A 121,896-nucleotide genomic window follows, 5' to 3' on the forward strand; every position below is an offset into this window, starting at 1 on the left:
TTGTGAAGCCAAATTTTTGTTGAGTCAAAGTCAAAGTCATTTTTGTAAGAGACCCTTCTTAGGCTCCTTAAGGTCAAGAAAGGAAAAATATTTTTGTGTCTAAATATCTCCTCCACCAAATCAATTCCTTCTCCCAAAAGGATTACGATTCATCCTTCAAAGTTGGCCTCCAAACAGAAGATAGTCTATTCATCCTTCATTACAAGCCTACAAGTTGGGTTCAAGTCAAATTGTTCATGTCGACTCCAATGCACAGTGACCAATAAGTATAAATAGCCTACTATTTCATTATTTTAAGGAGAGAAGGGAAGAATTCATTAAATAAGTAAGAGAAACTATTACAAGACTGAGAAATGCAGAGACACTCCTTATTTAATTATTGAAGAAAAAGAAACCTTCTAGTGCAACAAATCTACGATGAGGGAAGAAGAATAAAAATGGAGGTAAAAGTACAAGAGTTTGTGGCTCTAATTAAGGGATATAGACACTATTTTTTTTCAAAAACGAGCTAAAATACAACACCAGTGTAACAATGTCAAGGAAATCACCAACAATGAAGGAGAGACACTAAGTCCAAATGAAAAAAATTAAAGAAGTATCATATAACCCCTATGTCACCATATATACTAAGACTAGGAGCCAAGATAGATTGAGTAAAAATATTGTGCAAGAAAATAATCTATGTATTATAAGAAACAAAGACAATTCTTGTCGAATGTAGGTTATATCAAAAGAGGAAATGTTGTACATAATCAATCATTTTGGACTTGATAAGGTATCAAGTCTAGATGAATTCAACATTCATTTTTGCAACTATTTTTAGAATATTATTAAATTTGAGTTGGTGTGGATGCTGTGAATTCTTCAATATGTTCATCATTTCTTGCACCTAAGAGGGGGGACAAATTAGTCTTTCTTAAGTATAGTCACAAAAGAGGTAATTCCATCATCCTTTGTACATTCAAGATGATATCATAGTGCAATGTGTCTTACAAGATTATGTCTAAAATCATTGCTAATATATCAAAAAGTATACTCCCAAAGATTATCTTAGAAAACTGAGGTGGTTTTGTGAGGAAGAGACAATTTGTAGAAAATATCATCCTTATACATGAAGTTATCCCCTTTAGTAGGAATAATGAGGAAAAGTGGATGATCCTTAAGTTGGATATGGAAAATGTCTTTAATTGTGTCAAGCATAGCTTCATATTTGGATTATTTTAGAAATTTGGGTTTAATCCAAGTTTCATTGCTTGGATCTCCACATGTATCAACAAGTTGTTGGTTTCTCCTTTATGTAATGGGTTATATATGCATTTTTTTGTGTTAGGAATTTGTTAGGGTTGGCCCTTATCAACTTTCATGTATATCATCATGGTAGAATCCCTTAGCTATAAATTGAATATAAATTGTTTTGGTAGCTTATTTCAAGTAGGTGTGATTGGTGGAATCATGTCATTCATAGGAATAATCTAGGACTGTGACGTCATTGCCTTGATCAGGTCATAGAAGTTAGAAAAGGTTCACAAGTCCAAAGGCTTACCAATGTTGATTTCCGATTTGTGGAACAACATGGGTCGTCATATATTTTGTTTCTATTTACAGCTTTGAAGAGGAAACACTGTGATTTAGAATTTTTTCATTTGATCTATTTGTTGCAAGTGGATCTAAGTCATATTTTAAAAAAATCAAATTCTTTTTTACCCACTTCCTCCTTCACACAAACAGCTAGGGTTTTAAGTATCAACCTCTGTTCTAGAATTGGATTCTTTTGAGACCCATCTAATATTTTGTTTGGATTTTGGGCTTGAGCTTAAATTGAATTTTTTTTTGAGGAAGAGAGGGTTTTAAAGTTTATTTCTAGCTTCAAAATTGATTTTTTTATTTATTTATGGAGGAGATAACTCAATTTACATATATGCCTAAGGATTTTTATAAACCGAATCGATTTGAAAATTTTGGAAAATTTTATTCAAGGCTTTCATGGGGTTTTTCATGAGGGAGCCAGCAGCAGGTTTGGCATCTACTACGGCCACTTCAAACGCGTAAAACCGCCTGCTCTGCTAGACAGCGTGTGGAATGGCTGAGAGCGGACCTTTTGGATATATAATCCGAGAGAGTAGAGTTACGGAGCCGTATGATGAGCCTAAACCGTGAAAACGGGGTTGTGGGAGAGCACAATATAAGCTCTGTGCTGCTAGGCTGATATCATCCCAGAAACTGGTAGATCCTGTGCCTACCTCAATAGGTGCATCATCATCTCAACCATCAGGAATGCCCACCGCTCCAGTTTCATCCATCCCATCATGGGGAGGTGTTCCAGTTCTAGGGTCTCCCTCTTCTCAAATCCCGTTCTATTTGATTTAGAAGTGAGTGGGTGGGCCGTTCCGAACTACCGGTGCTCTACGGCATAAAAACCCCTCCTCTTACTATTCCCAAGAGGGTTTCAAACAATAATTTTGGAATACATTCATTTTGTAAATTTCTCTTGGATTATGCAAGGGTTTCTAGAGCTCAATTTGTGATTAATATAACTCATTTTGCAGTAATACAGCAAGCTTGTTTTTGGAGGTCGCAAGCCCTTTGGGGTTCTGATTTTGTTTGTTTATTTTTCAAAGGATAAGTCATAATTTTTAAAGTGACCACCTTATGATTCAAGGAGGATTTTAACATTATTTTTTCATTAAAAAAATTTAGGTTGTTATGGTTTTCAACTCATATATTTCGTGCCATTTTATTTGCATCTAACAGTGGAGAAATTTAGAAAAAAATGAGGAAATTTAAACTTAAGGAAGACATTGTTGTTGTTTCTCCTTAGATGCGGTGGTGGTGTTGAATCTATATTCTCTACAACTAGTTGTTCACTTGATCAGCTCTATCCTTTTGCTCTACTTTTCCTCAAGTGATCTGCTTTCTCTATACCAGAGAGATCCTCGTACTATCAATCCACCAATGGACCAGAGAGATTATACCTTAACTATGAGCTTGAGCTAAATTAGTTGTTGAATAATAAGGTTGTGGAAATTTACTTACATTAGAAAAAATGCACCAAACATCAATCAGAGCCATGTCTGGAAAAGGAAGGAACACGTGGAACGGGCCAAACGAGGCACCAGACAGTCAGTGGGGAAGCCACAAATTAAATAGCGTATCAGAAGGAAAATGGGAAAATCTACATGCCCCACCTAGAAATGTAGAGCTATCAATATAGATAGCTTGGGTTAAAGGAATAAGGGCAATGACAGAGGCAGGGATCAATGGAGGAGGCACGCAGAATAATATCGATGGTTGAGGCATGGATTGATCGTGGAGGCCGAGGGCACGGGCTAGGCAGGGATCAATGGCAGAGGCACTTGATGATTGATGCAGGGATCAATGGTGGAGGCACGCAGCTTAGGAGGAAAAGAACAGGTCGCGTGCATTCAAATTTGGTTTTTTTTTTTTTTTTTTTTTTTTTTTGTTGTTGGTATTTTTCCCTATTTTGTATTTTTTTTGTTTATACAAATATTAAATGTAATATAATATAGAATGTAATATAATCTTAATATAATACTAAGTATTAATATTAATCTAATTTAGTCTTAATATAATCTTAATCTTAAATTTAATATAATCTAAAATTCCCTTTTATAGGTATTTTGGAGCGAGTGGCATGATTTTTGAGGCAATAAATGCCTTGAAACTTGTTGTTTTCAAAATTCCTTTAGGTAGTGATACCTGGCAAAGAAAATCATTAGTGGTGTGACACTACACAGGGTTGCCTATGCATGAGGGACATATCACATGAGTTTGATATCTTGGGGACATGTCATTAGAAGTTATAGATCTCAAAAATATGTCATAGGATGTCTACTTTCATAGTGATATATATCATTGACATAATCAACTTCAACACAATACATGCAAAGACAAATTTAGGGTTTGGTGCATCACTAGGTCAATGGACTCATCATTGTTGTATCCCACTAAATGGGAACTTCCTAGTTCTACATCACACAGGAAAGGAACTCCAAATTGTTGCATCACAAAAGAATATAACTTCTTAATGTTGGATTGCACTATAAGGGAAATTATAAAAGAGAAAATTAAACTTTGTCTAAGTTTTTTCAAGAGGAAAAAAATGGTATATGAAATTCATAAATCAAGAGGAGGTGTTGAGGGAATAAGAAGAATCCTTCACCTTGATGGGGACCCTTCTTTACTCCTAGGTGTTGGAAATACTTAAGATAAAAAAGGGTGGTTGTTGGAGCATCTACGAAAAGGAGACACCTTGCTAAAGTATATGAGTGATTACCTAACTCTAGAATTGGTTTTCTTCACTACTAATAGCAATAATAAGATAAATATGATAACGTAGGTTGGTGTTGTAGTACTCAACAACCCCCCATTTAATTTTTATTTTAGCCATATAATAAAATTATGGGGACCCTTTTGTTTTTCAGTTTTTATTACCTAAGCAGATTTTACCTAACCCTAGCTTCTTATATCTTTTGTTCCACTTCTTGTGGTTATCTGATTTGTAAATAATGTTTGGACTTAGGCTGTGTTAGCGCTTGGAATTCACCTAGGCTGAGATAGACAAACTCTCAAGGCTACATCAAACCATTTCACCTCGTAGCTAGCCCTACGAGGTATGAGAAGGCTCTCTCGGGTCAGATTCGATAGATCTTTCAATATGATTAGGCTGACCAATTAATAATAAAGATTTTAGGCTAGTAAATTGATAAGGGGGGTTGATTTAATGATTTTTGGGGTTTTTGGTGGCAATTGGTGGAAGTGCAATTCAGGGTGCGGGGAATGAGCACAGTTTTTGCAGGGTGATCTTAGGGGCAAGGTAGGAGTGAGTGCTGATGCTTTAATCTGAGGTGGATGATCAGGAATGATAGAGGGGGAGCTAAAGAGGGCAAACAACCAATTTGAATCCTCTCTAGACAGTAAAAAACATAAATATTGAACAAACTAAAAAGCTGAGCATGTCAAAGCATGAATTCAAACTTTACCACTTCATCTGTCCAATTAGAAGCAAAAGAGAGATGTGGAATACATAAACAAAACTTACAAGAACATGTAGAGAACACACCATCAACACAACAATCCACAAGAATCCACAATGATGTCTGCAAAACCCTGGCCTTCCTTTTCCTTAAATTGCAAAGATAGATGTACAATATACAATGAAAGCTTTCTTCCACAAGAGTCCAACCATGAAAATGAGAAGGAGAGAGCATAATATAGACCATCTAGACCATCTAACTCCTTTCCCCACCTCTAGGGGTCGAGCTCAGCTTCCTAGGAGCAGTTTGAACTAATTCTAAACTAAGAACTAGAAAATAGGCACCCAAACAACCTGCCTCTATTACTTAGCTAACTCATCCATGCATTAATTTTTCACTTTTTACATCATGGAAGCTTCTAGAAGGGTAAAGAGAGATAAAATCTATCAAAATGCCATGAAAATATCACATTTATCCATCATCTACAAGTAAAAATGGTCAACCATAGTCAAAACAGTGTTTTTTGACAAAAAAGGTCAATTATGGCAAAGCTGGCTCGAATGGTCGCACCCCCTGTTCAAATGGTCGCGCCCCTTTGCAGCTACTTTTGAGTGGGTTCCACTGATCCAAATCAGGTGCAAGATGGCTCATTGGAAAGCTTGGTCTGTCTACTTTCCATCCCAAGTGGAATTTCTGAATTTGGAGTTGTTTTGCCCCCTCAAAAACCATTTCTCCCAAGGTCACTTTCTGCAACTCAAAAAGTGGGCAGAAAGTCATTTTTTTGATGTATTTTGAGCTTTTGGAGGCTCAAATCTCAAAATCAGGCTTCTCCCAAGTATTGGTAATTTTTCTCTTTGCATGCCCTTTCCAAAAATGCCAAGTTTTCAAAATTCCGAGCAATCCTCCAAAATGGTCTCACCCGGGGTGAGACCATTCCACGGGCAAAAACCTGTAATTTTACCAAAATTTGCAAAATGCTCCAAAATTCTCAAAATTTTCAGATTTTGATGCTAGATCAAGGCTGATCAGTACCATGATGAGTGAGGGATGCCTCAGCCAAGATGCGGAGTGGATTTGTCCTTTTCTTCTTCTTCCGGGCCTCTGACAGCTTTCGTTGGAGAATTTTCATTCTTGCTTTGCAAACATGTAATCTGGCCCAGTAATGTGTCCTCATGTTTCGGAGCAGCTCTTTGTCATGGTTTTCCTTCTCCAACAATCTCTCCAAGCGAAAATTTGCTTGGATGAGCAATGACTCCCTGTTAGCAGGCAATGGGTCCCCAGGCCTCCTGCGGTTCAAGCCTCTGTTACCGCGGATTCTCCATAGTTCATCCAGCTCTTTCTCCGTCTCTAGCTGTTGGTTGCGCTGCTCTAAATAAGTGATGGTCCACTGAGCCATCTCAAGCTTCCGCTGCAACACAAGGTTCTCCTCATCTCTCCGCCGGATGATCTTATCAAAATCTGAAGAGGGAGAGCGGGCATCGCGACCAGTGAAATCATCATGTGCCTCTCCAACTGCCTCATCCTCAACCATGGGCTGCTTGCCCTCTCATACTCCCTGTGCCGATGAAGAAAGCGAGGCCCCTTCCACCTGGTGTGGAGATAACACTCGTTGCTCTGAAGATGATGACGAGACCCCTTCCACCGGCTGTGGAGAAAGTACTCGTCGAGCTGCTGCAAATAAGGTCCTATGACCTCTCTGATATGTGATCCTAGGAGAAGAAGCCATGTGTCTCGGAATGCTGGTCTCGGGCTGATGTGATGGCCCTCCCTCCTCGTGAACTGCCTCTGGAGAAAACACAAAATTCACCCCTGCAAGGGTGACCTGCCTGTCATGGAGATGTAGGACAAACAACCGGGCCAACTCTCTGTGATGTTGAATGTGTGACAGCCTCTCGCAAAACTGATAACAAGCCATATGCTGAAAACAAGCCACTGCCAATGGGCAAGCCTGCAACTCTGTCAATGATGTGGGCTCTTCTCTCCTGTGGTGACCACCTTTGCCTCCCCTACGAGGCCTCCGCTGTGTCTCAATCTCAGAAGATGATGATTGGTCATCACCTTGCTCATTAGTCTCAGTAGTTGACATGGTGTTATTGAGCAAGGTGGAATAAACAAGTCAAAATGACCGCTGCCCTGCCTGCAAAATGCTGTGAAGTATGCTGTTTTCAAGGGGAAACATCATGAGGGACGTGTTAGGGGAGGGAATTTACATATAGGAAAGGGAAAAATATATATAAGCAGGGAATTTTGAAGGAAAACATCACATAATGCTAAACATGTCATTCCATCTCTCACCATTTGCAAATCAATACTTTATTTAGGGAAACTGTGTTTTTTAAGCACCAAGGGAAAGGACAATGAAAATCTTCATCATGGAAGGAATGATGTCATGGGTATAGGGGAATAGGGTAGCATCAACTATGTACAAGTAACAGGCCGCTCATTTCATTTTGCTTTGAATGTCATTTAAGAGAATACTCTGTTTTTTCATGACTTTAGAATGGCCATTTGATGCTTTGGGAAACAGGGATTTAGGGTATTTGATTGCAAGAGGAAGGGAAGGTTTGTTGTGATAGACTTGCAATGGAAATGGGGTATGATGTCTTGTGAGTTAGGGAGATGAGGGGATATAGGGAATTGGGGTTAGGGAAACAATGAAACCTTTTTAATAATCACTGCCAATCAATTTTCATAACAGCAGTTCATTTAAACAGGGGTAGTTTCATTTTTTCATTTGTCATTGGGAATTAGGGTTTCACTGTATGCTTTGACATTGGGGATGGAAATTCAATTGCATAAGGAGCTTTGTATGAAGGGAAATGCAATTTGAATTAGGTTTTCATATGGGGAATATATAGGGAAAAACAGAGTCTTAAGGATGGGGAAGAATACCATGTTAATGCAAAACCCTAATCACAGCAAAACTGATCTTTTTTGATAGCTATGCAGCTGTACATTTAATGGATTTTTGTCATGACTTTAACATAGCTTGCAACCTTTGACATATACATAGCAAGATGACATTTTTCTTTATTTTTTATAAGGCTATACAAATGGCATTTTCACTGTTTTTACAATTCTTGTGTGCATGCCTTGTCATCACTTTCTTTTTGTTTTTTACAATGTTTTTTACTTTGCTGTGTATTAACATATGCACATTTGCTGTGTAGAGAGTGTAGGGTTTTAATCATGTAGCATGGGGAAAAGGTAGGATTTGTATGGTTAGAAAGAACTAGGGTTTGATAGGATTTAGGGGTAGGGTTTGTATGGTTAATTTGCAAATGAGATCAATAAATATGACATATTAACATATGTGATTAACATGGGAAAATGAAAGGAGGGACATAAGGAAAGAAAATTGCCTTGAAAAACAAACAAACTGTCATAACATATGCTTGCAAAACAACCATCATTCAACCTATCTTCTATTGATTTCTTGCATGAAATTATGACCATAATCCTCCTTTGCAATCATAACACCATCACAAACCACGTGGAGGAGACATACCTTGACAAATTTGAGCGGATTTGGAGAAATTTAACTGTTTGGGTGAGTTTTTGTGCAGGCAGCCAGAATGGTCGCGCATCACCCTGGAATGGTCGCGCACCACTGTAATGGTCGCGCCCGTGTATTTTTATACAGCGAAAAACTCACCGAAAGGTCGCACACCACCCAGGTGGTCGCACACACCTGTGGAATGGTCGCGCACCTTCCCAAGCACTGGATTTGCAGAAAATTGCCACGAAATCGCCTTCTTTGCCTCTAGCACGAAATTTTCACTTTCAATTGCACAATAAGAGTGACTAAAGAGGGAAATTAGCTTTTATAGGGTCATTTTAAAAAAATTTAACTTTAGAACCCACTTTCTAATGTTTTCAACTTGCTTTTCTTTTTAACACTGTTTAGAGTCTTTTTGTCCTGAAATGAGCTCTTTTGATGCGTTTGACTCCGTTCTTTTTGCAGGTTGACTGCCTGATGGACTGTAGTGAAGGAACCAGGGTTGTTGCCGGCACTTTTACAAATTTTTGAAAATTTCTTTATTTTTACAAATTCCTCATGACCTTGGATTTAAAAACAGGGTTTTTTAAATCCAAGGCATAAAGTGAGTTGTAGCTGAAGAAAATGATAATGAAACATATGTACAAAATTCCTTCCGGCTTGCTGGGCACTTACTGACCATGACTCATTACCTTGAAATGATTTTGACTCAAAACCCTAGACCTAAGACCATGGGATCTCAAGACAAAAAATAAGAACAAGCATGACTCAATTACATTGTTGTATGACCTGATCCAGCAAAGCCAAGAAGGGAACAAAGACCAGCTCCTCCATTCAGTGTTATGGCATGCCTAGTGGGATGCAAAACTGACACTGATGAGACACCTATAACTGCATATGCAAAGAGTTATTGATCACTGATGGAGGGCTCAAGACCGACACTAACATTGGCTCCAATGGGGATGGCAGCTCCTTGGAGGTGCCAAGAACCTCAGACCTCTTGGGAGAGCAGACCAGTGCTTTATTCATTGGGCAATGGAGTCAACTAATAGAAAAAATAACCAACTCAAAAAGACTTTATTTGACTTGACTATAAACTGAAAACTTTGAAAGGACTTTGACTCAAACAACTCGACGGAAAACTGAAATAACTTGAAAAAACTGACTCAACAGACCAAACACAAATGACTCATGACTGACTTAACTAAAACAAGAACTTACAAAGCTTATTGAAGGGCAGCAGTCCATCAAGATCTGGAATCATGATGACAACCACCTGCATACTAATGAAATATGTACAATCATGTATAATGAGCTTTCCAATGTAACCAATCCAGCAGATGGCTACATACCACTTTTCTGCTCCCGCTTATCTCGAGCAGGCGGAACGGTGAACCTGTAGGCAACTCAAAATAACCACTGAAACCAAAACTTATGATAAAGAACCAGGCAACATTTATCTTCTCTAGTGCTTGCAGAAGAATGCCAAGGGGATCTTGATAATCCTGAAGCACTATCTTGTTTGGAGATCCAGCTGCAAAAATATAAGTACTTGCTTCATTCTGATCTGAAAAAACAGTGGGTTGCTGATTGATAGGAAGGCACAAAGAGGTATAAGCTTCTGCCATATGAGTGTTGGCTGTACATTCCTTGACCGTGAGAATTTCGGGCATATATTCCTCTACTTCATGATCTAGGTCATTCTTAAATAACAAACAATCTTCAAGGTCCTCAAACATGACAGCCTTATCATCTTTGTGAAGGAAAACATTATTTGTTTGCTGATCTATAAAACTAATTACAAGACTGTCATCATTTTCAAAAGAGGAAGAAGTTTCACCAACACTTTCATGACCATGTGTGCACTGCAAATCTGCTTTAGCTTGGGTTGTAGCATGACCTTTCAAGAGTTGATCTATCTCCTCTTCAGACAAAGGAGATAAGACTTTTTGTTTCCTTTTGCTCAAACAAGTCTTGTCTTCATATGACATGGCAATCAAATTATCCAAATTATGATTGAAAGAGGGTTTTTCACTTACTTGAACGAAGATCTCATCTTGCTGTTCATGAGCTAGCTGAATTACCTCCTCACGAAGGCTCTGGTCAATAACTTTGTCTTCTTCATACCAGATGATCTCAACAGCAGAGCTCTCCTTTATGGGATTTAGAACAAGGTTGTCTTCCTCATCGCGATCTGAATCTAGATTTGAAATCGCTGACTTGAATTTGTCACTTTCTGAACTTGAAACTTGACTTTCATGCATGCTGTCCTCTTCCGTGGGCAGATCTGAAACAAGCTCTTCTCTTTCATCCTCTTCCACCATATGACCATCTTTAGCCTGCTGATCTTGATTCTGCTGCAAAATGTCCTGATCATCCTGACAAGTATCCTCTAAGATCTCTATGTGCTGCTGAAACGGATTTTCATACAATGCTTCCATGATCTCTTCATCCATGAAATTATCATCTTCATAAAACTTCTCAAGGCTTTCGATAAAACTATATGCATGCTTGCAACAATCATGAACCAATTTTAATGATGGATACGATGCTTGATATCTTTCAATGAACAAGGCATGAAAATCCTTTAAACAATAAATACAAGCAGGCGGCAAACTTTCATACCATGATTGGGCTTCACCTTCCAGAGTGGCCAAAAATATCTTCATCAAGCAATCTTCAGGAAAATTGATCTTGAATTTGCGAATATGCATATGAAATCTAACTAGATGTAAAGCAGCATCCTTCTTACCATCATCATTAAATGTAGGCAAATTCCTTGACCAATCTACCTTCGGAATTTTATTCGGAAAACCTGGAATGTGATCTCGGCTCAAGGGAGCATATCTTCTTGCAATCTGATCCATCTCGAGAAATCTCAAAGCTACTGATCTCTCTGCAGTGAAGTCACCATGAAGCACTGATTGCTGGATTCTTCAGTGAAAGGAGTCGCCAGGTGAATGATTTCAGCCTTTCAAGTGTCTGATCGTTGTTCACCATCAACAATCAGATCTGAACTTGATACATGTACTGGGGTAAATTGCAGATGAAGTGTTTAATCCACAAGCTCACGGAGGTCGACCGAAGGAGCGTTTATCTACTAACGCTGATGTAAAACAAGAGCGTTTTCGAAGGCTACCTGGCGTACCTTCAGACTCCGTCTAAGCTTATGAATTAAACACACCAATAAGCAAACAATCAATTTGTTCTCCCCAGTATGGTCGCCAATATGTTAGCGCTTGGAATTCACCTAGGCTGAGATAGACAAACTCTCAAGGCTACATCAAACCATTTCACCTCGTAGCTAGCCCTACGAGGTATGAGAAGGCTCTCTCGGGTCAGATTCGATAGATCTTTCAATATGATTAGGCTGACCAATTAATAATAAAGATTTTAGGCTAGTAAATTGATAAGGGGGGTTGATTTAATGATTTTTGGGGTTTTTGGTGGCAATTGGTGGAAGTGCAATTCAGGGTGCGGGGAATGAGCACAGTTTTTGCAGGGTGATCTTAGGGGCAAGGTAGGAGTGAGTGCTGATGCCTTAATCTGAGGTGGATGATCAGGAATGATAGAGGGGGAGCTAAAGAGGGCAAACAACCAATTTGAATCCTCTCTAGACAGTAGAAAACATAAATATTGAACAAACTAAAAAGCTGAGCATGTCAAAGCATGAATTCAAACTTTACCACTTCATCTGTCCAATTAGAAGCAAAAGAGAGATGTGGAATACATAAACAAAACTTACAAGAACATGTAGAGAACACACCATCAACACAACAATCCACAAGAATCCACAATGATGTCTGCAAAACCCTGGCCTTCCTTTTCCTTAAATTGCAGAGATAGATGTACAATATACAATGAAAGCTTTCTTCCACAAGAGTCCAACCATGAAAATGAGAAGGAGAGAGCATAATATAGACCATCTAGACCATCTAACTCCTTTCCCCACCTCTAGGGGTCGAGCTCAGCTTCCTAGGAGCAGTTTGAACTAATTCTAAACTAAGAACTAGAAAATAGGCAGCCAAACAACCTGCCTCTATTACTTAGCTAACTCATCCATGCATTAATTTTTCACTTTTTACATCATGGAAGCTTCTAGAAGGGTAAAGAGAGATAAAATCTATCAAAATTCCATGAAAATATCACATTTATCCATCATCTACAAGTAAAAATGGTCAACCATAGTCAAAACAATGTTTTTTGACAAAAAAGGTCAATTCTGGCAAAGCTGGCTCGAATGGTCGCGCCCCTTTGCAGCTACTTTTGAGTGGGTTCCACTGATCCAAATCAGGTGCAAGATGGCTCATTGGAAAGCTTGGTCTGTCTACTTTCCATACCAAGTGGAATTTCTGAATTTGGAGTTGTTTTGCCCCCTCAAAAACCATTTCTCCCAAGGTCACTTTCTGCAACTCAAAAAGTGGGCAGAAAGTCATTTTTTGATGTATTTTGAGCTTTTGGAGGCTCAAATCTCAAAATCAGGCTTCTCCCAAGTATTGGTAATTTTTCTCTTTGCATGCCCTTTCCAAAAATGCCAAGTTTTCAAAATTCCGAGCAATCCTCCAGAATGGTCTCACCCGGGGTGAGACCATTCCACGGGCAAAAACCTGTAATTTTACCAAAAATTTGCAAAATGCTCCAAAATTCTCAAAATTTTCAGATTTTGATGCTAGATCAAGGCTGATCAGTACCATGATGAGTGAGGGATGCCTCAGCCAAGATGCGGAGTGGATTTGTCCTTTTCTTCTTCTTCCGGGCCTCTGACAGCTTTCGTTGGAGAATTTTCATTCTTGCTTTGCAAACATGTAATCTGGCCCAGTAATGTGTCCTCATGTTTCGGAGCAGCTCTTTGTCATGGTTTTCCTTCTCCAACAATCTCTCCAAGCGAAAATTTGCTTGGATGAGCAATGACTCCCTGTCAGCAGGCAATGGGTCCCCAGGCCTCCTGCGGTTCAAGCCTCTGTTACCGCGGATTCTCCATAGTTCATCCAGCTCTTTCTCCGTCTCTAGCTGTTGGTTGCGCTGCTCTAAATAAGTGATGGTCCACTGAGCCATCTCAAGCTTCCGCTGCAACACAAGGTTCTCCTCATCTCTCCGCCGGATGATCTTATCAAAATCTGAAGAGGGAGAGCGGGCATCGCGACCAGTGAAATCATCATGTGCCTCTCCAACTGCCTCATCCTCAACCATGGGCTGCTTTCCCTCTCGTACTCCCTGTGCCGATGAAGAAAGCGAGGCCCCTTCCACCTGGTGTGGAGATAACACTCGCTGCTCTGAAGATGATGACGAGACCCCTTCCACCGGCTGTGGAGAAAGTACTCGTCGAGCTGCTGCAAATAAGGTCCTATGACCTCTCTGATATGTGACCCTAGGAGAAGAAGCCATGTGTCTCGGAATGCTGGTCTCGGGCTGATGTGATGGCCCTCCCTCCTCGTGAACTGCCTCTGGAGAAAACACAAAATTCACCCCTGCAAGGGTGACCTGCCTATCATGGAGATGTAGGACAAACAACCGGGCCAACTCTTTGTGATGTTGAATGTGTGACAGCCTCTCGCAAAACTGATAACAAGCCATATGCTGAAAACAAGCCACTGCCAATGGGCAAGCCTGCAACTCTGTCAATGATGTGGGCTCTTCTCTCCTGTGGTGACCACCTTTGCCTCCCCTACGAGGCCTCCGCTGTGTCTCAATCTCAGAAGATGATGATTGGTCATCACCTTGCTCATTAGTCTCAGTAGTTGACATGGTGTTATTGAGCAAGGTGGAATAAACAAGTCAAAATGACCGCTGCCCTGCCTGCAAAATGCTGTGAAGTATGTTGTTTTCAAGGGGAAACATCATGAGGGACGTGTTAGGGGAGGGAATTTACATATAGGAAAGGGAAAAATATATATAAGCAGGGAATTTTGAAGGAAAACATCACATAATGCTAAACATGTCATTCCATCTCTCACCATTTGCAAATCAATACTTTATTTAGGGAAACTGTGTTTTTTAAGCACCAAGGGAAAGGACAATGAAAATCTTCATCATGGAAGGAATGATGTCATGGGTATAGGGGAATAGGGTAGCATCAACTATGTACAAGTAACAGGCTGCTCATTTCATTTTGCTTTGAATGTCATTTAAGAGAATACTCTGTTTTTTCATGACTTTAGAATGGCCATTTGATGCTTTGGGAAACAGGGATTTAGGGTATTTGATTGCAAGAGGAAGGGAAGGTTTGCTGTGATAGACTTGCAATGGAAATGGGGTATGATGTCTTGTGAGTTAGGGAGATGAGGGGATATAGGGAATTGGGGTTAGGGAAACAATGAAACCTTTTTAATAATCACTGCCAATCAATTTTCATAACAGCAGTTCATTTAAACAGGGGTAGTTTCATTTTTGCATTTGTCATTGGGAATTAGGGTTTCACTGTATGCTTTGACATTGGGGATGGAAATTCAATTGCATAAGGAGCTTTGTATGAAGGGAAATGCAATTTGAATTAGGTTTTCATATGGGGAATATATAGGGAAAAACAGAGTCTTAAGGATGGGGAAGAATACCATGTTAATGCAAAACCCTAATCACAGCAAAACTGATCTTTTTTGATAGCTATGCAGCTGTACATTTAATGGATTTTTGTCATGACTTTAACATAGCTTGCAACCTTTGACATATACATAGCAAGATGACATTTTTCTTTATTTTTTATAAGGCTATGCAAATGGCATTTTCACTGTTTTTACAATTCTTGTGTGCATGCCTTGTCATCACTTTCTTTTTGTTTTTTACAATGTTTTTTACTTTGCTGTGTATTAACATATGCACATTTGCTGTGTAGAGAGTGTAGGGTTTTAATCATGTAGCATGGGGAAAAGGTAGGATTTGTATGGTTAGAAAGAACTAGGGTTTGATAGGATTTAGGGGTAGGGTTTGTATGGTTAATTTGCAAATGAGATCAATAAATATGACATATTAACATATGTGATTAACATGGGAAAATGAAAGGAGGACATAAGGAAAGAAAATTGCCTTGAAAAACAAACAAACTGTCATAACATATGCTTGCAAAACAACCATCATTCAACCTATCTTCTATTGATTTCTTGCATGAAATTATGACCATAATCCTCCTTTGCAATCATAACACCATCACAAACCACGTGGAGGAGACATACCTTGACAAATTTGAGCGGATTTGGAGAAATTTAACTGTTTGGGTGAGTTTTTGTGCAGGCAGCCAGAATGGTCGCGCATCACCCTGGAATGGTCGCGCACCACTGTAATGGTCGCGCCCGTGTATTTTTATACAGCGAAAAACTCACCGAAAGGTCGCGCACCACCCAGGTGGTCGCACACACCTGTGGAATGGTCGCGCACCTTCCCAAGCACTGGATTTGCAGAAAATTGCCACGAAATCGCCTTCTTTGCCTCTAGCACGAAATTTTCACTTTCAATTGCACAATAAGAGTGACTAAAGAGGGAAATTAGCTTTTATAGGGTCATTTTAAAAAAATTTAACTTTAGAACCCACTTTCTAATGTTTTCAACTTGCTTTTCTTTTTAACACTGTTTAGAGTCTTTTTGTCCTGAAATGAGCTCTTTTGATGCGTTTGACTCCGTTCTTTTTGCAGGTTGACCGCCTGATGGACTGTAGTGAAGGAACCAGGGTTGTTGCCGGCACTTTTACAAATTTTTGAAAATTTCTTTATTTTTACAAATTCCTCATGACCTTGGATTTAAAAACAGGGTTTTTTAAATCCAAGGCATAAAGTGAGCTGTAGCTGAAGAAAATGATAATGAAACATATGTACAAAATTCCTTCCGGCTTGCTGGGCACTTACTGACCATGACTCATTACCTTGAAATGATTTTGACTCAAAACCCTAGACCTAAGACCATGGGATCTCAAGACAAAAAATAAGAACAAGCATGACTCAATTACATTGTTGTATGACCTGATCCAGCAAAGCCAAGAAGGGAACAAAGACCAGCTCCTCCATTCAGTGTTATGGCATGCCTAGTGGGATGCAAAACTGACACTGATGAGACACCTATAACTGCATATGCAAAGAGTTATTGATCACTGATGGAGGGCTCAAGACCGACACTAACAGGCTGGATATTTTAACTACCTTAGCATACTAAATATACATAAATTGCATAATCACTTCTTATTTTGTGTATATTTACTTTTTGTATAAATAATAAATTTATTTTAATTTGTAAATAATAAACATAGCCCCCCAAGACCAAGCTTCAATGTTAAAGTGGCCTTATTATTTTGAAGTAAAATTACGGCTAAACCCTTTATATTACAAGTGGTTGTAGTTTATGCATATCACAAAGATCACATATTGGGGTTACAACATTTAAATGTTACGATATATCAAAGCCCCGATATATCCCCACCTCTTTCCCGCATACCAAAGAACCTCGGCAATAATACATATTGGGTCTTTAAACATGTATTTGATAAGAAACTTTGATAACCCAATATTATAATATCTCCGTAATACCTCTGTTCCACTAGCCACATTATATCGGAAGTTCCAACCTCGAAAATTTTCCAATATACCATAGTCTAACTTTCAGATCCAATATCGTTATAAAAGTTAGTTTATTATTATATCTCATCCACCCCTTACATCAAAACATTCTTTATGGTAACAATCATAAAACTATGAACTTCGATTGTGATATTCCAATCCGCCGATATTGTAATAAAACATATCCTCCAATCGTCGATCTCCGATATTGCCAATCCTCTGATCTCCGATAAACCTCCTGTTATTCATATCGAAACTTTGTTATCCTTTCACAACTTCGATATCTAGACCTGATACACTATTTAAAAGAAGTTCAATATGAAATCCACTACAAATCAAAGCCTCCCAATATCAGCGTTTTTGTTTGCGCACATTATAAAAACTTTTGATGGACTTACCTCTGATTCCACTCAAATGCTACCATGTGTCACTATTTGGTACGACTATAACGTTTAAATAAATAAATAAAATGCATTTAATTTTCTTTAATTCGGTCTCACGACTCATATTTTTTATTTTATAGATTTCTTATACTTTGGCTTGTTTTTCTCCCCGATTTCGACTAATTTTTTGCTTGTATTGATAGAGAAGCTTCCATGATGAAATATACTAATAAATCCAACAATTTATCCCTAAAAGAACTCCTCCAGGTGGTAAAGCGGGTCTAAAATAGGCAATAAATTGCTATCGTTGTCGAAGCAATTGAATGTGGCTTATCTGAGAATGAGCTAAATTGGGCATCTCCTCAAGCCGTAGACATTCATATTCCACCAAAATTTAATCTAAAGGAATAATTCAGCTCTATTTTACCTTTATTTTTTCCATCTATTCAGAAAATCAAGGGAGACTATTAGTATTCCCAGCATGTATAAATACCATCTCTTGGCTTTGTAATGGGCATTCGAATCATGGAGAAAGGCCTTCTCTACTCTGTAATTCAAGATTCTAAAAGCACTATTGTAATAAGGATTAGGGTTGTAAAGGAGAGGAGATTTTAATCTCATATCTGAGGAATAGAGATATTTATCTTTTACATATATGAATTGTGTATGCTGAGAAGATCTTTCACTATTGTAGTTCTTGTTTCATCAACAAAGTTTATGAGTTGTAGAGGACCGTTGGAGATCAAAGAAAGGGAATTTGACTTAATAAATTGGTATTCAAGATACTGTTGTTTTAATACTAGTTTCATTTTATAATAGCAGAGACTTGTGATTTTCAGTCATGTTTGTGCACTATTGTCTATGTGAGCGATTTATTGCAATTATCTATTGTTTATCTCTGCTCTCATGTGTTGAACTCTGATTTCTGAGAAACTACTTAGAGATCAACCTTTTAATTCTCTCTTAACAAACAATAATATTATGTGAACTATTTCCTTGTATTATTGTTTAATCATTCAAGTTGTTAGATTACTAATCATCATAATTTTTGTGAACTACTTCCTAGATGTTGTTGATTAATAATTATGGTTAAAGGATCTCTGAACATGATATTTTTGGTAATCATAATATCAACTAATTCAACTACTTTGTTAACTTGATATTCACTATAAGCTAAACATATTTAAATCTCAACTCAATTAATTATCTTGCTCTTAGTTGGGTCATATCTACATCTTCCTAATTATGATAGCTTTAGGTTTTCTATCCTTTTGCTTGTATTCTAGTGTTATTTTATATTTAGATCAATAAAACATTACTAGAAGTCCTCTTATCAAAGAGGAAAACTTTAGTTGTGGCTTGGCTAAGCCCCAAATCAGCTTAAGAATCACTTTCTTGCTTGATTGGCAAGAGGGCTGATCTGATGTCTATTCTCTATTGGTAGGTGAAAGTTATATTTTAAGCCAGTCGAGATAGAAAGAAGGTAACTGGGCCTAGTTTAACCAGTCAGAACCACAATTTCAAAAAAAAAGGAGTTTCTCTAAGTTACAGACTAGGTGGTCTCCCTTGTAATGTTGTAGGCAGAGATTTTTGAGCCTTCAACATTTTTGGCACTAGAAGGAGGGCCTCAAGGCTTGTTGTCTTGTGGATTTTTGTATTTTAAATTTTTATTTTAATCATAATGGCTCCTCTTAAACTTCACATCTGGAGTTGTATCTTTGGACATGCATCTGCCAATACTCTGCCAGAAATAGTAAGACACTTGTCTAAGTTAAAGTTTACTGGTAAGAGGAATAATTCTGCATTTGATCATGCCTTACAATTTATTAAAAAAAAAATCAAATTCTACTTTTCATGATATTGACAAAGGTATTCTATGGAAGATTTTTACTCTTACATTCTCAAGAAAACTAGAAACTGGTTTCAATCTCTTCCAGTTGCCTTTATTCACAATTGGGATCAATTTATCACAATATTCCTTTATAAATTTGATTGTTACAAATATGAATATGTGATGAATTCCAATATTTACGAAGATTTGAAAATGAATCTCTCTTAGATTTTACTGTTATATTTCAATTAACTTGATTGAGATTCAAAGCTGAAGATAAACCTTCATAAATTGAACTTGTCAATTGGTTTGAGTATATTTTTTCTCTTCCTCCCATTTCAAATCAATATGTAACAATTTCAAGCTTTCATTATTTTCCTTCAACTTCTAGTAATATTATCAAACACTCTGACATAGAGGTGCATATCAATTATGATGAAGTGGCATCTACCATGTATGATAAATTCCTAAATTTTATACACACCTCTTATAGTGTTAATGATAATCATGATGATGAACTATTATCACAAAGCTTGCAAGAATTTGATAAACAACTACAAGAAGAAATCACAAATAAACTTGAAGGACCATCTACCATGAAATATGAAAATCATTATGAATTAAATACAAAAAATCAGATTATAAATCAGCAAGTACATGCAGAAACTGAAATTTCCAATAACATGCAATATGTTGTACAAATTTCTAAAATTGATCATGTTGATCAAATACAAAATCAAGGGTAGTCAGAAAACATTCTTCAAGAAAGCACAATTATCCAAGTAAATGATCTGGAATCTGAAATTTACAATGAAGAAAATGCATAAGAATTCACAAATAGAGATATTTTTAAATTCATTGATTTTGATTCTCATGTTCACCTCTATCCTGGTATTTTTTTCGATAGCAATCTATCCCCTCTTTGCTTTAATGTTGTTTCAGAAAACAGAGAGGTTGATATAAACATTAGGGAGTTTTAAGGTCTAAAATGGATCTCTTAAGGAAATTATAAATAGTAGTGGAAATAATAAAATAAGATTAAATTACATCATCAAATTTTACAAGGAAAAAAAAACTATTTTTTCAACTCATATTTTCAACCTATCTCCCTATGGGTTTACTCAAATTTCAAACGGAAACACTCGTTGGATGCATCATTTGATTCCCCATCCAAGGATTACCATGTTTCATACTTTTTATGGACTCTGCTACACTAAAAATGAGAAATACATGAAAAAACGTGATTGCAATCAAGTTTTTTATGTATTTCTCATTTTTTGTGTAGTAGGATCCATCGAAAGTATGCAACATGGGTATTCCTTGGATGAGAAATTAATTTTAGCATCCAACGCGTACTCTCACTCATAATTTGAGTAAAACCTTAGGGAGATAAGTTGAAAATACGAGTTGAAAAAATAGTTTTATTATTTTGTTATTTTTTAATCTTTTTACTTTTTTACTCCAAAAATGGTGAATTATCCTGTATGGTGGACATCATCATCTTGAATCTTATTGGTTCTTATAAAGTTTATTTTAGTTGTACATTTTTCTTAGGAGGTCCATTTTAGACCACAAGATTCCTCTAATGTGAGTTTCCTATTAGTTTTTATCAAGATAAAGGATCATTCATTGATCATTCTTCTAGCATTAATGAACATGTGCTCCATATTTCTTCTTATTGTGATACATCAGACGAGATTGAAAAGACTTTTAATGAATGTCCTGAATTCATTTACGATAATTACTATGATATTGAGGATGTTGATTTATCTTCTTATAAAGTAAATCCTCATGATCAAAGTCAAATCATACTTGAAAATGAAGAGAAACTCAACTCCAAAATTGTTTCAACTAGTTCTCATTTTCAATCAATTAATCATACTCATGATTTCAACATTCAAGAACCCATTCCAATCTATGATTTTTATGATGATCAAATTCTCACTTCTATTCATAATTTGGCTCTCTCTCTAATTCACAAATTGGTATTGGCGATCATTCAAATCCCATTATTCTGGCCAATCCTGTGAAGAGAAAATCACTTCAAATCATTCCCCATTGTGTTGTAACATTAGTTGTAACAATAGGGTAAATTATGATTTGATTTCATTATTGTTCCTAAACTTATTTTGTTCGATTTCATATCTATTTTATGTTTTCAGTTTTTGGTTTCTTTATATCTTATGCTAACATATTGAGCAGTTCAATATTGAATACTCAATTGATGTATTACCTGAATGGGAAAATGAAGTTTCAAATCACAATCATGAATATCAAGAGCTATTATTCTTCCAATTTCAATTGATGTTCATTTCTTATCACTTGTTACTTTCCTCTCAAAATAAATGCCAACAAGAGAGTGTATTCTTGCAATATGACCAACAATCTAATTCAATTAATGGTCTTTTGTTGAAACTATCAAACTTTCATCCATACTCCAGTGACCCATTTAAAAAACATTTGGAAATTTTCCCTTCACAGAAGATTATTAATAATTTAACATATGTATATAAGATTGGCAATTTTATGCAGACCATTGCATTTAAAAATGCATATCCACAATATGGCATGGTATCCCCTCTTTTGAACCTCGCCCAATCATTAATGAAAATCCATTTAGATTTCTATGATCCAATTGAAATTCAACTGGCAAGGACATTTCAAGAGAAGGGGATTGTAAATAAGTTGCTTATTGTAAATATATTAGCAATTATTGTACATGTTATATTCAATTTTATTTTTGTTCATCTAACTATATTCTTGTTACTAATGTTTGACCTATACAAACATGTAGGACTTAGAATGAGAGAATGGTTACGTTGGAAGTATGACTATACCTAGTCATGTTTCCTTTCATTCAGTTAGAATTAGGGATAGATTAATTTAGATTTAGATTATTTTTATGATTGTGTTTATTTCATTATTTCATATTTTTAATAAGAAAGTATTGAATCCGAGTTTTTCTTGGCATCTCCTTTCATTTTCTGGCAAAATTTCTTGGAACATGTCGGAGTTATTATATAGTCATGTCATATACACTTGTGATGCGCTTAATTTCATTGCTTTTGCAAAACTTCATTGCATTGTTTTTGTAATGAAAACATGTATAAAGAAGTTTCAAGGAATTACTATGACTTGGAAATTTTGGATTCATAAGTATCTCTAAAGGCTAATTTTATCAATTTGTTCCTCCGATGGAAATTTTAAGTGGATATGTTTAATAGTTCATTACTTGGCATTTTAAATTGAATAAATAAATGAAGCTCTAACATGAATCATTATTTTAGTGCTTGCTTTAAATTGAATAAGTTATGATTTTGGGCCAATGAAAATTACATTCAAATCCACTTCTTCATGATTTTACTTCCAATTAAAAGAAGAGGTTAATTTGGCTGGAAAAAACATTTTTCTCAGGTAAGATCAAACCAAATTATCCAGTGGTAAGTTTCATATGCTCATTTTCATCCTTTTATTTCCTGCATTTTTTCCTTTTACTTGAATTCGTTGCTTTTGTTTTATCTTCCAATTATATTCCCTTATCCTTGTCTCCTATGTTTTGCAGGTTTTCATTGGTTTGAGGATTTATTTTGTTTTTTTAGTAAAATAAGCTAGGAAGAACAATCAAGGAGTTTCAGGAAGTTTCCTCTTCCCTTTCTTGTTTCTGATTTTCATTCTGATTATTGGTTTTTTTCTTAAAACAAAACAATATTTAAAGACTTGCAATTTAAATTTCTAGAACAAGATTTGTAAAAGGAGAAAGTCCCCATAAATTCACATCAATGAGTTATCATTTAATAAGCCTCAATTAACAAATTTATTTACAAGATAAAAGCTATAATATTGACATACTTTTTATATCTTGTAAAAAATTTACGTAGAGCTCATTCTCCTTATTGGCTTCCCTGCTGAATTGCTAAAATTTGGTGCTTGTCTTTTTATTTCATTTTCACATAATCATATGTATATACCAAAGTTTTGTTCTATTTGTTGAAGTACCATTTATTTTGCTTTTATACTTGGGCTATACTTCCATCTGTTTGATCCAATAGAGTTCATTCCAAAAGGAAGATTATTAAAAGAAACATCATTATGTTATCTTTCAGATTTTCACTTCACTATAATCTCTTACTACTTAATCATCTATCTTCTAAATGATCTTTGAACTTAACACTTTAAGAGTTAATTATATCATACGATAAGCTACAACATATTTAGCTATTAAAGAAACAAAGTTCATCAATAAAATTTTAGCATCTTATGACTCTTATTGTCATCCTGATCTCTTAAGCAATGGATTTGTCTGCCCGTCCATCAATAAAATATTTTTAGAGTGTAATTCAAAGCATAATTAAAGACTTGAAAGATAGGGGGTCTCACCAAGAGCCAGCATACCATGATCATAGGCACTGATAGTGGTGACATTATCACAGTTGGTTACCAAGCTAGGATAATGGCTTGTATCCAAATGGTTATAAGACAGGAGGTCTCATCAAGAGCTGGCATTTTCGCTATTATTAGTATTGGTGTATGGCATTGTCAATATCTGGTCACCAAGCCAAGACAGTGGCTTTCAAAGTAACTAAAAGAAAATAAAATAATTATTACTTATTCCTCTAAAGTATAAACTAATGAATGGGATATTGATACTTCCAAGGGTTAAAAGGTGACCCTGTCGAGGCTATGGATGCATGTTGGTAGCAGTGGCACCACCTGTGACATTCGAGTATATCTTTAAGTTGAACTCATAAATAAACTTTGTTTTCTTTAGTTCAAGCTAACATCTATACATAGTTGTCTAAAATATGATTATACTCTTATATCTAATACAAGAGATTTTATGTAGATGTTGAATTCTAAATGGTTTTTATAAAGATTTTTTTAAAGGAAAAGTTGATTCCTAGCATATTATCTTTATTCCTTTTTCTTTGAGTTTCCTTTGTATTTTCCCGGAGATAATTTTTTCGCCGAGTGTGTCTCCAATTGTTGTAGTACTCAACAACCCCCCATTTGATTTTTATTTTATCCATATAATAAAATTATAGGGACCCTTTTTTTTTCAATTTTGATTACCTTATCATATTTTACCTAACCTAGCTTCCTCTATATTTTGTTTCGCATCTTGTGGTTATCTGATTTGTAAATAATGTTTGGACTTAGGCTGGATATTTTATCTACAATGGAATACTAAGTATACATAAATTGCATAATCACTTTTTATTTTGTAAATATTTACTTTTTGTATAAATAATAAATTTATTTTGATTTATTTTAATTTGTAAATAATAAACATAGCCCCGAAGACCAAGCTTCAATGTTAAAGTGGTTGTATTATTTCAAAGTAATTTTAGGGCTAAACCCTTTATATTACAATTTTTTGTAGTTTATGCATATCGCAAAGATCACATATCAGAGTTACAATGTTTAAATGCTACGATATATCATAACCCCAATATATCCCCACCTCTTTTATGCATACCATAGAATCTCAGTAATAATACATATTGGGTCTTTAAACATGTCTTCGATAAGTGTTAGGGTCCCACCCTAACCCCCTTATTTATGTCATGGGATCACGTCATAGTCAAGAGTCAATAAAGCCCATATTAATATTTCTAAGTGGTTAACCCGCAATTAATGACGGGACCATAGTTAGTTGCAAATGGGCGGTAGTATTAGATAGATGGTATTAATAAAACCCACGGTATTGGCCCGTGGTATTGCATGTATGAGTCATATATAAAGGATAGAGACTCCCTGCGAGGAGTATCGTGTCTTGTTTCTGTAATTGAGCTCTGCTCTATTGGAGGTTGCCCCCTCGAAGAGGCCTGTGAACATTTCTCTCTGAATAATAAAATCATTGTTATTCTGTGTTCTGGGTATCTTTTCTTCGCATATTCTGTGTTCTGGGTATCTTTTCTTCGCATATTCTGTGTTTGGGTATTACTTTGCAGGTTAAGAGCATAACAAGTGGTATCAGAGCACTTTCCAGGGCTCGGTGGGATCTCCAATTTTTAGCAAAAAAATTTTTGGCTAGAGACGTGTTCCGGCGTCTTTAAACCACGGGATCTGTCGTTAAGCGCATAAACCTGCGGATTTGGGGAGGCATGCACGCAGGAAATACAAGAGGTGGTCACGTCTGTTGGACTCCCTTGTAACCCCTGTGGGTACCCCTTCGAGTAGTAGCGCATTAGACAGAACCGCGCACGGACTGTCTTCCACGTACCCTCTGGGTATATAGGAAGCCCCCTAGCTCCCTTGAAACCTCGCCATAGATAAACCTTCGGCCGTCTTGTGGCTACAGTACACCGAGAATAGCACTCGGAGAGATTACTCGCCCGTACGATAGGGTAGTCGGGTTGTACGGCTAAGGGTACGGTCGATCCTCCTTAGTTAGAGCCCTAAAACATTGGGCCGAGTACTACTGTCAGACCCTTATGTATATTGCGATCTGTAGCACCTGACACTCCTCAAGACCATAGTTCCCTTTCTATCGGGGGATCACACATCATCTATTCCAGATCAGCAAGTGCAGCAGCAGCAGACATCAGTCCCGCAGCTCCATCAGATCGGCAGCAGCAGTTGTTCCACCATTCAGATCTCTCAGATCCACCAGATCGAAGTAGTTGTGAAGGGTTCCTGTACCTGGATATAATTTTCGCAGGACTTTTGGCGGCATTGACATTTTGAGGATTTGGCGACTGCAGTATTGATCAAGAAGGAGTAAAACTCCGTTAGGAGTTTTCCAACAAAAAAAAAAAAAAAAGTCTGAGATCTTCTGAAGCGCTTATTTGTGATCTAGCCCATCAGCATCAGGACAACGAGCTGAGCACGGTGGTACCATTCAATTTATTAGAAAAAAAAAATTTGGCGGTCCCAATTTTTCATCAAGTTGGTGTATGGTAGAAACTAGAGCTCAAGCAATGGCCAATGAAAGGCTAGACAAACTTGAAACAGATATGAACAAGCTCAAAACTCTGATTAACGGACTAACTAGCCAGGTACGGAAAGCACTCGATAAGGGCAAGGAGCCAGCTCTCGAGGAACCGTATAATGACCATGAACACCATGAGGGTGAGTCTAGCCACTCTCCTCACCTATGGCACACCCATTCACCACCCAGTCAGCGACCTCCCAAGTTGGATATGTGGAAATTTGACGGTTCTCACCCGTCCGCATGGCTAGCACAAATGGACCAGTATTTCAAATTGAATCGTCTCCAAGATGATTGGACTAAGCTTGGAGTGGGGACCATGTACTTGGACAATGAACGATGGCAATGGGTGGAATGGCATCAACGTCGCAATGGACCTTTTCCGAGTTGGGCCCAATTTGCCAAAGCTCTTCGAGATCGCTTTGAACAGGGAGACTCCTTTTTGGGCTGTCTCACTAAGCTCCGACAGACGGGTACAGTGGATGAATATATCACCGCTTTTGAAGCCTTAGCCTTCCGCACTCAGCATCTCTCAGATGAGTTCTACACGGAATGTTTTATCAGTGGTCTTAAAGAAGCCATCAAAGCTCAAGTTCTACTCCACCACCCTCCCACATGGACGGAGGCTTGCCAGGTAGCCCGTAAGGTGGAACGGGCCATAACAGTCCAATACAGCCGCCCCAATTTCCCCACTAAAGGTCGTCCCCCACAAGCTCACAACATGACTCAGACACTTAAGGTCCAAAAGGTGTCACCTCAGGAAATGGCCGAAAAAAGGAAGCAAGGACTATGTTACTACTGTGATGAAAAATATTCCCCTGGTCATAAATGCAAGGAGCCCCAGTTTTTTCAAATAGATGCCACTGACTACAGCTCCACCGAGGAAGATCCACCTCTTGAGGAACCGGAGGCGATCGAAGAAGACAACCAAAAGGAGATTGTATCTGACGAACCAGTTATTTCGCTCAATTCGTTGGCAGGAATCTCTTCCCCTCAAACTCTCAAAATCAGGGATTTTCTTAAACATCGCCCAGTAATAGTCTTGATTGATAGTGGAAGTACCCATAATTTCATCCATCAAAAAATCGCCGAAGCAGCGCATTGTTTTGTACGGGCAGTTTCTAACTTCCAAGTCCAAATTGCAGATGGGGGCACAATGAAATGTGAAGGCCGCTGTGAAAATGTCAAACTTCAAATGGGGGATTATCAGTTGAAAACCCACATGTTTGCCATACACATGGGGGGATGCGACATTGTCCTAGGCGTTGAATGGCTCTGCACCCTTGGGCCAATCACAATGGATTTCCAGGAGTTATATATGAGTTTTAAGCAGAACAACTCCACACATACCCTCCGTGGCCTCCAGGCGGGAGCCCCCTCTGTCATCAACTCGCATCGGATGGAAAAATTGTTAAAAAGGGCCATCATGGAGTGGTAGCTCAATTTAATGCCATCCAGGTAGTCGAAACCAGGTCTCTGCCAATTCATCCTGAGATGCAGCAGATTTTAAATAACCATCGGACGGTCTTTGACAAGCCTCATGAGCTTCCACCCTCGCGAGGGGAACATGATCATAGCATCACCTTGGTTCCAGGGGCCCAACCCCCAAGTGTGCGGCCATACAGATATCTGTTCACTCAAAAGAATGAAATAGAAAAAATCATCAAGGAATTGTTGGAAGCAGGTGTCATTCGTCCCAGCATTAGTCCTTATTCATCCCCAGTGGTCATGGTCCTCAAGAAAGATGGGGAGTGGTGGATGTGTCCCGACTTCAGGGCCCTCAACAAGTTGACCATCAAAGATAAGTTTCCCATTCCGGTGGTTGACGATTTGTTGGACGAACTCAATGGGGCTCAATTCTTCACTAACTTGGATCTTCGCTTCGGCTACCACCAAATTCGCATGAAGGAAGTCGACATTCCCAAGACGGCTTTCAGAACTCATGAAGGCCATTATGAGTTCCTGGTCATGCCATTTGGTCTCTGTAATGCCCCTTCTACTTTTCAGAGTCTTATGAATCACATCCTCAAACCATATCTCAGAAAATTTGTCCTTGTCTTCTTCGATGACATTCTCATCTATAGTGGCACTTGGGCGGCACATCTTCAGCATGTAGATCTACTCTTGCAACTGCTCCGCAAGCACAAATTATTTGTCAAGATGTCTAAGTGTTCGTTTGGCATGGAAGAAGTTGAGTATTTGGGCCACATTGTGGGGTGTGAAGGTGTCAAGGTGGACCCCAAAAAGATCCAGGCAATGCAAGAATGGCCTCAACCTAAGACTTTGAAGAGCTTGAGAGGATTTTTGGGTCTCACAGGCTATTATCGTAAATTTGTCCGCAACTATGGCCGCATAGCGAAGCCCCTCACTCAACTCCTAAAGAAAAATTCCTTCTTCTGGACCGAGGAAGCACAACAGGCATTTACCGCTCTCAAAAACGCCATGTGTACCACTCCAGTCTTAGCACTACCTGACTTCACCAAATCCTTTGTCATTGAATGTGATGCTTCGGGTACAGGTATTGGGGCGGTCTTAATGCAGGAAGGGCGACCATTGGCCTTCACAAGCCAACAACTCAGTGGGAGGAATCTGGGCCAATCTACCTACGAGAAGGAGATGATGGCCATCTTACATGCAGTCGAGACCTGGCGACCTTACTTATTGGGGCGACGTTTCCAAATCTGCACAGATCATCACAGTCTTAAATATTTTTTGGAGCAATGCCTATCCTCCACACAACAAAATAAATGGTTAGCCAAAATGCTGGGATACGATTATGAGATCGCTTACAAGAAAGGGAAAGACAACAGTGTAGCAGATGCATTATCGCGCCAATTTGAGGAGGAAAGTACTCTGCTCGCAATTTCCCTTCCCATTCCAGACTGGATTGAAGAGGCTCGCAGGGAATGGTTTTCACACCCAGGGCTCTCCCAACTCATTTCTCAATTGCAGGTAGATCCTAATTCCAGCAAGGGCTACTCGTGGCAGAATGATATTCTTCACTACAAGGACAGAGTCATAATATCACCAACATCTACCCTCAAAAGTCGCCTTTTGGCAGAATTGCACTCATATCCCATTGCAGGACATTCGGGCTTTCAGAAGACGTATGCTCGCACCAGAAGATCATTCTTTTGGACAGGCATGAAAAAGGATGTCCTTACTTTCGTAGCCGAATGTGATGTCTGTCAACGCCAGAAAGGGGAAACCGTCAACACACCAGGCACCTTACAACCATTGCCCATTCCAGCCTCAATTTGGACGGAGGTTTCTATGGATTTCATTACAGGTCTTCCAAAGTCAGGGAACAAGTTAGTCATCATGGTGGTTGTGGACCGACTGTCGAAGTATGCTCATTTTTGTGCCCTACCCCACCCGTTTACACCAACCTTGGTTGCTCAAACTTTCATGGATCAGATCTTCAAATTACATGGCATGCCCACTTCTATAGTGTCCGACCGCGACCTGATCTTCACCAGCAATTTTTGGCAGGAACTCTTCAGAATACAAGGCACTCAACTCAAACTCAGTACTTTATATCATCTGCAAATAGATGGTCAAACCGAAGCCGTCAACAAATGTCTAGAAACCTACCTTAGGTGTTTCACTTCAGAAAAGCAACACCTTTGGGCACAGTGGTTACCTCTTGCTGAATGGTGGTATAACACCAACTATCATGCCACCACCAAAATGACTCCCTATGAAGCAGTCTATGGTCAACTTCCGCCTTCCCCTATTTCTTATCTCAAGGGATGCTCCAAAGTACAAGCAGTGGATCAACTCCTACAACACCGTGCAACCATGCTCGCCCATCTTCGCGAGAATCTTCATCAAGCTCAGAACCGCATGAAGCAACAGGCCGACCAACATCGCTCAGAGCGCCAATTTCAAGAAGGGGATCAGGTCTTTTTGAGGCTGCAACCATATAAGCAAACATCACTCAAAGATAAGGGTTGTCAAAAGCTCTCTCCAAAATTCTATGGACCATACCAAGTACTTCAGCGCATTGGAGAAGTGGCTTACAAGTTGGCTTTGCCACCTACGGCAAAAATCCATCCAGTTTTCTATGTATCGTGCCTCAAGAAAGTGATTGGGAACAATTGCCAAGTTCAAACCAGTCTACCTGAATTAGACGAAGAAGGGTCAATCTAGCTTCAACCCGAACAGGTTCTAGACACACGAGACAAGCACCTGCGCGGCCGCATGATTAAGGAGGTCCTCGTCAAATGGAAAGACACCTCTCCGGAAGATGCAACTTGGGAACCAGCCACTATTCTTCAGCAGTTTCCGCAGCTTCAGCCTTGAGGACAAGGCTAGTCTTAAGGGGGAGGGCATGTTAGGGTCCCACCCTAACCCCCTTATTTATGTCATGGGATCACGTCATAGTCAAGAGTCAATAAAGCCAATATTAATATTTGTAAGTGGTTAACCCGCAATTAATGACGAGACCACAGTTAGTTGCAAATGGGTGGTAGTATTAGATAGATGGTATTAATAAAACCCACGGTATTGGCCCGTGGTATTGCATGTATGAGTCATATATAAAGGATAGAGACTCCCTGCGAGGAGTATCGTGTCTTGTTTCTGTAATAGAGCTCTGCTCTATTGGAGGTTGCCCCCTCAAAGAGGCCTGTGAACATTTCTCTCTGAATAATAAAATCATTGCTATTCTGTGTTCTGGGTATCTTTTCTTCGCATATTCTGTGTTCTGGGTATCTTTTCTTCGCATATTCTGTGTTTGGGTATTACTTTGCAGGTTAAGAGCATAACAATAAGAAACTATGATAACCAAATATTTTGATATCTTTGTAATACCTCACCATTCCACTAGCCACATTATATCAAAAGTTCCAACCTCGGAACTTTTCCAATATACCACAACCCGAATTCTGGGTTCGATATCATTATAAAAGTTAGTTTATTATTATATCATGCCCACACCTTACATCAAAGCTTTATATATAGTAACAATCATAAAAATTTGATCTTTGATTGTGATATTCCAATCCATCGATATTGCGATACAACATATCATCTGATCATCGATCTCTGATATTGCCAATCCTCTGATCTCTGATAAACCTCCTGCTATGCATATTGGAACTTTCCAATCAGTTTTTATCCTTTCACACCTTCGATATCCGGACCCAATACACTATTTAAAAGAAGTTCAATATGAAATCACGTCTGCTCCATATTAGATCCTCCAAATATCAACGTTTTTGTTTGCGCACATTATAAAAACTTCCGATGGACTTACCTCTGATTCCACTCAAATTCTACCACATGCCACTATTTGTACAACTCTAATGTTTAAATAAATAAATAAAAATTCCATTTAATTTGCTTTAATTCAATCTCACGGCTCATATTTTTTATTTTATAGTTTGCTTATACTTTGGCTTGTTTTTCTCCCCCATTTCGACTAATTTTGGTCCTGTATTGACAGAGAATCTTCCAGGATGAAATATACTAACATATCCAACAATTGATCCCAAAAATAACTCCTCGGGTGGAAAAATGGATCTAAAATAGGCAGGAAATCATTATCATTGTTGAAGCAATTGAATGTGGTCTCATCTGAGCATGAGCTAAATTGGGTGTCTCCTCAAGCTGTAGCCATTCATATTCTACTAGAATTTGATCTAAAGGAATAATTCAGCTCTATTTTACCTTTATTTTCTCCATCTGTTGAGAAAATCAAGGGAGTTTGTTAATATTCCCAGCATCTATAAATACCATCTCTGGGCTCTATAATGTGTATTCAAATCATGGAAAAAGACCTTCTCTACTCTGCAATTCAAGATTCTAAAAGCACTACTGTAATAGGGATTTAGGGTTGTAGAGGAGAGGAGAGTTTAATCTCATATCTGAGGAATAGAGAGATTTATCTTTTACATATCTGAACTATGTATGCTGAGAAGAGATTTCACTATTGCAACTCATGTTTCACCAACAGAGTTTATGAGTTGTAGAGGATTGTTGGAGATCATAGCAAGGGAATTGGACTTAATAAATTGGTATTCAAGATACTATTGTTTTAATACTAGTTTCATTTTATAATAGCAGAGACTTGTGATTTTCAGTCATATTTGTGCACTATTGTCTATGTGAGTGATTTATTGCAATTATCTATTGTTTATCTCTGCTCTTATGTGTTGAACTCTAATTTCTAAGTAACTACTTACTCAGATATCAGCCTTTTAATTTTGTCTTAAAAAACAGTAATATTATGTGAACTATTTCCTTATATTATTGTTTAGTCATTCGATTTGTTGGATTACTAATCATCATCATTTTTGTGAACTACTTCCTAAATGTTGTTGATTAATAATTATGGTTAAAGGATCTTTGAACAGGATATGTTTGGTAATCATAATATCAACTAATTGAACTACTTCGTTAACTTGATATTCACTATAAGCCATACACATTTAAATCTCAATTCAATTAGTTATATTTCTCTTCGTTGGGTTAGATATACATCTTCCTAATCGATATATCTTTAGGTTTTCTATCAATTTGCTTGTATTCTAGTGTTAGTTTATTGTTAGATCAATTAATACATTCCTAGAAGTCCTCTTATCAAAGAGGCAAACTTTAGTTGTCACTTGGATTTGCCCCAGATCAGCTTAAGGATCACTTTCTTACATGATCAACAAGAGGGTTGATCTGATGTCTCTTCTCTATTGGTAAGTGAAAGTCATATTTTAAGCCAGTGGAAATAGGGAGAAGGTAATTGGGCCTATTTCAACCAGTCGGAACCACCATTTCAACAGAAAAGGGGATGCTCTAAGTTCCCGACTAGGTGGTCTCCCTTATAATTTTGTAGGTAGATATTTTCAAGCCTTCAATAGTTGGATAGGAATAATAATAAATAAATTCCTTAGATCCCCTTACCTTTACCCCTTTTTGGTATCATAGCCCCCATAGACACTCGTGTTTCTAGGTCTTGGTCATCATCATTTTATTAATTGCAAACGTAAAACTATTTTCAATGTTCATAACACCATAGTGTGTCCATCTCATGGTGGTCAATGTAACAAAAAAATCAAAATACCCATGCCCAATCTAATAAAAATTTAATTACAAATTTTTCAAGGTGAAAAATTTGGGATATTGTATTTTTCTTCTAAAAAATATACACGTATAAAAAAACATTTTGAAGTAAAAAGACTAGAACCCTTGGAACAAATCTTTGTTGAGGCTAATGTGTTTATTATCTAGTATCATTGTCAATATTTTTCATAAGAAACCCCAAAAATATTAGGCATGCATGTGGCACACAAATGGAGACTTTAATATGCAAGTAGCCCAATCTAGATGAGGTATTATGTAATGTAGCACCATTAAACTTTTTTTACGTATTTCAGGTCAAGCATTCCTATGGTAGTGGCATGGAATCTATATAGTGAAACCATAATATTTTTTTCTCATCGTTAAGAGTCAACACTACATAATTCTATAAGTTCCTTAAAATATTTCCATTTCCATTTCTACAGAATGATGCAAAATTGTCAACCATACAAAAAAAATAATGGACCTGATTATAGTTTAAGTTCAACCATGACCATATAATCCTCTATTTCTTAAGTAGGCCACTACATCACATGAACCATTGATCAACGTTACCCCAAAATTCAATACATGAGCATCATAAGGCTAAAAACTCTCCAAGAGTATTAGGGCATATTACTTCTTTACATTAAGTGAGGTTTTGATACTCATGTCTACACAACAAAAAATTTATTTTGCAAAAGATTTATTTTATGTTATAATAACTTTAACTTCTACACTGCAAAGTGGATCACTTGTAACATTTGTCATGAGTAATTGGTGAACCGTTCTTTGAATCCTGTAGCTTTGGTTTCCATCTTCCTACATGACTTGGATCATGGCAGAGGCTGGAGGGGGCTCTGAGGCCCCCTCCTTTCAGGATATTTTCACAGGAAAGAATAAGGAGCTTGGAATCTCATTCTTCACTAGGATTAATACCTACAACGCCTTTCACTCTTCCAGAACTGCTAAGCATGCAAGAGAGGAAAATAAAAAAATAAAAAAAATGGAAAAAATGTAGAAGACAATTATGCAAATGGAAGCATCCCAAAAGAAACTTCGACTTTGCAAGAAAGGGAGGAATCAAAACCCGACAACTCCGAGTCAGAAAAGCCCCAAAGAACAAAGTCAAAAACCAGTAACAATTGTAACCCCAAGGCAAAAAATATCTCGGTGCTGGAAATCCAGGACACAAACATGGCAACCTATAGAGGCTACATGCAGTCATCTATAAATTCATGGGAACCTGGCCCACTAAAAAAACTTTGAACTGGTGGATTCAGACAAAATAGAGACCTAAAGGAGAGACCAGGTTGCAACTGGGATCGAAGGCCTTCTTCATGGTTATTTTTTACCTCCTGGAAGACATAGCCTGTATTTTTGAAGGAGGCCCATACTCTTCAACTCGGTCGAACTCTACATGAGATACTAGAAGGAAAAATTCACCCTCGAAAAGGAAGACTTCACTAGAGTCTTGGTCTGGGTCAGGCTCTACTCGTTGCCAACAAATTATTGGTCACCATCAGTGTGAAAGGGAACCGGGGATGAGCTAGGAGAATACATAAAAATGTCAGAGGGAACCAAAAATGGTTACTATGTCTCCTACGCAAGAATATGTGTTTACATGGATGTCTCATATGCCCTACCGGAGGCAATCAAGTTAGTCTTCAGAGATGAGGCCTGGCTTAAAAACATTGACTATGACCATATACCATTTAGATGCAGAAAGTGCCATGAACATGGGCACCTATTTAGAGAATTCCTCCAGAACAAGGCTTAAGAAATCAATACTCAGGGTCAAAAGAAATCAAATGAACAAGGTTTCACTAAAGTGGGACATAAGAACAAGAACAACAGGAAGACACAAGGGAAACAAGGTCAATATCAAGTAGCCAGAAAAAATAAATATGAAGCCATATAGGATGACCAAGAAGTACCAACCTCGGATGGTAAGAATGAGGAAGAAAACAAAGGGAGAATCCAAAACTCAACAAATCAGACGCCACTAGAGGATCACTTCGAGCATTTTCAAATAGAGGAAAACCACATACCAGAAGACGCCAACATGGAACCAGCAATGAAAGAAATTTCCCCTGAAGACGATGCAATATAGGAATCCCTTGAAGGACTTGACCTCATCTCCGTAGTAAAAGAATGGAAAATAAATGGCTTGGAAGTTATACCAGTAGATCACATACAAAGAATAGAAAGAGCATACATTTTACAAGAAGAACTAAAACAAGACACATTCCATAAATTCCTAGATGACCTAGCACACAAAGGAATAATGGAAAACATGATACTAGGGCAACACAACCCCAAAGGACCCAATAGAAAAAGAGGAAGGAAAACCACAGGTCAACTCCTCCAAGAACTTGGAGCAAGTCTTCTTAATCAAGGTGAGGTAAAAACTCTCACTTTAAACCCGCATCTTTATCAATGAATTGTATCTCATGGAATATAAGAGGCCTAAATGGTCTAGGGAAAAAAATTTTCTTAAAACACAGTCTCATTACAGACAAACCTGACATTGTTCTCATTCAAGAGACCAAGATTTCCATGAAGAACCTCAACATTCTTCAGAATAATTGCTTCAAAAACTATAGCTACATTGCCAATTACGCAATTGGAACTGTTGGTGGGCATTTGATACTATGGCAAAGTTCACTTTATGAGATACCCTCATCCTTTGTGACGAGAAACTCCATCACTATAGTTTTAAATATCATTGGTACCAATGACAGCATATGTGTTACAAACATATACGCTCAACACAAGGCCATCGAGAGAATCCATATGCTACAAACGGTCAGAAAAATCCTTGACACTATACCTCTATCATTCAAAATCATTGTATGGGATTTTAACATGGTCCTAAATCTTGATGGAAAAAAAGGTGGGATGTGCAAGTTAAACAAAGAATCAGAAGTCTTCCAAGAAACCAGTGACAAGTTAAGTCTGATTAATATCCCAATGAAAAATGGGTGGAGTGAGACAGATTGCCTCTAGACTTGATCATTTTCTACTCTCATAAGAAATCTACATGACCTCCTGGGAAATGGAAGCCCGCATCCTCCCCCAAATGGGTTCAGACCACTGGCCTATATCTCTAAAGGTGCACATTTCCTCTGGCCCCAAAAATTGTCCCTTCCATTTTGAATCATTCTAGCTTGAGAACCTCGACTTCATTGAAAATATGAAGGAATCATGGAAATCCCTAACACCCCAATCAGGTACCAGAATGTATCAATTCCAACAAAAATTAAATTTCATCAAAAACAAAATCAAATTCTGGAACAAAGAGGTCTTTGGTAACATCTTTAAAGAAAAAAGATTTGGAACAAAGTATGGAAACTCTAACAAAGAATCATCAGCAATGGAATCACTGACTAAATTAAATGGGAAGAAATAAGCCTCCATAAGAAATGGGAAGAAAGAGTTTTTCAAGAGGAGAAACTTTGGCAACAAAAGTCTCGAATTAGATGGCTTAAGTGTGACAAATGCAATTCTTCCTTCTTCCTCACTCCATGATTCAGCATTGGAGACACAATATAATCCTTGGCCTTAAATCTAAAGAAGGAAGCACAGTTCATACCCTTGAGGATATATCGATTGAACTAAATGAGTATTTCATCAATTTCTTAGAGGAGCCAAGGGTAGACAGATCTAGAGCCATCAGGGAAATCACTCACAACATCCCTGCAATCCTCAACTAGGACCATAACAAAATGTTAAGGGAAGTAACAATGTACGAAGTAGAGGAGGCAGTAATGTCCACGCCCAATGGAAAATCCCCTAGACTTGATGGCTTCATAATCAACTTCTATAAAGCATGTTGTCCTTTCTTAAAAGAGAAAGTTCATGCTTTGGTGGAAGACTCTAGAATCAAAAAAACTATTCTAGAAGCCCTCAATGCCACCTTTCTTACTCTCATTCCTAAAGAAGAAAGTTTTGATTCTCTGCATAGGTTTTTTCCTATAGCCCTATGCAATGTAATCTATAAAATCATCTCAAAGTTCCTTGCCAACAAGATCAAATATGTCCTTCCCCTCCTTATATCCTCAAACCAATCGGGCTATGTGGAGGGAAGCAAATAATGGATAGCATTATTCTATCTCATGAACTGATCCACTCACTTAAATTTCAAAAGAAACCTGGCATGATGATGCAGCTCAACATGTTGAGGGCCTTTGATAAAATAAGTTGGGATTACATGAAGGAAGTCCTAAAGGCTTTTGGATTCAATCAAGATTGTATTAATTGGAATATGGCCATGGTTTCTGGAGCCTTCTTCTCCTTTATTCGCAATGGGTCCCCCTCCAAGCCTTTATTCCCCTCCAGAGGCATAAGACAAGGAGACCCCCTGTCTCCCTTCTTCTTTGTTATCATCGTCGAAGGCCTAAGCAAATCCCTAAAGACTACCAATCTTAAAAACTCCTGAATTTTCCTCAAGATTCATGAGAATGCCCCCTCTACCTATCAGCAATTTTTAGATGATACCTTGTGTTTGGTCAATTTAGTGTCCTAAATTTCTCTACATAAATTATCAATCCGAGTATCGTAAACTAATGAAATGTAGTGCACTATATGTGCTAGATGACCCTTCTTACCTTATTGTTTTTGAGTTTTATGTTGTTTTGGGGTTTTGATCCTTTAATTCCTAATATTTTACAATGTACTTAACAAAATCTTAAATCTACTTCTGCTAAGAATCCAGAGAAATGAAATGAGGACTACAAGTGTTTTAAGCTAGATTTGGAAGTAAAGTTAAACCAAGAAAATGAAAACAGAGTTTCTACTTCTGCTCTTATTATTGTTCCAAATCATGGACTAAAAGAATTGAAAAGTGAAATTGCAACTATCTAAAACAAAACAGAAATGAAATACTGAAAGTGAGATTACAACTAATGCGTAGTCTATTGCAGAATCAAAACTTAATGACAAACTAAAAATGAAATTGAAATAAAAATAAATGAAAAACTAAGACTAAAAATGAAATTGCAACTAATCTAATATGGAAAACTAAATGAAATGCTTAGTTACTCTGCTACACAATTTTGGGAGAACAACCTCCTTATGATAACATTTTGAGGAATTTCGTACTTCATCATTCTAATAGAAAATAAATACAAAAATGCAAGAGAAGACTCATTACATAAATGAAATATCCAACCACTTGGTTTAAAATGAACCATCAACCAGAGGGGCTTTTTAGAAACATTCACTTACAATATGAGTCACTAAACTAGTAATAAAATGTCAAAACAGTGATGGCACTGATCAGTTTTAATTAAAAACTTAAAGACTAATGAACAGCTAATGAAATAAATTACTCTACACGACTGAACTCAACTTCAACCTACTAATGGAGAACTGAAAATAAATTAAACCAAAAGACTATTCTATACTGAAATAAGTTGTTTTACGTTAGTAGGAAAATAGTAAAAACTGCATTATGAACAGGGTTAGAAAAATGGCTATAAACATCATGGAAAAATACAGTGAATTTACAGCTCAATTATAAAAAACAAAACAAAATAAAATGTAACCTTAACTAGCGTAGGGGCCCTCTGCGATTGCTCAAGTTATATGCACTTAAGCAACCCTCCAACAAACGCTTTCAGGTAACCATGAAACACACAGTCTTTATATAGAAAATAGAGAATGAGGTCTCAAAATTACAAAGCGGTAATCTGAACTTAACACATGAGAAAAATCAAACTGGTTTTGTGTTCTTCACACAGGTATTTATAGAGAAATTATACAACTCTTTTAAGGAGAAAAATAAGCTACAGCAAAACACGTAGGCAGACAGGGACACGGAATCCTCTTCCTTAGTTGTTGGAGACATAAATCTAAGGTAATGGTTGTTGGATTCAGTTTGCACAAGTGGCTGATGAAGTCTGTGGCCTCAAGAAAATGCTTCAAATCCCATCACTAAGAAACGTGTACAAAACAGAGTCTTGTTTGCCTTAGGTTTCTATGTTTGACTTCACTTTGACCGAAGTCTTCCTTGTCATTTTGGGCTGGGTGAATAGGACACAATCCATGCCATGATGTTTTCCAAGCTGCCCATGTAGTCATTTTCCCCTCTTGACACCTAGAACTTGTAAAACCGTGAAAATAGCTGCGGAACAACTGATTAGCTGCAGAATGTGGCTGCGTTCCATAGCTAAAAGTCAAAAACTTAATCAAACAACAAACATAAAAGTATAACATGTAAATCACTGAAATGGTCTCCTTGAGGCAAATTATAATGGTTATTGATGATGAGGATGCATTTTTCAAAGAAGAATGGATGAGAAAAGTCGCTAAGGAAAGGGCAGTTTTGGAGCTCAACATACCCCCACTGCAAGACTATTGCATGTCCCCATGCAATCAAAATTGTGAACTTCCTCCTCCTACTGCATTTTTCCAAGACTTCAGCCAAAACATCCAACCTATTCTTGCTTTTCTTTGCACCAACTACCATCCTTGGCTTCCTCATGAGAAATCTATACTTGAGGTTAATAAGTGCCCTGTTTAGCTTCTTATTCTTCCTTTTTAGTTTTTTGTTCTTCTTGTGCCATAAACCCAAGTCAAGCATAGTGTTATCATGGATAATCTTATCCAACTTGTTATGTTCTTTTAAGGCTTCATTTTCTCTTTGGATGTGCCTATTTAGAACTTCTAGCTCATAGATCTCCTGTTTAAGGGAGCTAGTTAAATTTTCTTGTGAGGTGGCAAGCTGCTCTGGATTAGCTGAAGTCCCTAGGTCTACTGATGTACTCTTTTTCTCCAATGACTCCATGTAGGCATAAATTTGTTGTTGGATTGGATCAATACAAGGAGAGGCTCTTCTTGGACTACTCTCAAATTTTTGTGGAGGAGAGTTCTATGAGCTTTTCTCATATGGTATATTGTCAGGTGACTGAGTTTGGATTTTCTCCCTCTAAATCTATAAACTGGGTCTCTTTTGATTTCATTTTCTTCACTTTGCCCTAGATTCTATAACTCCTCAAGTTTTGGGAACTATGATCTCTTCCTTTGTAACCTGTTTCCTTTTTCCTTTCTCCTTATCTTTCTTGAGTTGTTCCCTGATTTTAATTAGTCTCTCAGAAAGAAAATGTTCATCCTTCTTAGGTGATGAAGGTTCAGGAATATCCTTGTGGATTTATTTAACCTTTTCTTTCATCTTTCTCCTTTGCTTAGTCTACTTTCTGATCTCTATTAATTTCTCATAGATTGGCTCTTCTTCATTATTTTTCTCTGTTGAAGTTTTAGGGGTGTTTTGAATGGTGAGACTGGTCTTCCTTCTCCTATTTCTTTTTACAGGACTTCCCTCAGGCAATTCTAGAGCATCTTGGAAGAATTTCCTTACCAAAAAGTCCTCCCATGTGTCCCCTACACTTCTTAAATGAAATTCAACTAAAATCTTTACTAGTCCATGGTGATATAAAGTGGTTTCTATTGACTCAACTTTCTTCTAAACATTAGTTGTCATTCTTCTCAAACTATTCAACAAGAAAAATGGAAGATTGAGGGTTCCATTCTCTAGAAAATTCATTAACAGTCGTATATGATACACATACATAGAACTGAACCTCCCTTCGCATGTCATAAACTTCTGCAGAATTAACAACATGCTACTCCATTTGTTTTTAAGTGCAGAGATTGGAATCCCTTTTCTAAAAACTGAAGTGTCCATACCTCGATTTTGAAGAATGACCTTCCAGGATTCATCATGAAACTCTTTGTTCTTAAACCACCTTTCTCCTAGCCTTGGAAGTTCTGTTGCTTCAACTATAAAGGACTCGGTAACTGCGAATTTGATGTCACCTATTTCCACCTCCATTCCATCAAATGACCTGGCAAAGGATTTGGTGATTTCCTTATGGTAACCATTGAATTTGTCAATAAAACTCAACCGGCAAACCTTCTGTAACATTCCTTTCAGCTGCGGATAACCCTCCATGTACTTCACCCCTATGGGTTCAGTTCTAACAATGAGCCCCATCACCCTTGTTCTCGTCTACTCTTCAAATGGAATGACTGCGTAAAAGAGGGTTGTGGATTGTGTATATGGAAATAGAATGATTGTGGATATAGAAACAGAATGACAAAGTATATGGAAGCAAAATGACCATGAACAGAAAGATGGCAAATATGAAACAAAAGACTGTATATACGGAATTTATGTAAATTGAGTAGTTGTATACGTAAACTGTGTGAAAATAGAGTGACTGTTATACACAAAAATAAACTGACTATTATACACAAAAACAGAGTGACTGTATGCACAAAAAGGTTGTGGAAGTATGAGAAAAACTTGGTGTAATAAATGAACAATCAGGGTTTTGAAGATTCGTATACAGATAGGTCATATCATTAATCTAACTGTTAAAAGGTGTGGCTGTAGAAGTCCGGTTAAGTATGATTCATGGAGTTTAAAATGGAGATTAGTTATGAAGGCATCATTGGACCATTTGGCATTGAAGTCGAAAGGTGTGGCGGAGTCATCATGGCAGTCAAATCACATAATGATTAATCAAGGAGATATGTGATCATACAAGTTATACAAACTTATGTTTTTGTATTGCTTTTTGAAATAAGTCTTTGTTTTTACCTTTGGAACCTTACCTTCCGCTTGCTAATATTTTGATGTTTGGTTCCACAGGTGCTTTAGGCATGATTGGTCTTCAAAGTTGTCTTCTCTTCAATTTCCTGCATATGATATTTTATTATGAACTGGCCTCTTTGTGCTTGGATTGATAATCAAACTTTTGCTGCAGAATCAGATTAGCTACAGAACAGGATCAGCTACGGAACAGAGTCAGCTACAGAACCTGGAAACAGCTGCAGAATGTAAAACTGAGAGTAAAATATGACTTATGAATGAATGAAATGCAAATGGTTGTGTGAGTGAAAATATGACAAGATGATAAATGAAAATGGAGATGAAAGAAATGCTAGAGAAGAAAAATTTATTGGTGAAATATGGAAATGGAGTGAAGTGAAACTTGCAAAATTAAAATAGAGTGAAATGAGATAAGACAATGAATTTTGCAAATGCATGAGTCACCATTTTTTTTATAGAAAAGAAATGGAAAATATAGGGTGTCAGAGTCTTTTGATTTTCACCCTGTATTTTATGTACAAGCATGCCAATTAGTGATTGCTTTTCAACCTTATACAATTTATTATTTTATTTATTTATTTTTAAATAGAAAAAAAAAAAAAAAAAAAGACTAAGTTGGTGGAGAAGAAGAATTCTTCTCCACCAACTTCATTTTGGAATTGTTCTGAAAGATCTTGATGAACTCCTCCTTTGAGATTGGTTTTTGATAAATTTTCAATCTATGACCATTCCCAAGGAGAGGAGTTTGACTTTCATCTATTGTTCTGATCCTTACTGCTCCATTACTGAAAACATTTTCAATCTCATATGGCCCAAGCCAATGAGTTTGAAACTTCCCTTGAAAATCTTTAGACTTTGAATCAAATAACAGTGCCCAATCTCCCTCTTGAAACTTTTTGTCCTTGATGTATTTTTCATGCCTTTTAGCCCTCTGTTGTTGGACTAGACCAGTCCTTTGAACAACTTCTTGTCTGATTTCATCAAGTTCATTTAATTTCTCCACTCTATGTCTTTGAGCTTTTGATAAATCCATCCCCAACTGAACTGCCATCTTGAAAGTTTTGACTTGGAACTCTATAGGGAACAGGACTTGCTTCCCATAAACAAGTTCATAGGGTGTATGTCCAGTTGTGTTCCTCCATGTAGTTCTATAGGCCCATAAGGCTTTAGGAAGCCTTTCTGCCCAATCTCTTCTATGTAGATGCATAGTCTTGGTGAGGATTCCTTCAATCACTTTATTTGTAGACTCCACTTGACCATTTGCTTATGGATGATATGGAGTAGATTTCCTATGCTTGATCTTGTACTCCTCCATAAGCCTTTCCATCATGTTGGATGTGAATTGAGATCCCTGATCTGTCACAATTTCTCTTGGAACACCAAAGCGAGTAAAGATATCCTCAAAAAGAAAACTAACTATAGATTTTTCGTTATCAGAAAGTAATGCTTTGGCCTCTACCCACTTGGTGACATAATCAGTACATACCAATATATACTTTTTCTGCTTGGATGGAGGATTAATAGGTCCAATAAAGTCTAAAGCCCATTTTTCAAAGGGTTCGATAAGTACCTAAGTTTGTAATGGCATTTCATTTGAGGGAGAAGGTTTCCCTACCCTTTGGCAGTTGCCACACCTCCTGACATATTCTTTAGTATCTTTGAATATGGATGGCCAATAATATCCTAAAGAAAGGATTTTATAGGTTTTCCTCTTGTCAGAAAAGTGTCCACCACATGGCTACACATGACATGCTTTGAGAATATCAGGTATTTCATCTTCCATGACACACCTTCTGATCATAAGATCTAGCCCTGTTTTATACAATTCATTAGTGATCCATGAATATCTTGCACTTTCTTGAATAATATTTCTTTTCTCTCTAGGAAATAAATGTGAAGGTAACTTCCCTGTAACTAAGTAATTAGCAACATCTACAAACCAAGGAGTTTGAGTAGTTACTGCAAAAAGATATTCATCAGGAAACTTATCTTCAACTGGAGAGTCTTCTTTGATATTCTGAATCCTAGACAAGAAATCAGCAACTGTGTTTTGTTTTCCAGGTCTATCTAGCACAGTAATGTTGAATTCTTGCAAAAGTAAAAGCCATCTTGTAACTCTGCCATTAGTAATAGGTTTATTCATCAAATATCTAATTGCAGAGTGATCTATATGAACAAAGGTTTCATAGCCTATTATATAGTGTCTGAACTTGTTAATTGCATGAACAACAGCTAAGAATTCTTTTTCAGTTATAGTATAATTCAACTCAATGGGAGTCAAATTCTTACTTGTATAGTAAATGGCATAAGGTATCAAATATTTTTGTCCCAATACAGCTCCCAGAGCTGTATCTGAAGCATCTGTAGAAATATGGAAAGGAAGTTTCCAATTTGGTCCTCTTAAATTAGGTGCTTCAGACATTTTTGCTTTCAAGGTTCCAAATGCTAGTTGGCAATCAAGATTCCACTTGAATTCACAATCTTTTGTAAGAAACTTGAAGAGTGGAGATGCTATTTTAGTGAAGTTTTCTATAAATATTCTATAGTATCCTGTAAATCCTAAAAAACTTCTAACATCCCTTTGGAAACTTGGAATTGATAACTTAGATATGACTTCAACTTTAGATTTGTCAACTTTAATCCCATCTCCTGAAATGTGATGTCCTAAAACAATACCTTCTGTAAACATCATAAAGCATTTTTCATGGCTTAGTGAAAGGTTTGTTTCTTTACATATTTTAAGGACTTTTTCCAAATTTTCCAAAGCTTCTTCAAATGTGTTACCATAGACTGTAAAATCATCCATATATACCTCTACACAATCATATATTATATCAGAAAAAATTCCTAGTATTGCTCTTTGGAATGTTGTTGGTGCATTACATAATCCAAAAGGAAGTACTTGGTAGGAAAATGTTCCCCATGGACAAGTAAACGTGGTTTTATCCTGATCTTCATGTGCTACCTGAATTTGATTATAACCACTAAAACCATCCAAGAATGAGAAATAATTCTTACCTGCTAATGTATCTAATACCTTATCTATAAAGGGCAAAGGAAAGTGATATTTCAAGGTTGCTTTATTCAATTCTCGGTAATCAATGCACACCCTCCATTTACCATTCTTTTTAGGAACAATTACCAAAGGAGAAACCCATTGGCTATCTGAAATTGGGTAAATGAAGTTTACATTTAATTTTTTGAGCTCTTCTGTCACAATTTCCCTAAGATTTGGATTCATTCTTTTCTGAGGTTGTTTGATTGGTCTATTGTTTTCCTCAATATAGATATGATGGATACAAGTCTTAGGATCAATGTCTTTCATTTCGGTGTATTGTCATGCAAATGCAGTAGAATGTTTTTGTAATATTTTGGTTATCTCTTCTTATTGTAGTTTCTCCAAGTTTTTTTTATGTTCAATGTCCTACCTGGAAAAATTCCAACTGTAGAGCTACCAAACTCTTCCATAGAATAGAGAGAGATTTGCCTAGATGACAAGTATTCAACATTAGATTTTTCGTGAAATTGTGCATGATCATATTTTGAAGATGTTTCAAAATTTTCCAATGTGTTCAAAATTTGACTATCTTCACTAATTTCTGGAATAGTAAAGAGAGGTTGAATATCATATTCATCATCAATCCATTCCTTGTCATCTATTTATGTTATTTCTTTTGTTGGGGGATACAAAGTAAATTTATTTTTTGAATTACCATCAGAAATATACATGTCACCAGATCTACAACTAATAAAAGCATCAGTTGTGGCCAACCAAGGTCTTCCTAATATGAGTGGGTGTCCTCCTAGATTATTCTTGGGAGTTAAAATCATGAAATCAACAAGATATTCCCAATAATCTAAGGAGACTGAAATATCTTCTAGCACACCATCTGGTTTGATTACTGATCTATCTGCAAGTTGTTGTAAGGTAGGTGTGTAAAGAAGGTTAGGAAGTTTAAGTTGTTCCATAGTTTGTCTACTCATAATGTTTATTGGTGCCCCTAAGTCAATCAATGTGTTTGGAATTTTAATTCCATTTATATGTATTTTGACAATTGGACTTCCTAGATCCACATATTTCTGCATGGTAATCTTTCCAATCATGATGTTTGCTATCTTTCCTAGCAGGTGAATTCTTTTTGTTTCTCTTGGTTTTCTTCCTGGTCTTTTGATGCTCAACTCCTTTATTGTTTTGGCTAGAATTGGAATTTCTCTAATGGCTTGTAACAAAATAATTTTGATACAAACATTATTCAATTCATCTAGAAAATCATAATTGGGCAACAAGATCTGTTTTTCTACCCCTCTATCAATTTGTAATCTCTCGGGAAAAGGAGGTGTAGAAATAGATGTTGGTTGCTTAATGATAGGAGTTGTGTTTATTGATTCTTTTTGTTTTTCTTTTTCAATGTTTTGGTTTTGGAGGGATGTTCCCTCAAAACTTTTATTGACTTTTAGAGAATCCTCCTCAGAAGTGTCTTGTTCTTAAATAACTATAGAAGGTTTTTCCTTTTTTAATATCCTACCAGATCTAAGTTGAACATCATTAAGATCTAGAGGAGCTATCATGTAAGTTGAAAATTGTTGTCCTTCTACCATGTAAGCATTCTGAGGGTTTTTATTATTGGGGTTTTGCAATGGTTTGGCAGGTAGCTGATTTGGTTTTTGTTGAAATGGAAGTAAGAGTTGAAGATTTTGACTTTGTTGTGGAGGTTGTTTTGGAAAGGGTAATGAAAGTTGAGGGTTCTGATTTTGAAGTTGTGGTTGTTGATTTTGTTGCTGATTTTGTGGGGATGATAACTTTTATAGGATGGAGGATATTGATAATATTAAGCAAATATTCCATAAGGATTTTGTATCCCTTGAACCCATGGTTGAGATTGATACTGAGATTGAGGTTGAGGAAAGGTTGCTGCCAAGAATTCCAATTTGGTGGGGGTTGAAGATACATTGGATTGTTAAATCCTTGATTTTGTGGCCCCTGCCAAGGTCTTCTTGCAACAAAACAAAGAGGTTCTACAGAATTTGGAACTGCTTCCTCTTGAAAGATAGCCTTAAGACCTGGGATTGAGGGAAAACCCTTATTCTCATGACTTTTTGAAAAAATCATACAAGTTTCTACAATTTTTGCATCTAAAGCGCATTCCCTTAGAGCATGTTTCTTTCTGCATTTTGGAAAAAAAATGGCTAAAGCATCAACCTTTGTTTTCTGCGCGTTTTCAATTTTAAGGGTGTCTATCTGCTCACTAAGGGTCCCTAAAATGTCAGTTTTGAACTCATCAAGCATATTGCCAATTTCTACCCTACTTACAGATCCAGTTGCAGATTTGTTTGCTCTAACAAGAGAATGATCTCTCAGCCCTTTCCTAGTTTTAGATTTCCCTCTTGAGAGATGGACACATAGTTCTGCTATGTCACTCAATGGAAGTTGAGAGATATCTCCCTTCCCTATCATGTTACAGATATCTATCCACTCATCTCTAATGGCCTTTAACGAAAGAGCTTTCAAAGTTTCTTCATCTAAATTGTTCATTTTTTCTCTTTTCAAATTATAGTTGAATCTCTCAAGAAAATCCTCTAAGTTTTCATCCTCTTTTTGCATCATTTTGAACACCTCATCTCTATGACTGGGCATACAATAATCCAAGTATCTTTCCAAAAATTCCTTTTTCATGTCATTCCATGTTCTAATGGATTGAGTGACTAACCCCATGAACCATTTCAAAGAAGCCCCTTTTAGTGTTGAAGGAAACAATTTGAGTTTTTGAGAGTCTTCTAGATAGTCATAAGTTCTGCATAAGACTTCAAACTCAAACAAAAATGTTTCAGGATCCTCGATTCTCAACCCATAAAAGTTTGGGAGGACAAATGGTGAGATGTTTTTCATTGTGGTATGTGTTTCCTCATCCACTATAGGGAATCCAAATGAGTTATCTACTTCCGTATTTCCTCTACCTCCTCCATTATTACCTCTACCTCCTCCATTATTTCCTCTACCTCTCCCTCTACCCCCTACTCCAAACAGTGAGAATTCTCCATCTTGTTCCTCTTCTACCATTATGGTTTCTTCAGAGTCAGTATAAGGTTTAGCCTGCAAGGTTATTCCCTCCTCCTCTGGTTCTTCTATTAATGGACTATGGGAGAGAGTTTCTACTTCTTCTTCTTCACTAGGTATTCCTACTTCTTCAACTACAATAGGCTCCCCTGTAGAGGTGAAAAAGGTCTTCTCTCCTAGGTCTATTTTAGTATATGAAGTAGGAGAATCTTCTGATTGAATTTCTACCCCTTGAATTCCAGGAATCCTATGGTTGGGAGTATGAGTCTGGGATGGAGGTGTGTCCCTTCTAACTCTTGGTGGAGTAGGTGGAGTTGTGGGAATTAAACTTCTGCCCCTAGCTATAAATCTACCCCTAGAATCTCTTTCTCTATGCATGTCATTGTTTTGTTTTGTTGTTTTTGTTTTCTTTTATGAATGTAAGAGATAAGGCTACCTAGTTACACTTCCCCGGCAATGGCGCCAAAATGTTTGGTCAATTTAGTGTCCTAAATTGCTCTACATAAATTATTAATCCGAGTATCGTAAACTGATGAAGTGTAGTGCACTATATGTGCTAGATGACCCTTCTTACCTCACTATTTTTGAGTTTTATGTTGTTTTGGGGTTTTGATCCTTTAATTCCTAATGTTTTACAATGTACTTAACAAAATCTTAAATCTACTTCTGCTAAGAATTCAGAGAAATGAAATGAGGACTACAAGTTCTTTAAGCTAGATTTGGAAGTAAAGTTAAACCAAGAAAATGAAAACAGAGTTTCTATTTCTGCTCTTATTATTGTTCCAAATCATGGACTAAAAGAACTGAAAAGTGAAATTGAAACTATCTAAAACAAAACTGAAATGAAATACTGAAAGTGAGATTACAACTAATGCTTAGTCTATTGCAGAATCAAAACTTAATGACAAACTGAAAATGAAATTGAAACAAAAATAAATGAAAAACTAAGACTAAAAATGAAATTGCAAGTAATCTAATATGGAAAACTAAATGAAGTGCTTAGTTACTTTGCTACACAATTTTGGGAGAACAACCTCCTTGTGATAACATTTTGAGGAATTCCGTACTTCATTATTCTAATAGAAAATAAATACAAAAATGCAGGAGAAGACTCATTACATAAATGAAATATCCAACCACTTGGTTTAAGATGAACCATCAACCAGAAGGGCTTTTTAGAAACATTCACTTACAATATGAGTCACTAAACTAGTAATAAAATGACAAAACAGTAATGGCATTGATCAGTTTTAACTAAAAACTTAAAGACTAATGAACAGCTAATGAAATAAATTACTCTACACTACTGAACTCAACTTCAAGCTACTAATGAAGAATTAAAAAGAAATTAAACCAAAAGACTATTCTGTATTGAAATAAGTTGTTTTGTTTTAGTAGGAAAATAGTAAAAACTGCATTATGAACAGGGTTAGAAAAATGGTTATAAACATCATGGAAAAATACATTGAATTTACATCTCAATTATAAAAGACAAAACAAAATAAAATGTAACCTTAACCAGCGCAGGGGCCCTCTGCAACTGCTCAGGTTATATGAACTTAATCAACACTCCAACAAACGCTTTCAAGTATCCATGAAACACACAGTCTTTATATTGAAAATAGAGAATGAGTTCTCAAAATTACAAAGAGGTAATCTGAACCTAACATATGAGCAAAATCGAACTAGTTCTGCGTTCTTCACACAGGTATTTATAGAGAAATTATACAACTATTTTAAGGAGAAAAATAAGCTACAGCAAAACACGTAAGCAGACAGATACACGAAATCCTCTTCCTTAGTTTTTGGAGACATAAATCTAAGGTAATCGCTGTTGGATTCAGTTTGCACAAGTGGTTGATGAAGTCCGTGGCCTCAAGAAACTGCTTCAAATCCCATCACTGAGAAACGTGTACAAATTAGTGTCCTGGTTAAATCAGTGTTGCAGGACATGCCTATGTATATTTTTTCCGCTCTAGCAGTTGCTGGATGATAAAAGGTGCCTTTTAAAACTCCTAATTATCCCACATTAATCATCAACCCAGGCAAGTCCTCTTATTTCAAGAGTGTACACAGTATGTGGTTGCTATAAATTCAGAGAGTAATGTTTCTTAAATTGTAGTATAGATGGATGCATCTAATAAACTCCAATTGCAATTATTAAGGGAAATATCAAAACTCAATCCTTTACTAAAATCAAATCTTACAGCAATTCAAATAACAATAGCATCATCCGAGAGCGCAGTAACAATAACTCACCTCTTCTTAGCTGATTCAATCTAAACTATACTCAATCTCTATAAAGCAATCAAAATAGAAATGATATCAATTATGAGAGTCTAATAGCGACAATCAAACTCTTACAGATGATTAAATCAATGCGATACACTATCGAAATAATTTACTCTGTAATAAACAACACTTGAATCAAATGACAGTGTTGTAAATTATAAACAGAACATACACTATTTCAATACAAGGAAGCGATAAACAGTGAATAAAGTAAACTCAAAGAAACAGAAAATTATCAAACCAACCAAACTTTATGAGAATCAAAAATATAACACAAGAAAGCAGTTAAATCCACCAGAGGTCGGGCCCTTAGCCGCCAGCGAACACTACTGAGCTACTTCAGATAATGTGAGGGAACAACAACTTCAATTATATATTAATCATCGAACTTAAGTAGCATTACAATATGGGTGCGTTCTCCAACAGCGCAAGTCTGTAATTAAATTTACAACTTGAAAAATAACAGAGATTCCTCCCCTTTCTTCCTACAATCACTTTCTTTTATAATTAGAAAGGGGTAAAGGGTAAATGGTAAATGCGATCCCTCAGGATCTCCCGATCCTAAGGGATTCACAACCGATTGCTAACTTCAGACACCTTTCCTATTTCACATTGATCCCTCTGATTCGCCCTCAGCCTTGTCTGCAACCAATGCGTTCCTTCCTTTGTTTGTCAGATTTTGTTGTTCCAACATCAGGGAACAATAATCATTCCTTTTGTCACTTTCCTACATAAAGAAGGGTAAACGTTAGCTAAATCGTAACTGCAAATAATTCATCTATTTCTTACCTACTTCCTCAATATATTAGTGCATTAAGATATGAAAACAATAAGAATCAAGCAAAACGATGATGAAATTAAGAGTAAATACATACCCATTTCGTAACTCTCATACTCCCCTGCTTACCCTGTTTCATGTCCTCATGAAAAGTAAGTAATTCTGATGGAGTGTAGTTAAAGAGTAGGCTAGAGAAGGAGCATCAAAAATTGGTCTAAACCCATGATGTTGAGCTAGGAGTGCAAAGACGGGCCCTTCCTTTCCTTCAGGCAATTTGTAGATGGCCCTGTAACCTTCAAGAGGATACCAAATGATGTGGCTACGAAACCGACATCCTAACCAATATAGTCCTTCTCTTAAAATAAGGTTGCTATAGGTGACAAAATGGGCTGCAGTTACTTTAAAATTTATGTAATTAAATGGCTCCCTATCCTGCACACTACTAGTGGAGACCATCCACTTGGGCTTGGATGCAGCCAGAGAGCTTTCTTGAATGGATTGAAAATATGATACTCCGTTTTGTACAATATCCTTATGAATAGGCCCTAAAATTTTAATCACCCCTTCCCTTGTCATCAGACTCTTATGGTTGGCAAGCATTTGCAAAGGGTGCTTGGGTTCACTTCTTACCCACAGATTCAATCCATGCTCTTGTCTTTGGAATGCATTATGAGATTTGAACAATTTAAGTTGATTAACTGCAAATGAGATAAAGGCCTGGAATTGAACATCTCCCACAAAAGGGTTAGGGTTCTTTTCCACCTCATCCTCTAATACAAAATTGTGTAGGTAAAATTCACAAAGCAGCCTTTGAACCTTTACACCATGTTGTTTGCAGTAATTTATAAAATCTTCAAATTTTTTTTAATTCAATTGGTTTTCCAACTCTCACGGCTTTAATTTTCAACAGAAAGTATCGTTCTAACAAAAACAAGGGATAATTAGTGGCAGGAGCCTTGCATGCTAAGACATTTGTATATAACAAGTAGATGGTGTCTACCCGACCTATGACCCTATCTAGTTTGAGCTTGATTCTCTCTATTTTCTCTTCTGCTTTTCTGTATCTGTCGAAGGTCTCGCTCTCTGTTGCATTCATTTCCCGAAGTTGTGTCTGCAGCTCTTGATATTTTTGCTGGGAAATGGTTTCTTGTTCAAGTTGTTCTAGCGTGACCTAAGCCTGTGCTAATTCTTCCTGAAGATTCAGTATAATGGGGTCATTGTGTGTCATGACATCTTTAGCTTGTATGCTTGTCTGAGTGCTTATGCTATGAGAAAGGATGTTTTCTATCTGAATCTCTTTATTATGGGAGGTTTAAGCCTCCATCTGAGTAGCCATGTTATAAGAGGGTACATCCTCTATCTGAGTGGCTATATCTACTAAAATTACATGTTGTTCCTCTTGAATGATGACTAGTTGAGTGGGTATGGGCTCAGTTTGAGTCCCTGTAGCCCTCATTTCATATGATTATGTCTGTACAATTGCGTTTACTGTCTCCGGGGTTTTTTCCGAAACCTTTCCCGTTGATATTTCTTTTATTTTTCTTCAGAGCCTTTTGACTATTTTGCGAAGTTTCTGCTATTCTTCCCTAAGCTTTTTCAATTTGGCTCTATACTTTTTCGAAGGAGCAACTATTCTACTGACAATTTCATTAATGGCTTCTGCTTCTAAAGAGCTTGGTTGCTCACCTTGGCTCTGTTATAATAATACCGTGTCTCCAGATTGGTTATCAGTTTCCGGAATTATTTCTATCTCGACTTCTTCTTCTTGGCCTATGTTTTATGTGCTTAGTCCTACCTGGTTGGTTTCTACTGGAGGCATGTCACCAGATTGGTTCTCTGCTTCCCGAATGGCCTCTGCATCTATCTCCGCTTCACGGATTACATCTTTTAAGGGAGACAGAATTCTGGTATGGCCAGAATTCCTAGGAGATTGGTTTTCTCCTAAGTTGAGATTGAGCAGTCCTTCAGGCTGCATGTAAACAGTCATGTTGGCCAAGACCTGGGCCAATTTAAAATCATGTAACAAATCACCTTGGGGACTCATATTTGGTGTTGAGGGAAGTCCCAATTCATTTCTTTGTTCATCTCCAGAATGCCCTGTTCCTACCTCATGGTCTGATTCAGGGTTATCATGTCCTTCTAACTCTAGCTGCAAGTATTGTTCACTTACTGGGCTGGATAATTCTATAGGTTGACTAGCGCTGCCTTGAGGATTTGCAGATGCTCCCTGTTTTGACCTCAACCTTGTGGATCGTCTGCGCTTGTGAGGTATGCTCACTGAAAGGGCAGTCCTCTTTCTTTTTGGCACAGGGTTAGGTGTTGGCAGGGCTATACCTCCTTCGAGAGCTAATATTAGATCATCCCAGCTTGATTGTTGTTGAGCGAGGTTATACTAACTATTAGCTTGATCAGACATTAGTGGCTTACTACAGTTTCTATGTGTTTGGACCATCATAGCCTCTTGACAGTCTCATGCAGTAAAGAATTCAACAATGCAGGTAAATTAACAAAGCACTTTCGTTTTAGAACTGCTAAAAGTTTAAGTTGACGTGACCTTACCACATCTTTATGCCTGTCACATGTAATGTAGTTCTCGACGATTGATGCTAGTTCTCCCCATGGTTCTCCAATAGAAGATGGTCGAACGCATTTTCCCTTTTTGATCAGCTCCTGTCCTTCATCCCTAAAAGCCTTGATAGCGTCATGTATCTTCAATCACTTACCAACCCACACTGGTCCTTCTACTGGTAACCTGGATACTTTTGTTATCACAGCATCTGATATAGTGATTTTCCTGCCCCTTACCATGGATTGTCCATTCTGTAGATTCTGTAAGAATTCGATGGCAATTTCTTCATTGGGTGGTTGAAATCTCGTAAAGTATGCTATCCATCCGGCTCGAGCTAAAATTTCCCTGGCTTCATCAGAAATAGCCAGTATTAGAGATTCTCTACGCACTGTTCTTCCTCCCATAATGCTTGAATTCTACAAACGATAAGTGTAGTGAGGAAAGAACAGCGAAGAACAGGGCTAAGTGATGGAAAAGCAAATGGTTATAATAGCTCTATCAGGTGATATTTTATAAACATAAATATTGCTATTGAGAGATGTTATAACACCACATGCTCTGTGATCATGGAATGTCGTATCATTCTACAAAATCCAATGAAAAGATGACAGTGCATGCCTAAGTACATTGGAGGTCCCCTCCCCCCTTCGAAATAATAGGTCACCTACGACTAAATAAATGGAAGGGTAACGCGCCGACAGCGAAGTACAAGGGTGATGGATTGGCAAGGTACGCCTATTAATGAAAGGATCATAAAGGATATTTGAGTGGTAAAATCAAGGCTTGTACCGAGAACTATCAATCAGTGATAGGTTGTCGTGATGTGATATGATAAAGAAAAAGGGACAGCATATGCAGGAAATAATACTTTACTATTGTTATTCCACTTAAAAATGTTGTGATTGATTTAAAAAAATATTACTCATGCATAAAGGTTCAAGGTAGGTTAGGGACATAATCTCTCCGAAGAAAAGATAAAAACATAAGAAGATGGTATTATAATAATTATTGATGTAAAATAAAGCTTCAATACCATCAGCAGAGCTTCTGTTGCCTGTAGGCATTCATAGCCTCGACAGAGTTGCTTTTTAACCCTTGGGAACCATGGTCCTCTATGTATAATTGGGGAAGTGCCCTATGATGTCCATAGTAGAGACCAATGTGCTGGCTTGGTAACCAGGTGAACACATTGCCATTCACTGGGAAGTAGTGAAAGTGGTCAGGTCGGATCGTGATGAGACCTCCTGTTTCCAAAGACTTTGTTTGTTTATGCATCCATTGGATCATATCCCTGGTGTGGTGGCCATAGTGGGAATGCCACTTCACTCCTTCCTTATAATCATGGTAGGTTGGCTCGTGATGATACCCCCTATCCTCCAACTGTGGAAAAAAATTATAAATACCCCCTATCCTCCAACTGTGGAAAAAAATTATAAAATAGTTAGTGTATATATATATATATATATTATTTTTACAATCCCCACTTTATGCATAGAGGGTGCCTCATCACTCCTTAAGAGTAGGGATGGCGTAAGATGTTTGAACATATCAATAGAAAAAATATGCCCATAATCTTATTGATAATACACAGAGAGAGTTATACAGGAAAGGGGGAACCAGCATGGTACAGATAATCAATCAGTTTGGTTTATAGTGGAAATGAGGACAGTGAAGTGATATAGATAATTGTGTCCTTTTCTTTTTCGATCATCACAAAGAAATCTTGTTAAAGATGATAGTATTCAAGATATTTACCTATTCCACTAGACTCCATAACTTTTGTCCTTAAATATGTATTGTACTTTCCATGCCATTAAGAGGATCATAAAGAGTGAACTGGGATGGTCTAGGGATGATTATGCAAGGAAGAGAAAGAGGATGTTCTCAAAAATATTCACAAAGTGATGTTCCTTGAAGGGAGTAGCAAAAGAAAAACCCACACAAAAAGTGTTGTTCCTTATAAGGAACAGCAAAGAAAAATTGCAAAAATTGTGTTGTTCCTTATAAGGAACAGCAACTATTCCCTATAGGGAACAGCAAAGAAAATAGACGCAAAATGATGTTGTTCCCTATAAGGAACAGCAAGGGGAATACATACAAAAATTGCTATTCCCTATAGGGAACAGTAGTTGTTCCCTGTAGGGAACAGTAGTTGTTCCCTGTAGGGAACAACAGCTATTACTTATAGGGAACAGCAAGGGAAATACACACTAAAAATTGTTGTTCCCTGTAGGGAACAGCAAGAGAAAACGCACAAAAAAAATTTTGTTTCTTATAGGGAATAGCAGTTGTTCCCTGTAGGGGACAGCAAAGCAAAATACACACAAAAATTGTTGTTCCCTGTAGGGAACAGCAAGAAAAAATGCACGACAAAATTGTTGTTCCCTGGAGGGAACAGCAAAGCAAAATTCACACAAAAATTATTGTTCCCTGTAAGGAACAGCAGTTGTTCCTTGCAGGGAACAGCAAAGCGAAACACACATGAAAGTTGTTGTTCCTTGTAGGGAACAACAAAGAAAAATTCACATAGAAATTGTTGTTCCTTGTAGGGAACAGCAAGGGAAAATACACACAAAAATTATTGTTCCCTAGATGGAACAGTAGTTGTTCCCTATAGGGAACGACAAAGGAAAAATAGAAAAAAAAAACTAATATACAATCTATTATCCAAGCAAATCCAATCAAATAGAAAGAAAACATAAAGGAAAATTTATGTATAGGTTTCAAAAAATAAACTCTTCACTGGACTGGTGTTGTGGAAGGGTTGCCCTCCTTAGCAAGAATTTGTATTGTGGAATCTTCCCGTAACTGTTGGCAAAAGGATTCCCTTGTAAGTGGTTTGTGATAGAGGCGTACTTGATGTCCATTAGCTTTAAAAGAGTAGCGAGGCCCATCAATGGTGGCTAATGTAAGGGTGCCATTATCATGCACCTCTTATATCTCATAGGGGCCTAACCATCTGGTCTGGAGTTTGCCCAGGAAATCCTGGAACCTAGAATCATATAGAAGTGCCCAATCTCCTTCAAGGAAGATATTTTTCTTAATGAGGGCATCATGCCATTTCAGTCTTTTTTGTTGGATCAGTGCAGTATGCTAAAGAGCTGATAGTCAGATTTCATCCAATTCATTGATTTGATGTAGCCTGTTAATTTGTGATTCATTCAGATCCAAGCCTACTTCTTGGGCTATCCTCAATGTCTGAATTTCAAATTCTATTGGGAAGATAGGTTCTTTGCCAAACACTAGCTGATATGGGGAGTATCCTGTGGTATTCCTCCATGTCGTGCGATATGCCCACAGGGCTTCTGGCAATCGGGTAGCCCAGTCACATCTATGTGAGGCGACTGTCTTTTTTAGTATAGCCTCGATTACTTTGTTGGTACTTTCTACCTAGCCATTTTCCTGCGGGTAGTATGGAGACATGATTTTGTGCATAATATGATAATTTTTTAATGTAGTAGCAATTTTATCACCTACAAATTGTGGCCCTCCATCCGTGATTATTTCTCTAAGCAAGCCATACCGCACGAAAATTTGGAAAAGAAAGTGGATTACTGAGTCCTCCGTTTCCATTGGTAATGTTTCTGCCTCCACCCATTTAGTCACGTATTCCATTGCAACCAGTATATATGTCTTTTGATTAGATGATGGGTTTATTAGGCCAATGAAATCTTACGCCCATCATTCAAAAGGTTCAATGACTAACTGTGGATGCAGGGGCATCTCGTCAGACTGGCCAAGAAGGCCCATTTTTTGGCAACTATCGCATGCCTGGAAAAAATTCTTGGCATCCTTAAAAATGGTGGGCCAATAATAGCCCATCTGTAAGACTTTATGTCTAGTCCTATGGTCTGCAAAGTTTCCACCGCAAGGTCCATCGTGGCAAGCTTTTAAGATGTCGAAGATTTCGTCTTCCCTGACACACCTTCAGATATGCATATCGGCTCCTGTGTGAAAGAGGTATCCTCTGATCCAGGAGAACCGAGTGTTGCATTGTACTATTAGTTTTCTTTCACTAGGCGTCAGGTGCTTGGGTAATTTTCCCACTGCTAGGTAGTTTGCGACATCCGTGTACCACGATGTTTTCACAGTTATAGCAAATAGGTGCTCATCAGGGAACTAGTCTTCCATTATTGTCGAGTCGTCTGTCTTTGGAAAACGTGATAGGAAGTCTACCACTGGATTTTCCTTTCCTAGTCGATCCTTGATTGTTATGTCGAATTCCTGCAAAAGGATTAACCATTGTGTCACTCTTCCATTCATAACAGGTTTATTAGCTAAATATTTAATAGCAGAGTGATCATTATACAAAACCATAGGGTATCCTGTTATATAGTGTCTAAATTTATTAATAGCATAGATTATAGCTAGAAACTCTTTCTTGGTCACGGTGTAATTCAACTCAGCAGGAGTTAAATTTTTGCTGATGTAGTATATCGCATAAGTTTCTTATCTTCCTCCTGGCCAAGAACTGCTCCAATGGCCGTATCTGATGCATCAGATGAAATCTAAAATGGTAAATCCCAGTTCAAGCCTCGTAATACTAGGGTTGTTGATACTAGCCATTTTAACTCTTCAAAGGCAATGTCACATTTGTCAGTCCATAAAAAATTGATATTTCCTATTAAAGCATATAATGGTGCAGCAATTTGGGAGAAATTCTTTATAAATCTTCTATAATATCTAGAAAATCCCAAAAAACTACATACCTCAGTTTGTGTGCAAGGGGTAGGTATTAAGAGGATTATCTGAATTTTTGTTGGATCTACCTAAATTCTAGTTGTTGAGATGTAGTGACCCAGGATGAGGCCCTCAGTCATCATCATGTGGCATTTCTCGTGGCTTAAGCAGAGCCTGGTAGCAATGCATCTTTGTAGGACTTTCTCCAACGTCTGTAATGACGGCTCAAAGTCATCTCCATAGGGTGTAAAATCATCCATGTACACCTCAAGTCCCTCGTTTATCAAGTCTGAAAAAATGTTGAGTATGGCTCTTTGGAATGTGGCAGGTGCATTGCACAGTCTGAAAGGTAATACCTTGTATGCAAACATCCCCCAAGGGCAGGTGAAGGTAGTCTTATCCTGGTCTTCAGGGGCAATTTGGATTTGGTTGTATCCACTGAAGCCGTCTAAGAAAGAGAAGAATTTTTTACTTGCCAATGTGTCTAAAACCTGGTCGATGAACGGGAGGGGAAAATGATCTTTTTGGGTTGATTTATTGAGCTCTCTATAATCGACACATATACGTCACTTCCCATTCTTTTTAGGGACCACAACTAATGGAGAAACCCATTCGCTATCAAATATAGGATAGATGAATTTTACATCTAACAGTTTTTGTAGTTCATCTTTAACAACATCTTTAAGGTGAGGGTTTAACCTCCGTTGAGGTTGTCGAATGGGTCTCGCATCTTTCTCGATATAGATGTGGTGCATGCATAATTGGGGATCAATCCCTTTCATTTCTGGGTAATCCCAAGCGAAAGCCTCTTTATATTTTTTAAGGAGTTGAACAAGCCTCTACTGCTAGTCATCAGTTGGGTTTTTGTTAATGTTTAGGACTTTCCTTGGCTCAATTTCAATGGTTTTGTTGTTATAAACAGTTGTTGTTGGTATTTTTTGGTCATTGATATCTTTTAAGGGATCTTCTTCAATTTCGTTATCCAGGGTTGCTTCAATCATGTGACATTTTAGATTAGATATGGCATCTGGGTGGTTAATGTAAGTGTTAATAATGTCATCTTCTGTTTGATTCTTAAATTCAAGAGCATCTGCTACAGTTAGCGGTGATCGAATATTTTTAGTTAAATATGATACAGGTTGTTTCCAAGTTTTTATTATTGTTAGGCTTGGCTGAGCTGAAGGATATAAAGCTAGATTCTTCACATTACTTCCTCTTGCTATAGTCATACTGCCTGTTCGACAGCTTATATAAGCATCTGCAGTCGCTAGCCAAGGTCTTCCTAGAATTAGGGGATGTCCATCTAGCCGGTTTCTAGGATTAATAATCAAGAAATCTGCTGGGTATTCCCAAGAATCTACAGACACCATTACATCCTGTAATGTCCCTTCTGGTTTGACAACCGATCGGTCAGCAAGTTCCAACAAGGTCGTAGTTGGATCTAAGGCTGTAATGCCAAGTTTTTGACAGGTTGTTGTTGTGAGAATATTAATGGTTTCTCCTAGATCAACTAATGCATTGGGAAAGGAACATCCATTTATTTGTACTGTGACTATAGGGTTTCCTAGGTCCTCATATTTCACCAGTGTTTCTCTGCCTGATAATAAATCAGACAAAGTTCCGACTATGTGGACAGTTGGGGTTGTTTTTATTTTCCTCTTAGGCTTTTTAGTACACAATTCCTTAATAGTTTTTGCATAAATTGGAATGTCCTGAATAGCCTAGAGGAGGGGTATTTTTACACAAAGATTTTTTAATTCTCCTAGAAGATCGAAATCAGGATATTCTATTGGGCAAGGTATAATCAACCTTTTTGGGAATGGTGGAGAAGAGGTAATAGTTTGATCGTGGCTCTTCTGTTTAACCATATTCTCTGTTTGGGGTGTTTGTTCTATAGGTAACGGTTCTTCTAATTGTATATTTTTATCACCCTCTGACTCAATTATCCATCCAGACCTCAATTTGAGTTCATTACACTCTCTCAACTCAGTTTCTGGCTCCAGTCCTTCAATAATTTGTACATATTGGACTGGTCTATTGTTGGGATTCGGGTTGGGCTGGGTTGGGAGCTATGGTTGTAGATTGGGTTGAGGGTTTTGTTGCAATGTGTAAGGTGCTGGTAGTGTAGGTTGAGGCAGGGGGATTGTTCCTGCTAGCTGGTTTGTAGGTCTTTTCCAGTTTGAATGCATGTTCTGGTTTTGTGAAGTGGAGGGTGGTCATTGGGATGGATATGTATTGTTCTTCCAAAATGGTGGAAAGTAAGAGGAATTTTGCCAACTATTGTTTTGATTTGATTGATTGGACCAAGGTGGCATAGAGAATGCTTGCGGTGACCAATTAGGAAAAGGTGGTTGGTTCTACCATGTAGCTCCTGTGTATTATTGAGAATTATATTGCGAAGGCTAAAAGAATGAGGATGGGTCGGTAGGCATACCTGTTTGTCATGTTTGCCATTGGCGACGTTGATTTAACAGGTAGACTGGTTCTGTTTCTTCCTCTACCTCCTTGAAGACTACTTTTAACCCTGGGAGCGATGGGTAGTTTTTTGTGGCATGATCTTTAGTGCATATGGCACAGGTCTGTACCATATCCAGTGGGCATTCTTTATGGCTATGCTTCTTCCTGCATCGAGGGCAAAAGATCACCATGTTTTGTTCTGCTTCAACCTGCTTCTGCTTGGCTTGCATGATGTCTAATTTTGTTGTCAAAGTTCCCAAGATATCTATTTTGAAATCCTCCATCAGGTTACCGATTTCTGCACGATTAATGCTTCCACTGGATATTTTGTTGCCCCTGGTGGTCATATCGCATTCTACTGGTTTCAATCTTGTACTACCTCTTAAGCACCTGATATACAAATTAATAATGTTAGCATAGTCTTCTTGATATATATCACCTTTACCCATAATATTTAATGTCTCTATCCATTGGTCTTTCATCCCCTTAATCAGTGTAGTTTTTAGCACATTATCAGGCAAAGGCAAAGTTGTGTAGGGAGACCTTTGGAGGCTGTATTGAAAACGCGCCACATACTCTTCCAATGTTTCACTAGGTCTTGCTACCATTTGGAATATTTTGTCTTTTAGTTCCCTAGATCTGCAATAATCCTGATATTTTTTAAGGAAAGAAGTTTTCATTTGATCCCAATCATATATGGTGCCCCCACCTAATCCCATAAACCAACGCATGGTTGCTCCCTTTAACATAGAGGGAAATAGCTTTAGTTTCTGGGGATCGGTGGTGTAATCATAACCTCAACATAATACATAAAATTCAAATAGAAATGCATCTGGATCTTTTGATGTGAGTCCATGAAAGGTGCGAATATTTTGTAGAGGGATAGCTTTCATGGGTGCGTTGACAGTTGTGTCAATGATAGGATACTGTAATATAGAGGTCTGGGGTGCTTATGGATTATTGGCCAATTTATCAAATATATGCCAGTACCCTTCCGAGATCTCTGGAGCTGGAGAGTTATCCCTAGGATGTCTAGAAGGGGTGGGAATGATCTAACAACACTCCCTTGGTCTAGGACACTAGGTGTCCTTTGCTCAATTACTACCTAAGGGGATCTTGGTTCCTATGTTTCCCCTGTTTCTCCTCCTCCTTCAAGAATATTGCAAGAATTCCCTTCTTGTGAGGGAATTGGGTGGGAATTTTCAATATCTTGAAGACTCTGCTCAGTCCCTTTCGTTTTATTTTGGACCTCAGCGTAGGCTACAGATGGTGAGCTTGTGGCCTGAAGGGAGACAGTTGGCTGTCTGGAAGCAAGGGTTCGGGGACCTGCTGATGGCTGAGATTCAACTTTACTTAAGATGTCATTCATGGAAGTTGATTGTCCAAGGGTCACCGGTCCCTTGGATTTTTCAGGTTTGGGATGTGGAATTGGATTGTTTTCTAGTCTTTTCTTCTTAGTCATTCATGCAAAAAAAATCAAATGTTTATTTCTACCTTAAGTTCCTAGCAATTCTGCTGGAAAGCGGGCGAGGGAGTGGGCATTTTACTTGCTCCGTACGTAGGTTCTTACCTTTCGTTTTTAATACCCAGTTCTCTCTCAACAGACAAGCATCAAACACCTACTTCACTTTTCTGTAATTGTGTTGAAAAGCGGGCAGAGGAGCAAGCACTTTACTTGCTCGTTACATAGGTTCTTACCTTCCGTTTTCAATGCCCAATTCTTCCTCAACAACAATTATCAGATATACATCACTCTTTGTAAAATGGCTACACTCTCCCCGGCAATGGTGCCAAAACGTTGGCTGATAAAAGGTGCCTTTTAAAACTCCTAATTATCCCACATTTATCATCAACCTGGGCAAGTCCTCTTAGTTCAAGAGTGTACACAATATGTGGCTGCTAAAAATCAGAGAGTAATGTTTCTTAAATTGTAGTATATATCTTTGACACAGGAATAAATTGATGCATCTAATAAAACCCAATTGCAATTATTAAAGGAAATATCAAAACTCAATCCTCTACTGAAATCAAATCTTACAGCAATTCAAATAACAACAGCATCAGTCGAGAGCATTGTAACAATAACTCACCTCTTCTTAGCTAATTCAATCTAAACTATACTCAATCTCTATAAATAAATCAAAATAGAAATGATATCAATTCTGAGAGTCTAATAGAAATAATCAAACTCTTATAGATGATTAAATAAATGCGATACACTATCTAATTAATTTGCTCTGTAATAAACATAACTCGAATCAAATGACAGCACTGTAAATTATAAACAGAACATACATTATTTCAATACAAGGAAGCAATAAACATCGAATAAAGTAAACTCACAAAAATAGTAAATTATCAAACCAACCAAACTTTATGAGATTCAAAAATATAACACAAGAAAGCAGTTAAATCCACCAGAGGTTGGGCCCTTAGCTGCCAGCGAACAATGTTGAGCTACTTCAGAAAATGTGAGGGAACAACAACTTCAATTATATATTAATCATCGAACTTAAGTAGCATTACAATATGGGTGTATTCTCCAACAACGCAAATCTATTATTAAATTTACAACTTGAAAATTAATAGAGATTCCACCCTTTTCTTCCTACAATCGCTTTCTTTTATAATCAAAAAGGGGTAAAGTGTAAATTGTAAATGTGATCCCTCATGATCTCCTGATCCTGAGGGATTCGCAACCGATTGCTAACTTCAGACACATTTCCTATTTCGCGTTGATTCCTCTGATCCGCCCTCAGCCTTGTCCGCAACCAATGCGTTCCTTCCTTTGTTTGTCGGATTTTGTTGTTCCAATGTCAGGGAACATCAATCGTTCCTTTTGTCACTTTCCTGCATAAAGAAGGGTAAATTTTAGCTAAATCGTAACCGCAAATAATTCATCTGTTTCTTACCATACTTCCTCAATATATTAGAACATTAAGATATGAAAAAGATAAGAAACAAGGAAAACGATGATGAAATTAATAGTAAATACATACCCATTTCGTAACTCAACAGCAGCCCCCAAACCAATCACTAATACCATTAGATGCATCCAAAGGAACTTTTTATGGAGGGGCTCAAACACGAAGAAAAAATGGGCTCTTGTAGTCTGGGAGAATGTCTGCAAACCAAAAAATGTTGGAGGGTTGGGTTAAAGGGATCTAGATATTCTTCGAAAATACCTAGGGGCCAAGACCTGGTGAAATTGGCCAAACAACCCAAAAACACCTTGGGGCCTCATCTGGAGGGAAAAATATGCATCTCACTCAAATTATGATCTCATCAGGCTTATAGGAGACATCAAAGGTTTGACGATTTGGATTCAAGCATGGGAAAATAAGGCTATCATTCAAAGGACCAACTTCTCGGAGATTGGTAATGGAGAAAAATCCCTTTTTGGGAAGATTCCTAGTAGAAACTACTTGACCTAAACAGGGTCTAGTTTTCCCAGCTTCACATTATTATGAAAAAAAAATGAAATCACAGGGTGGCCCATTACTGGAAACCTAGGAACGGAATGGAAAAATGGCGAGAATGATTGGAAGACAAATACTAGGAACCTCTTCCCATTGGGATTGGAGCACCTTTTCCAATACCATTCAATAAAGACAAATCCAATTTGACAAAGGGGAAGATAAGATTAGATGGGGTAAAAATTTAGCAGGGCATTTCAATCTAAAATAAGCCTATGGCTATATGGCAAACCATGATCAACTACAACCTCAACAAAAATGGAAAAATCTGTGGGGCAGACAATTATGGTTCAAAATCACCCTTTTCCTTTGGCTAACCATGTAGAGGAAGATTCTAACATGGGACAATTTATGCAAAAGAGGATTCAACGAACCCTCAAGGTGCCCTCTCTGTGAATAGCATGAAGAAACAATAAACCATTTCCTTAATGATTGTGACTATTCCAACAATCTTTGGGAGTGGGCTGAGGTTATTTTCATATCTTCTGACAATTGGAGAACCTCTTTCTCCTCACACCCAATGGTTAACAAGGCCTGAAACATTATCTCGAGTACTATATGATGGGTTGTTTAGAAAGAGATAAATGCTCGAATTTTCAAAGAAGAAAAAATGTCAAAAGAGAACATCCTCACCTTAATTAAATAGATAATCTGGGAATATGGAGCCATATCTAAATTATTGATCTCCAGTGAACCCCCTCATCTTGTTGATCTGAGGATCCTGCAACTCCTCGAGTTGCACCCTCCCCCTCAGAATAACTTAACTTCAGTGATGGAAAACAAGGAAGCTCCTTGTCATTGGAACCCTTTGGATAAAGACATCCTCAAATTTAATTACGATGGAGCTACCAAAGGAAATCCTACAACTGCATGTTTTCGTGGAGTCTTCAGAAATTCACAAGGAGAGATAATATGGTTATACGCGGGAACCCTGGGCATAACTACCAACAATGTTCTTGAACTCCAAGCCCTGGAACATGGTCTAGATATTGTAAAACTCTAGGGATTCTAGTTGCTCATCATGGAAGGAGATTCAAATCTCGCCACACAAGCCTGTCGGAAGCTTCAGCAAGGAACGATTGTCACCAAGGTAACAGATAACTAGAGGCTTGGTAAGACATTACATCACATCATCCAACACGTTGGATAGTTGAGTGGGATCCACTTCCAAGTCGTTAGATGGAAGGCTAACAGCCTAGATCATAGGTTGGAAAATGAAGGAATAGTTTGCAGCACGAGAATCTGCTCCCTTGCATGGAGGGATTTGGAGGACAAACCTCTCCATCGGGACTATCAGGCATTAAATAGAAATGATAAAGGAGTATGGGTTTCTCTCAATAATAATAACTCCTGTCAATATTCATAACAGGAATGGAACAATCCCCGCATCCCCTCATAATGAATTCCTTAGACAACAGTCATCCCAACTCTTCACATGCGGTAGGAAGTTACCAGTTTGCAACGACCCTTCCAAGCCATCGTCATCCGGATCCCTCGACTAGTATCAATTTGTGCTCTCTCATAACTACGCTTTACCTCTTATTGGATGCAATTAATGGCTCTTGCATGCCTGCCTTTTCCCCTCCCACCTCGATTGCCCTCTCCTCCTATAAATACTCTGACACACTCTCTCTTCCCCACTACTCTTTTCTCCCTCATTCCTCTGCTTTCATCACCTTTTCCCTGGTTTTACCTCCTAATTACCCTCCCTTCCATATCATGACCCCTTGACGCAGCTCTATCTCTGTCCTGTGCCATGGTCGTGACCTCAATAATGCAAGGTGGGATAACCCCAACATGCAACCCTGTACAGTATCTGAGTTATCGATGAGAAGAGAAACCCTCAACTACCTTGTCTCTATTAACCTTGAAACTCAACACTGCATCCATAATCTGGATCTCCCGACATGGAACATAAGAAGGCGGGTGACCATGGAAGCGGTAGACACTCAATTTGAGTGGATATCTGACCCAGGCCTCACCCGTGCCACGAAGAATTTATACGGTTTCACCATTAAGATCCCATGAAATCTCAAGACGATTCTCGGACTCGCATTGCAAGAACAGTCTGAAAATACTAAAGTCATGGAGGCAAAGCTAGACATGTTGAATGATAAATTCTTTGTCTATGTAGAATTTTTCCACCACCAACACTTCATCACAAGGGACTCACCACATTACACTCTACTCAAGCATCATATAAATAACATGCACGCCAACGACAATGACTCTCCAAGAATCAAGAAAGAGACAGTAAGGTGCCTCCACCAGTCACCAAGCTGCGACGGATGCCCCGGTTGGCAGTTCTCCGAAGAAGCCTGTCAGGTTGGAAGATGATCCCTTGGTCGACATTGATTAGTGAATAGGTGTATGATTCTCTTTGCTATTTTTTGGAACTATCTTCATATCTATGCACTCTCGACAATTATTTTACTCTTTGTGATTTGGTCCCCGTAGATACTCATAGTTCTCGCCCTCTCAGGTAAATGGGTAATTTTGGTAATTTTTGCAGAATTGGCAAGCAGACCCTTCATCTCTCCTTTCAACCCAGATGTAGGGGATTTTTTCGAAACTATTGTAAAAGAAAAGTCTAGAACTGGTGTAAGAGGGACTTTATTTTGTAACCATTGTAAAAGGAATGTTTGGAACTAGTGTAAAATCATCTTTCTTGAGCCACCCCACTCTGATTGTAAATACTATATTTTGAATTAATAAATACTTTCTTACTTACAAAAAAAAAACTTTCACTTCTATATCTCTAATGTAACATTAATGTAGCTCCAATATTCAATCCATGTGGTTCCAGCATAATTAACACAGTAACTACCCATGATTTTTTAAGCCACCTCAACTATGGCTCATCGGTTCAATCAATTTCATGTCACAACCTAGAGGATAAACTCACCTAACTAAAGGATTGGCTGACATTGACTAGTTCCATGCATGCCTTACTTAACTAAGATATAAGGAACATTATAAAGATCATCTTCAATTGATACACATGAGGTCCATGATAAAATGTTTCACCTCTTTATCACTTAACCCCATGGGAATTGGGCACACTAACGTGCCCAACATGTGACGCCCCAATGGCCATCGAGTGCCCTAGCATGCCTAGCATGCGACACCCGCATGGCAGGAGCCTTAGCATTCCCAACATTCGATACCCAATGAGTGTTGTGCCTTTGTTTGCTCATCAATGAAAACAAAATATTATAATTTTTTAGTACCATGTTGCATAATCAATCAATTATAAATCAACTTTTAAAAACCAAACATTACTTTAGCCAATTTTCTAAAAATCATTATGTGGTGGGAACTCAGTTCATTGGCAATCATGGGTCGACCTGTTGTGCTAAACAACAACCCCCCATTTCCTATAAAATCTTTATATAACATTTTAAATAAGAAATAGGTCCCTTTAAATCAACTTAGGTAAGATTTGAGTGTTAAATAAATAAAATCAGTATTAACCCATCATAAGGGAAAACCCTTAGGAAAAGGCTTAAGGTAAATGAATTATTATAAAAGCCTTTTTAATGAAAATAAAGCGTGACTTTTAAAAATATTATAAAACTCTTTGTTATTGCAATAAAGCAATTGGAAGATCGCATATCGCAAAGACAAAGGAAACATACGCAAAAAGCCTCAACAACCCTTATCCATTCTCTCCGATCTGAAAAGGCAATTGCAATCGGGAATCGAGGAAGCCAAAAGCCAAGCGCAATATAATCAAGCCCCTTAATTCCTCTGATGCGATAAAGCATATCGCAATCGGAAAATCGGCGATGTCAACAAGCCAATACATAAACAAGGAATGTTCGAAACCTCTGATGCGATAAAGCATATCGCAATCGGCAATCGACGAAATCATAGTAACTAAACAAGAAAGCCCGAGCCCATTGCCGATTGTGATGTATTAATTAGGCGCACATCTCGAAAATGTATGTAAAATGGTTTGCATGCATTATATCACCTTTTCAGCAATCGGAGATATTTAAAGCAAGTATTAAATCATGCACTGTGACATTCCCGATCACCGGTTAGCGATTTATCATTGATCATCCATCAAAGAAATATAAGACATGCTTGAATTAATCATTCAACATATAAACGACATGATGGGCATTTAAAACAATCTTTACCATGATTGACAGGTTAAATGGCTATTCAATGAAGCAGTTAAGGATAGATCTTTTCGTTAGATTTCACCCGCAGAAAACTTTAACTATATTCCATTATCACCTACCAATCGACGTAGCTATTTGTCATTATCATATTGGTCTATAGCAGCATTTCTCTGTATCACGGTTTTTAATCGCTTGTGCAGAATTCCGTTGAAACCAGAAATCTCAAGAAAATGGAAAAAAAAATCCAAGAAGTCTGCAACAGCGGCTCCTCCACCAAAAGATCCATGACCAGGTAAAAAGGGATTGATATCAGACACAATATGTCTCGGACTGGGAAACACAGGCTGGGAGAGTATCTATAATTTGATTGAAGTAGAAGAGCCTGAGGAGTTATCCAAAGAAGCCACGGCTGATTCAACTAATAAATCCGAAGGAACTCTTAAAGAGTTGGCATGCTCTTTTCTTCATAGAATAGCAACACGAGCTAAAGTCCTCCCATATACTGATGTTGTGAGGTGGATGGTGGAGAAAATTCCAATTACAAATAGAAGCTTTTGCACAACTGATGGGAGGATATTCGGCTCGTTTCAACCCGATGATCTAAGGAAAATGCATCACTTACCTGAGCCTGAGAAGCGGTACAACAAAGCATTCTTAGAAGCTTTTGGGAAGGAAAATGAGTCATAATCAACCCCAATTAAGCAGTGGAGACACTTCCCTGAGACGCACAAGCATGAATCATTGGGTAAGTACTACGTAGAGTCATTGGCTTCTCCTTACTATTATGTCGGGGCTATGATGTGTAGAATGTGGGGAATACATGACTCCACTAAATTTACTATGGAAATAGTCCCTCTAATGGAGGCTGCGATCAATGGCTATGTGATGGATTGGGCCAATATTTTATCTGATAAACTAGCCACAACAATTCTAGAGTACAGGGAAAATGTATATCATACTACTAGGACCATTCCCCCATTCTATTATAGCGCATTCATTATGGACATTATTTGTTTTAATTCTGAATTTCCATTGCTCGGGTGGAGATGGACCCCCGTAGACCCCAAACCAATACACACCTATCATGATCAATTATGGAAGGCCAATTACAAAAATCACCTGTATAAAATCTGCAACGGTTTTATTTTTCCTATTTATTACTCTATTTTTGATAAGCCTGCTCCCCGGATATCTCCAGAAGCAGAAACAGATTTGACAACAGTGGGCAGTTGGTTTGGGGAGGAAAAATTCACTTATATAAGGTTTTTTGGTAGCAATACAAAACCCCATGTCCTTCCCCTGTATGTGCCTGATAAATTGTTAGCTCGAGAATTGGCTTATCAGATAACAGTAGATGGGACATCCAAAACCCTTAAAAATTCCAAGAAACAGGTATGGCCTACATTTCCACTACGGTGCGGCATTTTCACTCTTCATGATTACAAGCATGCAGAGAAGGAGACAGAGAAATTGCAAACACTAAAGCTTGCCACAATTCCTAATAGACAGTATGATCCCAGAAAGGTGGCCTATAATGTTCTTGACCAAGCCAAGCTTGCCAAATTTGATCATGAAGATGATGTCTTCGATGATCTATTTGCCTCATCTGAATCACTATTCCAAGTTAAAGCATTGGCTAAAATCAAATATCAAGATGAAAGACTGGAAGTGTTTAATAGGCTTAGAGAATATAGGTTGCAAACTCTGCCTCTAGACCTCTTAGTCACAGCTCCTACAGTCCAGTCATCTGCTCATACTGAACAAATAGTCACTGGTAAGGCTTCTAATATTGAAAAGGTCTCCAAAAAGGAAAAAGAAAATGAACGGGAATAGGAACAGGGACAGGGAAAAGATAGTCAATTCACAGATATAGATACTCAGGTTGATCCCAAGCTTCTTAAAGAATGGTAGCAATTTGATTCCATTATAAGCAATACTGAGAATTTACAGGATTTTAGTACACCCGAAGTGACAACTGGTCACAAGACAGCAACTAAAACGGTTCCGACTGAAGGAACCAATGGCCCACCAATCACTCAAAAGGATATGGAGATAATTCCAGATAATCCATCCAATGAAATCATCCTACATGTAGAAGAAATACCACCTTTAGATGTCTTCTATATCCCTAAGCACAGGGCTATAGTAAAAAGACAAAGGAAAAAGATAAAGCTTGATCAACCTTCTCTTTTAGCTGCTCAAATGGAAATGCCTAATGTGGTATGGAGAGAGGAAGTTAACCCTTCCGAAGACCTCACAAAACTCTCAATATGTCGGGGCATACTCGGCAACTACTATGGATAAAGCATCGGAAGTCAGTAATCTACTCAAAGAAAAAGATCAAACAATCCTTTCACTTGAGGCACAGGTATCTGAAAGGCAGCAAAGGATAGAGCAGTTAGAGCAGCAATTAGCAGTGCAACAGCAGTTAAACAACCAGCTAAATGAGCAAATGCTCAAGGAGAAGCAGAGGATAGACCAAAGTGCAGTTCACAAGCAAAAAGAATTATCTTTAGCATTAGCCAAGCTGAAGACAATGAGCGAACAATTGAGCAAAACGAAAGATGAGAAAATCGCTCAACTCTCACAACAAATTGAAAATTTCAAAGGCTTTCCTCAAATAGCAGAGTTCAAATCCGAAGCACTCGAGATTAATAAAGCATTGATTAATCAATTAAATTTACTATGTCATAATATTTCTCTTGCTGAGCCCTTCTACGAAATTTCTTCATCAATGGTTGATAAATCAGTTGAAGAAAGATAGAATTTGGAACAGGCCGATGAAACATTAACAGACTTTCTTGCTAGGAAAGAGACCAAGAAGGGACAAGCTGCAAATCTACCTCAAATTCTGGAATCACTCAAGGAAATTCTTTTCCTGGAATGGCAATCTCAATTGATGAAAGCAGAGTGGGCAACTTCAAGATATAGATCAACAACTAGTAATTTGATTGAATTAATCAATGATACACTTTATCTGTCTAATTTAATTTCAGAATGTACTCCAAGTAAACTGCCATCAACTAAAGCATTGGAACAAAAGTGCAAACAGGAATTAGAAAATAAGGAGAGATTAATCGCAGGCATCCAAAGTTTAACTTGGGACACCTTTTGGTTCTTCCTAGTTAAACCCCATAGTCAAAAAACAACAATAAAATGTTTAACCGATGCAATCGGTTACATGATTCCTGAAATTAATGATGCTATGTATTCAGCCCAACTGCATTCGCGCATGAATCACCCTCCAGAATTGCAACCAATGCTCACTATATGCCAGCTCAAACCAAAGGATAATCAGCCGAAAAAGTGAATCATTATGCTGACTGCAAGCATGTCTATTTCAAGGAGATTATCATGATTTGGTTATACCACCTCATAGCATTTTTATTTCATAGTTAGTTAGTTAGTAAGTATTTATAGACCCTTTCATGTATTTAGAAAGGGTCCTCAATTTTTGTATCAAAACTTGGATCGGGAGTCACACTATTGTGCTTCCGATATATATTTTTTTATGAAGACTAGACCTATATTCTGAATTTTAATGAAGAATGCTTTGATAAGATATGCACTATTTCTTTTTGTGAGAGTATTTCTAAATTGAAAGACGGGATCTGAATGCGATTGATATCGGAGGGGATTCAAATTACATATGGTACTATTATCTATGTCTTTGTTCCATTATTTTATATGAATCAGCGTTTATTCAATTATTGCTATCATTAGATATATGTATGTGTTTTAACAGCAGTCCTTTTACTTATCATTATTGAATGTTTAAGGAATGTTATTCTTTCAATCATATTTATGTCAATGATATATGAAGAAAAGTGTAATAATGTTTTAATTATTACTTTGTTCAACTACTTGAACAAAGTAATTACCATATGAATGAATGTCTTTATTTATAAGTAGAGTCATCTATATGCCTATTTGTGGATAAAGATCATCAAAAGTTGCACTAAAGTGGAAATTTCCCAGGATAGATTAGTTGTTTATAATTTTTCATTATAGAATAAATCATCCATCATTATCATTAGATAATAAAAGATCAATCACTTATCCATCCTATTTCCAAACCATTGGGAAACTGATCCCATTATATCCAGTCGGAGCCACCACACCAAACGGAAAAGGAGTTGCCTTTAAGGTCCAAACCGGGTGGTTTTCCCCGATGTCGATGCAGCAATTTTCGAGGCATCAACACGACCTTACTTATTTAATGTGGGAGCCCCTTACCAAGTCGGGTCAATCCACCAACTTGCTTCATGGGCGCCCCTACTAAGCGAACGTTCTGGCGTGCTCAGCTCGTGACACGCACAAGGGCGCCTAGGCGCTCCACCTTTGTGCAAGTACATCTAGGGCGCGGGCGTTCACCCTACTATGAAAATCAATCAACAAAAATCATTATCTCATCAATGACAACAAAATACTATCATTTTTCAGTACGTCCATGCTGCATAATCAATCAATTATACCCCGATTTTTAACACCTAAACATTAATTTAGTCAATTTTCTAAAAATCATTATGAAACACCCTGGTGGGAACTCATGGGTAGTCATGGGCCAACCTTACTTCACATGTCTTCCTGACTACTGTGTCACCTAGTACACCCGTCGCCCAACTCGTTTGGTACGCCTACTTAACGAACCATTAAAGTGAAAATTGGAAATTGTTGTATAAACATAAATGAGCTTCTCTTCATTTCAAGAATAATATATTATCTACTTAATAAGGCTAACCAGGTGAAGTTGGAAGCTCATATGTCTCCTCCCCCCCTCACATCACTCTCAATTCCCCATACCCAATATATCTACTATAATATATTTGAAAGAAATACAGTAACATTCAAACATAAAAAATTAGGGAAATGAAATTTTAAGGTGAATGAAAGAGAAGAAACCAACTAAAAACATATAAATACATACCTTTTACTTTTCAACATTTTGATATCATTAATATTCTTCCTTGTTCATCTCATCATCTGTATCATCCAGTTTAGAATTCATGTACAAACGATTCACCATATCAACATCAGCATCATCATCTATATCATCATCTAGAACATGCTTTTCTACATTTTGTTCAACTTCTTCAAGTTCTTTGTCCAACACAATTTCAATATCATATAGTTCATACAAATTAGTATTATCTCAATTAAAATATATTCCTTGAACTTCTTTGACATCTTATTCTGACACTACATGAACCCCTTGCTCATCTACATCATCTTCTTCAATTTCATTTTCTTCTGCTACATTATACTTTACAGGCCTTCCTCTAGGATCATATCTAACAACATATGACCAACCTATTTTACCTATAACATCTACATAAAATACTTGTTCGCATTGGCTTGGAATAACATATTTCTCTGATCCTGACTCAAGATTCCTTGTATCAACCATGGTGAATCTGTTAGTATCCTCAATAACATTATTATCAGGCTCACGTTCATGGATTCATAGCCTAAACCATTTGCATTGAACATAACTATTTTGAAGGATTCAAATTCACACTCAAGTATATCTTGCAGATACCCATAGTATCGATTCTCAAATAATTTTGGATGTCTATCACCTCTAGAGGAAACATTGATAACTTGAAATATATCAGTTATCCCACTATCATAAGTTTCCATCTTTTCATCCAACCATTTGTTGTGAAATTTGCGACCATTATACCACATTTTTTTGTGGTGTTTCAACTGTAATACATCAAACACATTTAAAAAAGGCATTGTGAATTGATAAATATGCATATTTATACTTGCAAATTTTGAAAATTAAGAAAAAAACACATGATATGCATCAATATAATTATAAAAAAACTAAGTATAATGGGTGAATATGCTTGACTGAGAATAGTTTACACCATATGCTAAATCAATTTCCCTCCGCGTAAGATTAGTATCTCCACTACGTTGAGCTTCTTTGACCAATGAAGACACACCATACCATGATAACCTACCATTATTAGCTTGTTTTCATCGTTCAATCCATACCTTCATCCAATCTTTATTGTTTGCAATGTATAAATGTATTGCATCCCACTCTCGACCAGTTGTATTAAAATAAAACAATTCACATATATTATATTATTTACCATGTTATACCTTCATAATAATGGATTATGCAGGAAGAATAAAAATTAAATAAGTACGATATACATAAAAACAAATAAGTCAAATGTGCTATAAATATCCACTATCTACTTACATCTCACTTTCCTCATTCTACCTTTCCCCAATAGGTGCTCCCCTTCAAAATCATCTGTCACAAAGTTGACATCCCAAATGCGATCCAATACATTAATATTTTGTAATATTTAATCACTATATTGATGAATATAATCCATGGTTTGATATTCCATATATCCCTCTACCATAGAACCCTCAGGACGTGCTCTTTGTCTGACCAAATCCTTCATTGATTTCAAGCGCCTCTCAATCATCCACATTGATCTTATGTGTACAGGTCCACACTTTTCAATCTCTTCGACTTGGCATATGAGGTAATATTCTTGTGCATTGAAAAATGTTGAAGGTATATACTTTTTCATTTCACACATTAGACGAGAAATGTTTTTTCTCGAATACTTTATATCTTCTTTATTTATTTCTTTAGATGAAAACCATTTACAAATGAAGCAATCAGCTCACAATTTTCAACAAAAAAGGAATACTAGCATTTGCACCTAATGTTGCAAAGGAAACGTCGTAAGGCATAGTGTGTGGAAGAATATTGAAATGTGAATGGGCTTTTGTGGGCTTTTTTGAAAGCAAGGGTCGATGATTCCGAGTTTTAATTTGAGGAAGCCATGTCGAAAACCGCTGAAATGGAATGCAAGTAGCCATAAATATCCATTGAACTTGTTTAGAGACCTTTGTTTGTAGTTGGTAAAAATTGTGGAGTTAAAGGTGAAGATAAATGAATGAATCCATGCGAACAACAATTGGGTATCCATATTGATTTGGATAGGGTTATTTAAGAAATCATTATTCAAAGGGGAAATTAAATTAATATGAAGATATATTGAAAACATGTATTATATTCATTAAAATCAATTGATTTTGTTAACAAAATATGTTAAAACCCATTGACAATGAATTGGTTGTGAGGACATAAACTATCAAAATGGTATTTGATCTTGAAACATCCTTTTTTAAGTTTGAAATGGAAAACACAAATAGTTGTGAGGACATAAACCATCAAAATGGTATTTGATCTTGAAACATCTTTTTTTAAGTTTGAAATGGAAAATACAAATAGTGAATTGTAACATCCTTTTTTAAGTTTGAAATGGAAAATACAAATAGTTGTGAGGACATAAACCATCAAAATGGTATTTGATCTTGAAACATCCTTTTTTAAGTTTGAAATGGAAAATACAAATAGTGAATTGTAACAGAAGAGGTTCGAGGAGGAATATAATATTCTAAAGAACATTGTGCTTGTCATTCCATATTTGAAGTTGTATCAAAACATGTTGGAGGCATCAAAGACCTGAAGAAGCAGTAATGGACCTGCAAAATGTATATTTTGTTAGAATTAGTAATAAGTAAATCAGTTGTGGAAATTTATTAGTAATACTTTGCAGGTGAGTTGTGTTAAAATGAATTTGTAATGAATGGAAATGAAGTTACCTTTGCTATGGGGATTTATATATTGTTATTGGAAGATGCATGGTGAATAATGGCATATTGAACACCATTGGAGGTCTATGCGTAGTTGGAGATGCATATTTTTTGCTTGCCATTCTACTTGTAGTTGCTTAGGCATGCTATTTCTGAGTCCATGTGTCCTGTTGCAAAAGAAAGAAAATGTTAGAATGAGATGTATAGATAATATAAAGACATTCTAATATTTGGTTAATTATTAATATTGATTAAAGTTGGTTATTGTTGAAAGATATGAAAAGTATGTTATGAAATAGAATGAGGTAAATAAATGGAGGAAACCTTTTGGTGATGTTAAAGTATGGGTTGGAGCAGATTAAAGGCAGCAACCCCTGTAGGGGCGAGGAGCATGATCGGTGAAGGTTCTGGGCTTGCAAGGCTTATGAGCATATCTTTGATGCAATTGATAAGGAGGGATTTTCCTGTACCAGCAGTGCCTTGTATTATCATTCTGAGAGCGGGTAAATAATCCTTCTTAGCAAAATGATTAGAAATAATATTTAGAGCTTTTCTTTGCATTGGAGATAATGTAGTAAGGGTCGCCAGGATATGTTGATGTGTTTGAAGAATGTGGTGGATGGAGCGGCTATTCTCAATGAATTGTATGGCATTATTTTGTAGATCTAATGGGATAGTGGTATGATTCCAGTTATGGGTGTCATCAAAGCCACGAAGACCAAGCATGTCAAGGTCATTTATGAGAAGCTCATTTGTAGGGTGTAATTGGGAAAGTAATTCCCATTCATTTATTTCCATGGTGTCTGGAGGATTGGTTTCATGAATAGTTGAGGTATCATTTGCGACAGATTCAATATCAGATAGTGTGCGGTGTTGATGCCAAGGTTTGTAGAATGGACGAAATGTTTGCCAATTTGTGATGAATTCTGCAGCAGAATCTCCTATATCTTGTATGATATGGCGAAAAGGTTTGTATAGCATAAGTTCAACTCTGCAAAAGTCAGCGTAGCAAGGTTCAGTTGTGGATGGTATGGAGGAGTAACGTGGTATGACCCGAACAATTGCTTTTTTAGGTCTTTGTTTCCATTTATTTGTTTTGCGACGAGGATCATATGACCAAGATCTTGCTAATTGTATTAGTTATGTGGATTCTAGGGTAGAAGGGCGCTGGATATATGTATCTATGATGTGTGGGGATGTAGTGGAGGTGGTGTTTGTTTGTGGAAGGCGCATAAGAATTTTTTGGCTTACATTTAAAGAAATGAATGGTCGACAACATAATGTTAATGGTAATTTTTGCAGCATATGGCAGGTTTCTTGTGCTCCAATGTCACGATCAACAAGGGTTTCTGCAAGAAATTTTCGAAATGCGGATGTTGCTGGGTCAGCAATGGGTGAAGCCGGGACAATTCTACGTAGCATGTGGTGGAAGCTTTCAGATTTTTTTTCTACTTTGGATGCATATTTGGCGATATATTTTTGTACAGCGTGTATGGAGAGTACTGGTTAGCAGTCAACATTTGCACGCCAAATAAATAGGATGGTAGGGTTATGGCTACTGAGTCGATCGTCGTTGCGAGCAGGGGTGTATGTTTTTTGGCCATTGGAATCAATGAATAAGGCCGATTTTGGATGTAATTCCCATGGTGCTTTATAACGACATTGGAGTGAGGATCCATTTTTTCTTAGGCATGTGCTTTCTGAGCATTTTGTGTGAGATTCAACACAATTGATGAGTTGTTCATAGTCATTTAAAGGATTGGTTCTGAAGATTTGCAGTGTGGACAATAAACAAGGGTCTCCGGGATTTGTCCAAGCAATTGGATGGTTTGAAGTCAAAGGAGCACGAGGGTTCCAAGCGGAAATATATTTGTCGAAGAACTGCCTTGTAATATCAACTGCTTCTGTGTCTTCCCAGTTGAGGTTTTCCATATCAGGTGCATTTTCTATCCAAAGGAAACCATGGATGTGCGCAGATCCCCTATGTTGCCATTCATACCTGTCAAGTATGTGTTTTTGTAAGATAATTTTGTAATAGGTGAGGAATGTTGTTTCGAGTTTTTGGAAAAAAAATGCGGTAGAATGCGTACCTGTACCAGTAATCTTTTGTCTTCAAGTGTTTCTCTAAGATAATCTCACGAAATGTTGTGAATCTATGGTGCATATATAGTGATGTTAAATGTGGGTTAGAGATAATGTTATCATTTCTCCACTTTTGTTTTTTTGCAATATTAGAAGGAAGACATCCGAGCATGATTGCATGAAGATCAAGCCATTTTGTATCAGCTGCACTTAATGTGAAGAAGAACATCGGGCAACCGAGTTGAGATATCATGTCCGTTAGTTCATTTTTAGCTTTGTGCCAAAATGATCTTGTTCCACGTAAAGAGCTACCGAATCGCATGACTTGCTCTGCCAATTGCTCATCTGGAAATTGTTCTAATCGAATGTTCAGATCTTGAATAGATATTGGGAAATTATCTTTGATGTTCTTTTTCACAAAAATCGATGTTGTTTCTTCACTGCGATGTCACATCATGAGATTATATATGTAATAACGAAATCGTGGGTGCTTTCCAAATCTGTTATCATAGTAACGTATGAGATGAAGTGCATATTCATGTAATTGCACTGCTTTCATTCTTGGCTGATTTGGCATTGCAGCTCCTGTCAGAAAAAGGGTGGGGAAAGCCATAGAGAGTAGACCTTCTGTGTTGTATTCATTGATTGGCGATAAACCAATTGTTGGCCACTCAATTGTAGTCTCAGATTGGTGGTTGTAAGCATGTAAATAATGGCGGATTTCATGGATTTCTGTATTTGTATTAGGTATGATGGTTATGAATGATGATGCTTGGTTTATGGATGGGTCTACGGAATCTTCGGTGAGCTCATGTGGTGGTTCAAGTGAAAGGTGGACAGTGGTTTCTGTAGTATTGGAATGGTGAAGGGAGGAGGAGACATCAGTGGGAATTTCTGGAAAGGATGCCAATGCGTTGTTATCAATACGAACATTCTTATAGTATGGGTCATTTGCAAATTTGTATTCTAATGCAGCGAGAACGTGATGTCCACTGACAATGAAATCATAAGCCTTATGGTCATTACTATGACGAGTGACAATTAGGATGTCCAAGTTTTCAACACGTCGTGGCAACATGTTTGTGATTTTTGTAATGTCTTGAGGAAAACAAATTGTGTGGCCACTGTATTTATATTGGCCACCACGTGCATGTGTTACTTGTAGTATAGGGTTAACCCTAGCAATGAGCATTTCTTCTATTTGTGAAAGAGATGTAAGGATAGCTGGTTGATGACCAGGGTCCATGTTGTTTGATAATGAGAAGCGATGACCCTTTGTTTCAGAGACGCATCTGGAGTAGCAATACATGTGGTTGGAATTGCGGATATGTATTCCAGGATATGATTCAAGACAAATGGAGCATGGGCATTTAGGTGGAAGTTTATCAATCCTTGCACGGAAATCTCAATGTGCTTGATTAGTATAAACGTTGCTGAAAGCATGTGCAAAGGAGGGGTTAGGGCAATGAGGTATGGATGTATTTGTTTGAAAGGTTTGCTGAGAAGATAAAGAGTTTGATAATTGCAAGGGAGGATTGTTTTCGGGGTGGGCCATTTCAGACGAGGAATGTTGGTTTTCCTTCTGTTTTTTGTGTTTTTGACACTCTGATGTCTTTTTTTTCTTGATAAAGCTCACTGCACATTCATTATTAGAAGAAGAAGCCATTCGTAAAATTTATGGTACCTATAAGCAAGAGAGGGGAAAAGAAGAATGTTATTTGGAGACAACAACCATGTTATTGTATGAAAGTGAAAGAAGGGTAAAAAATTTAAGTTTTGAATAGTTTTATGTGAATTTTTTTACTTGAATAATGTGTTTGAAAGAACATATTAGTATTTTTTCTTTATACATGTAGATAGTTTCATGTGTAACGTAGCAAGTTACGTCATTTTTTAAAAGGAAGAAGATGATAAAAGAAAAAAATAATGTGAATTTGTCTACTCACATAATGCTAGATACAATGGAGGACAAATACTTATTTCAATGGTATATAAGCAAATTCCGTAAGAAGGCATGCAACAGTATATCGTGTAAAGTTGTATTTATAAAATTGGACAATAGGAATTGTCAAAAAGCAAGGAATACATGTTGCGATATTTATCTACAATATCGAGATGTTCTGAATTTCTCGAAGGATGTTGTTGCACTCTGTCATGAAATGCAACTTTTCTTCTTTTATGATAACTCATTTCAATCATGGCACTTCTTTAAAAGTTTATGTTTTCACCGATAGTGTGAAGATATGATCTGTCCATAGAGCTTTAGAGGCAATTTCCTTGATCAGTTTTGGATCTGAAGATAATAAATAGAAGTCTTTGGCATTATTTCCAAGAATTGTAGAACCCGCGTCTTCGAAAGAAATAGTTGAAGCTGATTCACCAGTGTGATCTTGTATGTCGATTTTCAATAAGTATCTGTAATCACAGTCACTTACTTCAGCGTTGCATTTTGGGCAGAACCACATCCCTGTATTTTGTGGAATAAGTTTTTTCATGCATTTTTTCCCACCAACGATCGACGGGCAAGAAATGTAGTAAAAACTATCCATCCCAATTTTTGTTATTGTGCCCTTTAATTGGAAAAATGTTGGTTTCTCTAAGGAATCCATACTGTAAATATCAGCAATTGTTATTTTTTTTTGTTGATGGCCAAAAGGAGATCTTGTTGTCAAAGATGTAGAAGCTGTAGTCGAACCTTCTTTTTTAAACCATGACTTTAGCGTGTGGGCCTCTTCAATGTCAGGATCTAGAAGAATAATAGATCTCGTTGTAGTGCCGATATTTTTCCATTAAATTCTCCAACACGCGCAGATTTGATTGCAACGATGGGGTTATTTCCTGTAGCACATAGGGAGGAGATTTCCTGTGACACGGAATTAAAATTATCTCCCCAAAAGATTGCATCTATGTTATACCCTGACATGTCTTGAAGTTGTACTGTTCGTTTATTAACTTAAGAGCTGTCTTTTCTACGTATAGTGCATACACTGGAAATGTCTGTGAAAATACCAAGAATATCAACAATGGAGTTGACGTTTGTTGTTCTGATATCATTAATTGATTTTATATTGAATTGCACTATTGGATTATGTTTTTTTTCATTGGCAACATGTTCTATGGTAGATGTTGCATTCAACAAAATTTCCCAGTCATTGTTCAAGTGGTTGTATTGCTTATTAGCCATTTTTACATTCCCTTTAGAGACAATGTAGACATTTCCATTTTGGATTTTGTCGAAAATAATCTGCGACATTGTTGAAACATGTAATATGTATTTCTCCACCCTCTGTATCAAACAGGTCAAAACCAAACACTTTACCGGGTCCGTATTGATTTTGAAACTGTCGAAGAGTTGTTTTCCTTTGGATGTATCCTTTTATGCACCAATTTGAGTGGTAAGGGTTTAACGATTTGATGGGAATTTGAATTGGCAGAACGGATGGAGTTGGAGTAGTTGGAAGAGGGCAGTGTCTTTTTGATAAAGGATTTGGGTTCGATGAGGATGGAGTGTTTTCATCAGATGTGATCGAGATACTCATAGTTTTTGGATTTCCAATTAAGGGTGCAAATGAAGTAGATATTTCAAAGTCTATTAGCTTTATAGACCTACACAACAAATGAGAGCCATAGGAATAACTGTTAGAAGCAGATGTGTTATAAATAAAAATGTTAAATTTGAAATAAGAAATTTATAGCAAACTTACGTTGATGGACCGATAGCTGAGGTAGTCCAGCTTTTAACATTTATAAAAGAACCCTTTTGTAGCAAGCCTGTTGCTACGAGATCATTGAAATATTTTGGAAGCATGATATGTTTCTTATGTGTTCCGTCTGAAATTGCAGTACGATATCGTGGAGTTGAATTTCGCATTGATTGTATTGGTTCAAGTTCAACAATTTGTAGGTATGGTTGAATATGAGTTGATCCAGATAACATTGAGGAAATTGCATTCTGAGTAAGGTTTGCTGTCATTTTCTGATACAAAGCAAAACACAAAAATGTTGTTTTCTTCGCGTAAGATGTTTAATATTCATTACATTCCTATAACATTACTTGAAAATATATGAATTAAAGGGAAAAGGGCAAGAAGCATGTTCAATTTGTTTCTAAATGAGTGGGTATCTAAGCTTGTAAACATAATGAAGAAAGATATTTATTACAACAACTTTTATATGATCATTTTTTTGAAACATAGTTAAAATTGTAAATTAACAATTTCAGAAACCTACACATGTTAGAAACAATCGGATAGGGCATGATTATTGAGTTTCCTGTGCCAAATAATGTATACATTTTTTAGGGAATTTGGCAGTAGCAACACCAGAGCTACATTGGAGCTACGTTGTGGGTTTTGTATTGGGCAAATTTGTATTGTGGAATTTGGGTTTTGCATGAGTATTTTTGTTTCCAGAGAAAACGAATGTTGTACATAATGGTGGAGAGAAGTTGTGCAATTGCATAGAATGCAATGATAGGTGGCTAAGCTCAACATAGGTCCAATGACCAAGCACTGAAACTATTTAATGCAATGCCTATGCTAGATGAGGTTACATAAAATTATGTAATTTCAGGATTTGTAATTTGATGATATGCACAGAATGGGTAATGCCATGAGGCCCTAAATGTTTTTGCTCAAATAAGCAGATTGTTTCTAAGCCAAACAACTTCAGCTTTGGCACCATTGTCAAGGCCTGCGTTGGGTAATGCCATGAGGCCCGAAATGTTTTAGGTCAAATGAGGAGAGTGTTTTTAAGCCAAACAACTTCACCTTTGGCACCATTCTGGAACATCTAAAAGCTCTGAACAGCTTACCTGCCTGGTACTTAGTATGTTGTACAGGCTTGGAATTAGATGTTTTTAATCCTCAGGATCAGTTGGCATTTGTTTAGTTGACATATTCACAAACAAAGAAAGGACAGCTCTTGTGAAAGCTAGATGAGAGGATAAAATGAAGTATGTCATTCAAAAGAGTAAAGGAATATGCAATAGCCAAAAGTAGTGCTAGAAAGGAACGGCAAGCAGGGAGACCAGTCCCTTAAGATCCGTGGGATGCAAGGACAATCTCGATGATTGTGATCTCCTTTGCAAATGACACATGGAGATTTAGGTTTGGATGGTGCAGTGTGTGGATTTTCGTCAGATGATGCATGGTTTCCCCTTTCGTCGTTGGCTTCTTCTTCTTCTTCTCCTTCCTTTTCTTCTTCTTCTCAATTACTTGGTTTTTAGTTTGACTAGTTTCACTAAGAAAAGAGGAAGAAGGAGAGGGAGAAACAAACGAAGTAGAAGGTTGGGGGGTAACTCTACTATCTTCTGGTTGTTGATTTGATTGCTCAAGAATCATGGTGTTTTGAACGACAGAGGTCGAGAAAAGCCATACCGGCGGGCCAATTGCAAGCCCTGGAAGGGACAATGTAGCCATATGAGGTGCACCAACATCTCCCCTAGAGGAAAAGGGAGTAGGATTCCCCCAAGGGGAAATCCTTGATTGGTGGACTCCATTTTCTCAACCTAAGACCAATGAGGGAACAATGATGTTATTCCGATTTAAATAAATTTTATGACGCTTTGACACAACTTGCTTTTTCAATTTTTAAGAGTCGAGAAAAAGCTAAAGATGACTCTAGTCGCCTTCGATTTGGGTAACTCTAGTATCATTTGGGTGCTAATTTGATTGCTCAAGAATCACGGTGTTTTGAACGATAGAGGTCGAGAAAAGCCATACTGGCAGGCCAATTGCAAGCCCTGGAAGGGACAATGTAGCCATATGAGGTGCACCAACATCTCCCCTAGAGGAAAAGGGAGTAGGATTCCCCCGAGGGGAAATCCTTGATTGGTGGACTCCATTTTCTCAACCTAAGACCAACGAGGGAACAGTGATGTTATTCCGATTTAAATAAATTTTATGACGCTTTGACACAACTTGCTTTTTCAATTTTTAAGAGTCGAGAAAAAGCTAAAGATGACTCTAGTCACCTTCGATTTTTAATGAGCTTGAAGTGACAAGTGCTCAGATGGACCTTTTCTTTTAAGGAGTCTGAAAAAGAATGAAAGTGACTACTCTAGAAATCTAGACAGAGGGATTACCAAACCAATCACAAAACTACAGAATACTTTTTATGGTACAGCAGTCAATCTTCCCGAATGTTGTGTTCAGTGCATTGCGATCGATAGGGCGGCAGAAACGGCTTCCTAAGGATAAAGGATATAGCCTATTGTGGTCTCCCAATATATACTCGATGGTATGTGGGAGCACAAGTCCGTATTGGCACTTGTCGTCTCAAAGAGGAGGAATCACCCAACCTACAATGAAAGCGATAGTTACCAGGCTTTACGATGCCGGAATACGTCTCTAGCCTAGACTTCTAAATGTTGTGTGTTGGATTCCAAAGCATTTTTATGTTTATTGAAATTTATTTTACAGTTGATCTTTCTTAAGAAGTTTACCTTTAAGTTTGACCGTGTGATGTAGATTTACAATTCCTAAATATGCAATCTAAGATGATAAACAGCCGTTTAATTTCTTTTTGCAATGAAAATCCTAGCTACTAAGGAAAGAGAAGTGAAATTGTTTCAACATAGAGCAAGGAGCACACACGAAGATGCATTGTCCTAAATCAATTTCTGCATGTATTCTAAATGCAAATGCACATGCATGTATTTGTTTTTCGCTTTTTAATGTGTGAATGACAAAAAGAATGTTAAGTACAGATCTCAACTATTTTTCTTTCAAAGCGACAGTAGTGATCACAAAATGTAAAATTGTAGATGAAATGGAAGAAAAATTAACAGCCTGACAGGGATACAAGAGAGAGGTTATGAACTGTACAAACCCTTCTTCTAGATGGGCATTTCCGATTATTCTATAAATAAATAACTGAAATTTTTATATGATGGTCAAATCCCTTTGTTTATGAATGATGTTGTTTCAGACTACGTAATTAGACAGATAACAGTGGGTTGTATCAAGTATTCTTACAGATTAGCATTTCCAGTTTTTCAATAACTTGTTAATTGAAATCTAAAACTCCAACATGGCCCCCAAATAGTCTTGAATTTTCAAGGAAAATAAGCATTTGAATGACTTGCAATAATTGTTTTTAAAGTGCCTCCAGAATTCTAAGTCTAATTTTGTTATGGTGTTAATCCTTGGCATTTACTGAGAGGTTGACCCTCCAGTTTAGAATGAATAAATGCAACACCATAATACCCACTTACTATTAAGCATACAATCTAAACAGTAATCAAAGAATAGATAGGAATCAATATACTATACAATAAAAAGAAAAAAAAGGGAGTATGGGATAATGGCAATAGAGCCTTAGGCAATCCTAATGTATCTGTAGGGAAACAAACCCAAGTTTTAGTCCAAAATCCCTAACAAGACCCTAAATTCAACATATCCATGTGGATATGAGGTGTGATGACTATGTACAAGATTCCAGGAAAAAGATGTTTGGAAATATTTTGTTTGGAAATTGACTATATTTTGTTTCTGATTTGTATGTTTCGTTAATTTATTTAACAGACTCTCTTTGCAAAAAAACTTAAAACAGAGTAGGCCAAGGCTTTTTTTAGGAAGTGATGCAAAGTATCTGTATTTAACATTGTTGTGTGAGTAACCAACATAATCTGTACAGTGCTATGGAAATTAATAGTCTCTGTGGGAAAAAAACCTAATATAATCCACACAATCTAATCCTCACGGGGAAGGTTTTGCAGGAATTTAAAGGTTTTCTTATGTTATAAAATCCTAAGCTAATGTGGGTGTCCTAGCAAATAAGCATATAACCTCTTCCCTAATAGTTAACAAACGCCATGAAGCAAAACATGTTGCAAGGTACAAACACTTGGAAACCTAGGTAGGGACCAACCAGTCTCAATTTGTCTAATTTGTCTATTATATTGAATAACGATATATTTCTAATTTAAGAATCATCCAAAATAAAGAAAAGATATACCAAAGTTTATATTTCTCTGAAAGACATTGATACACCTATGATCTTTTAAGGCTACAAGAGGCCATGATCTAATGGAAGAAAAAATATGACAACAGTGTTTATATTCCTCTGAAAGACATTGATACACCTGTGATCTTTTAAGGCTATACGAGGCCATGATCTAATGGAAGACATTCTGATACACCTATGATCTTTTAAAGATATAACAGGCCATGCTCTAATGGATCTAGGCAAAAAAACATTCTGATACACCTGTGATCTTTGAAGGCTACAACAAACCATGATCTAATGGATGGTTCACAACTGGCTTTATTTCATTAAATAACTTAAGTATAACTCGCAGCAGTATTTGAGAGATGTGAAATCTCTGGTATGCTTCTCTTCTGGCCAATTACCAATCAAATATCATCATATCACTGGCAAGAATTGAATCTGAAAATAATTATTTGTTACATACTGGAACCCATTATTTTTGTTCCATACTTGAACCCATTATTGACATGCAAAAAAATGGACTGATAAATCTACAAACATTCCATTCTAAGATTTGTCCCCTGCTTGATATCAATCACAAAGTTGCAATAAACAATAGATTTAACATAAGAAGTGAAGAAATATAACACTCTGGCATCTCCACCCATGCATACTGTGAAGTCTATGGGAATAATCTTGGAGGAATTGGCATCAAAGAAGAAATCTGGATTCTGAGAAGCGGGAATGAAAGGAAACGGTTGAACTGTTAGGGTTGCAGAAAGATACTATGTTTCCTCTGCCACTATCCATCCTCCCGGAACTAAATTGATAATTCCAATCTGCATACCATAGTAATAGAACACAATTGTGTTGTTGTCATATTTGAATCTCTCAATGTTGGTGTTCTTGACTGCTGTGTATATCGTCACTGTAAAACTCAAGGTTTTGCAGGAATTTAAAAGTTTTCTTATGTTATAAAATCCTAATGTTGGTGTCCTAGCAAATAAGCATATAACCTCTTCCCTAATAGTTAACAAACGCCATGAAGCAAAACATGTTGCAAGGTACAAACACTTGGAAACCTAGGTAGGGACCAACCAGTCTCAATTTGTCTAATTTGTCTATTATATTGAATAACGATATATTGCTACTTTAAGAATCATCCAAAATAAAGAAAAGATATACCGGAGTTTATATTTCTCTAAAAGACATTGATACACCTGTGATCTTTTAAGGCTACAAGAGGCCATGATCTAATGGAAGAAAAAATATGACAACAGTGTTTATATTCCTCTGAAAGACATTGATACACCTGTGATCTTTTAAGGCTATATGAGGCCATGATCTAATGGAAGACATTCTGATACACCTGTGATATTTTAAAGCTATAACAGGCCATGCTCTAATGGATCCAGGCAACAAAACATTCTGATACACCCGTGATCTTTGAAGGCTACAACAGACCATGATCTAATGGATGGTTCACAACTGGCTTTATTTCATTGAATAACTTAAGTATAACTCGCAGCAGTATTTGAGAGATGTGAAATCTCTGGTATGCTTCTCTTCTGGCCAATTATCAATCAAATATCATCATATCACTGGCGAGAATTGAATCTGAAAATAATTATTTGTTACATACTGGAACCCATTATTTTTGTTCCATACTCGAACCCATTATTGACATGCAAAAAAATGGACTGATAAATCTACGAACATTCCATTCTAAGATTTGTCCCCTGCTTGATATCAATCACAAAGTTGCAGTAAACAATAGATTTAACATAAGAAGTGAAGAAATATAACACTCTGGCATCTCCACCCATGTATACTGTGAAGTCTATGGGAATAATCTTGGAGGAATTGGCATCAGAGAAGAAATATGGATTCTGAGAAGCAGGAATGAAAGGAAATGGTTGAACTGTTAGGGTTGCAGAAAGATACTCTGTTTCCTCTGCCACTATCCGTCCTCCCGGAACTGAATTGATAATTCCAATTTGCGTACCATAGTAATAGAACACAATTGTGTTGTTGTCATATTTGAATCTCTCAATGTTGGGGTTCTTGACTGCTGTGTATATTGTCACTGTAAAACTCAAGGTTTTGCAGGAATTTAAAGGTTTTCTTATGTTATAAAATCCTAAGCTAATGTGGGTGTCCTAGCAAATAAGCATATAACTTCTTCCCTAATAGTTAAAAAACGCCATGAAGAAAAACATGTTGCAAGGTACAAACACTTGGAAACCTAGGTAGGGACCAACCAATCTCAATTTGTCTAATTTGTCTATTATATTGAATAACGATATATTGTTACTTTAAGAATCATCCAAAATAAAGAAAAGATATACCGGAGTATATATTTCTCTTAAAGACATTGATACACCTGTGATATTTTAAGGCTACAATAGGCCATGATCTAATGGAAGAAATAATATGACAACAGTGTTTATATTCCTCTGAAAGACATTGATACACCTGTGATCTTTTAAGACTATATGACGCGATGATCTAATGGAAGACATTCTGATACACCTGTAATCTTTTAAAGCTATAACAGGCCATGCTCTAATGGATCCAGGCAAAAAAACATTCTGATACACCTGTGATCTTTGAAGGCCACAACAGACCATGATCTAATGGATGGCTCACAACTGGCTTTATTTCATTGAATAACTTAAGTATAACTCGAAGCAGTATTTGAGAGATGTGAAATCTCTGGTATGCTTCTCTTTTGGCCAATTATCAATCAAATATTATCATATCACTGGCGAGAATTGAATCTGAAAATAATTATTTGTTACATACTGGAACCCATTATTTTTGTTCCATACTTGAACCCATTATTGACATGCAAAAAAATGGACTGATAAATCTACGAACATTCCATTCTAAGATTTGTCCCCTGCTTGATATCATTCACAAAGTTGCAGTAAACAATAGATTTAACATTAGAATTGAAGAAATATAACACTCTGGAATCTCCACCCATGTATATTGTGAAGTCTATGGGAATAATCTTGGAGGAATTGGCATCAGAGAAGAAATCTGGATTCGGAGAAGCAGGAAGGAAAGGAAACGGTTGAACTGCTAGGGTTGCAGAAGGATACTCTGTTTCCTCTGCCACTATCCATCCTCCTGGAACTGAATTGATAATTCCAATCTACGTACCATAGTAATAGAACACAGTTGTGTTGTTGTCATATTTGAATCTCTCAATGTTGGGGTTCTTGACTATTGTGTATATCGTCACTGTAAAACTCAAGGTTTTGCAGGAATTTAAAGGTTTTCTTATGTTGTAAAATCCTAAGCTAATGTGGGTGTCCTAGCAAATAAGCATATAACCTCTTCCCTAATAGTTAACAAACGCCATGATGCAAAACATGTTGCAAGGTACAAACACTTGGAAACCTAGGTAGGGACCAACCAGTCTCAATTTGTCTAATTTGTCTATTATATTGAATAACGATATATTGCTACTTTAAGAATCATCCAAAATAAAGAAAAGATATACCAAAGTTTATATTTCTCTGAAAGACATTGATACACCTATGATCTTTTAAGGCTACAAGAGGCCATGATCTAATGGAAGAAAAAATATGACAACAGTGTTTATATTCCTCTGAAAGACATTGATACACCTGTGATGTTTTAAGGCTATACGAGACCATGATCTAATGGAAGACATTCTGATACACCAGTGATCTTTTAAAGATATAACAGGCCATGCTCTAATGGATCTAGGCAATAAAAAATTCTGATACACCTATGATCTTTGAAGGTTACAACAGACCATGATCTAATGGATGGTTCACAATTGGCTTTATTTCATTGAATAACTTAAGTATAACTCGCAGCAGTATTTGAGAGATGTGAAATCTCTGGTATGCTTCTCTTCTGGCCAATTATCAATCAAATATCATCATATCACTGGCGAGAATTGAATCTGAAAATAACTATTTGTTACATACTGGAACCCATTATTTTTGTTCTATACTCGAACCCATTATTGACATGCAAAAAAATGGACTGATAAATCTACGAACATTCCATTCTAAGATTTGTCCCCTGCTTGATATCAATCACAAAGTTGCAGTAAACAATAGATTTAACATAAGAAGTGAAGAAACATAACACTCTGGCATCTCCACCCATGTATACTGTGAAGTCTATGGGAATAATCTTGGAGGAATTGGCATCAGAGAAGAAATCTAGATTTTGAGAAGTAGGAATGAAAGGAAACGGTTGAACTGTTAGGATTGCAGAAAGATACTATGTTTCCTCTGCCACTATCCGTCCTCCCAGAACTGAATTGATAATTCCAATCTGCGTACCATAGTAATAGAACACAATTGTGTTGTTGTCATATTTGAATCTCTCAATGTTGGGGTTCTTGACTGCTGTGTATATCGTCACTGTAAAACTGAAGGTTTTCCAGGAATTTAAAAGTTTTCTTATGTTATAAAATCCTAAGCTAATATGGGTGTCCTAGCAAATAAGCATAAAACCTCTTCCCTAATAGTTAACAAATGCCATAAAGCAAAACATGTTGCAAGGTACAAACACTTGGAAACCTAGGTAGGGACCAACCAGTCTCAATTTGTCTAATTTGTCTATTATATTGAATAACGATATATTGCTACTTTAAAAATCATCCAAAATAAAGAAAAGATATACGGGAGTATATATTTTTCTGAAAGACATTGATACACCTGTGATCTTTTAAGGCTACAAGAGGCCATGATCTAATGGAAGAAAAAATATGACAACAGTGTTTATATTCCTCTGAAAGACATTGATACACCTGTGATATTTTAAGGCTATATGAGGCCATGATCTAATGGAAGACATTCTGATACACCTGTGATCGTTTAAAGCTATAACAGTCCATGCTCTAATGGATCCAGGCAACAAAACATTCTGATACACCTGTGATCTTTGAAGGCTACAACAGACCATGATCTAATGATGGTTCATAGCTGGCTTTATTTCATTGTATAACTTAAGTATAACTCGCAGCAGTATTTGAGAGATGTGAAATCTCTGGTATGCTTATCTTTTGGCCAATTATCAATCAAACATCATCATATCACTGGCGAGAATTGAATCTGAAAATAATTATTTGTTACATACTGGAACCCATTATTTTTGTTCCATACTCAAACCCATTATTGACATGCAAAAAAATGGACTGATAAATCTACGAACATTCCATTCTAAGATTTGTCTCTTGCTTGATATCAATCACAAAGTTACAGTAAACAATAGATTTAACATAAGAAGTGAAGAAATATAACACTCTGGCATCTCCACCCATGTATACTGTGAAGTCTATGGGAATAATCTTGGAGGAATTGGCATCAGAGAAGAAATCTAGATTCTAAGAAGCAGGAATGAAAGGAAACAGTTGAACTGTTAGGGTTGCAGAAAGATACTATGTTTCCTCTGCCACTATCCATCCTCCCAGAACTGAATTGATAATTCCAATCTGCGTACCATAGTAATAGAACACAATTGTGTTGTTGTCATATTTGAATCTCTCAATGTTGGGGTTCTTGACTGCTGTGTATATCGTCACTGTAAAACTCAAGGTTTTGCAGGAATTTAAAGGTTTTCTTATGTTATAAAATCCTAAGCTAATGTGGGTGTCCTAGAAAATAAGCATATAACCTCTTCCCTAATAGTTAACAAACGCCATGAAGCAAAACATGTTGCAAGGTACAAACACTTGGAAACCTAGGTAGGGACCAACCAGTCTCAATTTGTCTAATTTGTCTATTATATTGAATAACGATATATTGCTACTTTAAGAATCATCCAAAATAAATAAAAGATATACCAGAGTTTATATTTCTCTGAAAGACATTGATACACCTGTGATCTTTTAAGGCTACAAGAGGCCATGATCTAATGGAAGAAAAAATATGACAACAATGTTTATATTCCTCTAAAAGACATTGATACACCTGTGATCTTTTAAGGCTATACGAGGCCATGATCTAATGGAAGACATTCTAATACACCTGTGATCTTTTAAAGCTATAAACTCTTTTAGTTGATTACTCTCCTAGGAAACAGTCCTGCCACCTCACACACGCTACTGGCAGGATGCTTCCTTCTCATCTATTTCTACTCATCTTAACACAACATCATTTCTTCATAGAATGAGACTGATGAACAAACACTTGCTAATAGATATTAGATTGTAACGCATATTGAATTTCATGGATAGGGCAGGTAAGGCATTCCAAATATAGAGAAGGTATTTCATTTCAATATGCTGATCAACTTACAGCACAGTAGCTTGTTCCCAAGGAATCACATCACGTTAGCTAGTTCCCCAGCCACACCAGACACTTCGTACCCAGGGCAGGCAAGATATGCCCACTATGCAAACTGTGCCAATCCCTTTGAAGCATAGCCATATTCTAATCTAGCGCAGTTTAGAGTCAGACTCCCTGGCTTACCCCTAGAGTTTTGGCATGAATTGATCTTTTCATAGGTTGAAAACTATTTAGATTTACATTTGTATCATCAAAGATCACAACGGGTTAATTCAATCAAAGTTGTTGGTTAACTAATGGGAGCAAATGCACCTGTTTTTGAGGCAATAGGCTATCACTTTGCTGTCTATGAGGAAATTAGTGTTCCCTAAGAAGACCCTAAATTCAACATATCCATGTGGATATGAGGTGTGATGACTGACCAGGTATAAGGATAAATAAATTGTTTCCCATAGGGCTTTGCCATGATTTGTCTGCAGAGGGTTATGGGTAGAAAGGACAATCCTTATCACTAGGTACAAGGACAAATGAAGCCTGAAAATGTCAAAGCTCAAAGAATTTTAAAAACCCCAGAGATAGAGAAAGACAAGACTTGAGGTTTCTTTGACAGTGCTTGCCAATGAATTCCAGCTAAATGTGGTTCTGGCAGCATTTTATATTTCAGTGAATCCCATTCATCTCTTTCAAGTATGCTATAGGCCAGGGGACAAATAGTAGAGCAGAATTCCGTGACTTAAGATTATTGTTGCAACATGCAGTTCAAAAAGATAATGCCAGGCTCCAGGTAATGGAAGATTCTAAATTGATTATGGATTGGACAGAAAATATGGTGCTGAGCACAACCATGAACGGGGACAGGGTTTCTGAGGTCATAGTGAAGTTTTCTGAAATCTTTTTCTCGCGCATCTATAGAGAATTCAATAAACAAGAAAACAGATTACCTAAAGAAGTATTATCACTGCAGGAAGGGAAATGTCTACAAAGTTACCAATGAATTTTTCCTTCCAGCATCAGTTCCTTCCCTACACTGATTTTCACAAAAAAAATCAGATATTCTGCTCTAGAAGTTAATCTTGTGAATTGTTTATAACTTTATGTAATGGCCTAATTTCAGGCAAATTTGAATGTAAATTTGGTGCTTTCTAGAAAAGCTGAGGAAAAAAATGCCTAGAGATGACTGCAAAAATTAGGTTATAAAAAACCCTTTTGGGGTCTTCTGGATAGAAGGTCACAGAGACCTACAGTTCTGAAAGTGTCAATAAAAAAAATGAAAATGTATATTTTGATTTCTCCTATAACATATTATAATGTTTTTTTCGTGAATAAAAAAGGGATCCTTTTCAGGCACAAACTCATATAACCTCCCGGCATCTCTTCTTCATTATTCATTTATGATCTCAACAATTGCTTCATTCTGACCTAACTTGATGCCTATTAAAAAATCTCGTTGTCTTGAACTCAGCTGCATACATGCACAAAACTATGCTTGGATCCTCATTTAACATGCTCTGATGTTAACTTTGGAATGCAAACACATAAATAAGAGTCAATATGATAATGGACAGAACATATAACATTATTTTTATGGATGATATTACAGAAATTATACAAGACAGAAAAATCATACTCTCTCACATAAGACACCCTTAGGAAGTTATGGTTGTTTAACTACCTTGCACTAACCTGTGCTTTTGATGTTACATGTCAGTCACATTTACCAACATTAATATGACTTGAACACTAAAGTGGTCGCTAGCATTAAAGTCATGCAATAATGTATAATATTTGTACTTAACAAAACAATGGATCTCTTTGTTTGCTCCTGCAACAATTTGGTGATCCACTGATACTATATCCAAATGGATCAAGTTTAATTGGGAGACTGGGACCCAGAATGGTTTAAAGCCATAACACTCCAATCAAAAGGATTTATCATGGTATTCTTCTTGATTCCTGAATACAGACACCGTGTTTGGAGGAGGTTTATGGATGATATGGCAAACTGTGCCAATCCCTTTGAAGCATAGCCATCATCTAATCTAGCACAGTTTAGACTCCCTGGCTTACCCCTAGAGTTTTGGCATGAATTGATCTTTTCATAGGTTGAAAACTATTTAGATTTACATTTGTATCATCAAAGATCACAACGGGTTAATTCAATCAAAGTTGTTGGTTAACTAATGGGAGCCAATGCCCCTGTTTTTGAGGCAATAGGCTATCACTTTGTTGTCTGTGAGGAAATTAGTGTTCCCTAAGAAGACCCTAAATTCAACATATCCATGTGGATATGAGGTGTGATGACTCGCCAGGTACAAGGATAAATGAATTGTTTCCCATAGGGCTTTGCCATGATTTGTCTGCCGGGGGTTATGGGTAGAAAGAACAATCCTTATCACCAGGTACAAGGATAAATGAAGCTTGAAATGTCAAAGCTCAAAGAATTTTAAAAACCCCAGAGATAGACAAAGAGAAGACTTGAGGTTTCTTTGACAGTGCTTTCCAATGAATTCCAGCTAAATGTGGTTCTAGTAGCATTTTATATTTCAGCGAATCCCATTCATCTCTTTCAAGCCTAGACGATTCTACTGGACGTGATGGTGCTTTGACCTTATGCTTATCCGATTCTTCAGACATTTCTTCGGGATTACCATGGGACTCTCAGGGTTTTGCTCTTGGCATCTCGGATGAGACGGAGACTGGGGTCTGTATTTTTATATTAACCCCTTCCTCTGGTCTTTTCTTTTCTCTTTTCCACTTTAATACAGATCTCTCTAACCCACTGCACCTGTTTTTGAATGGCTAGGTTTCTGATACCCCAGGTCTATCCTTACCCTCTGGTAAGAACTTACTGCTTTTATTTTTATTACTAAAGTCCAGTTTCATATGGTTCTCAGTGCTCATTCCTTTTAAAAATAAAAATTATATTTAAACATTTTTGTGTTTAATCTACGGGTAGCTATGAACCCCATCTTTGAATTAACAGAGTATACTAACGCGCTTTAAAATGGGAAGGGTTCCATGACATTTGAACTTTGGATTCTCTCTTGAATCATCGATGCTCCTTACGAACTGGTAAGGATTAATCCCATACCAATTAGTGCTCATTGATTGTAATGGGTTGCCTTTAATTAGAGCCTTCGGAGCTGGACTTGAGGGTTTGGATCCTACAGCACAGAGCAGAGCCTCCTCCCAGAGAAGATTCCCTTGATGAAAGAATTGGAGCTAAAGGGCCGTCTCTCACTCAAGACAGTTTCTGGGCAAAGGTAGTGACGGACGAAAAAAAGGAGGACAAAATCTTCTCTCTCTAGCTAGCATCTTGCATGTGTGGTCTAGTCTCTTTCTCTGTGATTGACATCTTTCTGGGGCAATTGTTGTTGGAGCATCAGAATTTTATGGGTTACTGGGCTATTATTGGGGGGCAAAATTATGGGCTACTAGATAGTTGTTAGGAGGCTAAAATTTCTAGATCAGACAAGCAGAACAAAGTTTGAGTGACCTGACTTGGAGGAGAAAACCATATTTGAGCATAAGTTTAGGTGTGTATCTTATTTAATAAGAGAAATATCTCTATTGTTCTTCATTGTTGAATTTCTGAAGTATAATTATTGAATTATGTATTGAAAAAGTTAAAAGAATATCTACATCAAAAGTAATTATCAGAATTTCATAAATATTATGCTAACCCTAACTACACTAGAAAAATCAACAATTTGTAGATGAAAAAATTACAAAACAACATACTAAATGAGGGAAAAACAATTAAAGTTTATGTCTATAGTAGAACTTGGGCAAGCTTGAAGTTTAAGAAGATGTGTTTCTATGTAAGAGGTCATAGATTCAAATCTAGAGGGGGTGGAATATGCACACCTCCATAAACTTCTACATGGAGGAGGATCCCTTGTCCCATAAACAAGAGACTTGTTCCGCAAACAAAAAAATATCATACCACAACCTTAAATTTAGATTATTATTATTATAATATTAAACTAATAACATATAATAAAACTATATAAATATATATAAAATGCACCTTACAACAAATCCACGGTACTATGAGTAAGGTGAGCAGGGACCTATAGTATTAGGAGTAAGATGAACAAAGATACAAGGCTAAGTTTTTTTTCTTACTAAGAGCATGGCTTTTTTATTCAATATCTCGACTATCCTAATGAGGACATCTGGAATCAATGAATATCTATTATGTAATATCAATAATTTATCGGAAGGGTTGAGCTACTCATTTGCTATTTACTATCCATTAAGTGATGAGGACATCGAGAACAAGTGATATTCACTTGAAATGAATATTTACCCTGTAATATCAATAGTTGATTGGAAAAGTTAAACTACATCAACTTAAGAGCAAATAAATCATAATTTTAAAGAGAGGATGAATTATACAATTAATTTATAAGTAGAGCAAATAAAGCATGATTTTTAAGAGGATGAATTATGCAATTGATTTATAAATATTGTAGAGGTATCTAAAAGCTCACCCTTGATCTTTAGTTGCTTCCTTCCTCTTAAAAGCTAATACTATAAATTTATACTCAATGTGAATTATGATTCTTTGTTTGAGAGGAAATTAACAATCATATCTTTGTTACAAAATAATGATGAAATGTTGTTAGAATAATGGTGAGCATGGGATTAATTACAATTTCACAAAACCAAACACTAATGAGAGTGATGGATTAGAAAAGCCATTAAAGAAAGAAAAACAACCTATCTTCTTATTTTAATTTCTATACCAAATTCTACTTAAAAAAACAACAAAGATGTTTTACGTTTCCAGCACAGAGAATAGGATATAAGGAGGATATAAGGATTTTGACAGTAGATAACAGGAAGGAAATAATAAATACCACTAATGAGAATTTTGATTCTGTTCCTTTGTCTCTGCAAAGCCCCACGTCTTCACCAACACTCCTCCAAAATATCCCTAACCCTGCACATAGATAATATTAAAACTATTGAAAAACATAAAGCACCCAATAGCAACACAACAACAGAGATTAAAATACCTCAGAAAGAAAGCCTTGCACACCTCTTCCATCACCCTTTGATTTCCACCCATGGCAGACTTTGCATAGGGTTTCAACGAGGTCACCAAACGTAAAACCCAAAAACGAAAAAATGCATTATAAGCATAGAAGTAAAATAGCATAGTCATGACATGACTCTCAACTCATATGGGTAAAAACTATTCAAGTATTGAAAATCAAAATAAGTAAAAGGAACAAAAAAACTAAAGAGATGAAAAAACAAAAACACTGAAGAAACAACCCATTAGCCTCTGTGCTATGCTCTGCATAAATTATCTTCTCTGCTCAGTTTGAGTGTCAAAAGAATTACCGGAATACAAAGTAAAAGAAGAACAACACAAAAATACTTTTATGAATTAAAGCGTTACAGAAAATTACCTATTCAATGCGCGGGAGGAGAGGAAGAGGCATGTGAAGAAATACCCATTTAGGAAAAGCATTTCATTTTCACCGACATCCACTTTTCATCCTCGATCACCCTCTCCGATAAGAACCGAAGAAAGAATTACCTGTTCTTGTGTGGAGCTGGTTACCCTTGACGGTTAATCTGTGTAGAAAACATTTTGAGACTTAGCAATAACTTGTTTTAACACCCTCTTGGACATGGCTTAATGTGTACATAGCATGCGAATTTCTATTCTACTTATATCCCAAATCAAAGGTACCTCTGGATGAAAATTTGTGCGTATTTACGCCAGATTGTATGCCTATATAAACTTTTGGTAGGAAGCACAGGGCTACGCGGCCCTCATGCAGAGAATAAAGACACGAAACCAGGGAAGAAAGACACGTTTTGTGTGGCCCTCTTTGTTTCAGTGATTGCCAAGAGTCTCATGGCTAGGAGGCCTAACCTTTCATAGCCTATAGCCAGATCCTCGAGTCTCATCGCTAGGAGGCCTAACTTTTCATAGCCCATAGCCAGATCCTCCCTCTCTGTCTTCCAGCCGGTGGGAAAAAAAGACATTTTTCCATGAAAAAAAAACATATTAAACCAACAGCCGAAAACACCCCAATCATCTAACACAGAATCAATGGGTCAGTATCGCACACGTCACATTTTAGGGATGTCTTTCTCAGAGGGAACGCCTTATGGCGTAAATATAGTACATGATGACAAGAAAAACACATGCAATGAAAATTCTGCGGCACAATAAATTATTGAACAAAGTACTCTATGCACATAAATCTCCACTTACCTCATGTATTTTCCAAGATCATATATAACTTGTTTGACATTGTTTTTAAATTTTTTTGGGAGAGATAAAGGTAGAACATAATATAACAAAAACAATGATCAATCATTATTTTTTCCCAAATTATTATAAAAATAAAACACTAATTAACAATATGTTTCACCAATGTATAAAATACATATACACCAAAATAATTACCTTAATGAATGTATGTCAACCATAAGTTTTTACCCCACCTAATTCACCTTTCTTTGTTAGGATATTCTTTATGTTTGAAGAAAATCCAGTTGGAAATTCAATTTTTTCCATAACATCATTAACATGCTTACTTTGTTGCGCTATCAATAACCATGGAAGGGTGCTTATATTTTGGCTGTATCCATCGCTATTTGAATGGATCGCACTTTGCAATGCATGGCCAGCCTCCTTAACATCATTATAAATCTTGACATTTTTTATTTATCTTTCCTTCCATCTAATATTCACCATAAGGACTTTGTTACATTCTTCCCGATGTTCATTATGTCAAACAAATGAAAAATTTCTAACTACTCATAGTAGGGAAGTCTACTGAATTGTTCGGGATAGCATTTCATTCCTCGTGGAAGTTCCCTATTATTAATGCCTTCACCACCTACAACGTGAATCATAGATAAAGATATTATAACAAAAACATAACCTGTTAATTAGTACAATGAAGAAAGTACCATAAAAAAGATAAAATAGTCCAAACATATAATGTATATTGATACATAGAGAGTTCGATCCATACCTTGAGAGACTATCATATTGCAACTTCCATGCACGAGGTGCCATTCTCTGTCATCTTACTCCAGTCTCTTCTTTCCCATTGGAAAGATGTTTTTCAGCACTTCGGTACCTATGGTTCTTAGAAACGAAGTGCCTATACTCATCAAACACCTCCTTTCCTAAGCTTCTTGAACAGTGAGATTTAATCTTAGGACCACAAACTGGACAAGAATATTTACCCTTTGTTTGAAGACCTGCAAGAGATGGAATAATTTTTATATCAGTTATTTTAAGTATGTATAATAAAGGTCAAACTATTTAAAAAAACATACTTGAAATTAACTTCATAAAATTAAAGATTATTAAAGTGTGGGGTAACATTATAACATACCATAGAAATGTGTTAGCCCTGGGGCATCATCAATTTTCCATACAAGCATTTCATGGAATTCAAATTCCCTTTGTGCATCTAATGGTTTAGAGATATCATACATATTGACATTGTTCCATAACTCCACTAAGTCATCAATAAGAGGATCGATATATACATTCGTATCTTTGACCTGGTACTTACCTAATTGATTGAACATATAATACATAAATACTACATATATGAGTAGATAAAAAAACTATAAAGCATAATTATAAGGCATAATTGAACATATATGAGTAAATTAACAAAAAAATATAGGACATAATTATGAAACAAACAAGACAAATAAGATGTTATTGTGCTAAAAAAAAATATTCTAAGTAATAACCATACAATGAAATGATGCAGATCAACGTACTAACATTAAAAACAACAGAAAAGGTAATTGCTTTATCATGTATATAATACTAAATGTCACAAAATATATTACATATCTTAGGAGTTTTGTCACAAATGTGTTTGACAAACCATTCACCACCTTTAAGTTGACCAACAACAATAAAGTAGAGAGAAGAGATATTTATGTGCCTTCATAAAGAGGTTTAGTTGTCATCTCAAGTACATGTAAAACAAAACCACTATCATCATACTTTTTTTCATCATCATCCATTCAAACATTATTAAATGTCTCCTGGATCAATTTATTTTTCCCATCTATTGAGAAATCTAGGGCATCAAGAATAGGTGATATCTTTATTAATGATAATTTCTTGTGAATGTTTTTACTTCAATAGATTAGGATCTTCTTTTTAGGTAGATTATTATAGTGTTCTTCTTCATCAAAAAACTACCAAAACATAAACAATAAAAAGACAAGAGACACATAATGTAGGCAATCAACCAGGGCCAAGACCTCTCCAACTTGAGAGGAAAACTAAAACGAATTATTCTTCATATAGAAACTTCAATTGAAAAATACCAAGACCATGACCTAGACCCTTGACACAACAACCTCTCCAAGACCAAGTCACAATATCCTTCTTCATTGCTTCTCCTTCTTTCACAAGTCAACACAATTCAAACTCTCTTCATGCACTACTAATATCGACTATTCTAAAGTTTCGTCCTTCCTCCACAAATCTACAATTTTGGCTTCCTGAAAGCACTGCAAGGATGCACATGTGGGATAAATTATGGTTCTTATTGGTGTGCTTCTCCTTCACTTACCTTGAGAACCATTCCTTGTTATTTCAGCTAGTAATTATGATTGAGTGGAAACCCTTTACTTGTCTTTTACCAGGGAAGATGTAACCCTACTGCAGAAACCCTAGTATATGCCACACATGTGAAGATATTAACCAAAAAATAGTGCCAAATGAGTTCGATCTTTCTCTCCTTCTTCTTGCTAGTTATGAGGTTAAATTTCTTGAGAACTTTCCACTTCTTTCTACCTTCTTCTCCTTAACCAAAATTTTGTCTTCTAAATGGAGGTCGAGCTACCTATTTATAGTGGGCAATGCATCTAAAATAAGTTGAATTGAATAGGTGCCTAGGCCGACATGTCTTTTCTAGAATCGTCTTTTAGGTTGACTTCAAGGACTGATTGTGACGAGTTCTTGGAGGATTTATGACACAAATAAATTTTCTTTTACAATGTGTAACATGCCCAAATGGGTCTTTCATCTTTGACATTGACTCAATAGACTTTATGACTTGATGACCAAACCTACGAGCTCACAATGGGAGCCTTTACTATAAAAATAAAATTCCTTGCTAATGAAATCCATGAGACAAGCATTACAATAATAATTTTATTTTTTCTTCTTTACATCAATTACATAATATAACAATTACACAAGTCATTATGAATACTGAACCTACTTACACTTTTCAACACTCCCACTTATCTAGGGAGGTGTTCATAATGGTACTTGGTCATTCTCAATATGAAGAATTCTCATAAGAAGAGTTGGATCAGTAACCAATTTGTTTAACATTATATCAACTAACATTGTCACATAGCAAGGCCTTGACTAATAGCTCTATCCCTCCATAAGATCAAAGTGTAATGATGGCGAGACTAATGATGTATCGACACCCTCATCTTTGTTTCTCTTGGAACATACCCCACCCAGGTTCTCTTAGAATATGTTCCATCAGGACTATTCTTATCTTGGATTCCTAGTCCTCAAATAATATTGGTCCTCCGCGACTACTCTTATCTTGGATTCTCTAACTCGTCCTCTAAGAGAATCAGATGCTAGATGTTTACCCAATCCTCCATTTCGTCTTCCTAAGTGAAGACAAGAATGATGTGTCTATCTCTCCTTCTCAACTTAAGGAGGATATACCTATTCCAATGGAGGAATGTACTCATTCCTATGGAAGAAATGTACTTAATCTCCCTCTTGGATTAGGAATTTTATGCAAGTTTCTACCAAGTTAGAAACTTTTTTCCAGGCTCCCTCTTAATTAGGGACCTACAATAGCTCTTTGGGTGGAGTTGATGGGAAAACCAGTTGCTTGAAGAACTCCTCAGGATGTCATGAACTTCTTTTCCTTATTCAAGACTCTTCATGTTTTGGGAGTTCTTCGTAGGGCACATTCCATCCATCGATTTTCATCCATGAGTTATTCATGTCATTATTCCTTTCATCGAAAGTGATCCGTCAATTCTATCTGGCCTTCGTTCATGCCATGCTACCCTATTCACACCATGTTTCCTTAAGGATCTTTCATCCTATTACATGGACATCAATGATAGAAGATATCCATAGATCTTCCCTTGGCATCCCTACATAAGCCCATCCAAATATAATTCAAACAATAAGGAATGAACATTAAATCAAAATTACCTTTGTGATGGTCTTTCATCATGACATCTTTTAGTTAGCATCAACATCATGCTTACACATTGACACATTTCCAAAAGATATATATTGTCAATGGTCTCTTTCTTTTTCAGAATTCATCAAATTATTCATATCTTTCATTGAGATATTTTAGTCAAATCTCTCAGTCCTTAGATGTTTATTTTATTTTCCATAGTTGCATATTTCGTGATCTCTTCCTTTTTTTCCTTCACACATTTCCTTCTAGGTACTTCCAGTCATAGTTCCTTCAATTTTGTCAACCACCTCATATATCATATGAGGACATATTATGTTGATTACATCTAGATAATATGTTGAAAATGCAACAAGATGATGGAGCTTAGTGGAAAGGAGTCGCCTTCACTAAGTGGGTCCACAGGCTATTTTTGGCGCAAAGTCTATTTTTAGACTATGTCTATTTTTAGACATATGGATCATGGTCTATGAGTTGCAGGATGCTATTTGTGGATGATTGTTCATGTTGGTAAAAATAGATGGACTTCTATTTTTAGACATATGGGCAGAGTCTATTTTTAGATTGCCAGGCTAAAAATAAAACAGTCGAATATTATTAGCTCTTAATAATATTTGGACTATAAACATTATCTTATCCTCTTGGAGCACTTCAGTTCAAGCTACGGATGTGGAACATGCAACTTCCAGAAGGAAATACGCTTTTCTTATGGGTAAGTTGAGCTATTGCATGATGGACTTCAGTTAGAACTCAAGAGATTGAGTTTGGTGGAGTTGATTGAGGAGTTGATGGAGTTGTGTTCAGTTTGACTTAGTTGAACTAGTTGTATTTATTCTAACTGCAGAATACACTAGTGATGAGTGATGTGAATTAATTATTAATTAATTCACTAATTATTAACTCATAAATCAACTAAAGAATACATCAGTTAACTCAGTGCATGGACAGTTCAGTGGAGACAGGTGTTAGAGGTGAGTGAAAGGGCAAGACAGTTGTCAGTTGTGACTATAGTTGTGCATGAGATTTGCACAATCAATGGATTGAGTATTGCCAATGAGGATTGTGTGGTTCAGCCAAGGGAAATACGAGTTTGGATCAGCCATTCTCATCTATTCTCATGCAGGATTGCGCAGTGGAGGCAAGCAAGCAGTGGAGGAGATTTGAACCTGTGATTGATTCAGATCTAAGCTAGTTTATGTGTAACAGGTGGAGATAGTACTGAGTATTTGCGAGGAGTATTGTACTATGTATTGTTACATGTTCTCAATCAATATAATATATAGATAGTTGGGGGTTTTCAGCTATCTGCTTTCCCCGTGATATACTGTGTTGATATGTGTGATTGATGCTTCAATGTGTGCATGTGATTGTTTCTGAATACCGCAAAATTGATGATCAACGTAGAGGAGGTTATGTATTATGCATGCATTCCGCAATAGTGTATAGTCAGGATAATCTCTGTGAATAAGTGTCATATTATTCAAAATTTCTACATGGTATCAGAGCTGAGTTGATCATCAGATCTATTATTCAAAAAGTGTTTACGTTTTATTTCTTCAGGCAGAGTCTGTAATCGGGCCAGGTAGCCTCTGGATTCATCCTTCTTTTGGAAGGTGAGATATCTGGTAAAAGCCCATATAGTCAATCTCTGTACGAGAAATAATTTGTTCTCACGAATTTTAGATCGGAAGCGGTTGAGTTTTGAGCTGGTGGAATTCGAATTTGCAGCAGTGTTTTCTTGGTGTCAAAGTTGAAATGTCTTTCAACGGATTGCGATTGGAGTATGCCCTTGAAGGCAGCTCGAATTATATTGCATGGAAAGACACGATGGAGGCGGTGTTAGATGAAAATGGGTTGAAGGAGTTCATAGAGGCTGAGGTCCCAAAGCCTATTGATACTGCTCAAGTTGAGGCTTGGCAAAAGAAGACAGAAAAGTGTCGAAGGATTCTGTTGGAGGGCGTGAAGGATCACATTGTGTCCAGCCTGCATGGAAAGGCTTCTCCATAATTGATGTGGAAAGCGTTGACAGATTTATTCCAAAGCAAGAGCGACCAGAGGAAGTTTGCGCTCAAGGATAAACTCAGAAACATTAAGTGTGAGAATGGAGACAGTATGCCCAAGTATCTCACGAAGTTCACTCAATGCCGGGATGAGCTGGGAAGTGTGGGGGTGACTGTCGATGATGAGGACTTGGTGAGCTTGGCTCTCCTTGGTCTTCCGAAGAGTTGGCATTTCTATTAGGACTCTGTCAATGGTTGGGAGAAATTTCCAGGATGGGAGAGACTTTGGTCAGATCTTGTGCAAGAGGAGATCAGGCGGAATACCAGGGACAGATCTTCATTAAAGGCATCTGATGAAGAAAATTTCACTTTGGCTGCCAAAGCAAAGAAGGGAAAGGAGAAGGGTTCTCTTTCTGAATCTAGTTCTTCCAATGATGGGAAGAAGGTTGACAAATCAAAAGTGTGATGCTTTCGTTGTCATGAGGTGGGCCATTATGCTGCAAATTGTCCACGGAGGAAATGCAAGAAGGGATCTGGGGAAGGATCTGAAGGTGAGACACTTGCTTCACAGTTTGAGTTAGATTTCACACTCTTTTCATGCATGGTTTCATCCATGGTGGGAAGTGGTTGGTTTCTTGACAGTGGAGCTTCTTTCCACATGACCGGTGACAAGAGTTTGTTCAGTACTTTGGAGGAGAAAGATCTCCAGATACTCATAGCGATGGGTAATGATGAGAAGTATAGTGTCTTAGGTGTAGGCACGGTTATTTTTCAAAGGGAGCATGGAGCTCGCCTTACCTTGACCGATGTCAAGTATGTACTAGGACTGAAGAGAAACTTGGTGTCGGTCTCGATGCTGGAAGACGGAGGCTATGATGTAGTCTTCAGTAAGGGAAATGTTTTCCTTAGACACATCATCACTAGACAGGTGAAGCAGATTGGTTCACGGGTCAAGAACCTGTATGCTCTTGAGGTTCAAGATGCATGCAAAGCCTTGAGCAGCGAGGCAAATGATGAAGACTTGGTGGTTGAGAGGGAGCATATATTACCTCTCAACATGTAGAGCCAGAATAAGTCTCAGACGATTGTGGAGGAGCCACGATTGGTGCAGCAACTTTAGGAGGCTATGGAGCAGCCACAACAAGGGAAGCTGAGAGGATATCGAGTAGAGACATCTACTCATGCAGAGACCTCCAGTATGGGGAAACTTCGAGCCAGGTGGGCAAAGGGATCGCATGCAGCCATACCTCCAGGTAGGAGGTGGGGTGATGTGGATTGATTATCCCAAGGAGGAGGGGCAGGATCCTTGAAGTACCCAACCTCTTGGATGAAACCTTGCTACGGGAGCCCCGATGTGGAGTAGCAGGAACTGACTGATTGGGTAGAGACAGATGTGGATGGAGCGGCAAAGAGAGCGACAGTGTAGGGAATCCCAGGATAGCGCATAGCTAGCAGGCTGCAGCAATGCCAGAGGCACAAGTGTTTTGCACAGTGCCAGGTGGTACAGAGAGGTGTGCAATGGTGCGAGATGCATGGAGATGTTGCAGTAGCGCAGATGTCAGATAGGGACCACTTGTCAGCAGCAGGTATAGCTTCATCATCAGAGTATGTTCCTAGCCCAACAGAGTGGTCAGTTGGGAGTGTTTTTGTTCCAAGTGTTGTTGGAGCAAGTGGACCGGGCAGATGTGTTGCATGCAAAACATTCCAGAGTTGCAGGATAGGGGTTGCAGATAATCCATATCTTGTTGAGAGGGAGTGTTGAAAATGCAACAAGATGATGGAGCTTAGTGGAAAGGAGTCGCCTTCACTAAGTGGGCCTGCAGGCTATTTTTGGCGCAAAGTCTATTTTTAGACATATGGATCATGGTCTATGAGTTGCAGGATGCTATTTGTGGATGATTGGTCATGTTGGTAAAAATAGATGGACTTCTATTTTTAGACATATGGGCGGAGTCTATTTTTAGACTGCCAGGCTAAAAATAGAACAGTCGAATATTATTAGCTCTTAATAATATTTGGACTATAAACATTATCTTATCCTCTTGGAGCACTTCAGTTCAAGCTATGGATGTGGCACATGCAACTGCCAGAAGGAAATACGCTTTTCTTGTGGGTCAGTTGAGCTATTGCATGATGGACTTCAGTTAGAACTCAAGAGATTGAGTTTGGTGGAGTTGATTGAGGAGTTGATGGAGTTGTGTTCAGTTTGACTTAGTTGAACTAGTTGTATTTAGTCTAACTGCAGAATACACTAGTGATGAGTGATGTGAATTAATTATTAATTAATTCACTAATTATTAACTCATAAATCAACTAAAGAATACATCAGTTAACTCAGTGCATGGACAGTTCAGTGGAGACAGGTGTTAGAGGTGAGTGAAAAGGCAAGACAGCTGTTAGTTGTGACTATAGTTGTGCATGAGATTTGCACAATCAACGAATTGAGTATTGCCAATGAGGATTGTGTGGTTCAGCCAAGGGAAATATGAGTTTGGATCAGCCATTCTCATCTATTCTCATGCAGGATTGCGCAGTGGAGGCAGGCAAGCAGCGAAGGAGATTTGAACCTGTGATTGATTCAGATCTGAGCTAGTTTGTGTGTAACAGGTGGAGATAGTATTGAGTACTTGCGAGGAGTATTGTACTATGTATTGTTACATGTTCTCAATCAATATAATATACAGATAGTTGGGGGTTTTCAGCTGTATGCTTTCCCCGTGATATACTGCGTTGATATGTGTGATTGATGCTTCAATGTGCGCATGCGATTGTTTCTGAATACCGCAAAATTGATGATCAACGTAGAGGAGGTTATGTATTATGCATGCATTCTGCAATAGTGTATAATCAAGATAATCTCTGTGAATAAGTGTCATATTATTCAAAATTTCTACATAATGTGTGATACATTCCTTCCTATATCCTTTCAAGGGAGTAGATCCTTTCTTTTGATCGTGTTCTCAAGATAGAGCATTTATCCATGGTACCTACAACCATATGGCACGACTCTACAATATCAAATACAAGCATACATACCTCATTTTCCTTTAGATCATCTAGACTTCCTTCAACAACTTCCTTGATTGAAATAACTTCAATAACTTGATTTTCTTCACTTCTTTTGTCATCATCCCATGAATTCCCACAAGATGGAATTCTTGATGAAACACTTGCTTCCTTTTGATTGGTGAACCTTCTGATGAATATTCCAATAGAGGATCTTGAGCATCCTCATTCAGAAATGTTCCTATTTTACTGATGTATGATGAGCCTTGTGCTAGATGACCTTTTCTTATTTCTCCTGTAAGTGTCACTTCTTCTTCTAATGAGGTTACCAAGAGCTATACCCTTCCATAGTTGACTTCCATAGAGTTTTGTTTCAGATATTTTAATATATGATCACAAGCTCTTGCTTTTAATGCTTCTATGATGCATCTTATCATTTTCCTTGATAGCCATATCTTACAACAGAGAAACTGAAAATAGGAACTTGAAATAACTAGGTGAGGAAGAATATATAAATCATAGTAGAGATATCTTACTTCCTATTTCTTAGACTTCTTCTTTCCAGCTTCCTCCACTTCTTCGATGATATGGGCTGCTTCTCTACCTCTTTTTTTATTATCCTTCTGGAGCTTAGGTCAATCTCTTTTTTCATTCACATATTCTTGACATCCATAGCATTGAACCTTATCCAGGTTCTTCTTCTTTTTCTGAGGACCAAATTTCCCATACTTTCCTCTCTTTTTTTCCATAGAAGCATATGCTTGATTTTTCTCACTAGATCCTACATCAGTTTTTGCCTTCAATATGGTTTCTTCAATTTTGCATAGAGACCATAGATCCTGGAATAAAGTGTTAGGCAGATAAATCCCTGTTGCTGACAAGAGCGATATCCCTAGATCCTAAAGAAACTAGAAATAAACGGATAATTGAATAGCTACTTTCCTAAGTTTACTTCATTTGAATTGTAAATACAAGAGTAGTAGAATAAGCCTCTTACTTATTTGCGAAATGCTTGATGAATGTCCCTGCTCTGTCTTGATGCGGCTTCTCAATGCTCAAAGAGACATGCAATCATAGACATAAGATAGATCAAAGACATATGCAACATAACAATTCAAACAAGCTTAATCTAATGATCAAGGAGATTAGAAATTGAAATTATCTATATCAAAAGAGACATAAATTATTCATCATTTCGATAAGACAATACAATGTAAAAAAGGATTGATTTGTATTAATTCAAGGATAAAGAAGATCCTTACAACCTCTGCCTTGATGTCATGAGGTTCCTCCCAAATACCTCTAACCCTCTCCTTAGATGATAAGCCTTCCAATCTAAATCCAACAAGATAAGTGTATCTTTTCTGAACCTCTTAATCCCTCTATCTTTTAGTCAATTTATAGGCCAAGAGGAAGAAGTTTCATATCCAAAGGAGAAGAATGTGATCCTCTAATTAGGGGATTAGGGTTCCTTGATGAGAGGGAATTAGCTCCATGATCTGAGGGGTATGGCTCGAATAGATATGACCTACAAGCTTTCAATTGAGATATATTTTCCCAACAATGCCTCTAGAATTCGCTTTTTACTTTTAGTTTTCTTTGAGTTGTGTATGCAGTCTATAGGGAAGACAGATCACAGTTCTGCGCAGGTTTCAGGGATGGAAACTGCAAATGCACGAAAACTGACTAGGAAAAGCACACAGGTCATATAAAACAAGTTATAAAGTCATTTTACCCAAAATTCACATACTTCTCCAAGGGTTTTTTATTGTTTGGCCTCTAAGGGAGTGTAATGAAAAATGTTTATGGATGGCAAGAGATCCCTTTTAATATTCAAGTGTCATGGTGATAAAATGGTAGGTAACAGATTGCCCCCTAAAGTGTGAAGTTTGAAAAGTAATTTTTTTTTAAGATTTAAGCGCTTTATCATGCCAAATATTGGATTGCAGACAATAGTCAGAAACCTACAAGAATCATTCAAGGATTACAATGCAATATATAATCATCACTGAGGTAGGCATTCCCATACTCTGAGTAAAAGTAACTCAACAAGTACGGAAAAACCCAAGAATCATATCAATAGCAAACACAGTATGGGTGTAGCCATCAGCTATGAATTCGTCTACATAATCATGAATATATAACTCCTTGCAGCCTGGATTGATGAAACTAGATCCAGGGTCTTGATGTCTATCTCTCGATCCTTAGTACGAATATAGCCATGTGAGTGAATGTCTCGAAGTAGAACATGGTAGAAACCACTTGATTACTGATCAATTATGTGAACAGTTAACAAATGCGAGAGAAACCACCAATAATGACAATGGATCTCAAGGTACTCTCAGTACAATTTATAGAGTTTGAAAATATGATCTGAAGTCGAACACTCATAGAATCATTCGATCGAAGTCCAATGATGAGAACCTATTGTCGAAAGTGAGAAACTTTCCATTAAGGCATGCAAGCCTCAAGGTACTAAAGGTTTCTAAATTAACTTCCTAGATAATGAGTTGAAGTCAATAGGAAGCGACCTGTCGTAGGAAAGCCTACGACACGAAACACAAAGTCAAGTTTTGAAGAATAGTTTGTAAGGACTGACTCAGGGATGGCCGATGCAATTGAAGGCTAAAATTTGTAAAGGAACATGAACTGAGGTTGAACGTCTCTTGACCACATAACGGCATGACAATTGACTTGGAAGCATTTGACTCAATGATAATACTCAAAACCAGTTGAAGACTTTCAATGGGCTTTGATTAACTATAAGAAAAATGTGTTTCCCAACTCGGAAACAGGTGTGACGAAGTGTCATGTTTAAGAGAGACATATTGCCTTTATAATTAATGTAATATGAATACCCTTTCCCAATTTCCCCCCACCATTACTAGCAAGTACCTCTTTATTTTTTCACAAGCTTGAGGATAACGTATGCTTGTCATATAAACTCATCCTTCGGATGAGTCCTCTGAAATATTTTTAACGAAGCCTAGGAAGGAATGGTTCGGTCCCGTTATGCTTAATGAGTCCTATATTGTTTAATATTTACGAATCCAGTAAAGGGGTAACTCGATGTCGTTTTCATGTTTAATGAGTTTGAAAAGGCACAAAAAGAAAACCCGACCAGTTCTTTTACTGTAAAATTTTAACGAGCCCAGAGAAAGTAAAGCTCGGTGTTTTTCAGTTTTAGGGAGTCAGAAGAAAAACATAAGTAAACTCAGCCATGCTATTTTTCGTAGATTTAGTCCCTCGAGCCTGGAAAAGGATAAAATAGTGTAGGAGATAACTCTATTGACTATAATCAGTCAACGTATACCTTTTTCGTAAATAGTCTGGTTTAGTCTGTAAAAGGGGTAAACTTATACTGAATGCATGGTTGTTCATTTACTTTTACGAGTTCGAACAATCAAGTGCTCGACAATCTTTTCATGTTTCGAGATTCTGAAAAGGGCTTAAAAGAGGACTCTAGGGTTTCACATTTTTTGTGATTTTCAAGAGCTCGAAAAATCAATAAAAGTATGCTCGCAATCAAAACGATCCATTTTTATGTTGTAATCTATTATGCACATTAAACTCAATAATTTTTCATAAATTCTCAATATTAAGCTACAAAAATATTGAAATTTTGACTTTTAAAAGATTCAAGGCATAAAAAATAAAATTTTAATCACCAAAAACTTATAAAACTTCAAAAAGTAATTTATTTTTACCATTTTATTTTTAACCAGTTTGAGAGAATAAAGAGGCCTTTTTACCACCAAACATCTGAGGTTAATTTCAAGCAAACTAGTGGAAGAAATCACGAATAGTTTCCTCTAGGTAAGAGATCTCTGTAATATCTACATTTTCATCTGTTTAAATTTTGATTTTAAACTTTCATTTGATTTTTTGGGGGGTTATTATTTTTAAAAATTCTCCCTCAAGATTGTGCGGTTTACCTTCATCAAGACAGCGTAGGTCGGTAATTTTTAGTGTACAAAGAAACGTGATTTGCATGGTTGCTCACTTGAGGTATTGTGCAGATGCACTATGGTCACCAAAAATCAGTCGCGCAAGCACCGAGGGTTTCAAACACATGGAAATTACGCCCCAAAGAATTGCATATTTGTTTTAAATGTTGGACTAACTCCCTTAATTGTTATTTCCAGAAATTTTGACCATTCAAAATGGAATGGAGGGAGAGAGTACATGAAAATCAAGATGCAACAGATTTGGATGATCCAGAAACTTTGTAAGCTATGAGAAATTATGGCCTCTACAAATATTGGATTATTCCGGGAATGAAAGCTTAACTAGAGATCATAACATGGTTGGTGAGAACTTGGGATGCCCAATATCAGTGTTTCATGATCGGGGATCATCGTCTCACCATTGATTTCGATGATATATATTTTTCTACCGAGATTTCCCACAGAGGGGTTGATGTTCCTTTATATGGGTAAAGACCGGGTGGAGTTACTACTGTTGAATACCTATGAAGATATTATGGGAATGCACAGATCAAGGATGGTAGGATTGATACCAAAACTCTTGAGAACCTAACCTTGAAAACCATAGCTTTCACTATTAGCAAACTGTGTGGTAGCACAGCTCTTCACTTGGCCACAAAGGCTTAGATGTAGACCGTCGAGGAATGTTTCCAATCCATGATCTTTAACTGGTGTGAGGCAGTGGTGGTCAATATGAAAGGGAAACAGACCAAAGCTAAGGCTGGCAAACTGAAGAATTGTGGTTTTGTTTCCATTCTTATTTCTTTTTCTCCAGAGGATTCCACTCCTTAGGCCATAGCAGATTTTGGTGGATGAGGCAGGGCCTTGAGATCCATGGATGTTGAGGAGGGTTTTGCTTATGGCTCGCCATGGGGGTGATGGTCGAGTGGTGAAATATACTCCTGAATTTTTTTTGTGGATGTTTCAACAAATCATCTCGATAAAGGATTTCCCATATGCAAGGATGGACTACAGGAGTGACCCAGATATCCCACTTCCAGTAGGGATGTAATGTGTCCTAGGTAAAAACTTCTCATTTTGATGTTTCTTTTTATTTTTTTAATTCTTTATATGTTTTTTGTCATTCAAGGCTAATTATTTGAAATGCATATGCAGATGTGGGCCTAGTTCAACCAGCAAGGGCTACAACGTTTTGACAGGGGGGTGACCAACCTGTAGTAGTTATAGCACCAAACCCAGACGCGGAAGAGGAATTGACTGAGCTTGAACACAACCTAGAGAGGTTGAATATAGATGTCCCAGAGACCAGAACTCATGATTTGCCCTCCGGTACCAAAGGCACGTTATTGGGGTTCCAGGACCGCTCAGGCAATGGTTACGATAGCGTTCGTGTGCTATAGTCTGCTATCATGATCATCATCATGCTTAGCTGCTTAGTCTTCTAAGTCTACATTTTGATTTTTGTATCAACATCTTCATATAATAAAGGCCATAGGGCCTTCTGTCCTTAGATGACATATTTTTTGTGTAGCACACTCTACAGACTTTATCTAATGGAGACTACTACTTTTGATTTCATTTTATCTTTTTCAATATATGGATGGATATTGTTTTTACTTACAAATGTTGAAAATTTCTATTTAACACGTGATTGGCTAATGCATCATTTAATGTGTTTAAATTTCTTGGAATGTGTTGATATTGAATGTAATCTATCTGCCTTTCCAAAAGACGGACTCGTAAAAACATTCTTAACATTGACAGACTTCTTACTATATAGACATTGCTCAAATGTAATACTATGAGTTATGAATATAACCTAACAATCAAACTTCGAATTCCAAATGAGATAGTGTCAGATAATAGTTCAATGGTTGCACTATATTCTGATATGTTGTTTGTTGTTTGACCAAGGCATATCCTATGAATGGAAACTAACTCATCACTAGGTGAATAAATGACCCAGGTTGTGCAAGACAAGTTCTCAGTACTACGACTATCACCATCAGCAAAGTCAATATAAGTTTGAGGGGACGCTAACATTTGAAAATCAAGTGTAAAACCAAATAAGCAAGATAAGTAGTAGTGGACTATAAAAATTCTAAAACTACTACACACACTTACAAAAATATAATACAAGTAATGTACAAATATTCACGAAATATTTTATGCATAATATCTCTTCAGGGAAAGGCCATTTCTGGGCTTTCCTAAAGAAACACCATCATAATTGACCAACTCTCAGGCTCCTTTAGCTAATACATGTTTTACAATGTAAGGGCCATGCCACATAGGCACGAATTTCCCTGCACCTAATTTTTCATGTGCTTGATCGTAGACCAAGACTAAGTCACCTTTTGCATAACAACAAGGATTCATGTTTTGATCAAATTGAGCCTTTACTCATTTTTTATGAGCCTCTTTAGTCAATGCAGCCTCAAGGAGAGTTCATCTAGACGTACTAATTGAAAAAAACTCTCTTCCTTTGCAGAGGTAGCTGGTAATAACTTGATGGCTAGCTTCAAAGATGGAATTTCACATACAATTGGTAAAACTTCCTCCAAACCATAGACAAGTTGGAAGGGAGTGAAACTTGTAGATGTTTTCACAGTAATATGATATGCCCACAAGGCTGAAAAAATCATGATATGTTAGTTTCCTTTACGAATTCCAACTATCTATTTAATCATGTTTGTTAAAACTTTGTTAACAACTTTGACTCGACCATTTTCTTGTGGATAATTGAGGGTAGAGCCATCATGGCACAGTCCGAGTTGTGCATATGGCTACCACGATCTGTAGCGATGGCTTGTGGGACACTGAACTGACATATCACATGATTAAAAGCGAAAATTGTTGTAGTTTCATCGTCGTCCTTGTATGTAGGTATCGCCTTAGCCCATTTCGTAAAATAATCAAGTGCAAGGATAATATACCCATGCCCCTCGGAAAAGTGAGGGTTACAGGTGACGAAATCTATGCCCCATTTTGAAAAAGGACCGGCAACTATGATAGGGTGATGAGGAGTTGGGGACGCTCGCATATTGCAATCATCAACCTGGCAATTATGGCATTTTTTTACTGCGATTATGCAATCTTTAAACATGGAAAGCCAAAAATAGCTAGCATGCAATATCTTTTGGGCAATGGCATAACCAGACATATGACCACCACACGCTCCAGAATGGAAATTTTTAGTGCTTTTTCAGTTTCTTGAAGAGTCAGAAAACGTTGAAGATAAAGTCAGCACCGCGACGATAAAGAGTATCACCAACAATGTTATATTGTTGAGATTGGTAGCAGATGCGACGACAATGAGTTCAAGATAACTCAAGCCTAAAAGTTTGGGTTTGAATATACGTGATGATATCTCCATACCAAAGATCGGACGTACTAATCAGAAAGAGAGATTCATCTGCCATAGAATCCTCTACCACTATTTATGTGTTAGTATAGGGGAAGTTACATAATAATTCAGTGAAAACTAATGATTTCTTTGATTTAGATCTTTTGAATTCCAAATCAAATTCTTATAAAATGAATATCCGTTTGGAATACTTGCCCCTAGCAATTGTTTGGTTAGAATATACATCATAGGGCTGCAATCTGAAATGACTGTCATTTTTCGCAAGAGAATATAGTGACGAAAACATTGAACAAATTGAACGGCTGCCAAAGCTAATTTCTCCACACGTGCATACTTGATCTCACTTTAGGTGAGATTTCTACTTAGGTAAAAGATAACATATTCATTGTTAGATTTTTCTTCCTAAACTAATACCATGCCAATGGTGGCATCTGATGCAGCTAGATATAAAAAGTAATTCCGACGATAATCAGGTGGATACAATAACAGTGCATGGGTCAACACATATTTCAATGCATCAAAATATTTTTCAGTAATCTCATCCCAAATGAAAGGAATGCCCTTTTTCAAAAGTTGGGTAAAACCTTTTGTTAGTTCAGCATAGTTAGGTATGAATCTATGTAAAATGTTTTCTTTCCCTTGCAAACTTTAGAGTTGATGAAGATTAGAAGGAGAAGGCAAGTTTAGGATTGCCTCTACCTTAAGAGGATCGACATGAATGCCTTCTTTCGAAACAAAAAATCCTATAAGGTGATTGGATTGTACACAAAAAACACATTTGTGTGGATTCAAACAAATATTGTAGTACCTACATCTAATGAATATTGCTCTCAAATGCGATGGATGGTCCTGCTGTCTCCTTGAGTGAGTTGGTAGGTCATTTAGGTAGGGTTGGACTATGTGTTTGATATCATGAATGCGTGTAAGACATTGCTCTTTGAAAAGTTGTGCCAACATTCTTCAAACCAAATGGGAGTTTGCAATAAGCAAAAGTTCCCCATGGACAGATGAATGCAGTCTTATGCTGATCAGCATGGAGTATGTTTATTTGGTTGTAACCAGAAAATCCATCCATGAAAGAGAAAATCTCATTTCCGGCACAATCATCAAGAATTTGATCGATATACAAGGTTGGGTAATTTTCCTTTGGACAAGCTTTGTTAATGTCCCTGTAATCAACACATACTCTAATGGTTCCTTGTTTCTTATTAACTGGTACAATATTGGATACCCAATCAGTCAAAGGAATGGGGTAAATAAATCATGCTTTTAATATTTTTTCAACTTCAGCTTTTATAGCAAGTAGCTTTTTGCAAATGCACAAGATGAAATCTTTGTCTAACAGGTTTGGTACCTGGATAAGTCTTGATTTCATCCACTACAATACTAGGATCGATCCCTAGAATTTCTTCGTAAGACCGTGAAAAAATGTCGCAAAATTCCTAGAATAGGGTTATTCAAAAGAACAAGCACCTATATGAATATTTTTAGTAATTATTGGTTTCATTGAGATGTTAATTGGCACAATTGTTGACATGCTTCTTAAATTCTTTTCAGATTCAGAATGAAGGATAGACACTAGGGCATTCGGGATCATTCACAATATTAAGTGAAAACATAGACAAAAATCATTCTCGACTTTGTCAAGGCAGGGTAAGAAAGATGAGAGATGATAATAATTGTCCCATGACATTTCATCCAAATTCATTACCTCCATGATGCCTTCATCAGTTATAAAATATTTATCAAAAGGATCGGGTATTGATATTAGTTCTAAACGTGACAAATCGGAATAACCATCGATGATCTTATTCACTCGATCATTTTTAGAGGGTGATGGGTTGGAAAAGGATTAAACTGCCTCATAAGACAATTCAAAAGGGCTAAGAGGCATTTGGCTTCCATACAAGGCTAATTCTGACTCTGAAGGCAATTTCCAAGGATCAGAAGATTCGAAAGTGCTTGATGTAATCATATTGACCTGGGAAATGTTATGAGGAAGATTTGGTGGAGGGAACATGAAAGTTCCCATAAGACATGAGTCTTTAAGAAGACCAAGGCCAACATCCTCATATGTAGTAATTGATTTTCCAACAAAAGGAATGCTACCAATAGAGTTAGGGTCCGAAGTGTAATAGGATATTGACAGTTTTGAGATCTCGGAGCATCCACAGTATTCATTTTTGAGTTTCGACATTTCAAGTCAATACCATGACTCATCATCAGGAAAAACCCTACAAAGAAGAGAAGGGAAAGGAGGAGATAAATAGGGGATGGAAAGAAGAAAAGATAAAAGAGAGTGTCAACCAGCAAACCTAACGTAAATTAATGAAACAAAAGTAGTAGATAAAAAATTTATTTTAGTTTAAATTTTTATTTTTATTTTTATTTTTATAAATTATTATATTTAATTTAATGTTATAAAATCAATAATATTAATTTTAATTTTAATATTATAAGTTTTTGTTAACTTATAAATTTAATTTAATGTTAGAAAATCAAAATTATTATTAAGGTCCCATTTTATTAAGAACGATTATTATCAATGGAAGTTAATAATAGTATTTTATAATTAGTATTAATTATAATGTTAATAGTAATAATGTTCTTATTACTATTAATATGACAATTAATATTACTAATAATAAAGCAATTATTGTTAATTTATTGTCTCATAATAATTATAATTAATAAAATGTTAAGGGAAGTTATAATAAAGGGTGTTAAGGAATAAAAAGGGAATCAAATGATATTGTAAGGCTAGAAGGAGGGGGTCATTAAATATTTAATGAGAAGAGACTAATTTAAGGAGGATGAGGAAATAGATTTAGGAATAGGGTAAAGGGAAAGAAAGGAGAGGGAGGATCGAAAAAGAGTGCAGGAGGGTAGGGAAATAGGGTATAAGAGAAGAGAAAGGGGGTCAATGGGGAGAGGAAGGTGACGGTGTATGTTTATGAGAGAGTATGGGAATCCAGTTTATGTTTACTTCCAAACCCTCATCCCTATTGATATTATGAGGATGTGTAATAATTTCAAGGGCTTCGCGAAATTCTTGTTTATACTTGTGGTTTTCATTGGCGATAACCAAGGTGGATATTGTCACAAATCTTTTTTGAATTCTCTACCAGTGCTGAGGATCGAGCTCTACCATTTTTTATGTTTGTGCCATATTATTTTAGTCTAATTTTGAATGACCTTCGAGTCTCACCAATATAACAATTTCCACATGAACATATGACCTTATAGACACCCTTTTGTTGGAGGTGATCAAGGTTATCTTTAATTGATCTCATCCTTTGTCTAATGGTTAACAAGGGTTTGAAAGAGGTTTCAATATCCTTCTTTTTTAGAACCCTAGCCAGCTTTTTTGTGACTCCTTGAATGTACGGTAGATATGCTCTCCTACTAGAACCTTGGGTGCTTGTTATAGGTTGCTTGTCTTAATTTATGGATCTATCTTTTCTAATGGTCTTGATGATTTCCAACATTTTATATCTGATGTTTTCAAAGACTTTCTTTAAATATTTTATTTCTTCTTTCGTATTAGAGGTGTCCAATATTTTGAAATCCCTTGTGAAAATAGTCCTAATTACCCCCATATTCTATGTTGGGTGATGTTGAGAATCGGCATGTAAATAGTTATCAGTGTGTGCTTTCTTTCTGAACACCTTATGTCCAAGCGATCCATCTTCATTTCTTATGAGGAGAATGTCTAATGGTATCTTGTTGTTTTCTTCAACCTCCATTGTGAACTTGATGTCATTAGATATGTTGTTGAGGTGATCTAGAAAGTTACTTAACTCCTTGTCCCCATGTGGCCAATTGACACTAGTGTCATCAACAAACCTAATCCAGAATTTAGGTTTCAAGGGGAAAGTGTTATAGGATACATGTTCTACTTTTGTAATTTTTCCTTTATGAGGAAACACAATCATTCAAAAAAATGATGAGACCGCGACAGACATGGCATAAGTCCAACATCATCCCAGTAGCAAATTATAATCAAGCTGAGCATCAACAACCTCAACCTCAATTGCAACTGCTTTACCTTCTAATTCTATAGGTAGGTCATTAAAAATTCCATAAGGTCAAAAACCTATTCCATCAAAGGCTTTTAAATTCGTAGGAGACTATTTGATAGCTGGAGAACCTAAATCTCTCCAATAAGTAATATACATCATTCATTTATACGCTCCTTCGTCAATTACCGTTCAAAAACGTGTTTTGTCTTGACAAAAACTGGGTTCTGGAAAGCCAATTGATGTGGGAGTCTAGGTACATGAATTTTGAGATCAAAAAATATTAGATTATAGTTATGGGTATCAACTGATCCTATGGCTGATAACATTAATTTCCTTTTTGGTTGACAAGTTTGCAGACTTCGAGAGCCGACATCGTTGAAAGTGACATAGCCAGCTCTTCAACAATTTTGTAATTCTGAGCAGCTCTAGCATGAGGATTAAAAGATGACTATCGCAGAACATCCTTAGGAGGTGGTCGAATCACCATATCAGGATTAGGTTTTTCAATTTGTAAAGGTTAAGAAAGAGGAGTTGATGTGGAAGAATGGCCATGTGAACTAGAATTATTTACATCTACACTAGGACTTTTAGATCTGTAGTATTTATACATCGTAGCCACCATAACTTGTGAATACATCATCATGATGTTCGAAGATGTGGAAGAAAAATATGGGTTATGGGAAACCATCTTACTATCTTGAGAAGGAAATGGATCCTTCAAAACAGCTGGAGTAAGTGAACCTTCAACGAATTTAGAAACTTAACCGCGATGAGGGCATTCCTTGGTGTAATGATCATCATCACAAATTAAATAAGGATAGTGAGGTTTCTTAATTTCGTCAGATGGTTCATTCTTGTTTGATTTCTCTTTGGGTGTAGTGTCTTGCTTTTTTTCGTTTTCCTTTCTTTTTATCTCTGGATTGCTTGTTCTTGCGAGTAAATGGATCTACGACATTTATTTTAGAAGTAATTTCAGGAGAAGGATTTTCTTTGGGTAAATCTGGTAAGGCCAAAATCTAAGTCTTCTTAGAATTTTTCTTTTTAGTCTTATATTGTTGGCTAACAGAACCAATCACACCATCAGTGGTGTGTGATCCTATAAGAGCTAGGTTGGTTTGACTTGGACGAAGAAAATCTGGAATTTTTTCATACAAAGTGCCAGACTGAGTATAAACAAGATCTAAGTACTACGAAAAAGCAATAAATTTATCTTCAGTTACAACACCACCTTTGGAAACATCTTCATTAACTACCTGAAAAAGTGATTTTATAAACCATTCGGCTAAAATTTGACATAGAATATAAACTTTAACTAAACGAAATCTTCGTCTCCATTCATGAATATGATCTGAAATATAGGTAGACGCCAGCTATTTTAGAGAAGTTAAAAGTTCAGTACCATTATCATATCGGATGGGTAACTGAAAATGAGTCAAAAAAGCAGTGGCAATGGCACTAAAAGTATTGAAAGAATCTCGCAGTAATTCAACATACCAATTGGCTTCTGAACCAATTAAGGTCCATTGGAAAAGTCGTAGTCTAATGGAATAATTGATTAACGAGTTAGATGCACACCAAAGATGGTAAGTCATGACGTGATTCGATGGTTCCTCTCTTCATTTACCTTCAAATTTTGAAATGTCATTGGGCAACTTTGTAGGGATTGCTAACCAAAATGGTATATAGGAAATGGAATCATTTGTTAACCAAGATTGACCTGGTAAATCCAAAGTCGCAATAAATGGTAACTGGCAGTTAGGATCCGGTTGCGGGTATTGATAACCTTGAGGGACAAGTCCTATTCTAGGAGGTGGATACCCATGATATCCCAGAATATCCTAAGCAGTTGGAACTTTTATACCTCCAGGATATCTAGGATGAGCCATACCAAATTGCGGTTGAATTGGTACTTGAAAAGTATGACCGGGGTATGGTTGATTCTGGAAAGGAGGACCCTGACCCATTTGACCTTGGATAAATTTTCCCTGATAAGGTTGACTTTGCAAAGGTTGACCTTGGAAGAATTGACTTTGAAAAGGTTGGCCTTGAAAAAATTGACTCTAGGGTTGACCTTGAAAATCCTGTCCCTGAAATGGCGTCTTCATATATGGTATATTATGTTGTACCATAGGCATTTAGGGTATAGACTGAATCGTATAAATAATTTGATAAGTAGATACCTGAGGAATAGCCTGATTAGTTGGTTGCACCATTACTTCAGGAGTACTTAGAATAATTTTCTGTGATACTCCTGGGATGGGAGTTTGTGGAGAACTCGGAACTAGATTTTGAACAAATGTTTACACAACAAACTGAACCGAAGTTTGTGGAGTACTTGGGACATGTTGCTGAAGTGGTTGTTGAACAGATGTTGATGGGTTAGCCTAGACAGGCTATTGGACTTGTATAGGAATAACTTGAATAGGTATTTGTTGAATAAGTTGTCCAATAGGTTAAATGGGTTGATAAACTAGAACTTGAGGAGAAACTTTCATTAGCTACTGATTATATGAAAGATTCTAGATTGTGTTCATCCTAGGATACGGAGTACCAATAACGGGTTGAGATATGATAGGTTGACCTAAACCAGCTTGAGGTATCTGACCATAACCTGGATAATTTTTAGTAGGAGGTTTCCCTCCAACCGTCCTTCAAAAGGAGGATATGATGGTTTCCCCCCAAGCAAGTAAGAACTGCCTATTGGGTTAACTAGAGGATTACCTACATTTCCGGAAATCATATTTACATATTGATTGTTGAAAAGTGTGCAACAAGAAATGCTTGTTGAGAATGCAACAAGATGATGGAGCTTAGTGGAAAGGAATCACCTTCACTAAGTGGGCCCGCGGGCAAATTATGGCGCAAGTTCTATTTTTTATCACAGTGTGGATGATCACAGTGTGGATGATCACAGTGTGGATGATCACAGTGTGGGTGATCATAGTGTGAGTGATCACAGTGTGAGTGATCAAAGTCTATTTTTAGACTGGCTGTCAAAAATAGAAAAGTCAAATATTATTGTCTCATAATAATATTTGGACTATAAACTTGATCTTATTCTCTTGGAGCACTTCAGGATGAGCTACGGATGTGGTACATGCAGATCCCAGAGGGAAATACGTGATTACCTA

General features: G+C 37.0%; 1 long non-coding RNA gene across 2 annotated transcripts; it reads right to left on the bottom strand.

Moving 5' to 3' along the window:
* Positions 1-75,574: 75,574 nt before the first annotated feature.
* On the bottom strand, positions 75,575-98,158 carry LOC149180321 (uncharacterized). 2 transcript variants are annotated; one of them, XR_016256913.1, is made up of 5 exons: positions 97,926-98,158; positions 97,240-97,807; positions 97,081-97,163; positions 75,930-76,087; positions 75,575-75,809 (listed from the first exon to the last, which is right to left on the bottom strand). It is a non-coding gene; the product is annotated as an uncharacterized LOC149180321 (long non-coding RNA). The 2 variants fall into 2 exon arrangements; XR_016256912.1 differs by having other exon boundaries at positions 97,240-98,148.
* Between the last annotated feature and the right edge of the window lie 23,738 nt (positions 98,159-121,896).

This window comes from Pinus tabuliformis, chromosome 3_2 (genome assembly GCF_031772625.1).
Source record: "Pinus tabuliformis cultivar Carrire ecotype Pingquan chromosome 3_2, CPIR1, whole genome shotgun sequence".
In the NCBI taxonomy this organism is placed as follows: domain Eukaryota; kingdom Viridiplantae; phylum Streptophyta; class Pinopsida; order Pinales; family Pinaceae; genus Pinus; species Pinus tabuliformis.